This window comes from Candoia aspera, chromosome 4 (assembly GCF_035149785.1).
Source record: "Candoia aspera isolate rCanAsp1 chromosome 4, rCanAsp1.hap2, whole genome shotgun sequence".
NCBI lineage: Eukaryota > Metazoa > Chordata > Lepidosauria > Squamata > Boidae > Candoia > Candoia aspera.
In genome coordinates, this window is record NC_086156.1 from 61,495,815 (window position 1) to 61,596,936 (window position 101,122).

At 39.7% G+C, this 101,122-nt stretch overlaps 1 protein-coding gene across 1 annotated transcript; it reads right to left on the reverse strand.

The window, feature by feature from the left end:
- Positions 1-10,056: 10,056 nt before the first annotated feature.
- DDC (dopa decarboxylase) lies at positions 10,057-73,322 on the reverse strand. Its single transcript, XM_063304241.1, has 13 exons — positions 73,108-73,322; positions 69,841-69,954; positions 68,167-68,286; positions 65,511-65,645; positions 59,650-59,793; positions 42,690-42,756; positions 39,354-39,448; positions 32,234-32,301; positions 30,378-30,454; positions 26,752-26,771; positions 26,298-26,396; positions 19,076-19,177; positions 10,057-11,532 (listed from the first exon to the last, which is right to left on the reverse strand). The coding sequence occupies exons 1-13, from the start codon at positions 73,306-73,308 to the stop codon at positions 11,326-11,328; spliced, it is 1,449 nt and encodes a 482-aa protein (XP_063160311.1). The 5' UTR covers positions 73,309-73,322; the 3' UTR covers positions 10,057-11,325.
- Positions 73,323-101,122: the final 27,800 nt, after the last annotated feature.

Here is a 101,122-nt window from a genome sequence, read left to right on the forward strand (position 1 = left end):
AGTTAACCTGACAATCCTGGTGAAAAGATTTTTTGAACTTTTTTTGTCATGCTTTCAAATCAACGTTGACTCCTGGCGATTGCCTGGACAAGTCCCTGCAGCTTTCTTGGCAAGGTTTTTTGAAAGTGGTTTGCCATTGTCTGCTTCCTAGGGCTGAGAGAGAGTGACTCTAGCCTGGTGCCTTAACAACCACACCAAACTGGCGCTCCATCTCAATCTCTCTCTCTCTCCCCCTGATTGTGATTGTACCCAGTCTATATGAAAACAATTCAGGTTCTTCATTATGACAGCAAGTTCTCCTTTGCACACTTTCCTGATTTTTTTCACCTTAAGATCACCTTCAGCATTTAATCAGATGGGTGATAGCATATCCCTAAATACAATCTGTAGACCTTTGTAACCAGATATTGCTACCCATAGTGATTCTGTGGAAGAATCTGGTATTTCAATGTTTTCTAATACATTATGTTTTATATCTTCCTTGATTTAAAAAGCAAAATTCCTCCAGTACACCCTTCCCCATCCTTACTATAAAGTTTTATTGAGGAATGATAATGTTCATTCCATCAAGTTTCTGTTTATATCCACTTTTATGTTCTCATTCGCAACCAAATATTCTAATTCTCCAATTTTGGTTTGAAGAATTCTACTATTGAAATAGATGTACCTATCATCATTTTCAAATGTTGTTGGCATTAGCATATTCCACAATACTTTTGTCATTTACCTGGTACCAATAAATACTCTATCCCTTACAGTATTTACTGACATATCTTCATATTTCTGAACTGGAACCCGACACCTGCTGACTTTTCCTCAGAGATCAATATAAAATCTGTTCTGCCACCTTTGCAGCATTATGTGCCAACAACCTATTCCATTTCAATTCCAGTGTACAGGTTCACAGTTCGTCAGAAAAATGTTCCTCTGTACTGGTCTTTGATCAAAATAAACTTTGAAACGGAAACTGATCCCCAACACCCAGTAAATCTAAAACCCTCCTCTTGGCATCGCTGCCCCATCCATGCACTGAGAAATGTTCTGTCTGTCTAGCTGACTGTGTGTGTAGCGCAGCAACATTTCTGAGAACACTGTCTTGGCAGTCCTGGACATCATTCTGTTGCTAACAGCCTAAATCTGACTTCCAGAACCGGTCAACTACACTTTCCACTATGCTCATGTCACTATGGCTGCTGCTCTTTCTCAAGAACTATCCGCAGCTTATCTAGGCAGCACATGACATTTGCTACCTTTGCATTAGGCTAGCTAGTTATTATATAATCTAAATGCCCATCGCTAATCCATCTATCTGATTTACTGATGATCAAATAACCTACAACCAAAACCCTTAGAGGGGTATCCTTGGAACAAGAATAGGTGGGTTTATCACACCAGGATTGGTTCTTCTCTAGTGGGACGTTTCACTTATCCTTGAAATGACAAGGATGGGGGGCAATGGTGTCCTTATTCTCCTTGACAGCAAGGGAACTGTCATCCTAGGAGTGGAAGAAAGCTATCACAGGCCAGAAATTCTTGTCTGTCTTTCTGACTCATGAAGTACCTCCAGTTCGAGGGGACTTATTTTCTAAGAGTCAGGTGCTCTTGCGTTAAACACAAATCCATGGATGATGCTCAATGCTGTACATGTGATACTTCACGAAATAACTTGGAAAGTACCCTCTCCTCTGCTGTCTTTCTACCTTCATGCAATTTACTGTTGGTAACTTGGTTTTCTTCTTCTTTACAAACTGTCTATGTCATATTTTTGCAGTTTGCAGTTGGAGCCCTGGCTTTCTCACACAGTACTAATTCACCTTTATGTTTGGTTTTGGAGTTTGGAAGGCAATTTGCCACCCCTTCCCCACTAAACTCCTTTGAAAACTCTAATTTGTGTTTGCTTTTCTGACTGCTGTGTCTGCAAGTTCCCAAATGCTTCCCCTCTTCCCAAAAAGGTTTGCTTGGTTTGAGCGGTTGGTTAGCAGGATGCCCCTCTCTATCAGACCATGTGCTCAGCATGCAGATACACACCTCACTCAACCAGAAAGAAGCACAGACTCACCCAATTAGTCAAACAACCCTTCCTTAAATGCTCAGCTCCACAAACTCACCAGCTGCCTTGCAAAATTCCCATGTTCCTATTTGTCCTCTTATTTGCTCTGATTGTCAGCTCCCAACTGCTTTTCCTCTTTCTGGCTAAGTCTGAGTTGATGGCGTTAGACACTTCAATTATTGCCAAAGATTTAGAAAACATTAACTTAAAATGGGCAACTTCTGCATTAGCTGAAGACGACATACAGTTCTGATGGCACTGAAAAGCTGGGTATTCCAAATATAGCTGACCCAGATTTGTACAAATGAGATAGCCCCAACTGCACATTTTCTTTATTTTTATTTTTAATTACCATTCCAGGGATAAGAGTTAGGATTCGGGTTAGAAAGAAAGAGAACAGTATCTTATTAGTGTTTACACTTGCTTATATTGTGGGACTGCTCTGGAACATTTTGGCAGCCTGCATCATCTGGCAAAAATGCATCATGCACACAATTTTGTTCCATCAAATTACCTGTTGTCAAAGCAGATAGCCACTTGTCACTGTCATTTTGCTGACAGCTTGCCAAAATCAATGTCTTTAGCGAAGTTATTAAACCCAGCTTCTCTACCCTGCCAGAGTCAATAACTGCAGAGTATTTGTTCTGTGCATTTTGAACAGGTTGGTACTGCAAACATGGGAGATCCTTGGTCTGTGCATACTGAATTCATAAGATGTATGCACAATGTTCATTTGCCTTCTGTCCTGGTAGGAAAGTGCCAGAGGAAAAAATAAAGCCCTTTTTCTGCTACTCACAGGTAATGGGACTGTAAGCTTATATGATCTACAAAGAGAAAAATGTACTGTTCAAATGTACAACAAAATTAAGTTTTTATTTCCAGCTTTAGCTAAAGAGGCAGAATTTTGTATAATTTATTGTCTTATTTGGCCATCTGTGACATATTACAAATATTTTGGACAGCCAAGATCAACTTACACCTCTTGATTTATGCAATATTCTATGATTCATATAATTGATAAGGTTATGGGATATGCACAACAATCAAATCTCATCTAGCTCACACAAAGAATCCTTCCTACTCTGAAAGAAGTTACTCTGATGTTTCTTCTCCTGAATTTCAACCACCTCTAAAATCAACCAAGTGGAGCTGCATGGACCATCTACAAGACAGCTTGAATTGCTACCTTATAAGCAAGGATGCGTACATGAAGTTATTCAGTATGTATGTATGTATGTATGTATGTATGTATGTATTTGATTTATATAGCTGCCCATATCACATAAGTGACTCTAGGTGGCTTACAACAAAAGAGATAAAATACATAGTATAAAAAAGAAAACCCATAGCAGCTGAGCATCATCCAAACAAACTATCAGCATAGGCAGGAGATGGGCTCTGTTCCATGCCCTGCCCCCAGGTTCAGGCACAAAACCAAATTTTCAAGGCCTTACAGAAAGCCAGCAGGGATGGAGCTAATCTAATCTCGGAAGGGATGAAGTTCCAATGGGCAGGCGCCATGGCAGAAAAGGCTGTCCTTCTAGGCCCCATCAGCCAACATTATTTAGAGAAGGAAAATGGTCAATTGCAAAGCAGGGCACTTTAGTGATATGGCTGAATCAAAAAGCTATTGCTTGCCAGTATAAGAATTTACATCCTGGTTCTCTTTGTCCTCATCTGCTTTTCTTTTTCAGTTTTGTCTTCTGCTAGCAGATTTTTTTTAATAATTTGGGACCCTAAGTCTATATCAAGAAAGATAAGAGATTTTGTTATTTTGAAACTATTTTGTAGCTTTCAGACACAATGTGGTGTTTCCTCATGGCAGTTTTTGAAGGCTGAATGCTTAGCCTCTGAGCAGCATGACATACAGTATTATTATTATTATTATTATTATTATTATTATTATTATTATTTCCTAAGGTATTAATTTTTCTATTAAGACTAGTTGGTTTGATTGTGAAAGGTGAAAGGTCCCCTGTGCAAGCACCAAGTCATGTCTGACCCTTTGGGGGAATGCCACTTTTGTGATGTTTTCTTGGCAGATTATAGCGGGGTGGTTTGCCATTGCCTTCCCCAGTTGTCACCTTCCCCAGCAAGCTGGGTGCTCATTTTACTGACCTCGGAAGGATGGAAGGCTGAGTTGACCTGAGCCAGCTACCCGAGAATCCAGATTCCTCTGGGATCGAACCCAGGTCATGGGGAGTGTTTCAGTTGCAATACTGCCGCCTACCACTCTGTGCCACACGAGGCTCTTAGTTGGATTGATTAGTCCCATCTAAAGCAAAAGAACATATCCTGCAAAATTTTACTGTGGACTTGGGAGATAGAAATATTTTTCCATCATTCACTTAATCCAGGGGTTGGCAATCTATCCTTGCATTGGGCCTCTGCACCTCCTCTACAGCTTTTTTAAAAAGCAAAACCTTTTGGAGGGCCACTAAGGGGCTAGTGATTTTTTTAACCTTTTATAATCCCCTGTCCTTCTGCTTTGGGTGACTATTGGCAAAATGAGCTTCACAATTCCCACCCACTTTGGTGGAATCAAGATATCACTATGCATAGATAAAACAATGGAAAACAAAACTATGACTCTAAACAATTGGCTTCAGAATATCTGGCATCTGTCATAGCAGAGAAGTCATAGCATACTCCTTGGTTCTGTTAAGGTCAAGTTAAAAGCAACACCTTTTTTTTAATATAGGACCTCATTTTATAGTAAATGTTGGGAATTATGGCTGCAGTCCAATTAAATATATTAAAGTATAGAAGGAATATTAAGATAACAATAATGCCTGGCTTCATGATCCACTCTTTATTTATATATGCGTGACCATGTTTGGATATCAAGATACCATTGAGGTATGTCTCTTGAGCTCATTAAAAAGAACTGAACCCTTGGCCACACAAGAAAAGTTCTCACCCATGATTTAATCTTTCAGCCACATTGCTTTATACCTGAAAATGTATAAAGAGATGCATCATTAATTGGAATGATAGAATTTTCAGTGTAATTAGAGTTTACTGGATCAAATAAGGACCAAATCCAAGAACCAAGTTGCTACTAATCCTGGTTCTATTTTTTCCAAACCACCATTATTTCACTTGTTTGTATATTGTTGTTCTAAGTACAGTATATATTTGCACATAAGTAGCTGACTTTGGTTTGTGCATGGAACACTCTATGGCATTTCATCTCCTTGAATTCACTTGCATATAATTTAATTTATTTTTTCTGTAATAATATGTCCAACTTTCATAAGTTGGGAGCCACTTTTTTATGTTTGAATTTATGTAATATTTTTCAAAATACAGATAGTCTCTTGTCAGATCAGTAGTAGCCTCTTGCCCATTGAGGCATTTGAAGAACCTCACTTTATAGAACAGTAACATTAACAAGATTATGTAATTCATACTGGCCACAGAAAAGTGATAAAACCAGACATAGCTTATTTTCATTTGGATAGTATGGAACAAAGCAGTGAACAAGTGTAAGTCCCCCTTCTTAATAAATATCAAGCATTAATGTTAAAACAGTAAAACCAATAATAGAATATTGAAAATCAGAGAGAACTAGAGAATGTTGTTACACCAATTTTAATGTGGTTCAGGATGGTACCAAATACTTCAGCAATGGCAACACTGGTATCTATCTTAAAATATATTAATAATTCAGAATATAACACCTCTACAATACAAGTACTACTTTTGTTTAAGACTGCACTATTCCTTCAGTTCATACAGATGCATTTTTCCTCCTCATATCTACCTTTTCGGTAGTCACATATCATTCGAGTTTTTTCATATTCTGCCAAAGTTCATTTAGGAGGCAACATCGTTACAACTAATAATAAATTATTTCAGCTGCTTTGAAAGCTTTTAATGAAAAGGCACAATGGATCCTGATTTAGTGATTAACTAGCATAGGGTATATATTACATTTTTGAATGACTTACTGCCAGATGATGGTTTTACTTCAAGACATACAGATTTTACAAACCATATTATTTTTCAGTGAGAAGGATAAAACACATTAGAGCATCGGTGTAACCAAACAATATTTAAACAGAATGGATCTTTGCAATATCATATTAATATCACCCTTTATTTCTCTAAGGGGGTTACTGTTCATGACCGTAGCTTCTTCCCTGCTTGGATACGCAGTATTGGGAATAGCTATGTTTGCTAGATTTCTGCTTTCCAATGGAAGCAGAAGAATCCTGCCAGAAATAATAAAAAAAAAAAATGGACTTCAGGTCTTACTATATGTGAGGTTAAATATGTATAGATGGACATTCAAACATTCCTTCTTTACAGACCCTCACACTGAACACAGTTACTGAGAGGAGGGCAGTGTTAACTGCACAACACTGGATGGAGCTTGTGTGTAGATGCTCCACTGTTTGCATAAATGCTAAAATAACAGAGTTACTCATGCCAGGATTTGTTGTGTTTTTAATTAAAACCCAGCATGAAGGACTCCAACTGCAGAGAAAGGAAATCTGAGTCTTTAACTGCCTCTAAAAGTAAAACTGCCCTGATCCTAAAAATAGTGCCCATGTGCCCTGGAAATAGAAATGGGGGGAGAGTGATCCCATTGCTTTGATTAAAAGTTAAACTTAAGATGCTGCAACTAACATATTGCTTCAGGCATTACCTAAATTCTGTATAAAGTCACTTTGTGTAAGTATAACATCTACATGGTATGTGTACTGGGAAATATGAAAGCTTACACACATTTTTATCTTAATTTGACTGGTCCTGCTAAAGCTATCTCCCAGCTATTATTTTACATAGAATTTACATAGAATTTGAGAGCATGTTACATTTTCAGAAAATACCAAAACTAATACCATATGTAACTGGTTTTACCTTAGAATAAAACTTGTCAGTATATCAAGGAGGCATCAAAGACTGGAAAAGAATACAGTTATTTAGGAGTCACTGTCCTGGATCCATAACACTTCTACTACAGAAAAACCATATGCAAATATTGTTTGAGTATCATACAAACATTATAGTCTCTGAATGTTTGCATGATACTCAAGGAATGTTTGCATATGATTTTTAGTTAAAGTTCCTAAATTTGAATCTTGCCATTCAGGTAACAATCTGAGCCAATTAAAAACTCAAATGTTGCATGGAGGAAGCACATGAACTCATGTTACTCCTTGAAAGGTTTCAAGGAACTTTTCCGAAAACGATCATCCAGTGCCGGAAGTTTTTAAATAAAAACCAGTAAAAAATCATTAATATTTTCCATTTGCCCAGGAATGGGAAATTGAACACAGGATAAAATATTTATAATTTTTGATTGACATAGATATTCTATGCCTTTTGATAATTTGAAGACTGGAGAATGTATTATTATGCAAATATATCAAAGGCACAGGAATAGACTCAGGCATACAAGTCTAAAGCAACACTGGTAGGTAGCTGCAATCCAGTTGTTATTGAACTAATAAATTAATTCTGGGCTGTGCAATATCCAGCTCCAAATCAAATCCTTATATGACTGGGTGGCGGTGGCGGGGGGGTGGGCAGGGGAGAATCAGCATATAAAAAATTCAGTCTTAACCCTGGTGTTATAATTTTCTGCACAGAAATAATTGTTGAAATGCCCAACTATTAAAAAAAAAACCCCATGAGATTCCCCTCTCCCTGCAGTTTGAAGTCTTCCTAGGCATATGTTTACTTTTAGTCAAGACCTACTAGTTCTGAATAAAGTCTATTCAGGACCATTAGGTTGTTCACTGGAGACAAAATAACAGTTAATACGATTCCTCTCCAGACATGTATTTAATAATATCCACTTTTGCTGAATTTGTAACTTTTGGAGATCTCCTGCAAGCTACACTCAAGGCTCCCAAGGTCAGCCTCAGGCTGTGCATCTGCTCTAGAGCAGAAGTGTCAAACACGCGGCCTGCGAGCTGCACGCGACCCACGGCGCTCCCAAGTGCATCCCGAACCCGATTAAAATGCAATTGAGTAATATATAAAAAAATAAAATAAAAATACAACAAAACATAGATATGATTACATTTTAAAACAAAACAATAATAAATTTAGTCACCAATCACCAAAAATCTGGGCTTGCAGCTCACAAGGAGTCCTGCAGAGGCTCACTGCTTCATCTTAATTGCAGGAGCAAAGACTGCTTGGAGCTGCCCCAGTGCAGGCTGAGCAGGAGCACCACATGACAGGAGGTCCCTCTCAACCTGCACTGTAGCAGCCTCAAGTGCCCGGGCTGCTGCCATTGAGCTGAGGCAGTGAGCTGGTGTCTTTTCCCCAGACAGCAGGCAGCCAGCCTTGCACTGGTAGCTGACCCACTCCAGGCCCCAGAGCCTCCGGTGCACAAAGGCACACCTCTCCTCCAAACAGGTTGCATTCATTTCTCTTCTCCCTCCAAAAGAGGTTTAATTAATATCTGCTGAGTTTTAGGTTGCACAGGGTATATGATCATTATAAACTTCATAAAAATTTCAATTTTTAAATTTGAAGTTAATATAAGTTCAGAAAGCATGCAGAGAAGAAGGAAAAATGGGGACAAAATATGAAAAAGAGGGGGCAATTCAAATGCTTTTTGTAATGCTTTTCTTTCTTTTTTCTTTTTAAACATTCTTTATTACTGTATCAAATTCCAAGGAAAGAAAGATTGCAGTTATCAGTGACTAGTGAGTTTATATTATAATATGTAAGCCTGTATACAGTATGTGGAGCCAGTTTAGTGTAATAGTTAAGGTGACAGGTTAGAAACTGGGAGACCATGTCATGAGTACAGATGGTGAGCAGGAGGAGGCCCCTATCCAGGGGGGAAAATGCATGTGTAGTTTAGAGACTTTCAGCTGTCGTTCAAAGAAACCCAGAACAGACCCGCCTTGAGTTTTGGGGTTTATCTGTCTGGGTTTTCCCACACTTCTTCAGTTGGGTAGGATTTTCTGTCTACTATAGCAGTTAATAAAACACTAGAGACTTTCTCTTCATCTTGGCATGGTCTTTGCTTAGTCAGGACAGACCAGTTCTAGCCCCACCTTGGGCATGAAGCCAGCTGGGTGACCTTGGGCCAGTCCCTCTCTCTCAGCCCTGGGAAGAAAGAACTGCCAAATGACTTCTAAAAACTGCTGCCAAAAACAGTGCAGGGGGCAGTTGTCAGGTCCAAAATGACTTAAAGGAACAACTTTCAAGCATGTATATGACATTCTCTTCTAGTTTCTGTACTTTAACTAAGACGTCACTATTACATGTATTTGCAATTTACTCATATTCTCATATTGTGGTGCACAAATTTGTACTTTGTTTGGGAAAAGCTGCACAAAACAATTTTTTCTACACACGAGATGTCAGAAATTAGAGGGAATGCTGCAAGGAGGTGGTAAGTGGAAGTAAGAGGTGAGGAGGTGGTTTGTGCAATAATTTGGCAGTTGGCCTGGAGGAAGCTCAGAGTGGGGTGGTGGGGAAATACATATATATTTATATATATACACAAAGATATATAAATAGACATAAATATTGAAAACAAATAGTCAAATTCATAATAATACATTTCTTTTTTTATGTATTAGTTATATTTAGTTCCCATCTGATTTTAATGCGTTGATGTATTAATAACAAAAAACAAATACATAAATGTGTGGTTTTCTAAGTCAATATGCATCCCACAGGGATCCTTATGTATGGTTTAGTGACCCCCGTTTCTATTTAAGTTTGACACTTCTCTAAGCCCTAAGATCCCATTCAGTGGAAACACCATGGAAACACAAAACAAGTATTCACAGAGCTAATGAATTTATAAATTAGCATTTATACAGAAAAAGAAAAGCACTCTAGTACATTTGATTATGTAACAGTAGGAATCTAAATCAGAATCTGTCACATAATGGACATAATGCGAGGCACGATTACTTCAATGAAAATTACACTGAAACATTAACTTGCTACTGTACTGTAATTCAGTTAGAATCATGGTGCTAGACTTGAGCTGTCAATACTTTCCTCATACTTTTTTAAAAAAATGTGTCATCAATAGGTTGTCTATACTTGCAAAGCTATAATGTCAAGAAGAGAAAGTGTGGTTGGTCAAGGTTACATAATTTTACTCCAACTATTATTCACATTTGTTGGATCTAAAGATTTCTTAATCCAAGAAATGGTCCTGAAATAATTACTGTTCATCTCAAGTCTATTTGTATTTGCTTAAAAAACTGAACTTAATAAGAGGCAGCAATAAAACCCCAGATTTTTTTCTTTTTTCTCAGGATGAGTTTTTTTTGGAAAAGAAAAGAAGAGTGGTAGAAAGGAAGAAAGAAAAACTGAAAATATTTGGAGGCTCCATGAGATGAAAATCACAAAACAATGTTAGTGAGGTGGATGGCTTATCAGAAAAGCAACAGTAGCATTGCCTCCCTTCCCCACAAATGTCTTTTTTTTAAAAAAAAATAATTGCTGCACTACACCAAGTGCAAACAGAGAGTGCTCTAGCTGGGCAACCTTTAACCCCACAGTGCTGATCTTCATACTTTTGTTTCATCTGCCACAAACCATGGGAATGATCACTGATTTGCATGGCCTAAAAGACAGATTCTTGGAGGCAGATTTATTCTTGTGTTTATGTTCTACCAACAACCAGGACACAGAAGGTGCTGAGGCCAAACAGGAGGAGGTCATAATTGTCAGGGCTTGTTTGGCAGCTCTCAGAAGCATCAAGTTGGGTGCTCTTTTAAACCAAAAATGGAAGAAGTGGACAAAATGATTCATGGTCTGATTGAGAAAAGGCCAATACAGGTAGTCCCCACTTAATGCTGGTAATTGGGACAGGAATTATTGTCACTAAGCGACGTGCTTGTCAAGTGTGACGTTACATGACTGTGCCACTTAGCAACAGCACTTCCGGTTGCCATTGTTAAGCAAATCATTAAAGGTAGTTAAGTGAAGATGTCACGTCGTCGCCATTTGCAGCCTCCTGCCGGCTTCCCCACTGACTTTGCTTGTGGGAAGCAGGCAAAGAAGGTTGCAAATGGCAATCACATGATCGCAGGATGCTGCAATGGACATAAATGTGAGGACTGGTCATAACTACCACTCATTTAGTGCCAGTGTAAGTTCAAATGTCACTGAATGAGTGCTCATTAAATGAGGACCACCTGTATTATGCTCTTACCTATAAACTCAAACTGATTACAGCACTGTATGTTTCTGGTAGTTTTGCAAGTATCAGACAAGACATAACATACACCATTCTTTAAATTTGGAGTTGAATCCAGCCCTTTGTCTTTTAGCCATTACTCTGACTGTTTTTGTGTTTTCAGAAGCTCACTTGCCACTGTTGTGATGTGCTTCCAGGCAAACTGGATATGAGAAGACTCCACTGTGCGGGCACAAATTGCAAAACGCAGCACAAATTTTCCTCTCAGGCGACATGGAACAAGATGAATCTTCCTGGCATCATTTATATTTTTAAGAAGCACTTCATTAAGTTCATTACTGCCCTAGAATAATGATAAAATATGCAATAATAGTTATTCATATGACACATGTCATTCTTGCAGCTCTGTCAGAGATATGTTGGAGCCCTCATGGACCTGTTGTGATATATTTGTGAGGCAAGGATAACATTGCTCATATTTATGTTGACTAACACTACTTTTCATGCAGTATATATTGAGATATTCAGTATACCATCTGGTCCAGCTCATTTCAGCCCATGAGGCCTAAGGATAAAGATGTGGACTTGAAACCATCTAGCCTTCTTCATGGTTTCTTGACCCTAGCCCATTTGGGTTCTTTGAGCTAACCAATGGGGGTTGACTGGTTGATCCAGGGAGGAATGAAAGCATTTTTTGTATGATGGATTAGTACCATTAAATTCACCCACTCCTGAAAAACTTCCCCAGATCCAGAAAATTTTCCTAACTATTGCTCAGTCACAGATACCCCTTCTTGGGGCAAAATGCTTGACCAAGGGTAATATCTGCACAGACATTCTTGGAGAACACGAATTATCTCAACCTTTTTCAATCTGAGTTAAACCCGATTTTGGAACAGAACCAGCCGTGGTCACCGATACCCTGAAAGGAGACAGATGGAATGCAACTCTTTTGATTTTGCTTGACCATACCACCTCCTGGAGGTAGTGGTTGGGGGCAAAATGTTACAATGGGTTACTCCTACTTGCAGGGATAGTCTTAAAAATACTATGCTGTGGGGTGCCAAAGGGCACTATTCTGTCCCCAGTACTATTTATCATCTATATGAATTCACTGGAGATGCTCATCAGGCTTTTTGTCAACCAATATAAAGATGACACTCAGCTTTACTTCTCCATAACAACTGAATCAGAAGAAGCTGAGCACATCCTGAAGCAGTGTCTAAATGCAGTGATGGACTAAATGAAAGCCAATAAGCTAAGACTGAATCCCATTACAGGTAGTCCTCGACTTATGATGGCAATAGGGACTGGAAAATTCATTGTCAAGCAATGCGGTCATTAAGTGAGGCATCACATGACCACACTCGATTTTACATTTTTTGCGGCAGTCATTACGTGAATCACATGGTTTCCCATTGATTTTGCTTGTCAGAAGCTGGCTGGGAAGGTTGCAGATGGTGATCATGTGACCCCAGGATGCTGCAACAGTCATAAATACATGCCAGTTGCCAAGCACCCAAATTTTGCGGGGATGCTGCAATGGTCATAAGTGCGAGGAAGAACTGTAAGTCACTTTTTCCAGTGCCATCATAACTTCAAACAGTTGCTAAGCGAATGGTCATAAATCGAGGACTATCGATGGAGACTTTCTGGATGAACAGTTCAAGTTCAACACTGTGAGATTTACCTGTTCTATATAGGCTAATAATTACTCAGAAAGAACATGGACATAGTTTGGAGTGCTCCTAAATTAATTGTTGTCAATGGAGATCAAGAGGTATCCATGGCTAGGAGTGTCAACTAGCCTCAGCTGGTACACCAAATACCCTCTTTTTGGACAAGGACAGCCTAGCTGTAATTGTTCATGCACTAGTTCCCTCAGGTTTAGTTGTAGGGCTACTCTGCACTTGCTCCAGAATCAGCAGCTAGGCAGAATGTAATGACCAGGTTGCTAAGCAGAGCACCTGGTCATAAAGGTTACACCTTTAGTGTAGCAACTGCAATGGCTGTCAATTAACTACTGAGCTGGATTCAAGGTCTGAAGCATGACACATAAGGCCTTAGCAACTTGGAACCAGAATATCTGTCAGATCATCTTCACCATTATAGATCTGCTTGGTCACTGGGAACATCAGAAGTCCTGTAATAAGTACTGACAACTGCTGAATGTCACCAGGCAAATACTTCTAGGGGGGCATTCCCTGTAACACTATGGAATGCTCTACTATATATAAATGTTATCTACTATAACATCTTTTTAACTACTGATTGAAAACTCACTCTTTGCCCAGGAAGTACCAATAAGATTGTAGAAAGTTTTTTTTCTCTCTCCCCACCCCTACTTTTTAATGAATAGGTTTTACTGAATATTGTTTTATGTTGTTTATTATGTACCTGGTTATGGTTTTGGTTTATTATATACTTTATTGCTGATTTTTATTGTAAACTACCTCAAGATGCTTCAATATAAAATGTTTGTACAAGCATATCAAATAAATTGTTGGAAGTGCAAACCCAAGGGCACTGACTCTTCAGCAGCTCATAACCCACTCGCCACAAGGGGGCAGTAGGGTATAGACAGACAGTTAAGGATTTACTTTGGCTCCCTCCTTTGTCAGTCTGCCTGCCCTTCGTTTCAGAGATTGTCGAATCTGATGGCACTTCCTTCAGGTTAGGCACATTCTTCCCAAGCATGCAGGCACAGAACACAGGCTCTTGGATTCTCTTCTTGATAACGCATAGCTCACTAGCTGCTAGGCTTTGCTGCTCCTATAATATACGTCCTGTACATACATCAACTTTCTTTTATAAACCTGCTTCACAAATCTTCGCTCAGATCAGATTCTCACTTTCAGAAACACTCATACACAGAAAGGGGGCTTCAGCTTCCAACATCAATCAATCAATCAATCAATCAATCAATCAGTTCTTTAGGGCAGGGCTTTCAAAACTTTTCAGGTCACAGAACTTGCTAGTTAAAAAAAATACTCCTGGAACCCCTGATCAAGAGGCAAAGCTTTAGTGATAGAAAAATGGCTGCATTTAAGTGAACTTTTTGTTTTGTCTCTCATGGACGCGATCAAGTTCTGACGGAATCTTAGGATTCTGCAGAACAGAGTTTGAAAAGCCTGCCTTAGGGCAGCTTTCCCCAGTATGGTGCCCTTCACGTGTCCTGGAGGTACATTTAGTCAAATAAAATTGCAACACTTCTGGAAGTCACCAGGTTTAAGGAACAATTGTCAAACCCATATCCATATATCTGGCTAACCCATATTTTTTATACACTGCTGTAAATAGTTTGTGCAGATTACTGCTACTACTGCTACTGCTTTGTACAGTCTACAATAGTTTATACAGACTACTGCTGGAAATAGTGTGCGCACTCCAAATACATGCCAAAGTTTCAGCCCATTTGTTTAAAAAGTGGCTTAGGATGCTAACAATTTACAAAAGAAATTAAGTAGAACACCCTTTCGAACATGTATTCAATAGTGGACCTTGGACTTTGTGGGGAATCTCGCTTCTTCCAAGCCACATAAATATGATTTATTTATTCAATAATTACAAATCTCAGTCTATACTAGTAAATAAGAATGACTCTGTTGTAATGCTGAATAACCTGGGAACTAGGAAGACTCAGATCCAGCAGCCTTTTGGCTAGACACTATTTCTGGAGCTATTTCATAGAGTTGCTCCTGCAAGAAATAACTGGCGGAAGGAATACTATATAAGCCATACTAGGTTCTTGGAGGAAATGTGGAATATTAAGCTAAATAATAACAGCAATGGCAACCAACACAACATACCTGCTTTCTCTATATTCCTACTAAATTCTAGCTTCAAATCCCTGTGAATTTTATTTTTTTAACTGCAGTGCCATTGTTCAATACATCATTTATTTACAGGATTTTATATACTGTATATTTCATTAAAGAAAGTAGTTTATAACTGCGTGTGAGAGAGAGAGAGAGTTAATGTTGACTCCTGGCAACTGCATGGACTATTCCCTGCAGTTTTCTTGGCAAGATTTTTGGAAGTGCTTTGCCACTGCCTTCTTCCCAGGGGTGAGAGCGCGCGACTGGCCCAAAGTTACCCAGCTGATTTCATGCCTAGTGCAGGACTAGAATTCATGATGTCCCAGTTTCTAGCCAAGTGCTTTTAACCACTGCACCAAACTGGCTTTCATAATAATTATAATTAATAAAAAATAAGTCTAGAATAAAAATATTTAAGACTTCACCTAGAGCCAAGTGTGTCTCTTAGTAACATAGGCACATCCACATATGGTTTTCCTCAAGGTAATACAGAAGTGGTTTGCTACTGCCTCTAGGGTGTTTTTTTTTTTTTACTTCCTGGATTAGCCTAGAGCCCTGATACTTCCTGGAGATCTCCCATGCAAGTACTAAGCAAGTTTGATTTGCATAGCTTTTCACCTTGCTGGGCTTAAACATAATAGAACCAACCACATTTAAAATAAATAGATTAATCATTAGAGCAGCTAGTAAAATCAAGGGGAGCCCTGAGGAAATAATTTTCAAGTTCCAGTAAAAGCAGTCCATGGTGGGAGCTTGCTTAACCTCTGCCCATTTAAAGAATGACAGTTTCCATGCCACAGCTGAACCAAGCAGTGCAGAGCCTTCAGTGTTCTTACCAGAGGGGGTAAGAAACTCCAGTGAGTAATCTAGCTGCAGTATTCTTCATTAGCTGCAGCCATTAAGCTATTCTCAAGGGAAATCCCATTCATTTCTACAGGTGAGATATAACCCCACCCATAAGAAGTAAACTAATCAATTTCTGAACCCAAGAACCTATTACCTATTACTAGCATTCAGCTTCATCCTGTTTGTCCTCATTCAGCTCACCAGTGCATCGAAATACCAATCTCAAGTGTGCCTAGCCAACCTGACTCAAATGTAACAAAAGAATAGAACAAGATAACACCTTGCATCAAGTGCATAATGACTGTATTCAGTGGTTTTGTATAAATGTTATACAGAATTAGGGCAAAATAATGCCTTTTTGTACTTGCAGCATAATTACCTTGGGCTGAAAGGTCTCCCAGGGACAGGGCAATTTCTATCTGAAACTGTCCTGCAGGTAGAAGTGGAATTACTGCAACAGCCTGTCTCCCATGCTGACCTAACAAAGCCATTGCAGGATAACACCATGGCTGGTGATCTCATATGGGCTGAGATCAAGATAGAATCACAAGATTGCATCTTCTTGTTCCTCTTCTGATGAAGATCATTTGTCAGGCCATGAAAGTTGATTCTATTTCAAAAGCAGTCCTGAATCCAAATATGGTTTATTTATCTTGCTTGTTTGTCTGTTATCTCAACCAGTGTTTCCCAACAACAGCAACTCTAAGATGTGTGGGCTTCAACTCCAGGAATCCCCCAGCCAGCATACATCTTAAAGTTGCTGAGGTTGGGAAACACTGATCTAAATGAATGGTATTCAACTTTTCCATCATCAGGAAATACAGTATGTATCTAGTCTGCCAAAGTTTTCTGCAAGATTTTTCCTCTGGGCATGTGTCCTATAAGGTAATGTGCTCTGTATATTACAGGAGTAGATAACAATGAGGAACAAGTCATCTATCAGGAGGGAACAAAATGTACACTGCCATGGGCTTCTGGGGAAAAGAGGTATTTAAGTGATGGCATGGATAGTTCTGCTTATGCTTCCTACAAATTTTATTCTGATTCTAGTAGTTTCTTAGCAGTTGTTTGGATAATTTTGTTACTCCATTAAATGGAATGTCTAATGTATTTAAAATTTTATGGTTGTCCTGTTGACTCCAACATTATCCCATACATATGCCCTTCCCCGTATTGATTCCTATTGCAGAAAGTTAGATTTCTCCTTTAGAAACTACCTCGTTCTGACCTTTTTCAAATATCTGGAGATTTCCCATAGAAAGAATGGTTTGAGTTGTGTTTTATAATGCAAACAATAGGTCTAGGCTGAAGGATGGAAAAGAACAGATGAATGACGGGAGAGAAGCAAAGTTCTTGCAAGTTGATTTCCTCATTTTGGGGGGTAGTTAAAATTTGTGAGTTTTGTGGGGGGGTGTTGGTCAGAACAAAACCTACACAAGCTTAGGTGCAGTCGGGGAGGGAGCTGCAAATAAAAGACAAGGGCTATATTTAACACAGTATTTTAATTTGGTATGCGTTTATACCTGTTATATAAGACCTATTTTTTTCCCAAAACAGCCACCTTGGGAGATAGGTTTGGTGAGAGAAAGTGACTGCTCTGAAGTCACCCCAGTGAACTTCTGTAGCTAAGGGTGGACTGATAAACATCCCAGCATTCCTTGCTCATTGAACTGGTATTCATGTCATAATCATAGCACAGATACAGACATCCAGATTCAACTGCAACAACACATTTTTAGTCATTTTTGTCCATTTATAAATTTGAGCATCTTCTTCTTGCTAAGTATTTGTTCTAGGTTTTTCCTGAGTCCAGTGATAGCTGTTAGTCACTGCTCTAAATGTGGAATAAAAAAGCCTTTCTAATGGTAAGATAAAAGTTGTCAGACTGCATCACCTTATGGTCCATCTAAAGGCTCAGTGTTCTATCAGAGAAAGGCTCAATGTCTTTCTAAACATATTGTTAGTTAGAAATATGTTTACCCTAGTACAGCTTTCCTACAGTCATAGCAGACTGAATGCATCTCATGTGGGGAGCCTGTTAGAATAGAACCTATTGCAAAGACTATGGAGCTGCCTTCAAGTCCTCCCCTTCTCCCATATTCACAGGGTCCAGTAGTCAATACACTGCCCATCTCCCTAACCCCATCAGTAGCAAATAACGATACAGAGAGATGCACAGCACGATGGGCATCAGGACACTGGATTTGACATGCTAGAAATTGTGGAAAAGGAAAGTCAACATGGGATCTTTCACTGGCAGATCTATATTCTTTGGAAAATATAATTTCACATTTACCATCAAAATACTTTCTTGAATAGGGAAGGATTTTTTAAATTGTTATTTTATAACATAGGTCATATTGTATGTATATGTATTGCCTAGAATTTGATAGAAAATTGTATAAAAAGGAGGACATGAAGCATGCCAGAAAGAAAAAAAATGGCTGCTTTGCTTGGTAATGAGGGGCAGCCAAAAGGTTAATTTCCTTAATTTTCTTTGCTTTTTATAAACTGTATTCACCTGTTTAATCGTATAAAATCTTAGCGTGTCACTTTAGGCATCTACTCAAGCGATAAGCTAATGATCACACACTATTATCTCTCGAAATGTAAAAAAAATGTGGTTAAGGGTCAATGTGTTTAAGGGTTATTTTTTGGTCTTCCTTGTCATGATCAGTATTAAGAACGCTGATTATTTCTTTAAGAGTACTGGAAGCATTCTATTAAAACTAGCAAACAATTACTGCTGGAAATATAGAAAAGTCTTACTAATCACTGATAATAATTTCACTCATCTAAAGCAGGTGATGCAGTTATTCATAGTTAAGAGTTGGCATTAGCCAACTAGGAGAGCTCTGATCACCACGTGTATTTAATGTATTTCAAGAAAAAGCAAAATGAATGTCATAAAGGCTAGTAAAATTCTCTTTGAAGTGTAAGATAACTTTCAGAAGTGTAAGGTAAGAAACATTTCATAGAGATCTGAGAAAATCCAAATATTCAATTGGTGATAAAATATAAAAATAGATTTATTGAACTGCATGTATATTACATTCCTCCTATAAATCAAAATATAGGTCTGACAATAGAAACTCTTCAAAACTAAATGTCTGCTTTAGCTTTAGTTTTCAGTAAGGTACTCTGGTTTCCCCATAAATTATTGTACAAGCAAGTGTTAAAGTGAAGCAAAGATTTAGGAATTGGAAATTTCTTCACATTTACCTTTAACCGGAAGCATACCAGTCCCAGTATCACATCAGCACAAATTTCAAAGAGATCATCTTGAAGCACTAGGTCCTTAAATTCATGTGCTATCCTAACATGCTAAAACAATAAAAAGAAGTTATTTAACTTAAGGAATCAGTGTTCATCCAAAACATAAACAAGAATTGGAGAGAACTGGAAAGAACATACTTGCCATCTACTCTTCTATCCCTCATGCACTAAAGGCTATATATTTCCAATCAACATCTAATAAATAATTAAAGCAATATTATACAATCCCAAGCTTGCAAATAAATCCACCAATTTCTCAAGCTCATCTTAATTTTTAAACATCTGGCTACGTTATTAATGATATCATTTTATGGGAAATCACAACGTGACATAAAAAATGAGGTATCTTATTTGCAATATATGGACACTTTATAGCTGAGTATTCAAGCACATTTAACTGGATCAAGATTGCGGTTAGCGTGTTTTATAAACCCCAACACCCTCATAACAGTGGGCATGATATAGCTTTAAAAAACCTTGGACTGTTTTGAGTTAAACTATCCGTCCCCAGTCAGTTGTGTCATACGAACGTCAAGACATCATCAATCATGGGATAGTTTCTAAATTGCACTCAGTCAATCCTATCCAAAATAGAGTGGCTGTAAAATGCTGGGTTATTGTTAGGGGGTAATTCTTAGGGCTCATCTACGTTGCCCCAGCTTGAAAATGACCCACTTACTATTTATTGCTCACAACAAAGCTTCTATCTCTTTGTTAACCTGCAGCTAGGCAAGCTGAAACTGGCCCAAATTATTCCAGCTTGAAAATAGCATTTTCCTGGGAAAATGGAAGAAAACCTCCCATGGGGAAATTCTAGATTGGATAGAAGAGGAGTCTTCAGCGGTTGGCAACTTGCTGAGCTCCACCTGGCCTACTGCAGGACTTCTCCCTCCCATCTGGCTAGGCATATTTCTACGATGACTGCCAAAGAGATTGGATGTGTACATGCAGCAACACTGACCAGCCTCATTGCCAAGTCATGGTAAGGGTAGGCTGTAGGGGCAGCACATTTTATAGCAATATACTTTCCTATCATTTCAAGGACAGGAGGAAAGCACATTGGCACTGCTGTGTGGATGATCCCTTCTTCCCTAGGAATGACTGGGCAACACTATTTCCAAGTTAAACTACTCTCTCCACACTAGTAGTTTAACAAAATCTCATCAACACTAAAATCTGAAGAAGTCTGTCCACCAGTAATGATTAGCTTATATCTTTTATACAGATGGCTATAATCAAAGTGTCTTGTCTGGCAGTTCCATCAAGCACCTAACTGGCTGCTGAAATCAGTAGACTACAAATTGCTTCAGATAACTGCCTAAGGGGTACCTTGGTCTACTGAAGGGCTCTGAGAGATGAAGCAACAGAAGAGACACTTGCAGTACCACTGGAGGAAGATCAGTGGTGAATCTGACCAAACATGAGTAAGAGCCTATGTTTGGGCGTACACTGTGATAATAAGGGTGGCAAAATGCCAGTACTTTTCTATCTCATTGTGTCAGTGAGCAAGGTGACTGATCCCCTTGAGTATCCTCAAGTTATGTATTTGGAAGCCAAGGCACAGCACATCAGTGCTGCAAGGAAACATTTCCTCATTACTGCTCTTCTATTACTATACACAAGAGCTAGTTTGATCTAGTAGTTGAAGCACTGGACTAGGAGTGAGGGAACCTGAATTCTATCCCAGCTTTATGCCAGTTGTGTGACTTTAGGCCAGACGCTCTCTCAGGCAGAAGACAGTGCTCAAAAATGCTGCCAAGAAAGCAGCTAGCCTTCCGTTGATCCAAAGGTCAGATCTAAATGCACACCTCCCTTGGCAGGCTATGTGATACCGTATCTATCTATCTATCTATCTATCTATCTATCTATCTATCACAAATAAAATCACTCAGTCTCCCTTTGCCTTCCATAAGAATAGTCTGACTAGCACCTTTCCCCATCAGTAATCTAAGCCAAACAAACCAAAAGGATCCAGAAAGCATCATACATCTTCCACAACTGGAGAAGCAGCCTTCCCATATTAGGTGTGTGCCTTCCCGTATCAGAGAAGATGTATACCAAAGACACTGGCAAAAGTTACTCCTCACTTTGTTTGACTGATTCCTAGTGATCCTGTCATCTTTTCCTTATGGGGGAAAGACACACTGTGGGCAAAGCAGAGTCAGTCCTGCAGGAATGTTGGATATATCAGCTACTTTGGCTCAGGGTGGAATGATGAGGTGCAGGTGAAGTGCAATGGGGCCACACCACCAACGATAGGGGAAACAGCTTAGGAGGAAATGTTACACAAGCCAGACCTGCCCCTTTTCTTAGACAACTTCCCATAGTTAGCATGGTTGTTAAGCCTCCTACTAGATTTGTGTCAATATTTCTCCCCATGTGATTCTCCTAATAACCATTTCAGACCACATGGTGATATTCAACATTTTATGAAGTGCACTGCTTGCATGATAGGCTAAAGTTAGTGTTAGAAGAATCACATGGACAGAAGCCATGCTGAAACTGGGACCCATGTAAGCCAGGGCAAAGAGGATCTCATTTTACACAGGTGGACAACTTCAACAGAATCTGGTAAGAACTATTGTAAATATCAATCCAAATGATACATCAGGAATTTCTTGGAATGGATAAAGCTCCCACGATGAAGAGATCAGCCTGATACGACATTGAAAGCCATCTAATTATTTTCCCCAATAATTAGGTTATAATAAAATAATAATGGAAGTATCATAAAATACAGCAAAGTATAATAATAAGGAAAGTACTGTAAGACATAGAATAAATTATCTAATATAACAATAAACATGTATCTTATATAACAGGATTGTTATTGCTGGGTAAAATCCTGAAACTCAGTTCTGGTAGTTTTTTCCCCTTTTTTCCTGCTACAAGAAGGAGGATAACGTACCTGTGTGTATGTATGTATGTGAGAAAGAATTACTTTTCCCATATATACAGATGGGAATCAGTTAATTTTACAACTTATTTTACAATCAATTAATTTCAATAAAATTACTACCACGGAGAGAATTCCTGGGAGAGAAAAATCTCCAGAATCGGTTTCAGCTGAGGCTAGCATAGTAGAACAACAAAGTGGGCATCTGGGTAATGCACAGAGCTATCTTAACTTATCTTATCTTATCTCATCTCATCTCATCCTGTATAAAACTATAATACATGTGGATAACCCTTTTACTGTCTCATCTTCTCATCATCTTACATTCAGGATTGTTTTCCTTTTAAATAAATACAGTATCTCTGTACATATGACTGTTTAATAGCTTTAAAACAACAAGTAGAAATTAGATGAAATTTTCTTGCATTCTTGGAGCTGCTTTACCTGAAAGAAGAATGCACTGAGTTTTTAAAAATCTATTATAATCATTTATAATTATAATGAGCAGTATTTAATAAAGTCAGAGGGGGGCGCCAAAGCTTTGGAGATTTGCATTGCTACAAGGAATGGAAACTGAAGATCTTCTACAGGTATAGGAAGATAACACTGTTCATATACAGTATACAGAAGGGTCAGCAGACAAATAAGTACATGCATATGACTGCTGCTTTAAAATAATTATTGTTTTATAATCAGGTATAAAAACTCCATAAATAGTGGACAGATATGGACTGGTTGGGTTGGGAACTTCTGAAAAAAATATACTGAAAATATATTTGCATACCACTCCAGTGAGGAAAAAAGAGGGTGGGGGGGCAGTCTAGGAAACTTGAAATGCCCAGGGAGCTTTTAACTGATCAAAAAGATAAAAAGGACATGTGTAGAAAATAAGTCAAGGATGTTATCCCTCAGGAAGTCTACCAAAAGTAGCTAATATCTGCAGGGGGGAAATAAGGAAGACCAAAGGAAAGAAAGCTAAACACAACTAAAAGAGCTGTTTGTGTATTCCAATAGTAAAAGGGGAAAAAAAGGAATGGGTGGGGATGATGCAAGAAAAAGGAGATAGGCTACTAACAGAACAGGGAGAGGGCAGAGAATTCCATTGCCAGTTTTGCTTCACCTTTTCCCCAAAAGGGAACTGGGTTAAAACTAATCTGAGCAGAACAATTGACAAAAGGAAGGAGTAGCAACCCAAGGTAACTTTTAACTGCGTTTAACTTTCCAAAATAAGGCCTGAAAGGTCCCTTTCTATGTCTTCGAGAAATGATGGACGACAGGCATAGTGCCAGAGAATTTGAGATTTTATTTTTCCTATCTTAAAGGAATTTTATTTTTATTTTTATTTTTCTTATATTAAAAAAAATAGAACACTATATATAGCTGGAACTATCAGCTCTGGGCAGGAAAGAGTGACAGAAAATGGGAAGATTGGTTTTTGCAGCCCAGGTTTAGTGGCTTCGTTGGTTACAAAATGCAAATCTGTTTCATTGAAAATGTAATTAATGGTCGTACAATTCCTCTGTGATTAAACCTTACTTCAAGAATGTTATTCTGTTTCTGGCATGTAAATCATCAGTCGATGAGGCAGAAGAGAAACTAGAAGAAACAGCCAACAGATCTGACAATAAGAGACTGGCCCCACTGCTCCTAGTTCCATCCCTGAGCTACAGCCTTGACTGCCCAGCTCGCATGAACCCTGTCTCCATGAGCTGGAAGAGGCTTGCATGGTGATTGTATGCTGAGGTCTTTGGGCAGGACTGTTTCCATGGAAGTATGTCATACTCCCCACATAGCCCCTTTCTGCATTCCAACTGGCTGGCACCAGCTTGCCTTCCAGCATTTAAAATTCTACCTGATTATAGTATGATGCTGGAACAACTTCCATGACAGTCTAGCCTTGTTCGTATTGTGCTGTATCTCCTTGGAATCCTTGATCCTTCATCTGGAGAAATCCTTTCTGCCTTGCTGTCTCAGTGACTTCTGAGTGCCCACAATAACTGTTTGCTTATTTAGGACTCTAGCTTTGTTTTCTGACTACACCTGTAAGTGTTGCTGCCTGTTTATTACCTTGGAGAGCTAATAACTTTGATAAAGCAACCTTGCTAAAGCTGAACATACCTTTATAAATAAATTTATATGTAATTTATTTATATGTAATATATTTTAATGCATTTGTATGTTGTATTGAACAGCGATAGGGGGAGATATGCCCAATTAAATGCAAAATTCCAGAGGTTAGCCAGAAGAGACAAGGAATTATTTTTAAACAAGCAATCCGCGGAAGTGGAAGAAGACAATAGAATAGGAAGGACAAGAGACCTCTTCCAGAAAATTAGAAACATCGGAGGTAAATTCCAGGCAAAAATTGGTATGATCAAAAACAAAGATGGCAAGGACCTAACAGAAGAAGAAGAGATCAAGAAAAGGTGGCAAGAATATATGGAAGATCTGTATAGGAAGGATAATAATATCGGGGATAGCTTTGACAGTGTGGTCAGTGAGCTAGAGCCAGACATCCTGAAGAGTGAGGTTGAATGGGCCTTAAGAAGCATTGCTAATAACAAGGCAGCAGGAGACGACGGCATCCCAGCTGAACTGTTCAAAATCTTGCGAGATGATGCTGTCAAGGTAATGCATGCTATATGCCAGCAAATATGGAAAACACAAGAATGGCCATCAGACTGGAAAAAATCAACTTATATCCCCATACCAAAAAAGGGAAACACTAAAGAATGTTCAAACTATCGAACAGTGGCACTCATTTCACATGCCAGTAAGGTAATCCTCAAGATCCTGCAAGGTAGACTTCAACAATTCATGGAGCGAGAATTGCCAGATGTACAAGCTGGCTTTAGAAAAGGCAGAGGAACTAGGGACCAAATTGCCAATATCCAATGGATAATGGAAAAGGCCAGGGAGTTTCAGAAAAACATCTATTTCTGTTTTATTGATTATTCTAAAGCCTTTGACTGTGTGGACCGTAAAAAAATTGTGGCAAGTTCTTATTGGTATGGTGATACCAAGTCATCTTGTCTGCCTCCTGAGGAATCTGCATAACGACCAAGTAGCAACGGTAAGAACAGACCACGGAGCAATGGACTGGTTTCAGATTGGGAAAGGAGTACGGCAGGGTTGTATACTCCCATCCTACCTATTCAACTTGTATGCAGAACACATCATGCGACATGCTGGACTTGAGGAATCCAAGGCTGGGGTTAAAATCGCTGGAAGAACCATTAACAGTCTCAGATATGCAGATGATACCACTTTGATGGCTGAAAGCGAAGAGGAACTGAGGAGCCTTATGATGAAGGTGAAAGAAGAAAGTGTGAAAGCTGGCCTGCAGCTAAACCTCAAAAAAACCAAGATTATGGCAACCAGCTTGATTGATAACTGGCAAATAGAGGGAGAAAACATAGAGGCAGTGAAAGACTTTGTATTTCTAGGTGGAAAGATTACTGCAGATGCTGACTGCAGTCAGGAAATCAGAAGACGTTTAATCCTTGGGAGAAGAGCAATGACAAATCTCAGTAAAATAATTAAGAGCAGAGACATCACACTGACAACAAAGGTCCGCATAGTTAAAGCAATGGTGTTCCCGTAGTAACATATGGCTGCGAGAGCTGGACCATAAGGAAGGCTGAGAGAAGGAAGATCGATGCTTTGGAACTGTGGTGTTGGAGGAAAATTCTGAGAGTGCCTTGGACTGCAAGAAGATCAAACCAGTCCATCCTCCAGGAAATAAAGCCGGACTGCTCACTTGAGGGAATGATATTAAAGGCAAAACCGAAATACTTTGGCCACATAATGAGAAGACAGGACACCCTGGAGAAGGTGCTGATGCTAGGGAGAGTGGAGGGCAAAAGGAAGAGGGGCCGACCAAGGGCAAGGTGGATGGATGATATTCTAGAGGTGACAGACTTGTCCCTGGGGGAGCTGGGGGTGTTGACGACCGACAGGAAGCTCTGGCGTGGGCTGGTCCATGAAGTCTTGAGGAGTCGGAAGCGACTGGACGAATAAACAACAAAAAAATGTTGTATCGATGAACATACTGCATATTTTTCCGCAGAAATGTGTGTTTTTATATGCATTTCTGGAAAACTGCATCTCAAAATTCAGAAACTAAAAACATCAAAATATAACTGGTTTTGATGCACATATTATATTTGGAGTCTGTATTAAATTAATTTTAGATAATACGTGAACTAAACACATTTTTCTTCCTGCCCGATTTCTTTCTGAGTATTTAGTAGTAAAATAAAATATGTTCACCTTGCGGATGTATTCTTGTAATCCATTTACACCATACATTCGGAACACAAACCACATTTTCAAGGAACGGAATCTTCTGCCTAAAGGAATCTGCCAGTGCTGGAGATAAAACACAGACAATGACTTTTCATTCAGAATGGAATCTTCATCAAAAAGAGAAATGGATTAAACACCGTCAGACTTCTTAATAACCAAAATTAGAATAATAAGCAAGAATCAAGTATCTGAAACAGCAAATGCTATGCCAGAGTCCAGATTCTGTAGGACACAGAGCAAGGTGTTGTGGCACAGACAGGATTTAGACAGCCCAGGCAAGATGCCTCTCTCAGGCACATTTTCTCCCTTCTTCCCAATTCCTGAAGAGCAAAGCTGTAATTGCATCCAGCCTTTTTGTTTTTCCTTGACAAATACAGAATGTGCAAATTATTATTCTTATGGGGAAAGGAGTACTTACCCTGTAATCTGTAATGCATCCTGTAAAGGGTTGGGGGTGAGTGAAAGAGAAACAATACAACAATATATAAATATGAATTCATTACTCTGCCTTCAGGCAGCCTAATCCATCTGTTCAAAAACCTTTATATGGCAAGCAGTACTGACCTTCTGTGAAGGAAACAAGGCACTGCTGAATGCAACCTGTATAATACCGTTGCAATTCTACTGAGTATGTATTTGGTAGAAAGTGGAAATCAGACTGTGGATTTCTCTAATGCACTTACAAAGAAAGAAATACATGCATAGAAAATCCAGAAATAGTATACACAAGTAAATGATCCCATGCCAGATTTCCTGCATGGTTGAAGCTGTTGTCAATACTATGTAATAGAATTTCCTTCCACTGCAACTGAGACCATACATATCCAAAGTAGCAAAAACATTTACAATACTTTATCAAGAAAGATTAAGGAATTATTAAATTATAGATTCTATTTTGTTTGATATAAGCATCTAATCCTAATTTCACAGTTAAGAGAACTAATTCCAGCATGATATTTCTTTGTTGGAGAACTCATGTGACTCCTCACTCAAGAGAAAGACGGTTCTGTTGCTGGGTCTATTGGCCTATTGCAATCACATGCAGTATTTTGTCCCACAGACTCAAAAATACTGGAGCAAATAGGTTATGGTTGTGTTTCTCAGGTGTACAGTCAGTAACAGATCATCCTATGAAACCTGTTAATTTGCAGAGCAGCCACTTGGTAATTACTTCCTTCCAAGCTACATTGGAAAAGCAGAAATGCGTATGATGGGTTACGTCGAATGTGGGGTGAATGGATCTCTGCTTTTACAACTGTACAGTTTCCTCGCTCCACCTCTTTCTTCGTAGTCCCTTGTGACTGACCTTCAACCCTCCAAACCATCTATGGGGATCTGGGGGAGGGACAGGAAAACAACTTATTATTGGATGGACACTATACTAGTAGACATAATCCAATGAACTAACCTCATACAGTGTGTGTATGAGAACTTCTCTCTTCAGTTTTCTTAAGCTATCTCGAATTTTCTTCCAGCTATTCGTTTAACTACCAAATTAGTATTATAAGCTAGCTATTCAACCAGACCTTTTATATGAAAAAAAATCAATTTCACAGTATATCAAAACACAATATAAAATTCTAAAATGTCCCAGGTATGAAAATGGTACACTCAATCTTACCCAAGCTATTTTCAAATATATTCTCTTTTTCATCTATTGGCACTGATTTGTCATAAACCAAAGCACATAACACATAGGAAAATAAATTCATGTCTAGTGAATTTACATCATTTACAGTGCACAATTACCCAAAAATATTTTGGCTTTTCTTTAAAAGCCCCAAAGGATACTGTGCTCCACTTCCAGTTCCAAATGACTTTTTAAAAACAGTGGTATCCAGTCCGATGTAGGAGAGGCACATTTTTCCTAGTAATGCTAGGCATTGCCTTGCAGAATAGATGGTAAGATAGGGAATAAATTAAGCTGAGAAAAACATCTTTGGGGCTACGGCAGGGAAGAATATGCTAGTGGGAGAATTCTCTCCATCCCATCCATTTCCCATACTGTACTTGCCAGTCTCTTTATTCCAATTAATACAACAAAAATGTGTGGTTGGAACACATATTTGCCAACTAATATCAAGATTCATAATCAGCAAATTAGTGTGTGGTTAATATTCCCATTTATACATTTATAAAAAACCAATTTCCTCAGAATATTATCATACATAAAGCTGTACAGAATTGGAATTACAGAGATCTCATCTCAATGAACCAAGTAGATTTCAGAAGGAACTGAACCAGAACCTCAGATAAGCAGCTGAAAAGCCTACTATTCCATCTCACTAGAAGCGTTGATTTAATAGCTGCAGGGCAGGAGCAAAGCCGGAGGCAATTGGTGATGGATAACTAATTGCATGTTGCTGTAACGCACCATGTGGCTAATGATACACTAGTAACCTCTTAAAAAGAAGCTGAACAGCATAATGCAATCTACTATTAGTTCTTGTCACTATAATTATAAACTTCAGTCTTATCTCTCTGTAGTCCGGATGAACTTAATTAAAGCTGCATATGTGGTATTTATAAAGAGTATAAAAGAGTATCTTTCTGATGCTAACAGCCGTATGCTAGTGGCTAGGTAGTAAATAGAGTCTTGAATGTTAAAGTATAAATTAAGACAAAATGATAGAACCAGACAAAATAAGGAGTATTTTTTTTCTGTTTCTTGAACAGAATTAACTGCTTGGCCATTATAAAACTACATGGCATGAACAGATTGCCTTTCAAAGACACACTATACTTTACATTCTGATGGTAGAACAACTGAGGAATGACTTGCAGTATGTCAGCTTTGCCAAACAGCACAAGACTGGAAGTTCTTCATATCTGTACACATTTCTCTTTCCCATTTCAAGAAAACTTACTCAAAAGACGAGGATTACTTAAATGTTTCCACTTCCCTAAAGCAGTGGAAAATAAAGATAGTTTTGTAGGATTGGGCAGGCATAAAATATTAAGAGATGCCTTGTTATGTTAGATCTATCTGTTCTGATGTTCTTGGAAGCATTTTATAGCATCATCTTGTAACATACATGGCTCTCTACATATGCAAAGCAGGCCTGCCCAGAGGGATCTGTAGTGTAAATTTGGATGGACAGAAGGGAGGGATGCTAAAAGCCACTGTGAGCTACAGAAAGGATCACAAAATAAATCTGAGCAAATGCTGCTACATATCATAAAGCTTAATTTCAGTTGGGAATGAGATTTCTCTAAGGTTTAACCATGTGAAAAGAGACCCAACTCCTGTGTATTTAGATAACTTTCCCTAAACTAGTCATACTGGTGAGGACTTAGGGGAGAGATAATCTAATTCATCAAGAGAGCCTTAGACTGGAAAATGCTATACCAGAAAAGCGAGGTAATATAAAAAAACAAATGAAAAAAGATATATCTTTCCTTCTCCCAATCCTTGCACTAAGGATACTCCAATGACTCCTAGATTGAATGAAGAATTTGTAACATTCTGTTCAAAGTTCGTGAACACTTGGAAACATTCCAGTTTGATACCCTTTACACTAACTTCATATAAATATGGCACATTATGGTACTTATTGACAACTGCTGGATTAGCATCTTTCAGACAGATCAAAGCTAGAAAACAAGCATTATTAACTTTATTGGAAAAAGCTGAACAGACAGTTGTGAGACTATGCTTTAGACTCAGTTTTTTGAGCATAGATCTCCCATTTTAATCCTGCTTCTGTGTAACTGCAGATAAGCAGAGCCTAAAGCACCGTTTGGTGGAAGCCACCATAGTATAGCTGCTTTTCAAATATCCTGACCATACACTACTTATTTTTCATTCTTTCAATTATTCAGGGAGGAAATTATGACTGCATACTTCAAAAATTGGTGACAGAATTCAGTAAAGTACACTAAATCTCTCTCAACAATGATGTTCAAGTCAGAGAAATAAAACAGAAACGGCAGGGAAAATACTATGAATCATGTTAACTCTCATTGTCTTACATGTCCATATCATGCAGAAACTGGACCGAGATTATTTACATTAAGGAAAATTATTATTTAATGGCACTTTACCAGATTCATCATGATCATGCTTCAAGTAAACAGGATCTATTTTAAAGGCACATGTTAAATCCGATCTCTTCTTCACCCTGCACAGATATTGAATATAGATGGTCACTGCCTTACTTAAAAGTTCACCTATTTCCATGATGACTAGAAGTAGAGATATAAGTTTAAATCAATTCAGATTAATCAGTGGATAAGTTTTAATGGAGATTAACAAAGAAAAACAAAGAAAATGCTCAGAATCATCCCATCTGCTCTCCAGAATGCCATCGTGTAGCCAGTGAATCGCAAGGAGTGTTTGCAATAATCCAGTAAGAGATGACGGGAGGTGGGGACATCACCATTTCCAAGCCGAGCTGTAGCCTTAAAGGGACATTGGATCAAGCCACCCCATTTCTAAATCACCTAACATTTATTTATTTATTTAAAGTTTATGTACCCCAAAGAGAAGCTTTGTACAAGAAGAAGAAGTGGACTCTCTTGGTGCTTATCATTATTTCTGGATTAAATTTTTTAAAATCTTTTAAAGTTTTGGCTTGTTTTCCCATTTAAAGCTTAAGGAGGACTGAGAATATATAATTGCCTCCCCGCTATTATTTTTGTACTGAATTTGAAGGATTTAATATTTTCCTACACGTTGCATCTATTGTTTTAAATCTCTAGCCTTCTGTTCACTTTCCCTGAGGGCTGCTTGTTAGCATACTTCCTCTTGTCTCAGTTTCATGCAGAAATATTAACTCCTATCTCTGCTAGTCAAGTATCTAGGGGGTACCATAATTTACTGCCTGAAACATGAAGGATTTCAAGGAGATTTTCTGTTATGAGTTCTGTTATGAGCTTAAGCAGACCTACAAACAGATCTTGTCAGATTCTTGTCAAGTTATTTTGCAAGATATTTGGGACATTGTGGAAAATATTTGCTCTAAAATGTGTCATCTGGCTGAGAATGTTATGGAAGAAGCTGAAGATTTTAACAAAGATAGAAACAATTTTACTGACAGTGAGACTGAAGTCTTTGCTGAAATGCCAGACAAAGGTTACATTCTGGTGGTGAAGGGGTTAAAGGAACAGCCTGAATTGCAAATCACAAAGGGAGCTGTTCCTCCAAGGGAAAGAAGAGTCTGTTCTGTGGGAGGTTCTCTGCTGAGAAGTCTCAGGGGGCAGTTGGGCTGTTTGATTTTTGTATGAATAATGCCTTGTGGAGATATATAAATGTTTTGGTTTATTTCAAAGTGGGATAAAAAATTAAAATGTTTAATTGGATTGACAAGGAGGCTTTTATGATTTTATTTCTTTTTAATTATTTGGATTAAGATTTACTGGATTCTTTTTAAGGTTTGTTTGATTTTTAAGATTTATAAGGTATCTATAAGGTATAATAATAATTGCTTGGTTTTTAGTTTAATAGGGTTAAGATTGTTGAAGTGTTATTAATTATAAAAGTAGACAATTTATATGTTTTTATAATTTGATTTTTATTATAGCGGACAAAAATATATAGAATAGTGATAGGAAGGAAATGGTTTCTTTATCATGATGTAGGAAGCAGACCCACTGGCTTGCTATTCTAACAAGACTGAGCCTGAATCCATCGAATTCCTTCTTGAGAAGGGACAACTCAAGGATCCTGGCCTCCATAAGATGATAAGCAGTTTGTTCCACAGTTTGTTGAGCCACTCTTGGCATAAGGTACCAAGCAGGAGCAATCAATTGGTATGATCAGCATAATAACCTAGAGTTCCTGGAAAACCTGTCTTATAAAGGCACACAGATGCTACCATTGAGTCTGCCCGCTACCACATTCCTTTAGAGAGAAATGTTATGTGATAACACTGTTAATAATTCTTGTACTTCCTACTTACCACATAGTAGAACAATCAAAGTTCACTAGGAGCCACTTGTGAGGGTTAAAGTTGAATGAATCCGCAAACTATAAAGAAGAAAATAGACAAACTATTATAGGATAAGTGTCCTGAAATAGTTTCCAGAGTGTCATTCTCTCTGTGGTACTTTAAATTGTGAGAAATATTGGAATGTTCAGAGACCTGTTTGAATTCCAGCATCAACATTTACAGAAGAAAATTCTGAAGAAATTTATTTTATCTACAGTAAACAAAAATTGTACATGTGGTACACTGAATGAAGTCTCTTCCATATTCTGGTTTGTTCACTATATTGATAATAATAAAAATAAATGTTTATTACTAATGTTTATTAATTATTTATTAATTTGTTTTTAAATTTAAGATAGATTTGATTTAAATTAAATTAATCTGCCATCCCTGGGGCGTGCCTCAGAGGTAGCTCGGGAGTTCATGGCCACCATGGCGGCCATGGGCCTGACTCAGATTATTTGGGACCCAACTCGAGACAGTGGCCACACACCAGACTGTTTTCTTGTCAGAACAGTGGCAATGTGATCTAAGGGAAGAGGTACATCTTTCCCCTTTGTCATCGTCAGACCATGCCCTGGTGGCCCTGAGTTTCTCTTATGTCACTCCCCTCCACAGGGAGGCAGGACCTGTTTGATCGGTCCACCCCCGGTGACTAATGGACCCCATGGAGTTTCAGAGGGAGCTGGGGGTTATGCCCGAGGACTTGCTGCATGGTCCAGCAGAGGCTGTGGCCGCCGCCTGGAATAGGGAGGCAGTTGGGCCTTGGACAGGATCGTACCTGTGCGGGCCTCTCTTATCCCATCGAACCCGATACTCCCCATGGTTCATGGAGGAGCTGAGGGTTCTGAAGAGGATTAAGAGATGCCTAGAGCGCCGCTGGAGAAAAACGAAGACTGAACCCAACCGGACACAAGCTAGAGCCGCAATTAAGGCCTACCTTGTGGCGGTAAGAGTGGCGAAATGTCAGTACTTCTCCACTCTTATTGCATCCGTAGAATGCCGCCCAGCAGCCCTGTTTAGGATCACCCAATCCCTGTTGGGGAAAGGGGTCCGGAAAATCATCTACAGGGCCGTGCTGAGGAGTTTTTGGAGCGTCTGCAGGATAAAATCGCTCAGATATGTGCTAAGCTGGACTCCAAGCGTGAGACAGGGTCTCAGGAGATGCCTGGGGAATGTACTTACCAAGTTATCTGGGAACAGTTTGATCCTGTTGGGCCTGAGGAAGCAGACAAGATCCTCCAGACTATAAATGCCACCACCTGTCAGTTAGATCCATGTCCCTCCTGGCTAGTAAAGGCAGTCTGGGAGGTGACGTGCGGTTGGGCCCAGTTGATGGTAAATACATCCTTGTGGGAGGGGGTGTTTCCAGCGGCCTTTAAGGAGGCTCTGGTGTGCCCCCTCCTCAAGAAACCATCACTGGACTCTACTGTACTGGATAATTTTCATCCAGTCTCCCTCACCCCCTTTATGGGGAAGGTGATTGAGAAGGTGGTGGCACTGCAACTCCAGAGGATCTTGGATGAAGCGGATTATCTGGATCCCTTTCAGTCAGCTTTCAGGCCCGGATATGGAACAGAAACGGCATTGGTCGCACTTATGGATTATCTCTGGTGGGAGCGGGATGGAGGCAGTGCATCCATCCTGGCTCTCCTTGGCCTCTCAGTGGCTTTCCATACCATCGATCATGGTATCCTTTTGGGTCAGCACAGGGAGTTGGGGGTGGGTGGGGTAGTTTTGCACTGGTTCACTTGCTTCATGCAGGGCCAATCCCAGTCGGTGTTAATATGGGAGGAGAGATCAGGCTCACGGCCCCTCCTTCGTGGCGTGCCGCAGGGTTCAGTACTCTCTCCTCTCCTTTTTAATATTTACATGAAACCACTGGGTGAGATCATCCGTCTCCACGGGATGAGGTATCATCAATATGCTGATGATATTCAGCTATACATTTCCATCCCAGGGGAAGTAAGTGATGTTGTGGCTGCCCTTTCCAGGTGCCTGGGGGCCGTTGGGGTCTGGATGGGGAACAACAGGCTTCAGCTGAACCCTGGTAAGACAGAGTGGCTGTGGGTTAATGGCTCCTCAGTTCCCAGGAATTTGCCATCTTTAGTTCTGGATGGGGTTGCACTGCCCCAGACAGACCCGGTGTGTAACTTGGGGGTCCTCATGGACTCATGACTCCTGCTCAAAGAGCAGGTGGCAGTCATGGCCAGAAGGGCCTTTGCACAACTTCGAGTTGTGTGCCAGTTACGCCCCTCCTGGAGCGAGAAGCCCTTCGAACGGTCACTCATGCCCTGGTCATCTCCCATATAGACTACTGTAATGCGCTCTACATGGGGCTACCCTTGAAGAGTATCCGGAAGCTACAGCTGGTCCAATATGCCGCTGCGTGGATGATTTTAGGTGCTTCAAGATCAGGAAATATAACTCCGCTGCTCTGCGAGCTGCATTGGGTGCCAGTTTGCTTCCAGGTCCAATTCAATGGTGTCCAATTCAACCTTTAAAGCCCTACATGGCATGGGTACAGGTTACCTAAGGGACAGTCTCATCCCCGTCACATCAACCCGTCCCACCCGGTCATGCAGAGAGGGCATGCTACGGACCCCGTCTGCAAGAGAACTACATCTGGCGGGGTCCAGGAGGCGAGCCTTCTCTGCAGCAGCTCCCGCCCTTTGGAACATCCTTTCCCCCAGAAATGCGGTTAGCCTCCTCTCTTCTGGACTTCAGAAAAAGCTGAAAACCTGGTTTTGTCACCATGCTTGGAGTGGGGAGAGGTAGAGTCATTCCTGGGGCTGGTTGGTTCCCTAGCCCTGCAGGGACCAGACTTATCCCTTATGGGCTGAATTTGATCTGCCCTTATTTGGATTTTATTGTATTTTATATTTATTGAAATATTATTATTTATAATTTTATTGAATTTTAAATTGTTTTTACTGTGAACCGCCCAGGGTCCCCCATGTGGGGGAGATGGGCAGTGATAAAAATAATTTAATTTAATTTAATTTAATTTAATTTAATTTAATTTAAATTAAATTAAATTAAATTAAATTAAATTAAATTAAATTAAATTAAATTATTTAATTTAATTTATCAGTTATATCAGCCCTCATCTGACACAACTTAGCACAATGTTTCCATTCTTTCCATTCTATGGAAGCCCCCAACTATGTGGGGAAACCCCCACCCCCGCATATGTTGAACATGCAGAGCAAGAGTATCGTATGTTTTTGGGGGTGCTTCTGAGTCAGTGTTGACTCCTGGCAACTGCCTGAATGAATCTCTGCACTTTTCTTGGCAACATTTTCAGAAGCGCTTTCTAGGGCGTAGAATGAGGGACTGGCCCAACGTCACCCAGCTGGTCTAATGCCCAAGGCAGGACTAGAACTCACAGCCTCCCAGTTTCTAGCCTGATGCCTTAGCCACTACCCAGCTGGCTCTCCTCACAAAATTAATAAAGATTATTATGGTAGACTAACCCCAAAGGGTCAGACATGACTCGGTGCTTGCACAGGGGACCTTTTACCTTTCACACAACCTGACAAAATAAAATTAGTTAATTTTATTGACCAGATTTAAATACCTGCTCATGATATGTGAATTTCCACATTCTGAACTTCATCCTCATAGTGGTATCAACAGTAAGAGTGGCAGAAGGACTTAACGATATGACCCAGTATCTGCTGTTCAAGGAAAACTTTGGGAATACTAGAATTTCTCTATCTGCCAATTTTAACACTTTCTCCATTAGGTTATTGTTCTTTTGTAAAAAATGAGTGCTCTAACTTATCTGGTAGGAACAGGGAGCAGATGGGTAGAAGTAGGAAATTTATTCACACTTGCTGAATGGTTGCTACCCTGAAAAGTGCTGGGCTATCCTGCAAGTGATGATTCATTTCCTTCACAAGCCAATAAAACCTACCCAGGAAATTACAGTGGGCCTTGTTTGCTGATAAAATGAGAAAGGGGGATGCTTTACAGGTTAGCGTTTTGCCCCCTTCTTTTTCTTTATTAGTCTGTAGCCTGTAGGCACTGACCTTCTCCAAAGAATGTTTTTTCTTCTGTTGACATAGAATTTATCTGACAGCTGAAGAGAGACCCAGGAAATTGCATTGCCCTTATCTAAGGAAGCACAGGGAAACCAGCTAGGCATTATTGAAAAAGGGGAAGAATATAAAAGAAAAATATTATACACAGAATGTTAAACAAAATCCCCCCCCCCCCCGCTCAGTTGTGAACTCAGGAAACAAAGCAGGAACTTCTCTACCTTGATTTCCAAATAAATGCAGGTAAGGAAAGTGGTCACTAAATGGAAATATTTATTTCAAGTAACACGTTGGCAATATCAATCTACAGCTGTAGGTTACTCAGAAAGGAAAGCCAGCCTTTGCCATCTCTTCATTAGGGCTTTGTGCGGTTTCCTCTGAGCAGAAGGAAGGTCAGAGGAACTTTAGTGGAGTAAAAGGCCCAAAGCTGTTCTTGCTTATCTGTTTATGGTTCCTTTATGCTTATGGCTAGGACACATCAAATAGTGCTGGCAAAAAAGACAGAAATACACAACTAAATCCAAGACTTCTGTATTGTAGGCACAAAGGATTCCTTTACCTGTCAGGCAAAAAGGGCACTCCCATATAGCATAGATAACTAGATAACCTCTCAGACAGGCACATACATAACCCTTCAAATGCCCCTTTTGCTGCCCCCTGGAGCTCGAGAGGATGAGGAAGCGAAAGGGAAAGGTTACTCACCAGTGAGGAACCCAACCACCAATCACTCCCCTATCACGAGATGGAGGAGACAGCAAGTTTTGATAGATGGCTGTGCCCATGGATTCTGAGACAACCTGGTGCCAAGGCAGATGATCTGCAGGGGCAGTGGGGGCTGCCCAGTGAAGGAGAGGCCCTTCCCCAGCCTGCAGATCAGGCACAGGGCTTGTAGCTGCTCTTCTGGGTGGCAGAGGCTGCCCAGTAAACAGGAGAGTTTTGTGGAAAGATCTGACAGGTAATGAGTGATCTCCCCCAGGTCCTCTTGTCACCCCTGCCAGATTTGGCAGCAAGCCTCTTAAATGTTTTTCAGGCTTCCTTTACACACAGGTAAAGTGCTTTTAGTATTAACCCCATGTTTAAAAACAGGTGAAAAAACATCTGAGAGACAAATTGTCAGCCGAGAGGGAAGTGGGAGGTTTCGGCTACGTCAGAGGCAAGCTCTGGGTTTTTTACCCAAGGGCATCTTGTAACAGTAAGGCCAATACCACGAGGGACCTTATTATAACCCCCTAGAGAAACGTATTTCTCAGTATTTCTTTAGAAATATCCTCACAACCTACTATTTCCCTGGCACTTAAATATTAATAATGGATATTAATATTTAAATGTAATATTGACAAATATGAGGGATTGAAGCAGCAGAGAGACTGACTCCCCTGATCCCCGCTCCTCGTGGCCCCGCTAGCCAGCAGTTGTTCTGATAGTCTAGGGCTAGGGATCTGTTCAAACGCCTGGCAGGTATGGGAGAGAGCCCAGCTTGAAGGAACCCGGTTCTCCCACTGCCAGTTAAGCAGTGCCCAGGGGCTGGAGGGGAAGAGGCGTGCCAGCCCCTGACCATCGTTAAGCACTTCACTGATGATGTGTTCCAGCAAAAAGTATGTCAGGAGAAGAGGGAACACATCACCCTTGTTACCCTCCTCTCCCTCCCCCAGTCAAACTTCAGGTTCAGTATTGTAAAAAAGTTCAGTCTTTTTTTTTTTTTTTACAATAAGGCCACTTTTTCATTCTCCAAATATTACTTTTAGCAGATCTTGTACATCCTGGTCAAGAAACAGGTGTGAAAGATACCTCAGAAACCTGAATCTCTTTGTTCCAATGCTAAAATATCTAGAATATAGTTGACAGATAAAAGGTCTTGGAGCAGAACCAGGAGAGGTCACATTCCTGCCAAATGTGAAATCCATTTGGTGACCTTCAGATTATTTTTCTATCTGCCTGTAATCCCAGGCAGTTGGTAGAGAGGCCACACATATGTGAACATATGAACCAAAATGATCCAAATGGAGAAAGGCAGATGTATAGGCACAAACACAGGCATACTCACAGACACACGGGGTCACTCTGCTGGGATAAGAGGTCTCTCTTCACATCAGCAGTGAGAGACTGCACTGCTCTCCAAGGGGTTGGGACACCCTGAATAATCCTGATAGATGTAACAGTCTCTACCGTTTTATCCAGGGTTTTATTTTTTATTTTAAAAGCTAATTTAAAAAAGACCTAGGTTAGAGAAAAGAGGGGAGGGATGTCTCAGCATTGTCATCCTGAAATTTGGAATTGAGGTGGGGTAAGGAAATGGAGTGCAGGACAATAGAAATCCAACCTCACTTCTTAGATACCCCATTCAAGTGTCTGTTAGAATTGAATACATGCTGCTATAGTTGAGTGTTTGGGACAGAGATGTCTAGTGGTATATCATCTGCCCTTCTACTTGTTAATTCCCTTCTTGAAATAGCCAAGATGATACAAGGGTTGGTACTGGATCATCCCAGTGTTCTTGTTGTAGGAAATTACCCATTTATACTAAGGCTGTTTATTTGAGAAAGGTTTATATTGAAAATTGTAACTGATCAGTGAATAGCCTATTTAGTCGACCCTCTTCCTTGCCCCAAAAGCCCAATCAGCTCCCTGATTCAGCAGAAATCTGAGGGCAATGAAGTAATAAGACAATAGCTAGAACTTCAATGGAGAAAAATTTGGGATAATTGAAATTAAACCTGGGTTACAGCCTAATGGTATACCTATTCCAAAATGAAAGGAATAGCCTGGAGAAAGCACTTCTCTGCTGTCATTCCATCTGCACCAAAGAGACAGCATGGCTCTTCTGTACTGTGTAGGACCTACTTTCCTAGCATTCTGGTGGGCAGAAGTCAAAGCAATCATTGGCTTGCTGTGAACAATTTACTTCATTTGTGGGTGAAGTTGCTAAGAATCTGATAAGGTTTTTGAATGCTGATGTTAATACCAAACAGAGTGTCTTACATGACTGTAAAAGCATCAACTAAATAGTCCTACTGTATTTCATTCTGAATTATAGGAACGTGACTTACCTCTACTCCACTGAGAAGGTAATGAAATTCAGGGCAGATGAAAGCACTCCCAGCATAGGCTGCATCAATATGCATCCAAATATTTTCCTCATTACCTAGAAACAGAAAAGTCTTAGATGCAATACATTTTAATTAAAATTTTTAATTAATTAAATTACTGGAAGGATGGCAAGAATGGGTGGGTGCCCCATATAAAGCAGGGGACCCACAGAACTAGCCATTTCTCAATGTGATTGGCAAATGGTGTCCTACTGGCTGTTGACAGTCAGAGAGAGAGGGTTTAACCCATGGCCTGGCTGAATACACCTTTCATATCCAAAATTAGGACACCACTACTGGGGGGCAAGCCTGAATGAAGGCTATAGAGGCATGATGCCCTGTGGGCATCAACATAGGGAAAAGTACATTTTCTGCCAATACAAACTTCTGCTTGCTCAGTGATAGGTAGAGAGTACAATAGCTTGACAGTAGGGAAAGGCTCTAATAGTCATAGAGCATCTCTGAAATCCATGAGGCAATTAGTTATCAGGTTTAATTTATTTCCCATTAATTTCAAGGGCAATTAGTTATAAATAATTTAGTTTGAATGCTACCCATGAATTCTAGAAGCAGCTGTCTTAGAAAGGCAGTATAAATAAATTGCCATTTTATATTTGAGAAAGTTCTGTTCATTGTTCTGAAACTTACTTTAGACTGTTAGTTCTTAACAACTTTTGACCAGTCATTAGTGTCCCTTTCTAGGAAAGGTGCCAAATAATGATGGCTGCATAGCTTCTGATGTTCTTGAAAGAGATGGATTACCTGGACCCATTCCCCACTCAGCTCAGACTTGGCTATGGAAATGACTCAACCTTGGACCTCCTCATGGATAATCTTTTCAGGGAGTATGATCCTGTTGATTCTCTTAGATTTCTTGTACTGTTCTCTTAGATTTCTTGTACTGCAGGATTTTAAGCTGTTTTATTATTTTAAAGATTGGGTGATTTAGAGGTTTTATTATAAAATTATAATTTTATAATACATATGTGCACCCTATTAACATTTTCATTGAACCATGATTTCAAGATTCCTTTTCTGATCAGTCATTGTCAGCTTGGATCCCACAGATTATGTGTGTTTGTAAGTGCGTTAATTTAAATTCACCATGCACTTTTTACACACTGAACTGCATGGATGTGTATATAGGGAAGTGCAGCACTTCAGAATAATTTGGAAAAGATGCTTTGGGGTCTAAACATTGCACTATTGCATATCTTCAAAGACTTGTGTCTTTTCCCTAGGACTGTACAATTGCCACATGATCCTGAGAAAAAAATATGGCTGCCTGAAAGAGTTCCAGACAGGTGCTATGTCTGGTCCCTCACAGATGCTGAAGCACCTTCCAGGAATCAAATCCAAGAACTGGAGTTGAATTCAAAGCCAGATATATCATCTATATCTACTGTTTTTCAGTCCCTAAAATGTTAGTTGCATTATCAAAACATCATTTGGATTCCAAGATCCTGACTCTGGAGCATCAGGATAATGGCCAGAAGTGGAACATTGTTCTACAATATATGCCTGGCCTGCATTTTAAATATGCTGAATGAAATAAATACTGCACAAAGAAGCCATCACAGTGACTATTCCGGCTGGTGCTACCCTTTGAGGATTCTTTGGGGTTCCCCTACATTGACCCAATGTCACTTTATAATGTGGAGGGGAGGGTAGAAAAAGAATTTATTTTGAATCTTAAAAAAAGATGTTTTGGTGCTTAGCCTGCCCAGGATAAATGTATATAACAGTTGGGGGCCGGGGGTGGGGGAGAGAGAATTATTTCCTTTCTGCTTCCTAGAAAGTTGTGGGAAAGGCAAACAGTGAGCAACCAGAAGAGGAGAAATGGAATTAGAAGAGTAGTGACCAGAACCTAGAAGACAATTTGCTTAAATCACATTGAAACCAAGGCCCTCTCAAGCAGGAGAGAATCCCAACTCCTTATGACCAACAAGAACAGACATTTTGTGTTTTGTTGTTATTCTAACCATTTATTCAAATATGTTTAAATTTTATATGGTTTCCTTATTATGCACTGACTGTATGAACTTGCTAAATAACTGCAATAAAACTGAATTGAATAAATACTGTAGGTTTGTACAACCCTTGATAAAATATCAGAATAGATATCCAACATAGATATCTACTGTAATGAAATAGAAGAATGTGAAAGTTGCTGCAGGTATCATGTTGCTCAATACATTGTAGGTAACACTCAGTGAACAACCAAAAAGAAAGGCATTAAACCCCACCTTGTTCCCTGATGCTGCCGTTCCAGATTGGAATCCTCCTTGCTGCAATGGTTACTTTTTCATGTTTTTGTTACACCTTCTACATAACAAGCCTGTACGCTATTCCCTTTTCCTAGGTCACTGGTCATGTCTATAACAATGTCCTGAAGACAAGAATATGCAGGTAGATACAGGGTCATATAGGGAAAACAATAGTGATCTCCCAATAAGGTTCATAATCTTCCTGGATCCACCATTGCCTGGGTAAGGGGGATCTTTCATTAGTCTCAGCTAATAAACCAGCTGTGCCCTTATCTGGAGGAAAGAAACCTGACACTGGTGACACAAGCTAGCCACTACTGGTTCGTGGGACAGTCCCTGAAGCAGCTTTGGAAACTGTAGCTAGCCAAGAAAGTGGCAGCTTAAAGGGTCTGCATCACATCTGTGTTGAAACAGCTCCTCTACTTGCCAGCTGTTTTCCAAGTCCAATCCAAAATTCTCACTTTGAAGTAAAGGCTGCACACAGCTTAGACTCAGGATACCTACCGCGAGACCTACTCCTGCAGAGCCTGCCCTAGACTTCCAGGTCTTTTGCAGGTTTCATCATGGATACATCTGATATCAAAAGCAAATTCTCTTTTTTTCTTGATGGAGCTTTCATCATGGAACGAACTGCAGTTGAAGTTGAGGGCAATCTCCTTATTACAGTTTAGGAGGGAAAGGAACGCCAATCTTTTTTCCCCAAGACTTCTAAGGATTTTACATTTCTGATTTTTACAGGTTCACATAAGTGGTTTTTAATGTTTACATATAAGTATTATAGCCTGTGGAAAGTGATTTGGGAATGGGCCGCATATAGATGAATAAAATAAATTGTTCCCAGCTAAAGGATTCAGCCATCTGCTAGAAATGATGCCACAAAGGTGTTTGTCTAATTAAATTGTGCAGGAATACTGAGCTTTTCTGCTGAGCAGGTCTCTTACTCAAAATCCTAAAGGGCTTAATGCAATATGAGAGACACACCAAAAGCAGACTTTCAGTGTTGAGATAAAATGACCACTTGTTCACTTACAAATAGGACCCAGTTCTAGCAGATTGTCAAAGGAGCAGCACGTCGTGGTTCCAAGAGTTGCACAAAACTGCAGATCCAAAAAAAACCCCAAAACAAAAATAGACATTTTAAATGTAATGATAATAGACAATCTAAAAATGTAAGTATTATTTTAGTATACTCTCTGTTGGCACAAAGCTGACAACATAACTTCATGCAGCCATTTTCTAGGGTGTTCTATGATTATGCAGGCATATTTTATCAAACAAGGACAGGAAAATATTTTCAATTAAAAACAGCCTAGATGTAGTACATGGTAAGCTTGACTGTAGATAATATGACCCAGTTTGTGAAACGAAAGGATAAATCCACAGCTGAAAAGCTACTGGAACAATCCACTGAAGCCTATTTTTAACTGTGTACTTTTATTTCTTTGTCGATCTCTTGTTGTATTCTATGTTTGCATAATGTTTTTCTGCCATTTTTCCCCTGGTGAAGGATCTCTGCATGTTTGGGAGATGCTTCAGAAATCCTCAGGAAGTCTCTTTGTGAAATGTACCAAAAACTGTAGCTTTGTAATACTGTAAGTGCTTAAAATTTTCTGACAAATATTGCCACCACCCAAAAGCACAGTGCACAGAATAACTTTGAGGAATGCTCAACAGTTCCAACTGGTTTCTGTATTACAGCTTCATTAATTCTGGCTTCTGGAGATGTTGAAACCAATCTTACTATTTCTGTAACGATAAAGTTGAGGTTTGGACTAAGATTGGAGGAGCCAAGTTCAAATGCAACTTCCTAGGTTTCCTCAGGCACTTATTATGCCTCTGCTTCTTACCTGATGGGGATGTTGAGAACTGTAAAAGAAAGAGCCATGACACTGCCTGGAGTTCCTTCAAAGAAAGACTGGATTATACAGAGAGAGAGAAAGAGGAATGGAGGCATTGTGGAAAAGAATTTCAAACCTCTGACCATTGCTTAGAGGTTTATATGTGGATCTATGTTAATGGATATATATAGAAAACTTTGCACACTTATGTTTGCAATAAAACAGTTATGAACTTCTAAATATGAGTAAGTTCAAGTTATAACCTTTCAGAAAATGATTGTGTGCAAACTACAGAAAAACTAGATTTTTTTTACCCTAATACATTTTTAAAAAAATATTTATATCTCAATTGTGATTTACAAGGTGGCCCACCATATTGTTAAAATATACATCCAATTAAAGAAAAAGGGTTCAGTTATTGCTATTTATTCTCATAACATTTACTTATTCAGTGTGAGATATAAAAGCTATAAATAATAGCAGTTTTACCCACTGGCATCATTGGCCCACAAATACTGGTTTTCCCCTCCCCATTACACATAGCATAATTGTCAGGGAATATTTACCCCACAAGTAGCTTTGCAGATAAGAAGCTTCATAATTAAGGCTGCACATACTCGGCCATCTCTGCATGGCTACATAATGATTAAGCATATTAGTTGCTACCAGGACGTGTATCCATGGGTGATAAAAGCCATAGCAAATATTCATTTTAGGGCAGATGTTAGATTGACGATATAGCATCTCGGTCTCCATGTCCTTTTACTGTTTAAATGCAGAGATTCACAAACTCCAGTAATCCGTTCAGGCTTTTTGCCATTATGAATAGAGATGTAGGCCTGTGATATAACTCTGCTGTGTCATTGTTATGAATGTCTTTCCTACAAGCCTGCAGGCAATCTCAAAGCCCCTTACATCAATTCTCAAAAGCTACTCAAGCTAACAGCAGCTGCTCTGTGTGTGTGTGTGTGTGTGTGTGTGATGGAGGCCTAATACTGCATCTAACCCAATTTGAAATCCCCATTACAACAGTGTAATCACATTTGGAGCAGGGACAGATTGTCTCCCTTGCAAATTGTTCAGACAGCTTACAAACCACCCCAGACTTGCACCTTTTCAGAGTGTATCTTTAAATATAGCACTGCTGCTCCTATTTTGGAAACAAAGCAGTCAGTTGTATAGTTGGTACAATTACCACACCCAATCAGATAGTTTTAGCATTTGGCTAAGGACAGGACCAGATATACATCTTGAATTGCTGCAAAACAAAACAGAATGGAAGTGGGGTGCAGATGGGGACAATTAATTTCATATAGACAATTAATTTCATATAGTCATATATAATTTCTAGTGGTTAAGGCAACTGGCTAGAAACCAGGAGACTGAGAGTTCTAGGCCCAACTTAGGCATGAAAGCTGGCTGGGTAACTTTGGGCCAGTCACTCTCTCTCAGCCCAACTCAGCTCACAGGGTTGTTGTTGTGGGGAAAATAGGAGGAAGAAGGAATATTTGATATGTTTGCCGCCTTGAGTTATTTATAAAAATAATATAGGCAGGATATAAAATAAATAAAATAAAATAAACAAACAAATATAACAGAGTCCTGTCAGACATGTATTCTGGCATAGATTTTTGTGGCCATAAGTGAACTGGCAATTGCACGAAAACAAGTTAAATCAATGATGCATAAAAATGTGTGCCTCAATTGATTAATTCCTCTTTAAAGTGCCAGGAAGCTCACACACCAAGGCACGGATGTGAAATCATGTGCAGTACCCACCCCTGAACCTTTTTGTGGCCTCCAGAACCCAGCAATGGAGTAAATAATGTTACTTGAAGGCTCTTTTAATTATTTCAGTGCTTTGAAAAATACTTTTGATCCATTAAAAACATTAGGAAACATTACCAGCACTGGGAAAATAGGTGGGTCGAGAAACACAGCCCTTTGGTAGCCTAGCCCCCTCCCGTGACCAAGGGTGTTTGCAGGCTATGGTCCAAAAGTCAAGATTCTGGCTAGTGTATTGAAAGCTCTGACCATTTTTATGTGTGATGGTCAAATGGCAGCCATCTTGACTTTGTTGACTATACCTTAAAGGCACCCCTGCCCATGACCCTTGCAACTGCAGTCACTCTCCTAGGGCAGCCCTTGGCCTGAGAAAGGTTGGCCCTTCTATCTGAAGAAGCAAGTTCTACTGAAATTGTTTCTCAGAATATACATTGTTAAGATGGCCCTGAGGTCAATAAGGCATGTTGTAAGTAATTCTGAATAGGTTCCAGCCTTAATTTATTTGATGTCTAGTAATGAAGATGTCAAAACACCAACTACCAGTTTACCTGTTCCTGGACAAGTAGGAGACTGCCAGACCATGTTTTTGATCTCCTTACGAAGAAATGCTAAGTTCCCTCCTCCTGAGGGATTCTCACGCCACAAAGCATTCTTCTCCTACCGCAAACAATAAACAGGCCTGCAATTGACCATCCACACTTAAGACAGTTCAGACTTCGGTCTTTTTTTTTCACTTGTGCATCTCACAATGTCCCATCCAAATGATAGACATGACATGGCTTAAAGGGAGGATCTCTTCTCTTTTTTTATCTGACCTTATTGGCAGCCACACTTCAGCAAAGGATCGTTACCTTGTTGTGGTGCTGGAGCTTGAGCACCTCAATGATGCCATGAGCTAAACCGTGAAGGGCCACCCAAGACGGGAAGGTCATGACAGAGAGGTCAGACTAAATGCGATCCCTGGGGAAGGTAATGGCAACCCACCCCAGTATTCTTGCCGTGAAAACTAAATGGATCAGTACAACCAGAGATATGTCGGTATACCATCGGAAGGTGAGACCCCCAGGTCGGAAGATGGTCAAAATGCTACTGGGGAGGAACAGAGGATGAGCTCAACTAGCCCGACGTGATGACGCAGCTAGCTCAAAGCCGAAAGGACGGCTAGCGGCCGACGGTGCTGGTGGTGAACGGCGAATCCGATGTTCTAAGGATCAACACACCATCGGAACCTGGAATGTAAGATCTATGAGCCAGGGCAAATTGGATGTGGTTATTGGTGAGATGTCAAGATTAAAGATAGACATTCTGGGCGTCAGTGAACTGAAATGGACTGGAATGGGCCACTTCACATCAAATGACCACCAGATCTACTACTGTGGACAAGAGGACCACAGAAGAAATGGAGTAGCCTTCATAATTAATAGTAAAGTGGCTAAAGCAGTGCTTGGATACAACCCAAAAAACGACAGAATGATCTCAATTCGAATTCAGGGCAAGCCATCTAACATCACAGTGATCCAAATATACGCCCCAACCACAAATGCTGAAGAAGCTGAAGTAGAGCAGTTCTATGAGGATCTGCAGCACCTACTGGACAACACGCCTAAAAGAGATGTTATTTTCATCACAGGAGACTGGAATGCTAAGGTGGGCAGTCAAATGACACCTCGAATTACAGGTAAGTATGGCCTGGGAGAACAAAATGAAGCAGGACATAGGCTGATAGAATTTTGCCAAGACAACTCACTCTGCATAACAAACACTCTCTTCCAACAACCTAAGAGACGGCTTTATACATGGACTTCACCAGATGGACAACACCGAAATCAGATTGATTACATCCTTTGCAGCCAAAGGTGGCGGACATCTGTACAGTCGGTAAAAACAAGGCCTGGAGCTGATTGTAGTTCAGATCACGAACTTCTTCTTGCACAATTTAGGATCAGACTAAAGAGATTAGGGAAGACCCACAGATCAGCTAGATATGAGCTCACTAATATACCTAAGGAATATGCAGTGGAGGTGAAGAACAGATTTAAGGGACTGGACTTAGTAGATAGGGTCCTGGAAGAACTCTGGACAGAAGTTGGCAGCATTGTTCAGGAGGCGGCAACAAAATACATCCCAAAGAAAGAGAAAACCAAGAAGGCAAAATGGCTGTCTGCTGAGACACTAGAAGTAGCCCAAGAAAGAAGGAAAGCAAAAGGCAACAGTGATAGGGGGAGATATGCCCAATTAAATGCAAAATTCCAGAGGTTAGCCAGAAGAGATAAGGAATTATTTTTAAACAAGCAATGCGCGGAAGTGGAAGAAGACAATAGAATAGGAAGGACAAGAGACCTCTTCCAGAAAATTAGAAACATTGGAGGTAAATTCCAGGCAAAAATGGGTATGATCAAAAACAAAGATGGCAAGGACCTAACAGAAGAAGAAGAGATCAAGAAAAGGTGGCAAGAATATACAGAAGACCTGTATAGGAAGGATAACAATATCGGGGATAGCTTTGACGGGGTGGTCAGTGAGCTAGAGCCAGACATCCTGAAGAGTGAGGTTGAGTGGGCCTTAAGAAGCATTGCTAATAACAAGGCAACAGGAGACGACGGCATCCCAGCTGAATTATTCAAAATCTTGCAAGATGATGCTGTCAAGGTAATGCATGCTATATGCCAGCAAATTTGGAAAACACAAGAATGGCCATCAGACTGGAAAAAATCAACTTATATCCCCATACCAAAAAAGGGAAACACTAAAGACTGTTCAAACTATCGAACAGTGGCACTCATTTCACATGCCAGTAAGGTAATGCTCAAGATCCTGCAAGGTAGACTTCAGCAGTTCATGGAGCGAGAATTGCCAGATGTACAAGCTGGGTTTAGAAAAGACAGAGGAACTAGAGACCAAATTGCCAATATCCGCTGGATAATGGAAAAAGCCAGGGAGTTTCAGAAAAACATCTATTTCTGTTTTATTGACTATTCTAAAGCCTTTGACTGTGTGGACCAGAACAAATTGTGGCAAGTTCTTAGTGGTATGGGGATACCAAGTCATCTTGTATGCCTCCTGAAGAATCTGTATAACGACCAAGTAGCAACAGTAAGAACAGACCACGGAACAACAGACTGGTTTAAGATTGGGAAAGGAGTACGGCAGGGCTGTATCCTCTCACCCTACCTATTCAACTTGTACGCAGAACACATCATGCGACAAGCTGGCCTTGAGGAATCCAAGGCTGGAGTTAAAATCTCTGGAAGAAACATTAACAATCTCAGATATGCAGATGATACCACTTTGATGGCTGAAAGAGAAGAGGAACTGAGGAGCCTTATGATGAAGGTGAAAGAAGAAAGTGCAAAAGCTGGTTTGCAGCTAAACCTCAAAAAAACCAAGATTATGGCAACCAGCTTGATTGATAACTGGCAAATAGAGGGAGAAAATGTAGAAGCAGTGAAAGACTTTGTATTCCTAGGTGCGAAGATTACTGCAGATGCTGACTGCAGTCAGGAAATCAGAAGACGCTTAGTCCTTGGAAGAAGAGCAATGACAAATCTCGATAAAATAGTTAAGAGCAGAGACATCACACTGACAACAAAGGTCCGCATAGTTAAAGCAATGGTGTTCCCCGTAGTAACATATGGCTGCGAGAGCTGGACCATAAGGAAGGCTGAGCGAAGGAAGATCGATGCTTTTGAACTGTGGTGTTGGAGGAAAATTCTGAGAGTGCCTTGGACTGCAAGAAGATCAAACCAGTCCATCCTCCAGGAAATAAAGCCAGACTGCTCACTTGAGGGAATGATATTAAAGGCCAAACTGAAATACTTTGGCCACATAATGAGAAGACAGGACACCCTGGAGAAGATGCTGATGCTAGGGAGAGTGGAAGGCAAAAGGAAGAGGGGCCGACCAAGGGCAAGGTGGATGGATGATATTCTAGAGGTGATGGACTCGTCCCTGAGGAAGCTGGGGGTGTTGACGACCAACAGGAAGCTCTGGCGTGGGCTGGTCCATGAAGTCACGAAGAGTCGGAAGCGACTAAACGAATAAACAACAACAATTGGCAGCCACAGATGAAGATCCTATTCTCCTGGTTTCTTGAAATAAGCATCATTTTAGTACCCTACTTATGTGTGTACGTTGGTTCTAAACGTTCACTGCCTGCAAAAAGGATACTGTGCAGCTATGCTTCCTACTATCATAGATTACCTCCTGCTGCACAGTGTTAGTTGCCTATCACAGCACACTCATGAGGCAAGGAAGAGGCCTCACATTCACGAATCTAGCGGTGGCCGGGGTAAATGTGACCAACCCCAAATCTCATCCCATGTGGTAATGAAACAGGCTATAAATTCAGTCTACTTCATTTTAGAATGCCTGAGCTCTTATCTCAGTGCTATTCAGATAATTTCTAGACTAGCTAGAAAATTGTCAGCTTTATATTCATTTGCCTGCTACAAAAACAGGGAATCCCTAAGACGACATCTATATTATTGTTGTGCATTAACTGTGCCTACACAACAAGAAAAAAATTCTGCTCTGGCTCTGCCTTCCTTTCCTCAATGGAGTTTATGTAGTAAGAAAACAATCTTCTTTACAAAACGATCTCAAGAGAAGCAAATGGGGAAAAATAGGAGACAACCTATTGGATAAAGTAAAGGTATGTGTGTTTGAATACTCCTGAGAGCTAGAAATGTCTGCAAGAAAACAACAAGGCTCAGAGAGCACCAAGGACTCCACAGCTAGAATCTAGCCTGGGCAGAAGGATTAGTGAAGCAGTTTTTCTTTTTAACAAAAAGGCTTGTCAAAGAAAATCCATGGAGAGAACAAAGCCCAGCCTCCAGCTTGTCCTCCTGTCAGGGGAAGTCAGCAAGCAAAGGGCTCTGTACAGTACTCATTGTGGCCTGCAAGCTGTGAAGTGCTGAAGCATCAGTGCCACTAAACCAGCGGTCCCCAACCCTTTTGGCACCAGGGACCTGTTCCATAGAAGACAATTTTTCCACAGACTGGGGGGGGATGGTTTTGGGATGATTCAAGCGCATTACATTTATTGTGCACTTTATTTCTATTATTATTACATTGTAATACATTGTAATTATACAACTCACCATAATGCAGAATCAGTGGGAGCCCTGAGCTTGTTTTCCTGCAACTAGATGGTCCCTTGTGGGGGTGATGGGAGACAGTGACACCCAAAGTGTGTTGCTTATGTCCAGTCTACTCCGTAATCTCGTTTTGGTTGCTGTCACTGCAGAAAACCCTGCTTCACAAAGACAGGACATTGGAAATGGAAGCAGGCTTTTCAGTGCTTTTGTGGCAATCTCAGGATATTCCGCCTTGACTTTAATCCAGAACGTATGGAGATCTGAAGTTGTCTCAAACACACTTTTAAGGCCACCGTCATTTGCGATCTCAAGCAGTTGATCCTCTTCTAGCATGGACAAAGTCGATTCACCTGGCTTATTCACAAATGGGTCGCGGATCCATTCCTTCCCAGTTCGGGGGTCTTTTGTGGTTGGGAAGTAATGCTCAAACTCTTTTGAAAGCTGAGATAGGTGATCATGCACCAGCTGGGAGAAAGAAGGCCCTGGCTCAGTCTCTTTCAAAATCTCTGCTAATGTTTGAAACATGTCAAAAATCCCAATGTTCACTCGTCGCCCCCATAATTCCAATTTGGCTTTGAATGCAGCCACTTTATCTGCCGTCTTGAACACAGTTGTCGTTCTCCCCTGAAGTGACAGTTTGAGTTCGTTGAGCAGGTTGAATATGACACACAAGTAAGCAAGTTTTGCGACCCATTCTGTGTCACTGAAATGTGCTGCCGGTGATGACTTTTTTCTAAAAGAAATCTCTGGAGCGGCTCTCGTAACTCAAAAACTCTGGCCAGTGATCTACCTTTAGAAAGCCATCTCACTTCTGTGTATAAGAGAAGATGTGTGTGCTCTGCATCCATCTCCTCACAGAGCTGCGTGAACAGACGTGAGTTAAGAGCATGTACTTTAATGTGGTTGATAATTTTAATCACATCCTGCAAAAGGTTGTTAAGATCAGGTGCATTTTTTGGCTCACCAGCATTTCTCTATGGATGACACAGTGCATAGACTCACATTCAGAATCAACCTCCTTGACCCGAGTAGTGAAACCAGAAAGCCGTCCAGTCATGGCAGCCGCTCCATCCATGCATATACCGACACAAAATGACCAATTCAGTTTTCCTAATATGTAATCATTCAAAGCTTCAGCAAAGGATCGTTACCTTGTTGTGGTGCTGGAGCTTGAGCACCTCAATGATGCCATGAGCTAAACCATGAAGGGCCACCCAAGACGGGAAGGTCATGACAGAGAGGTCAGACTAAATGCGATCCCTGGGGAAGGTAATGGCAACCCACCCCACTATTCTTGCCGTGAAAACTAAATGGATCAGTACAACCAGAGATATGTCGATATACCATCTGAAGATGAGACTCCCAGGTCAGAAGATGGTCAAAATGCTACTGGGGAGGAACAGAGGATGAGTTCAACTAGCCCCAGATGTGATGATGCAGCTAGCTCAAAGCCGAAAGGACGGCTAGCGGCCGACGGTGTTGGTGGTGAACGGCGAATCCGATGTTCTAAGGATCAACACACCATTCGAACCTGGAATGTAAGATCTATGAGCCAGGGCAAATAGGATGTGGTTATTGGTGAGATGTCAAGATTAAAGATAGACATTTTGGGCGTCACTGAACTGAAATGGACTGGAATGGGCCACTTCACATCAAATGACCACCAGATCTACTACTGTGGACAAGAGGACCACAGAAGAAATGGAGTAGCCTTCATAATTAATAGTAAAGTGGCTAAAGCAGTGCTTCGATACAATCCAAAAAAAGATAGAATGATCTCAATTCAAATTCAGGGCAAGCCATCTAACATCACAGTGATCCAAATATACGCCCCAACCACAGATGCTGAAGAAGCTGAGGTAGAGCAGTTCTATGAGGATCTGCAGCACCTACTGGACAACACGCCTAAAAGAGATGTTATTTTCATCACGAGAGACTGGAATGCTAAGGTGGGCAGTCACATGACACCTGGAATTACAGGTAAGCATGGCCTGGGAGAACAAAACGAAGCAGGACATAGGCTGATAGAATTTTGCCAAGACAACTCACTCTGCATAACAAACACTCTCTTCCAACAACCTAAGAGACGGCTTTATACATGGACTTCTCCAGATGGACAACACTGAAATAAGATTGACTACATCCTTTGCAGCCAAAGGTGGCGGACATCTATACAGTCGGTAAAAACAAGACCTGGAGCTGACTAGTTCAGATCACGAACTTCTTATTGCACAATTTAGGATCAGGCTAAAGAGATTAGGGAAGACCCACAGATCATCTAGATATTCCTAAGGAATATGCAGTGGAGGTGAAGAATAGATTTTAGGGACTGGACTTAGTAGATAGGGTCCTGGAAGAACAATGGACAGAGGTTCGCAACATTGTTCAGGAGGCGGCAACAAAATACATCCCAAAGAAAGAGAAAATCAAGAAGGCTGTCTGCTGAGACACTAGAAGTAGCCCAAGAAAGAAGGAAAGCAAAAGGCAACAGTGATAGGGGGAGATATGCCCAATTAAATGCAAAATTCCAGAGGTTAGCCAGAAGAGATAAGGAATTATTTTTAAAAAAGCAATGCGTGGAAGTGGAAGAAGACAATAGAATAGGAAGGACAAGAGACCTCTTCAATAAAATTAGAAACATCGGAGGTAAATTCCAGGCAAAAATGGGTATGATCAAAAACAAAGATGGCAAGGACCTAACAGAAGAAGAAGAGATCAAGAAGAGGTGGCAAGAATATACAGAAGACCTGTATAGGAAGGATAGCAATATTGGGGATAGCTTTGACAGTGTGGTCAGTGAGCTAGAGCCAGACATCCTGAAGAGTGAGGTTGAATGGGCCTTAAGAAGCATTGCTAATAACAAGGCAGCAGGAGACGATGGCATCCCAGCTGAACTGTTCAAAATCTTGCGAGATGATGCTGTCAAGGTAATGCAAGCTATATGCCAGCAAATTTGGAAAACACAAGAATGGCCATCAGACTGAAAAAAATCAACTTATATCCCCATACCAAAAAAGGGAAACACTGAAGAATGTTCAAACTATCGAACATTAGTGCTACAGTAGCACTCATTTCACATGCCAGTAAGGTAATGCTCAAGATCCTGCAAGGGAGACTTCAGCAATTCATGGAGCGAGAATTGCCGGATGTACAAGCTGGGTTTAGAAGAGGCAGAGGAACTAGGGACCAAATTGCCAATATCCGCTGGATAATGGAAAAAGCCAGGGAGTTTCAGAAAAACATCTATTTCTGTTTTATTGACTATTCTAAAGCCTTTGACTGTGTGGACCATAACAAATTGTGGCAAGTTCTTAGCAGCATGGGGATACCAAGTCATCTTGTATGCCTCCTGAAGAATCTGTATAACGACCAAGTAGCAACAGTAAGAACAGACCACGGAACAACGGACTGGTTTAAGATTGGGAAAGGAGTACGGCAGGGCTGTATACTCTCACCCTACCTATTCAACTTGTATGCAGAACACATCATGCGACATGCTGGCCTTGAGGAATCCAAGGCTGGAGTTAAAATCTCTGGAAGAAACATTAACAATCTCAGATATGCAGATGATACCACTTTGATGGCTGAAAGCGAAGAGGAACTGAGGAGCCTTATGATGAAGGTGAAAGAAGAAAGTGCAAAAGCTGGTTTGCAGCTAAACCTCAAAAAAACCAAGATTATGGCAACCAGCTTGATTGATAACTGGCAAATAGAGGGAGAAAATGTAGAAGCAGTGAAAGACTTTGTATTTCTAGGTGTGAAGATTACTGCAGATGCTGACTGCAGTCAGGAAATCAGAAGATGCTTAATCCTTGGGAGAAGAGCAATGACAAATCTCAATAAAATAGTTAAGAGCAGAGACATCACACTGACAACAAAGGTCCGCATAGTTAAAGCAATGGTGTTCCCCGTAGTAACATATGGCTGCGAGAGCTGGACCATAAGGAAGGCTGAGAGAAGGAAGATAGATGCTTTGGAACTGTGGTGCTGGAGGAAAATTCTGAGAGTGCCTTGGACTGCAAGAAGATCAAACCAGTCCATCCTCCAGAAAATAAAGCCAGACTGCTCACTTGAGGGAATTATATTAAAGGCAAAACTGAAGTACTTCGGCAACATAATGAGAAGACAGGACACCCTGGAGAAGATGCTGATGCTGGGGAGAGTGGAAGGCAAAAGGAAGAGGGGCCGACCAAGGGCAAGATGGATAGATGATATTCTAGAGGTGACGGACTCGTCCGTGGGGGAGCTGGGGGTGTTGACGACTGACCGGAAGCTCTGGCGTGGGCTAGTCCATGAAGTCACGAAGAGTCAGAAGCGACTAAACGAATAAACAACAAAAAAACAATCATTCAAAGACTTGAATAGTTCTGCAGCTGTGGTGTTGGTTGGCAACAAAAGTGCACGTAACATATCTTCATGCACATCCTCCTGAAAAATATATCGCACAAAAACAAGCATTGTTGCCTTGTTGTCAACATTTATAGACTCGTCAACCTGGATTGCGTACCACGGTGACTCATTAATCCTCTCTAACAATTGTGCCTCAATATCCTCTGCTGTTTCATCAATTCGTCTAGTTTTGGTGCTAGCCGAAAGAGGAACACGTGCCACCTTCTGAACTGCAGCCTCTCCTAAAAGTTCACGGCAAATGTCCTTAGCAGCAGGCAGGATCAACTCTTCACCAACAGTAAAGGGCTTCTTAGCTTTAGCAATGCGGTTAGCCACTAAGAATGATGCCCTCGGTGCAGACACATTTGATGAAGTGGTGGCCTTCAATAATTGCATCTGTTCTTCGTGTTCACGTTTTTTTCTTTTGAAAAACTCCAGAGGCTTGCCTTTTAATGCAGGGTGCTTGGTCTCCATATGGCGAAGCAGTTTTGAAGGTTTCATGGCTTCATTGGATAGCCGGTCACCACATGTTGTACAAAGCGGGCTTGGAGAATGTGAATCATCTGTTGCAATGAACCCGTAATTTAAGCAGGACTGTTGGTATTTTCTTTTAAATGCAGCTTTCTTTTTGTTGGCAGTCTTAGAGTCTTCTGCTGTCTCAGCATTGGGTCTTTTCCCCTTTTCAAAGCTCTCCAGCGACGTTTGTTTTTTACTCATTTTGGCTAGGGGTAGCTTGTGGGCTTACCAAAACTGTGACTGAGACAAGTGTGCAGTGCGGGAAAGAGGCGCGGATGAAAGTGGTAAATAAAATGACGGGTGGGCCACACGCAAACTAAAGTAAGTGTCGGATTCTGACTTCTCATAAGAAGCAAGCAACCTAGATCCCTCACATGTGCAGTTTACAGTAGGGTTCGCGTGCCTATGAGAATGTCCTGTTCTGAACTGTGACTTGGCACGGAAGGTGAAGTAATAACCTTTATTAATACAGTAAGGGTGGTACAAGTTCAGTGGTTAGTTGCTGGTTGGCACACGGCAGGCTATTCAGTATGGTGGTAAGCAGGGTAATGGCTTGGGTTGGCTTGGCAAGGTCACGCTGGCGAAGGCAAGGCTTGGTAGATTTCGCACTGGATCCAAGCAAGGCTTGGCAAGATTCACTCTGGCAAAAACAAGGCTTGTCAGGATTCACACTGGGTACAACAAGGCTTGACACAGAGTACTTGTGTGCTTGCCAGCAGGGTTGAAGAGCATAGTCCCTTCCAGAAAGCCAGCAAAGTCAAGCAGACCCAGCCACAGAATTCCTTGGATTCACAAGGCACACGTCAGGCGCTAGGACTGGCACGGAAACCAGCAGGTTCAGGCAAGGAGCTCCAGCCTGGTAACCCTTGGCAGCAGCGCGGCAGCAATGGAAGCAGCGGTGGAGAGTGGAGGAGGCATAGGAAGGTAGGCCTTGGTGGAGGATGGGTCAGCAGGGCAGGGCTGGAAGCAGCTGAGGGCAGCGAAGGCGCAGGCAGGCAGGCTTGTCTGGTGCTCCAGCTGTGCAAGGCTTGGAAGGTCTTCCCAGTCCTGGATCCTTAGAGGTAAGATCTGGAAGCTGAGCCTGAAGAACGGTTGTCCCCGACAACACATTCCTCTTTTTCCCAACCTTTTATTCTTTTTCCTTTGTGCCATTTGGAGATAACAGCCAATGGGCTTGCTTTCTTTTTGGTGCTCCTTCTAACTGTCAAGCTGGGCTCTGTTGCAACTTTTCTGCCGTTGCTGCAGAGCTCAGCACTTTTCCCGCCATTGCTGCAAAACTCAGACTGCATTCTGACAGAATTACTGCTGCCGCTCATCTGACAGGAGGCGGAGCTCAGGTGGTAATGCGAGTGATGGGGAGCGGCTGTAAATACAGATGAAGCTTCACTCGCTCGCCCACTGCTCAGCTCCTGCTGTGCGGCCTGGTTCCTAACAGGCCACGGACCGGTACCAGTCTGCAGCCCGCGGGTTGGGGACCCCTGCACTAAAGGATACTTCCAACAAGAACATCTGGAAATGCTAAAGAGGTATTCAGTTCAATTCAGTTCCCAGAAAAAAATATTGTCAGCTATTGGGTAGGGTGACTTCTGTACAAGTCTTCTTTAAAAAAAAAAATCGGGAAAGCAGAATTATTAAGGGTAAAGAAATAAATCAGTGAAGATAACAGACTGAATCTGGAGGTATGCTTAAAGTATACCTTACATGACTGACTCCTTAGAAAATGGGATGCTAAAACAGATTAAGGAAACAAAAAAAATGGATTATATGGATAATAATTTAATAATGTAAATATATTATCAGAGATATGGAAGTATTGCATTTACACATCTTGCAAATAATCGTATGAATTTCAAAGAAAGTTTCTATAAATTATAGAACAGATGGCATCTGCCTCCTCATAGACTGAAAATCGGGCAAGATAGAAATGTTGGAAATGGAATTACTTAGATTTATGTTTATTATATCTGTTGGTCATGTATTAAAATATTAAAAGTATTGGACATTACTAAAACCAAAATAATATGTCAGGTTATGTGTCACTATTGTTTAATTATGTAAAAATATTTGCATACCGGCTTTCCATTTAAAAATTTCTGAGTGGTTTACAGTTAAATTAACACAAGCATTCCTTATACATTTATCCATATATGCATTAAATAACCAAAGGAACATCACACATTCTTAACTGAAGTACTGAATAAATTAAATACATCAATAAATAAAACCTTTTTCTTTCTATTTGAAACAGCTTTTGTTTTATCTTTCCTTACATTCACTTTCCATTCATTCTGCTGGCAAAATAATCTGACTTCTAATACTTTTTTTAACACTGGACTCATATGTTTTCTTCCTACAACCATTCTACCTTCACTCTTTTTTATTTCAGTTCTTCTCTTTTATTTCAGTTCTCTCTTTTCCTCTATTCCCAAAATCATAACTTCCCAAAATCCACTCTTGTCACTACCAGATATGACCTGTTCCATGTTTAGAGTCTGTTATCACCTTTGTATCCTTTACTAATTCTTTCAATCTTCCATCATTAAAAAAATCAATTATATTCTTTCATTTGCTATGTGTACATATGAATAGACTTATATTTGCATCCCTTATTTGAAACAAACAGATCAACTGATCATCATCCTTATTCTCACTGGGTCTTCAAATGGTTTTTACTCCCTTACTGTATCTCATTTCTATCCATTCATTCAACTCACAAAACAGAATTATTTCTTTTATTCTGGATCACATTCATTGAAAATGTTACTTGGTTTTTTACAAAACCTATTTCTGTTTTTGCATTATCACTATTTCCTGGAGCACAGCATACAACTATCATGAACCTATGGATTCTTACTTTCATGAACACCCACAACTTAGATGACAGCAATTCATACTTTTGACATACATTTCAGGCTATTAATTCATGATTAAACCCAGAGCTTTAATTCCCTGCATGTAGTTATCAACCCACTCTACAACATCAGACCACTTTCCTCTTCCCCTTTCCTTTTATTTTCACAAGGACACATCTGTTTTTTTTTTCTTTCATTCATTTCATTTGTTAATTCATGCTCTAACATATACTCCTCTTCCATTTCATGTCACAATCTTGGAAATAATCAAATGGGGACATATATATGGCCCTGTTCCTGCCCATCAGGGCTCTGGTCAATCCAGGTTGCACATAACATTTTTTTACTAATACAGAAAAATTATAGACTAGATTAGCAGCCTTAGTTATGCTTTTGATACATGCAGCATTCCTTACTAATAGTCAGAACAGTACCAGAACCTTTAGTCTGGCAAGATTGATGTGAAGGAGTAGGCGAAGTAATCATGCTGAGTTGTAGCTGCAACTCTAGTTACTTTATCGGTCACACCACATATAGAATCTTGCCAGACTAAAGGTTCCTTAACTGAGCTAAAGGGAAAAGTACTCTTGGGAATCTAGGGCGGTGCTAGTCAAACTTTCTTCCTCGGCCTCCCCACACTCTCCAAGCTCCAATTATCTGCAAACTGTGAGAACGTTTACCTGCCTGGAATGCGCTCTCTACTCCCTCAGCTCCAAGCTCCATAACAGCAGCAGCATTCAAAATTCATTTCCTAGCTCCTGTCAGATGCCATTTCTCAGATATATGGGACCTAGAGGGAGTTGACCTTGTTCAATCTAGTCATAGGGATATATTAATACAGGAGAAAGTGGTCTCAGAAATAACCAGGTCTGGGGCCCTGTAAGACCTTAAAAGTGGCAACAAGCACCTTGAATTTTATTTGGAAAGCAGCCAGTGTCGCTTTCACAGCAGTGTGATCACCCAAGTATAACAGGAAACACCCATCACCGGCTGGGCCATCACGTTTTGTATCAGCTGTAATTTGTTTGTTTATATTTCAGATTTTGTCACCACCCATCTCACACGAAGTGACTCTGGGCAGTTTACAATAAAATGATTGCAAATTAAAGATTAGCTCAACTAATAAGAATATAGGCATATATTGGACTGCCAGTTTTTGAACTAGCTACCTTCTTTCTCCTTTGGGAATAATTATCTGCAACAATTATTGTGAGTAGCTTCAGACTTGGATGGATGGGAAATCATATGAAAAATGTAGGTGCTTTGGCTAGACTGGGAAGTTGAGAAACATTCCAGAAGAAAGCAGTTGCAAACTACCTTCATACTGTATTGCCAAGAAATATCCATAGATATATCCATGAAGTTACCAAGGAATGTTTACCATAGATGTTATGACTGAAGATAGTAACTATGATTTAAAACATAGAGCAGCAGACTAATTAACAACTGCCAATCTTATTTGTATGCTTATTCTCCAGATATTAACAAAAATTGAGATATCTTACAGTACTTACAAAGAATGGGATGAGACCAGCAGCTTTATCTGCATCTAGAACCTTTCTTAGAGTTGACCCACGTACAGAAAATGAGTCATCTGTGGAGACTTGTTTAATTTTCACTCCAGCAATCAAGCCACCCTTTTCAACTGATGAATGAGCCTGTATGAAATGGAATAAAGTTTATCCTAAAATTTCATTTGCCTATCAATGATTTCCTCAAAATATCTTACAATTACTAGAAGATGTAATTAAATCTTGCTAATGTAAGTGAAGAATAATATACAGTAACAAATATCCTGCACAGAGATGCACTTTTATTGTTTGGTGACTATAGCACTAAATGAGCATTTGCAGGTAAGGAAAAATCATTGCAGATCAACAATGAAATGCAGATCATATCACATCAGATTTATTCTTTTAATAGGAAATTAAATCACTCAGCTGTAAGTCATCAAACAATGCATCTTAATGTATTATTAGTCTAAAAACTGCAGTGATCCCGTCATATATATATACTGAACACATGAGTATTACTTATGCATCCCTTTTCCCAACTGTAACATTCAATAAATTTTACCCAACTATAATATTCAATACATTTTACCCAGCTAAAACATTAAATAAATTTAAACAATATAAAAGCACAGCACCACTAATGAGCTACAGGATCTGATAAGTCATACTTTATAATTCAAATAACTGAATTTATAAGAATGCTTCTATGTAAGCTAAAAGATTGTTACCCTCAATTCTTAATATACTTATAGTTTCTTTCAGTAAGATAATATCTTGCCTTTTCAAGAATACTCATTTGCTCTTCTACATGTATAAAATATAAAATATTAATTAATATTAAATATTAAATATTAATTAATATTAAATATTAATTAATATAAAATATTAAAATATTCTATGTGCCTTTCTAGGTATATTTCTTTTATATACCTAGAAAGTATATAATATAGTATATCACTTCAGTCTGTTATCTATAAAATATAAGCATTATTCATTATGAAGACACAAGTCACTTAATGAGAAGGAAACAAAATGTTAGGAAATTCAGGATTTAAAATATAATTTCAAAATTCAATTCAGCATGGGATTATTGTAAAATAGGAATAGAGAAGTAGAGTCCTTAGGATAAATACAGATTCTAAAAACTTCTCTGCTGGCTATAGCATGGTTCTTGATCCTAAAAATACATGCTTATTCCCAATGAGGGAGTAAAAGCACTATATATAAAAACATTAAAACTAAGTATAGGAAATATAACCTATACAATTAGTTCAAAAACAAGTACTGTATGTGAATTTAGATTCCTCTAGCAGCACTTTTAGCCAAGCTGACCCACATTTTCTATAGGAATATGTTGATGTAAGACATTATTTAGAAAGGTCTGCACAAGAAATCTGCAAGGCCAAATTAATATTTCTCCAGATATTTATAAGGCTGTTGTGTGTCTTTGATTTATAGGACACAAATCAAATTAAAGCCTTAATTCATTTTTTTCCTTTTTACATCAGTATTACTTTTGTCCTTTTTGTTCACAATGTTATAGTTGCTGACTTGCTACAGCAACTGCACTGTAGTCGTTTAAAATGAAAGAGTGTACAATTCAACCAAATGCATGCAATCCCATTTTCTTAAATCATTATGATCACAGGGGAAAAATACCCATAAATATATTTATATTTCTTTAGTGCTCCTACCCAAAATCCATTGTTGTTGTTGTCCTAAAACAACCTTTGGAGGGAAAGAGGATGAAACATATGCTTGAATTCTTTGACATTTGTTCCAGAAACTTGCTTCCTTGTCAAACCTCATTTTTCTCCTTAAGTTGGTTTGCTCCCCTGCCCCCTTGTTTAATTCCTGCTTTAAAAGGTCACAAGCATCTTAGGGCAAATCTTTGTGCAGACAAAAGAATCCCCTGACATTCAGCAGGCATAGCGAGCAGTCATTCCTCTCAGAGGATAAACTACTGACAATCAAAAGCAGAGAAGATGTTTTAACAGAGGGTTAAAACCTCCCTGGGACTGGGAAAATTCTGTCAAAGCTGATTTGGCTCAGTTTTCCTAGCTCTACCCTCTTTCCTCATGAACATTTGGTCATTTGCCCTTTTCCCAAAGTTACATCCTTTCATATGTATTTTCTTAATAGATGCATTTTTGCAGGTGATTTTCTCTAACATGTGTTTTGTTTGCACTTACGCCTAATATGCATTGCAAAATTAAGAAAAATGTAAATGATTGCATAAATGCGTTGTAGTTTAATTAAACTGAATTTAAAATGCAAACCAAACAAATTTCTTAACATCCTTAGGCACTACAATGCAAGTTCAAGGATACTAAAAAAACAGGAAAAAAGATTGAATAACTATACTGTTTCTGTACCTTTGAGCATTAGAACCTGCCTTTCTCAGAGCTATCCCTTCAGAAGTACTTGAGATTTCCAAGGAAAAATATATACATTAGAAAGAGGAAAATTTTTATTCATTACAATGAAGCAAATCAGTCAAATACTATATAGTTTTTAGATTTTTTTAACCTGCCTTTATTATTTTTATAAATAACTCGAGGTGGGGAACATATCTAATATTCCTTCCTCCTCCTATTGTTTTTGTATTAACTGAATTTATAACTTTTAAGCAAATGTATCTTTTGGTTATTAGCTTACAGAAATCAGTATGATCAGCAATAATTACTACAAAGTCCTTTCATCCAATTTATGCTATAATTTTTGTAATATCTTCTGAGATGTCATCTTCAGCTTTTGTGTTCAGTAGTTTGATAGCCAACTTGCCAATGGAACATTCATTGGCATCTCAGGGACAGTGATAAAATAAAATTCCTTTAATATGCAAACAGATTTTGCCAAAGAAATTGAACTTTCAGAGGGAGAAAACATTTTATTCATCCTTATTCTGATCTACATGTGTCCCTATGTCAGGGCCCATTACAGAATCAGCTTCAGCTGAAAGCATGTGACTCTGTCTAATACTGTGATATTAGATGGGACAAATAGAGGAATTTTAAAATATCGAAGAACAGAAGCCGTCTCTGACATTTAAATATCATCTTTGCCAGAAAAAAATGCATATTAATTGGATTTCTGTGGTATATTGTAAAAATGATAAAAGACCAAGGTCTTTTTGCTTTTTAAGCTCCAAGCTTTCCCTGATCCTGCCTCCAGGGCTAATCACCACAAGGAAAAGAGATTGCTCTGGCCAGTTGTTGACATAAAAGGCTTCTGGACAGCTGGTGCTAATACTGAAATTACTTCTCCAAGGTTGCCGCTAAAACACCCCCACCTCAGATGAGAGATCATCCCAAGTCAAAGAAGTTGAGGCGGTAATTAAAAGAAAGCATTTTGCATGTAACTAGACTAGCCTTCCCCAACCTGCCCCTCCAGATGGGTTGGCCCCACAACTCTTAAGAATTCCCAGCCAGCCAGAGGTGCCCAGGTGTTGTTGGCAACCAGTCTCCTCCAGCCTTGACTTAGGATGCCAAATGCCTTAGACTATTTTAAGAACAGACAGTGAGCAGACAGAGCCAGGAACACTAGATAGGAACATTATTTTAATGTTATTTGTTTCTGCCTTTCCAGATGAAAAGACCCAAGGCAAGTTCCAAAGTATATTGCAAAGGCAATAAAAGCCAGTTAAAAGAGACTTCTGGTGGGGACATGGCGGACTGAACAGCTGTGCTCGTGGGCTCCACGGGCAGAACTGACAATGCGGCAGTTTTTTGGGGCTCAATCAGCTGGTGTCAGGAAATTAGGCAGCCCATTTCTTAATTTTCAGCCATTTTTTTATAATTTCTTTTTAATGCTAGGTTTTGAAAGAATTCAGAAGGAAGATTAGATTTATAACTTACAAATGATGAGGTGAGCATCCTCTTAACAACTACACAGTGAGAATCAAACCAAGGTTTAAAAAAACATTTATGAACAGGCTACTCTTTCTATAGATTTTAATTTAGACGTAAGTGATGGGTAGGACTCCAGAATTTGGTTAGGAAGATAATGAAGTTGAGAACAATGTTCCTGAAGAGACTGGTTGAAATGTATAGCTTCTGGTCTATATCTCCAAGCAACATTTCCAGAAAAGCTGGCTTTCTATAGCAGCAGAATGTCATCTTCCCCTCTGAATCTCAGTTTTAATCATGATGGCAGTGAACCCACCAACTCAGCTCTATATTTCTGCCCACTGATCAGGTCTGAACACATCAAGAAGCCTAGTTTCAGCTCAATATGGCTAAATAATCATTTATTTATTTATCTGCTTTATATTCTGCCTTTCATTCAGGAATGTCACATAGTATACATAGTTCTCCCATATATCTTTTCCCACAAAAACTCTGTAAGGTGGGCTGAAGTGAGAGAGAACTATTGGCCCACAAGACTGAGCTTCTGTGGCTGAGAGTGGACTAGAAACCAGGTCGCCCCCTTACCAGTCCAACACATTATCCACTACACTATGCTGGTGTCTAATAAAGAGCACTCTGGTAACGCTGCCCTTTGGGCATGACATCTATCTATCTATCTATCTATCTATCTATCTATCTATCTATCTATCTATCTATCTATCTATCTATCTATCTATCTATCTACTTTTTAATATACCACCATCCTCCAAGTAGAGTCAACAACCAAAATAAATATAACAGTAATACAGAATACAAAAATAATAATTAAAACCATCAAAGCATATCATAAATTACTATAACAAATCTTTTAAAAAATTGAAGACACAATCCAGCTAAAGTAGAGTGTTTGTAATTTACATTGATTTCACTTCCTGAAATTATTCTTGTTGAACTTAACAAGTCCTTATATATAGATGGATCAGTCCCAATAAAATATCAGAGGGGAAATAATGAGATCAGTTGACTGGGACATACTGGCTGGGGTATTCTGGCAATCCACATATACTTGCAGGGGCCCAGGTTGAGGAAGGCTATATTTGGCCATTGCTAATAGAATTAGACCCAGTCTGGACTAGTGCCTATGGGTTCTGGATTACAAACTAGGAGACTGTGAGTTTTAATCCTGTTTTAGGCATGAAAGCCAGCTGGGTGACTTAGGGCCACTTATTCTCTCTCAGCCCTAGGAAGAAGGTACTGACAAGCCACTTCTGAAACAAGTTTCCTTGCAAAATATATGGATTTGTTCCTGTAGTCACCAGGAGTTAGAAATGACTTGAAGGAAAACTACTTCAAGAAGACCACCTCATTGCAATGTCAGGAATAATATTTTATTAAGTCATATCCAAATATCAGAGTAAAATGTTTAAAAGGTATTTATACTCTCAAGTTCAAATACAAGTGCAGGAAGTAATATTCAATTAATTCTTTTCCTATTTTAGATGATGGTGGTGGTGGTGGTGGTGGTGGTGATGATGATTTGAGCAATTTGGTCACCTTATGAAAAATGGGCATGGATGGAATGTTTGTGAAAAAGGATATTCTGTGGCAAACATAACATTAATATTTTGGGGTGGGAAAGACAGAAACAGCTCCAGAGCCCAATTCAGACCAAACAGGTGTTTTCAAAACTAGTCCCTTGCTGCTATTTCCCTCCAAGGCTCACAAACAGGATCAACGAACAGTAGTAAATGCTAACAGTTCCCCAATATTGCTTGGGAACATGTTCCAGACTGCAGCTGCTTCTCTTTCAAAATATACCAACTCATTTTAGTATCCTTGTTTATCAAAATGTATTGTTTTGCTATCAAGCATCTCCATTATTGATAATCATCAAAAAATTAACCTGAGAATGAAAGGTATCACATCTTAATGAAGCCTTAGTCTATGCTGCATGAGTATCATGTATCATTTTATTTCCAAACCTACAGCAATGCAGGACATGAATGTACTCACTTGATCAGAGGTATAAGCTACCAGCCGGCCAATGATCTCTCCCTGAGTCAGATTTTCATTTTCTAACTGAACACGATGGATTGCTTTGGTTCGAGCCGCAAGCAGTGCAACCAAGGTAGCTTCGCTGGCAGTTCCCTGTGGTGAAAATTGGGTAAGTTGGACAATTGGACAGTTGGACAAGAGAATCTGGTAGAAATTGTCCTAAATTAATAAGGAGTATCCACTACATTGGTGTTGCTTATCCAGTCCAGTTGGTGGTATTGGGCATGGCCCAGCACCAGATCATCCAGATCATCTTGCTGGTCTAATAGCAGTGATCAGGGTAAGAATTCCTTCTTCCTGCCACAAATGTATACAATGTAGTGTATCTTATCCATGCTTGCTTTAGGACGCAAGTAGTCTATAAATGCATTTATGTGAAAGTGCTCTTAGATGCTTCCAAGGAGAAACAGCAAAGAGGCAGAAGCTGGCAACATTACACAGAGACCTTGTTTAAATTAAGGGCACAATCCAGCTGATTTCAACTTTCTAAATCATTCCAACTGAAATTAATAGGGTTTACATTCATAAATACGGATGGATCCATCCCTAATAAAATGACAGAGGGAAAATAATCAGCTAAAGGCTCTGTTCAGAAACTTTGCTTTTTTAAATGACACAAATACTAAGAACACAGTCAATTTTACTTTTCTGTGCAAACGGAGGTTACCATGGTGAACAGGCTCAAGAGCTGGCACATATATTGCTGAATAGTTACCTCTGTCAACCAGAGCCGCCAGCAGACATTTTCTTTCATCTCTGATTGTTTCAAGCGGCACATCTGAAGTAGCAGGCAACGATTTCATATTGATTTGGCCTTTCAGTGGTAATTAAGCACCAATTTTCATAAGCGAACAGTGCAAATAATCATTTGGTTTTAAATCTAGGAAAGATTGGCAGTCTAATATAAAACCCATGTTGGACATGTCCTTTCCTGTCTCTATCACTGTTATTATGACTGGGAAAGGAAAAAAATCATCCCCACAAATTGCTTCCTCTCTGATAGTAATAGGAAAGGCCTAACCCATTCTCCTTCTTCTGTCCTAAAGTTAAACAATGAAAACATCTTCCAAAATTATAGGCAATCATGAATTGTAATCAAAAATGAGTTGATAAACAGACATAAAAGTCCCATGTCGTCAGCACAAAACTTGGGTTGTTGCAAGATTTTATACACACACACACACACACACCCCACATATAAATACAAGGCACTGTAACGTAAGGCTACAGCAAAGATTATTCAGGCTGCATATTTTGGCAGAAGAGTCAAGGTCTGGCAAGGCTCATTTATAACCTTTTATTGTGTTAAAATACAAAACTCTGAAATTCCAGCTGGCATGGAAGAATATAAATGATGCACAAGATTCTTTATAAAATTCACAAAGAAGGGATCTATAATAACTGGCTCAAATATGAGGTTGCTATTTCTACAAGGCTTTACCCTCCCAAGAATTTCACATGTGCTTGCAATGAACTTGATAATGAAGAGTTTTAGGGCTCATTTATGTATGCACAGTCCTTTGATTACTGAAACTTCAAGAGATAACTTGCATATGTTAATGGGTAACTGAAGAACAATGGAGTCAGCTCACATGTTCATCAGTCAGCTATCAAACATGCAGCAATAAGTCACAGAAAAATCAAATAATATGTGAATTTACTCTCCAATGACCAATATGAACAAATCAAATAGAAATACTCAAGTGCCAGACTTAGTGGCAAGCAAATCCAGAGTTTGAGACTTGGTTTCAGATATTTATCTGATTTCATTCTTCTTCAAAGTTTGAGTCTTGAGATGCAGTGGCATCTCATTCTGAAGATACAGGAATAGTCATAATTATGGCATGTTAATTTACACATTGCCAAATCATAATACAAACTGTTTCACAAATTTATTTTAAACAGTGGGTTCCTGATTCTGGTTTACTTCCTTAATGATGATTTAGCAAGATGTTGAATTGAGTTGCTAAATTAAGAAGTATTTAAGTCATAACGTAACACAGAATTTTGGCTACTTTATCCCACTGATTTCAATGGACAGAAGTGAATTTAACAGAGTTAGTGGTGTGGAGCTCATGGCCCTCTGTATGTTGCTGAATTATACCTCCTATCAGTCAAGCCAGAATAGCAAATGATGAGGGAACTTACAAGCTATTCCTGATTTACAAACATGTATACCTGTAGTCCAGAGAACTATACGAAATCATGTTGAGTAGACTCATCCTAAAAATATTCCTGGTTATAGTTCCACATAGGTCCTTTATTCTCCTTTTCTACCTATTTTGTTCTATTTCCTATCTGACCTGGCTTCCATTCCCCCCTTCCCCAGCCTCTGGATTTATCTAAGCATTCCCTTTAATATTTTTTTAGATAATATTTTCTTCATCACTGCAAAGTTTGGCTTTACCCCATATATCTATTGATAGTTTCCATGTGTGGGTAATGATTACATTTTGGACAGAAAACTCAAAGCTTTCAGAGAACTGAATCAGAAATAGAGAAAATGATATCTTAAAAAAGAAATTATTTGACAATGTATATACAGTAATTTTCTATCCAGTTTAAATACAATATAGATCAAGTAATCACTTCAGTAGCAAACATTCTAAATTACCTGGATTACCCCACCTCCCTCTCCATCCTTCCCAGCCAGAAATTGTGGAGGCAAATTGATCATCTTTCCTAGCCAATCCAGCATGACTGTTTCCAATTCAGTACAAGCTGGGCTTGAAGCCTAGAATGGGAAAACATGGTTAAAAGGGAATAAAAGTCTATAGTGGTTTCCTTTAGACATTTACACATTTTAGAAAAGTGTGCAGAACAGATATGCCATGAAGCATGGGAGCATCAACTGTAACTCAGTTTGTGAGTGAAAAAAGAAATCATCATCAATTTGGATAAATGCTGTGTATGGCAGGTACATTAACTCAAGTCCCTCATTGTAGCTCATAAAATTTCAGATTATAGGCAAAAAGGTGTAAAAGTTTGGAAATCCCACCTTAATGAGCAATTCTATATATATTTACTCAGAAATAAGTCTTGCTTATTTCTTACCAGAGCTTATCTGCAGGTAATCCTCTGTATACGACTGCTATCAGGATTCAAAAGGCAGTTAGAGAACTGAAGCATGGAAAGAATCTCTGCAAGTGTACTGCTCAGTTTCATACAGCTTTCCACATTCTGAGACTGAATTAACATAGTTAAAGGACATGTTCCCAGGATGTTGCTTTCGTCTGGTCCACAGCCTGCCATAGAGGCAGCCTAAGATCAGATATTCTGGTGTTAAAGTACTGGTTTTTGTCTTCTCTGACACAAGTCTTCCTATAGGACAAACTATGCCACTTCTTCCACCCTGCTATTGAGAATGTGGCTGGGGTGGGGATCTGCCCAGTTCTTCCAGGCTACTTCTAGGCTGTTGTAGGCACGCCACCACCCCACCTGGTTACTTTACCCTGCCACCATTTGAGTTTGGGATGTAGAAAGGACTGACATCTAGCTTCCTCAGAGCTAGCTTCCAAATTGCTCCCCCCACCTGTCAGGCATTTTTCAGGATGGAAAGAGACTGGGTGTCTTGGCTGCAAGATCTGTGTTTAAAAATAATACTGCCCACTTCTCCTTGAGCAATTTAACTCCTGTTCCCTTCACACCTGCCTGTCATCTCTTGGGGGGTTGGCAAGAGAAGTGGGGAGCACTATTTTTAAACACCTTCTACAAGATCTGTGTGCAAACATAGCATTCACCCCATCTCCTGCAGGCCTGAAAAGTGGGTGACAGGCAGGGGCAATGTTTTAACCTCCTCCCTTCCCCCTCCTCCCCCACTTGCCAGGAGAAGTGGGGAGTGTTAGAGAAAGGGCAGCTAAAGAGCTTCAGAGAAAAGGACAGACCTGGATCAGGAGAGCTCTAGGCTTCCCAAATGCAGCTATATTTCTCTCACATTGGAAAGCTCCAGCAAACACCCAGCATCTTCCACACAGAGATAGAGGTGCTAGACTGTATCCTAGGTTAGAAGCTACTGATAAGTGTAGTTTTTTAGGTGAAGGGAACACTTTTGTACATTCGGTTATGTTAACCCCCATCTTTATACTGACATGGTACAGCTCTCTCATGGTCTACCACTTCAGTGAGAACTAGGCTGTTGAAAGCCATTATAACCCCTCTGTGGCCTAAAATGTGAAGAAAATGTCTCCAAAAATCCACAGTTGTAATACTTTTGAATAATAAAGACACATAGACATGTAGTAATTGAACCCACTAGAAACTGGTTCTTATGTGCCCACAGAGAACTTACCCATGAAAATCCAATGCATCCTATGCCCCCAGATAACATATCACCCAAAAGAGCTGGGAAAGAGTTGGCAGAAGGAAAATAGGCAAAGAAGTAGGGACTGTGCCAATGAGTCACCTGTGGAAAAGAATACAAACAAAAATATATCAGAATGAAAGGCATTTGGTTATGCAAGCATCATTACTTTAACAAGCACACATTGAGACTGTCCATTTACTGGACCATCAGTTGTGAATCATTTTGTTGTAGCTGCAAAAAACCAACAAAATAAATTCTGCCTCCTATTTTACCTTAAGATTCCTGGCATGAAGTACACCCAAACTATTTTACTCAAAGTCTAAGTGAGCTATTCAAACTGAAGCAACTTTGATATTATTGGCAAGATATGCCCATATCTGTATGATTTTAAGAAGGGGAGGGGCTTATCTTTGTCTTCTCTATTAAATTTTTTTTTAAAAAACAGCTAGGTTGGGCCTTATCTTTGTCTTTTGTATCAAAATTAAAAAACAACTAAGTTGGGACTACTGTAAAATGTGATCACACTTGACTTCTTCCATGGCAACAAGCATGCTTGTTACTATGTTGCTATCACCATTAATTGTAAGAGGCGAGAACTAACCAAATGTCCCAATGTGTAACATGTAGGTTTGTGGACATACTAAGGAAGAGATGAGTAAGATTCTATGGGTGAGGATTATTAGAAAACAACTTTTCATATAATTTATTATGAAGCATCAGGGCCATGTTCAAAAGCAAGGGGGCAACACCATGGCATCTTAGAAAATAAAATCCATTGATGCATTCCTGAGCCAGTGATCTCCTCTGTGTGGTAGAGTAACACAGATGGCCAGGTCTAATACTAACAGAGCCGAGCATTGCTGGGACTTACTTTCATCAAGTACCACAGCTGAGTTCACGCAGCTATTGAGCCAGTAAGGCTACAATTTCCTTTGATCGTGTACAGAAACAGAATGCAGCTACAAAAAGCCAGTTATTTTCCAAGCTGCCACTAACTTTTCACTTTGCTTTACAGAACCTTTAAACTGATACAAAGCAGCCCTTGGACATATATAGCACCTTGAAGCGTGGACTACTGTCCCTACAGAACACCTTTACATAGGGAACTGTAGAAGATGATATAAGATTCTCCAAAAATTACTGGACTGGTTAAATGCAGTTTGTTATATTCCACAAAATGAAATAATGTACAACTAGTAGGATACATCTAACAGAGATACCAAGTGCCATCCTTACATAGCACTTGTTTAATGTGACAGCAGGACTAGGACAGCTCAGATAGCCATCGTAGAACAGAGACAACACAGCTATGGCTGGAACCTCTCAGCTAGATGGGTGCCTTGTAAGAAGATAGGATATTATTGGAACATAAGGCATTATTTTTAAAGGTGGACCAGAGGGACCATCAGGGGTCAGGATGGAAGAGAAATCTTCCCCTTCATAGGTTATCTTGTAGTGAAGGGATGAACTGACCTTGAAAAGTGCTGTTCCATTTGAGCTTTTTTTAAAACTTGGGGCAGGCCCACAACAAAGAAAATCATGCAACTTCCTGCATCCAAATGCAACAAGTTCATGTAAAGTTATCATAATCCATACCAGCAATTATGACTATTTCAGAGCCCCAGTCAGGTTCAGCACTATTTTGTTTAAAAAGAAACCTTTTGCTCCTATTAGCACTAGAGCTATTATGCAAGTAACCAAATTTAGTGATGTGATGATATCATTAGCAAATCAAGTTAGTTCAGATGAGGGATAAACCTACCTGCCATCTGAACTAGCTTCATTTGCCTCTAATGATGTAATCACACTGAAAATATGACCTTTGTGACATCACACTGAAACTATTCACCAAGAAAGAAATATAATACCAGCACCACAATTAAACAGGGATATAGAGATTGTTGGGAAAAAGGTAAATTTTGTGGGGCATTGTAATACTTATATATTGGATTATTTGAGTGTAGTTTTTTATGTTGATGGAGTTTGCGGTGCTTCTTTTTTTAACACGGACACTTGTTGTAAGCTGCTGTGAGTAAAAGGAGTTGACATAACATAAATTAAATAAATCTGATCTGATCTAATATTCTGGGAAACTTCCTTTACCTGAAAGCCACTTTTTTCCTATTAAGGTGTTCACTAAAGAATCTTTAGCTCAAGACTAAAATATCGCCAAAAAGGAAAATTCTTTCAGTTGTTCTTTGCAAAAAACTCAAGTAGGTATGTACCCTCCTGGGTATATACATTCTTTTCCAGTCTATATTGCTATTTAAGATGTAAATGATAAAATTTAGCAAAATAAACTGAGCAGAAATCTTCAAAATAAAATTTTAAAGCTGCATTGAAACTATGTGCACAGAGGAAAAATAAGCACTACCACGAGTCTGAGAAAAGTTTTGCACAAAACGATTTTTCTGTCTGTCACTCTCCTTATCTAATGTATGCAAGGCAAGTCCACAAAATGTTAGGACAAATTTCTCTTCATTGAGCATGTGATTCTTCTGACAGACCAAGATGATGAATGATCTCCAATGATCTCCATTCTGATTTTTAAATGAAAAGTAGCTGTTTTAAGAAAACTGGAAAAGTCTACAGACAAAGAAATTAAAATGTTGGTTATGGGTTTGATAACTCACACTGACATAGTTGATGAGAGGGAAGTTGGACAAGTGCTTGAGATTATCATCTTGGACAATAATATGTAAGAGTGACATACATTTTTATCAAATTAAATCCCTGTTATTTCCTAGATGAAAAAGAAGGGAAAGGTTGGCTAAAACCATATTACAGAGAAAGCCAGAGGCAATGTCCAGTAAATACATTAAGACATTTCCATATGTTACACCTAGAAACTAAATTAATGTACATAGTGTGCTCCAACTTTGGAAATTATGACCTTCCAACTTAATTAGAAATTCAGTTAAATTGGGTTCAGATCAAATCTGCACAGAAAAAATACATTTGAATTTCCAACACAAGTCGGAAACCTTTTGAAGCCACTAAGCAAGCTAACACAGTGATAGCCATTGTTCCTTGAACCTAGTTCCATTAACATCCTCACTCACATCTCCAGTGATTGCAGTGTACAGGCTCTTCAGTATGAAGCACTGAATGGCCTCTAAAACAAATATGTGCTTTGGACAATTCTAAAGCCATGGAAGGCTCAGCTACTTGTGGTCAGAATTATTACCTTACGTTTCTTGTCATCAGTATTAAAAATAATTAAACTCTTCAAAACTCCTTAATTAATATTACCCCAGGCATAACTATTCTTTCAACATCTTTAAGGATGTCTTCAAAACTCTCAGGTTTTTCGGGAGCAGATTCTGGGATGAGGGCTCTCAGGTACCCTGGTTCTACATCAGGATAGACCTGTCGTTTCTCTATCTTCTCAATGTAATCTGCAATGTAATCCACCATCTCTTTTCCTCTTTTTCGAAACTCTGTGGCATCCATTTCAAGATTTCAAGCAACCTAAAAGAAACACATTGACAATTTTGAAAAATGCACAGGTGTATTTGTCTTATCTTCTTTATATATGAAACCAATTGCAAACCAACAGCCAATGATTTTGAGATACGATTATCTCTTTTCTATGACCTCAAAGACAGAAATTTACAGGAGCCCAATGGTTTCCATGTCTTAAAAAAAAATAACAAAAATAGACAAGTAGTCAGGGAGAACTCATCATTAAAAATGCAGAGCCAGACATACAAAAGCATGCCTTGTTTGGACTACAGGTACTTTTGGATTTGGATTTGGAGGTAACAAGTTGCTGTTTTTGTTATTATTTAGATTTGTTATAGCCACCCCACTTGTCCTAACAGTCAGGGATCACGCTGAGACGAGGAGTAGGTCTCTAGTGTTTATTACTGCTACATAAGACAGAAAATCCTAACAAACTGAAGAAGCGTGGGAAAACCCAGACAGATAAACCCCAAAAGTTAAGGCGGGTCTGATCTGTGTCTCTTTGAATGGCTGCTTAATTCCTCAGTACTATGCATGCGTTTTCCCCCCTGGATAGAGGCCCCCTCCTGCTCGCCATCAGTACTCATGACACCACTCCACAAGACTCTGAGTATGAGAAACAAGGAAAAACAATACAATACAGTTTACAAAGAATGGAATATTAACATCCAATAAATTTTATGCTTCTGCTAGCCAGAAAACCCTGAAGATGACGACCTGCAGACCTCTTTTCCAAGCTGGCAAGCATACAGCACTTCCCAGGTTAGGTCTGCATTAAGGTTTATTCTAGCAGAGTTTCTGACTGGTTTATATAGATCATGCACAATAATCAATCACATCTTTATATGCGCCCCTGCCTTTGCCAAGAGCAAGAAGTGTATCATATCCTTAATAGGCTTTGTTTATCTATCCCAAGAACAATGCCAGGCCAAGAACAAGACACCCCTTGTTTATACCAGGTGGCTTTAGCCAAGGATGGAGAAGGGCATACCTACCCACCTTGGCATTTCATATTAAAGGCCAGACAAGATAATCAAACTGATCAAGTGTGCTAAATACTCAAATACATTTTACTATCCAACTATTATATAAAAATATAAAATTTTATGAAGCTAAGAGAAAGAGGCACACAGCACAATGAATCTCCTCCTTGCCAATCTCCTCCATAGGACCACCACCACTACATGGCAGGAAAATAATAAGAAATAGAGAAGGGAGAATTAAAGACATTAACCCATCATAACTACATAAATTTCGACCCTTAATGTCACTCAGATGACATTGTCTTCCTGGAGGCATCATGCATTTAGCAGGTTTGCAAAGTAGAAACTTACATACATACAACAAGGTTACATTCTTAGGTTTCCATATAAATCAGGATCATGACAATGCAAGTTGCTGACTCATGTGCATTTATTTAGGTTATCTCCCTCCAGACATTGCATATCCCTGCACTGAACATGTAATGACTGCAGAAAGCAGCAATGTCAACAAGTGATGGGAAGTATTATCCAGAACATGAATGTGATCATCATTCACTGTGTAACCATTCCTGACATAGATCATTCTCTTACCTGGAGATAGTCTTACAATGTCGATATTTTACAAAACAAATAATCAACAGGAGTCTCTCCTTTATATTTCACAGTAAATGCTATGTAATTCCATTAATGAACCAGTAATGGCTATTATCTGGCAATATAAGGTGATCAAAATTATGTCGAGGTGAAGTTTTCCAAGGAAATTTTCCAAGGAAAATTGCAGGAATTTAAAGCAGATTTTGACTCCCCCGAGGCAGGGCAGACAGTTCTGACCAAGCTAGTATTGATTCAGAACCCTCTGTTGAAGCTCTAATACCCATTTGTTATTCCAGAGCTCCAGTATGCTACAAATAATAATGCAGTGATAACCATATGCAAAAGGGAAAGTATTTTAAAAACCTTTGGTGCTTGCTTACATAAAATACCTTAGTGTAAAAAAGAGAGTGAAAGTAAGTAACAGTAATTCACAATTCAAAGTAGTTAAGTAATTGATCAACCTATTCTCAAAGCAGAACACAATTAATCAACAAATGATGAGATGATAGGGACTTGGGCACTAACTGGGTAATGCAGGGAATCCAACAGAGAGACCAATGACAATCAGGCCTGAATTGGACCTTGACCAAATTGCTTTAGCAGAGGAATACTGAGAGCTTTGCAGATTGTGCAGAATTATTCTGAGCAAGTCATTGTGAAGAGAATGGAGCTCCACCTGTTCTACAGTCTTTCTCTCTTACTGGGAATAAACTGGTACAGAGTCTTCCCAGAGTGAAATAGGGGAGGGGAGTTCAGAGCTGCAGATTCAGTCCTCAATGCAGGATGGTAATGCCTGCCTACCCCTCAAGAGCAGGCTACTGGAAAAACGGACAGTTTAGTGAAATTAACCTGATAAGAAAGAAGATATAACTGCAGTTCTACTGAACTGCACATGTACGCCAGAGACTTAATTTGAGATATTGTCCCCCGCTACAGGTCTCTGAGAAGGAAGTCATCAGCACCCATAGCATGCTACAGTTTCTGGGATATTTAGGGAGAACACCGTGGCAATTCAAGTAGTATAATACAGATGTGTTTGTGGAAATGGAAAAGACAGATATTTGCCTTTAGAATCGTCTGATACCATAATGTATCTATTACTTGCCATTCAGTCTTACTTTTCCTGCATGATAAGTACCTCTAGCTAGAAAAGATGCATTTACTGTAAAGCGTGACCTATAATATAAGCATATAATTGGACAGGATACATAGATATAAATGTAAGCACAATGTAGGCCTTGGGTGAAGTTGGTGGATTTTTATAGCTTTTTTATAGCAGTCCCTCAAGTCAGGTAAATTTCCCAGCAAGAAAAAGCAGCATGAACACCAAACTGCTATGCCATACAATTAAAAAAAAAAGTCAGGCAAAGGCTTTTGAACCTCAGTTCATCTCCAGTGAATTAATTCCTCATAGACATATAGAACTGGGTTTTTGGATCAAAGCCACTGCATTTAGCAAGGAAATAATCTGCATTCACAGTCTGTATATCAAAAAAATTCCACTGATAATGGAATTTTTGATGTGATATGATGTGATAACTACGTACAACTGTTAAAAGGAAATCTTTACATTGTAATGGATTGTCATGCGTGAAATAACCATAACCCAAGAAATCCCTGGGCTATAGACTAAAGTGGGCAGTCAAAAAACCATCCTAGAAACAGACAAACTACTTCCATAGTGTTGCCAAGAAAACTACATGGACATGACAATCTAGTTATCAAGGATAAAGCTCAACTCAAGACTTTTTCTTATTACACAAAATGCAAGAGAACTGATTTGGGTCACAGGCATAAGACTCAGAACAAGTAATGAAGTCAAATAGTGCACCATCATGGTCAGAAGTTTTGTTCCATCTTACCCCCCACATGCCTTAAAATTCAAGCTTCATAGATATTTATCAGCTAGCTGTCCAAAATTGTTATAACTACTGATATTTTTTCTCACTTTTTATGAATGTGTTTAAAATAGTTTTTCTGTGTAGTATTACTTGTTAGTTTACTTTCATATCTTAAGGACTATATCAATGACTGAATTAATAGGAGAGGTAAGCATATCTAAATACTCCCATCAAAACAATTGAAATGGGATCACTTCACTTACATACTGAAGGTTCTAGTTGGGAAAACAGCATTTCCACTGAAATTAGATAGGTGGAGGATTAACCATAAAGGAAGCAAATACACTAGCATCCTAGTTGATTGAGGCAATCAAGTCCTGTGAATTAATAAGTAAACTAATAAATAAATATTGTATTTTGGAAGAGCAGCCTCTGATGTAATAATAACTAGAAATCTGATTAATGTTCATATCAAAGAAATTTCAGTTCCATTGTTTCATGATTCCACAAAGATTGAAACAGTACAGTCTCTGCTGGGAGATCTCATCAACCACTTTCTGATCTCCTTCCAACATTATAAACATCTCATGCATTTTTCATGACATTTTCCAAACTCTTGTAAAAATAATTAAACGATGGCTTTCCAGTACTACTACTACTGGAATACTTCAAAGATACTAGGAACTTCCTTACTTACAGAAGAAGGAAGAAGAGAAAAAAGGGTGTTTTAATTGGAAATTTATTGTATAACCACATTTAATAGTTTGGTAATTAAACCAGCCTGAAGAGTAACACCACAGACTCAGCTAATATATTAGGGTAGAACAAGAGAAAGAATACATCTGATGAAAAATGGGTTTTATTTTAATAAATTTCAAAATAATAAACATTATTCTCATTTTTGTAATCAATACTTATATTCCTTTAAGAAAACAATTTACACACATGTGTATGCCTTAGAGTAGTATTAATAATAACAGTACTGCTACTAGTACTACTAAATTTTAAATTTTCTTCTTTCATTTTAAAGATTTTAATTTAATTGAGAATGTGCTCTGCTTAAGTTGAAACATTTTCGTTATGTTTCGGAACAGGTGTAATTTTTGAAAGGATAAAGCAAATAAATAAGCAGTTATTTTTACCCTTCTGTGAATCTCCAGTATTGCTAAAGCATCATTAAGAGTATATTTCTTACCATTATGTGTAAAGTTGGTGCATTATATGTATTTTTAACTCCGAAGTACTATGTTGAAGTTTAATTTTTCTGTACTGCCCCTGCCTTTTCTGTAATGTACATATGTTGAAATATTTTGTAATCTATTTCATCCTCAAATACAAACATCTTAGAAGACATCATAAAGCCCAAACAGAACAACAGAATATTAACATTCATTAGCAAAACCCTCACTGAGGCATTGCTATCAGGGAGATCGCTTTCCTCAAGGTCCAGGCCGGTGATGAATGGTTACATTAAGAAGATTTCAATAACTAAGCTTAAATGGTAAAGACTTTTACTTACAGTTTGCGAGATTTTGTTTTCTCTCTCTTTCCCCAGCTGCTTTCTTTGTGACAGTTATAAAAAGAGGATGCTCTTCTCCATTTATATTGAGAGTAAGTACTTTCCATGAACCAATCAGAGTGCTTTGCAGTTTAATATTCTGAGCATCACACTTTCTCTCCTGTTCTTCATCCATTCATTTGTGCTCAACACAAACACTATTCCAAACCCAAAGCAAACTAATACACCTTCATATTTGCTGGGAAGTTCAGTGCAGTATTCATCTGTGGTTGATCAATTGTCTTTCATTATTGCAGAAGACTCTAAACACACTGTTTATGAATGGGCACATGCACATTCATTTAAGAAAACATTTGAGCACAATTAGTGTCCTACACTGTTTTGTTTGAGCATGTGGAGAACAGCTTTCTAAGCACTGTGCTGGGCACACATCAATCAAAGGCCTATCTGTAGGCACAGGATTAATATAGAGCTCTATCTATTTATGAAAACTGTCTCCCATTTATAAATGTACTGAATACACATGGGAAAACTGTGAACAAAAAGGAAGCAAAACAGAACAAAACCCAGAAGCATATGTTAGATCATGAAATTTTTCTTCAAACAAGCATTGCAGACATGGATTGCAAGATTATTTTCTGTTACTATACAGTTTTACATTCCACTTATCTCTGGGAAACAGAGGAGCAGTGAATTGTGTAACAGTCTTAGAAGAAATATCTTACGGATTGTTTAAGGATGCTTACTAGTCTTCACCCTAAATGCATTTTCGCCAGCCAGATTAGTATTCCAGCAAAAATAGTCATGACATCAAGAAACTAATTTTGGTGATGGGCTATTAGCTAGACCTTGAAATACTGTAGTATTGTTAAAAACAAAAACACACACACACACAAAACCAGGCGACTTCTTACAAGTGTTTTACTTCTAGATCATTCAATATGTAGTGTCAGCGGGGATATGGTGCAAAAACCACACCTCAAGGTTCGATGGTTCAAGGAAAAGAGTTTATTTGTACGCGTTTGCAAAGGCGGGTTCCCCCATACAAGAAGGAACAACTTTCAGTTATCTTGTACGCTCTTTTATACCCTCTCTGTCCACCCCTCCTACGAGGGCTTGGCTCACAATCTTCCTCTTATTATTTGACACATCAGCGTTTTAGCATCAGCAGATGAAAGCCAGTTATGGCCAGCTTCTACCACTTCCCTATTCCTATGAGTTTGAGACACGTGTACACTTTTGAACTTTTTACCTTTCCCTTTTTGAACTTTCTAACGTCCCCTTCTGAAACTTTTCACTGACTCTACTTCTCACCCTAGTTTTCTGTATAATATACTATGCTTCTTGCTTTAAGTAGCAAGTTCAACTGTTGCCAGTTCTCTTCTTTCAGTTGTGTCAAAGGACTTGTGGCAGTCCTCAGAAAGAAAGAAATTCACATGTTGGCTGGGTTCACAGAACACACCAAACCCTAAATCCAAGGGAATAATTGCTATATTTACCTAACAAGCTGTTCTAAACCTTATCATGGCTTAATATGAACTTCACCCAGCATGCTATGACAATGGCTGAACCAGAAACTACAAATCCCATTTTAGACTATTCTAGCATATCCTGCAAATTTAGCCAGCAGAGATGGTGAACAAATTTACACTAAGAAGAAAACCAGATGGTATCAGACAGTGGGTCTGAATAACCATAACACCAACATTATCAGCATTTTTAATAATGACAAAAAAGTCAGCAGGAAGATTCTTCTTGCTTTAAACTGAACAAGGCAAGTTTCAGATGCTGAACAGAATCCTTTGTTCAAAACAATACCTAATCTTGTCAGTCCTGAGAGAAAAGAACAAGATTCAGTGAAGAAAGGAGTATGAGAATTTGGAAGTGGAAACTGTTTCTTTAAAATGAATACATAATAAATAATACAATAAATAATAACATAGTAAAATACCAATTAAATAACTAGTATGCCTAAAACATTATAAGATCAACTCTAGTTTGGATCAGAAGTATTTGAACATGATTTTTTATGTTGGTAATCCCATTACACACTTTAAAAAATTTGGTGGCACTATAAGTTTTTATAGTTTGGTGTAGGGATAGGCTCAACCACAGATAGTTCAGGAGACATAACTATCCACTGAAGTACTTTTTCATGACAATAACAACAATAATGTATTAAATGTTTATATGCTGCTCAACTGTGAATTAACTTTCTGGATGTTCCATATTACTGTATTTTGTAAACCTAGGGTAGATTATCTATAATATAATAGGTCATACTACAGTTATATAAGACAATTTCTTTTGGCCAAATTCTTAAAATTGGGTACAGTTCCCCTACTGTAAAGGATTCTGAGAGAGAAGTAGCTAGAATGAAAACAGCTTGTTTAAAAGAGGGTATCTGAAACATATTGTTTCTTCAGTTAAAATGAGAGCTCTGAGAAATAAACTGTTTTAGGGGAAAAAATAGGAGGGCTAGAACAAAGCTGTACGAAGTTTAACTTCTGTGCTGGTCTGCAAAATACTGGCATTTGCTTTATGATTTGTAGCTTTGAAACTAAACCTATTACAGCTTTTAAAAGAACTAAAAACTTAAGGGACTGGCTAGCCATTCCACTATTTAATTATGTCCCAATATTTTTTGAGCCACTATTATTTGGATTAGAACAATCTCATAGCCATTATCCTAGTGGCTACTTTACATTCTGCAATTATACCAACAATTTAATTTAAAAAATAAAATAATAGCAATACAGCAGCATTTACATGGTTTATAGTGTAATGTGTAAGGAATCAGAGATTTGACAGACACCGAAGCCCTTGAAAATGTCTATGAAGCAAAGTAATACCTTGATATGTCAGAATAGCTGCCCCTCCTGTAGGCCGTTCTATTAACTGCAAACACTCTGCACATAACTTACCTTTCTGAGCTACAGTATATGGAAAGTATTTTGCATTGGAAGGAACAAAGCACATACATTTGATCAAGATTTCTTCCTTTTTTTAAAATCAAAATAACATTTTAACATTACTTTAGAAATCAGATTAGGAGGGGTAAAACAGACAGGAAAAATCTGGCTCGTAAGATCCAGTCAATGTGACCTTTTTAAATGTTAAGCTTCCAAAATCAAAATAGTGAAGTTATTTTTAAAATCCAAGCATCACCCTTTGGCTTAGTCTAATATTTCTATATATACAGAGTACAGTTTTAAAAAGTGGTCTTTAATAACTTCCAACATTATCCCTGCTAAAGGCCCTGAATGAGATGTTAATGGCCTGGTAGCAAAGTCCCATCAGGAATGGAAGAAAAACAGGACTAGTCTGGAGTGTAGGCAGTGTTGCTTATGCAGCAGAAGTAAATAAGAATGAGAGACCAGGCATTTCTTTATAAAAGATTGTATTAAATAAAAAACATGACTTAGAAGTAAATAACCAGATTAACCAGCTAGCTAGCTAGCTAACAACTACAGAGACTGCTGGTAAGAAGCTGGTACACAACATTAATATATTCTGTCCTACGTATATCAACCAATCAGGAGCTTCTTGATGTCAGCGGGAAAAACCTCCCAGAAGAATTCCAATCAATAGGTTCGATGATGCAGAGAAAAGAGTTTATTTGTAACGCGTTTGCAAAGGTGGGTCCCTCCGTGCAAGGAGGAACCCTGAATAGAGTTAACACAAAACTTTTATACCCTATCTGTCCTCCCCCTCTCCGAGGGCTCAGCTCACAATCTTCCTGTTTTTTCCCCAAACGTTTTGTGACCTAGTTGTCATATTCATAAGTTAGCAGGATGTTCCTGCAACTCTTATCACCTACTTGTTTCAGGGTCTCATTCTAATGCAAACATATCTCTGCCGGCGCCAGCCAGCAGCTTATACACCACTGACTACAGATTCTTGTCCTAATGACTATATTTGACATCCGTATATCTTTCACCCTCCTCCCTCCAGCTCAGGATCCGGAGGTCAACTTCCCCTTTGTTTTAGACACATTACCTTGCCCCATCACCAATTTTACAATAGATAAGCTGTCACTTCCCTGTTCCCTTTGATGCGTATGCAAAATGTTTTAAAGGTCAAATTTTTCATCCTTTTTCCTCATGAAATCGAGACACTTTTTATTTTACTTTTAACCCCCAGCTCACACTGACCTTATAAGGATATAACCTTTGGCTCCTGAGAATATGACCAGACATCCAGGCACCAAAGGTCCACTCAGAAAAGCAGCCCCCAGGTGTTTTCCTGTGAGGTGTCTTTTTAAAAACTCAAGCCTCTGAAATTCTTCTATGATTAAAAAATATTTAACACTGAGAAGAGAAGGTGAAGAGCACCTGGCCCTGGAAGATGCTTCTTCATTATATGCATAACATGGATGGACCAGCTGCACAATAATGCTCACCTATCCATCCACCTCTTTTAACTGTAGTGTGTTCCAAATTTGAGGCATACTTCCTGCCAGAACATGTTCTTGCGGATAGGTCATTTTAGTGAATCAATCTTATTTCTAAATAGAGGACCCAAAATCTTGTTCATTCCCCTATTGTCATCACCCTATAATTATAGTATTGAATAGTCAGCTTTTATAGGTACTTTGGTGCCTAAACGCCTACACTATTATAACAAATTGCTATTTATGATAAGTAATTACCAAGAACATGGTAAGTGTAAAATAGGAACAAGAACCATTTTCAAGAACAGATCACATAACATATAGCCCACAGATAAGGATAGTATGGAAAAGTACTGAATCTGGTTTTCCAGTGGAAGTCCTGGAGCTCTGCAGAGCTGGAGAGTAAGCTGTTTTTCTGTGGGCAGGAACTGGTCCTTAACCCTGCCTCCTGGGCTATCTTCATCCCCACAGAAAGTAAGTTGAGCCAGTTTCATGCCATCATTTTTCTGGTTCAACAACAAACAGAGGAACTGGATGCCTTGATGGAGTGCATCCTGGCAGCACTGCAGCCCTCTTTTCCCTGCTTGTGACTGCTCAGAAGTTGTAACTGACTGCTTCAAATGGGGTTGCCTACTTTCAAGGTGGGCAGCAGTGAAAAGCAGTAACTTTGAATTTCCCATCAATGGTACTGTTGGGCAGATACAAAGATACTCCGGACCAGGAGCATTAGTGTATCTGTTCAGACTTTCTAATAGAGGCAGTAGCACACATGCTTCTGAAATGCCCGATTTATCACTTTTGGAGGGCAGAGTTATTTCCTGGAGTATGGACTGGTTTGATCTTCTTGCAGTCCAGGGAACTCTCAGAATTTTCCTCCAACACCACAGTTCCAAAGCATCTATCTTCCTTCGCTCAGCCTTCCTTATGGTCCAGCTCTCGCAGCCATATGTTACTACTGGGAATACCATTGCTTTGACTTTGTGGACCTTTGTTCTCAGCATGATGTCTCTGCTCTTAATTATTTTACTGAGATTTGTCATTGGTCTTCTCCCAAGGATTAAATGTTGTCAGCATCTGCAGTAATCTTTGCACCTAGGAATACAAAGTCTTTCACTGCCTCTACGTTTTCTCCCTCTATTTGCCAGTTATCAATCAGGCTGGTTGTCATAATCTTGGTTTTTCTGAGGTTTAGCTGCAGGCCAGCTTTTGCACTTTCTTCCTTCACCTTCATCATAAGGCTCCTCAGTTCCTCTTCACTTTCAGCCATCAAAGTGCATCTGCATATCTGAGATTGTTAATGTTTCTTCCAGCAATTTTAACCCCAGCCTTGGATTCCTCAAGCCCAGCACGTCGCATGATGTGTTCTGCATAAAAGTTGAATAGGTAGGGTGAGAGTATATAGCCCTGCCGTACTCCTTTCCCAATCTTAAACCAGTCCGTTGTTCTGTGGTCTGTTCTTACCGTTGCTACTTGGTCGTTATACAGATTCTTCAGGAGGCAGACAAGATGACTTGGTATCCCCATACCACTAAGAACTTGCCACAATTTGTTATGGTCCACACAGTCAAAGGCTTTAGAATAGTCAATAAAACAGAAATAGATGTTTTTCTGAAACTCCCTGGCTTTTTCCATTATCCAGCAGATATTGGCAATTTGGTCCCTAGTTCCTCTGCCTTTTCTAAACCCAGCTTGTACATCTGGCAATTCTCGCTCCATGAATTGCTGAAGTCTCCCTTGCAGGATCTTGAGCATTACCTTACTGGCATGTGAAATGAGTGCCACTGTTCGATAGTTTGAACATTCTTTAGTGTTTCCCTTTTTTGATATGGGGATGTAAGTTGATTTTTTCCAATCTGATGGACATTCTTGTGTTTTCCAAATTTGCTGGCATATAGTACGAATTACCTTGACAGCATCATCTTGCAAGATTTTGAACAGTTCAGCTTGGATACCATCATCTCCTGCTGCCTTGTTATTAGCAATGCTTCTCAAGGCCCATTCAACCTCACTCTTTAGGATGTCTGGCTCTAACTCACTGACCACACTGTCAAAGCTATCCCCGATATTGTTATCCTTCCTATACAGGTTTTCTGTATATTCTTGCCACCTTTTCTTGATCTCTTCTTCTTCTATTAGGTCCTTGCCATCTTTGTTTTTGATCATACCCATTTTGGCCTGGAATTTACCTCCAATGTTTCTAATTTCCTGGAAGAGGTCTCTTGTCCTTCCTATTCTATTGTCTTCTTTCACTTCCATACATTGCTTGTTTAAAAATAATTCCTTATCTCTTCTGGCTAACCTCTGGAATTTTGCATTTAATTGGGCATATCTCCCCTTATCACTGTTGCCTTTTGCTTTCCTTCTTTCTTGGGCTACTTCTAGTGTCTCAGCAGACAGCCATTTTGCCTTCTTGGTTTTCTCTTTCTTTGGGATGTATTTTTTTGTTGCCCCCTGGACAATGTTGCGAACTTCTGTCCGTAGTTCTTCCGGGACCCTATCTACTAAGTCCAGTCCCTTAAATCGATTCTTCACCTCCACTGCATATTCCTTAGGAATATCTAGATGATCTGTGGGTCTTCCCTAATCTCTTTAGTCTGATCCTAAATTGTGCAATAAGAAGTTCGTGATCTGAACTAGTCAGCTCCAGGTCTTGTTTTTACCGACTGTATAGATGTCCGCCACCTTTGGCTGCAAAGGATGTAGTCAATCTGATTTCGGTGTTGTCCATCTGGTGAAGTCCATGTATAAAGCCGTCTCTTAGGTTGTTGGAAGAGAGTGTTTGTTATGCAGAGTGAGTTGTCTTGGCAAAATTCTATCAGCCTATGTCCTGCTTCGTTTTGTTCTCCCAGGCCATGCTTACCTGTAATTCCAGGTGTCATTTGACTGCCCACCTTAGCATTCCAGTCTCCCGTGATGAAAATAACATCCCTTTTAGGCCTGTTGTCCAGTAGGTGCTGCAGATCCTCATAGAACTGCTCTACCTCAGCTTCTTCAGCATCTGTGGTAGGGGCATATATTTGGATCACTGTGATGTTAGATGGCTTGCCCTGAATTCGAATTGAGATCATTCTATCATTTTTTGGATTGTATCCAAGCACTGCTTTAGCCACTTTACTATTAATTATGATGGCTACTCCATTTCTTCTGTGGTCCTCCTGTCCACAGTAGAAGATCTGGTGGTCATCTGATGTGAAGTGGCCCATTCCAGTCCATTTCAGTTCACTGACACCCAAAATGTCTATCTTTAATCTTAATCTACCCTCTAGTAATTATTCAGACCACTGTCATATTACAATCATGCACTACCTATTAAACAACCAAGATCAGGAAGTTTCTAGAATTGTAGCCAAATTTTGAATCAGTACCATGTCAAGTGGAAGCTTCTGGACTTGTTTCCTTAAGTGTATCTAGTGCAGGCAGGAATAAGTTTAAAAAAAAAAAATGGATGCAGTGTAATTTATTTTTTTTAACTTCTGTATGTTTGGTCTATAACCACATATTTTAAGAAATTAAACTATGTGTACTTCTATTAAAAATTCATCATCCCGTTTATTACAGCCCTAAGGCCAGACAAAATAAAACTATAGAATAGCAACAATCTTACATTAATACATATATATAAAAACAGAAGCAATTAAAATACTACAAACCAAAATTAATTATGAAAATACTAAAATGAATTGAAATAAAATACTATGTTAAGAAATTCAAAATCTAAGTGATGGGGTGGTATATTGTGCACACTAGGCAACCTGGAGGATATTTTTGGGTCCTTGCCCAAAAGTAGCAGCATTAGATAAAAGTCACTCTCCCTGCCTGGAAATTTCTTCAGTAATGGATATATAAGGATCTGTCTAGAATCCTTATATAGGGAACAATATAGCAGCATATGGCTTAGGGCTTCTATTGAGCCGTCACGACATGGACATAGCCGAAGGTGCATAGGAATACCCTTTAAACGTCCAAAAAGGACTGCTGAGGGTCCAGCCTGGCTAAGGTGGAAGCTTTATAAAACTTCAAAATTGTGATAGATGATAAATAAGAAGCTGGAACGAACCCTTCCGGAAGAAAATCACAGAAATTGGGGTGTAGCATCTTACTTAAATTTGTTTGGAGATCTATATCCCAGGTTCATTGTTTCAGGGCGGTTCTAGCATTATCAAATCCTAATGAGCATACACTTTCCATAGAGAAGCCCAGCAATTTAATTTTGTCTAAGGCTTTTTTTAGCCAAGATGACTTAAAATGATCTCTAAATATTAGTGGGGCTAAACCTATAGGCAACATAATTAACTTTAGCCAGAAGGTAAGAAGAAGGAACCATGCTCTGGCATCCAATGAAACTATAACTATTTCTACCCGTAGGATGGCATTTTTGATACTTTTTGATACCATCAATATGGCTCTAATAAACTTACTCTGAATGGTTTCAATAGAATTATGCTTAGCAAGGGGGCAGATCTGAGAGCCATAGAGAAGCTGAGGGACTACCTTATCTTGAAAGATCTTGCAAGCTGCAGGAACATAATGGGCTCCTTTTGAATGGTAGAATCTTGTAATAGCTGATGTGGTACACTGTGCAACAATTGCCTGGTACAGAAAATGAGCGTTCCAGGATGAACTGCATTCCAAGGTATTTATAGGTGTGCGCCTGTTCAATTGGAGTCCCATGAATTTGCTGTTTGTAAAGCTTATAATGGTGTCGGGCAAAAACTAAAACTTTAGTTTTCTCATAATTTATTAAAAGTTTTTGATCTGTGCAAAATAAAGCTAGTGCCCTAAGTGCTTTCCTCATTCCCACTTGTGAGGTAGACATAATGACTACATCATTGGCATACAATAATGCTGGAATTGCATGGACAGCCAAAATAGGTGGATGATGGGCTGGAACAACAAGCATTTGAATTATTGGATTCAGATACAAATTGAAAAGTAGCGGAGCTAATATGCAGCCTTGTCTTATATCTCTATCAGTTGGGACTGCTTTAGGTAGAGTCCCCAGGGGGTGCATCTAATTTTCAGGGAGGTGTTTGAATAAAGCGACTGGATAAGAGCCTTTTGTCAATCATGGAATGCCTCATACTATCCCATAATCTCTCCCTTAGTATTAGATCAAAAGCTGACTTAAAATCAACAAAGATTGCAAAACGGGAACTATGGGGGGGGATAGAGTATTTTTCTGCCAAATGGTGAAGGACCAAACAATGGACTAGCATTGAACATTCCTCTCTAAATCCGGCCTGTTCTTCAGCAATATTTTCATTTTGTACCCAATCTACTAATTTTGAATATAAAAAGCTGGCATAAAGTTTATTTACTGTGTTTAATAAACTGATAGGCCTATAATTTGTAGGGTTGAGTCTATTTCCTTTATTTTTGTATATTGGTACAACAATGGCCTGATCCCAGTCAGAAAGAAATTGTTATTAATGTGTCTAAACAAGGTGGCCAAAACTGGGGCCCACCAGTCTTTATTTTCCCTTATTAATTCTGGGTGGATAAAATCACCTCCAGTTGCTTTATCTGGTTTTAGTTGGACAATAAGATCTTTAACCTCAGCTATGGATACTGGTGGCCAATGCAGGAGGTCGTTGCAGGAGGGAATCACATCTGCAATTACAGCAGATTCCCTTTTAAAGATGTTCTTAAAATGATCCTTCCATTTATCTACAGATATTTGTGTAATAGGGCCAAACCGTCTATCTGTAAGTGACTGATTTATTAAACACCAGAACCAAGTGGAATTCTTCAGCGTTGCTGCTAAAATTAAATTACTTCAATTCTTTCTTATAGCCTGCCATTTCTTTATCTTCAAGAGATCTTCATGATTTTTTTTAATCTTAAGTAATTTTAAGGCATTTGCAGAATTTTCCTGGCGAATGGAAGTTATTGCATTTAAGAGAGCCTTTTTAGCTTTGATGCAGTCATTATCATACCAAGATTTAGATCCTTTATGTGCATAAACACAATTTGCTATAGTGAATCTTGTCAGGGGGGCTTGAAGATTAACAATAATTGATTGATACAGTGATATTACTTGTTTGTTTGAATCAGATGAGCAAATCTGGGTATGCATTTGAAGCAGGGGCTCTGAGGTCAAAATTCCAGACATAATTTTAGCCAAATCTTGAGACCATTTATTTTGTACTTGCCCCTTCATTGTAATGTCAGTGGGGCAGTGGGCTACTTCTAATGATTCAAGATTTGTTTTAGAATCAAAAAGACAAATTAGTGGAAAGTGGTCACTATCAGGGTGAGTTCCAATATAAAAGTAAGCTATGTGACATACAAAGTTCCAGGAAATCATAATATAATCAACTACACTGGCCCCGTTTGGGCACCAGAAATTAAACTTCCCTTTTATGTCACCCCTGACAGTGCCATTTAGTATAACTAGATCCAAACTGTCCACATATTGAGCCAAGCGAAATCCTGCAATATTACATTTTTGATCTTTAGATTGTCTGGCTGATAAATAGCCCACAACAATTTTAGGGGGCATTGGCCACTTAAAATGAGTTTGCAGAGAGGCATCAGATTGGCCAATATGTGCGTTAAAATCACCAGCAATCATTATGATAGAATCTGGGTATTGACATGTTAGCGAATTTATGTAGGTATTAAACTGATCCCACAAATTATTTATTTCCCTATGCCCACGAACTGGGGGAAAGTATACACATTAACAAGTAATACAGTGTAAAATTTAAATCTAAGCACATTTGAGCAAGACTCCAGCATAAATACTGGGACATAGAGTTTAACAGAAACCACAGAACTCAGGCCAACTAATGGTCTACCCTTTTTTGTACTGGGAATTGCATTTAAAGAAAAGGAAGTATATCCAGGTAGTAATAGGTCCTCCCTAGCCCATGTCTCTTGAAACAAAAGAATATCAAAAGAAGAAATATATTCCATAAACGCAACATCTGACATCTTTGCTTTCCATCCTGCAACATTCCAGGAGAGGACAGAGATGCTCCCTTCTGTAGGATAGTCATTCAGTCTGAGGGTGCTATCAATGAATTAGCTGTACATACAGAGTCTTTCTTCTGGAATGGGGTCAGAGTTGGAGTTTCATCTAGTGTTGCCTGTTGTGACACCACCTGAGTTTGGGGGGTAGCCTCCAGCTGGGTGATTCTAAAATTTCCAACATCAGTATCCAAATCTAAATTTTGGGGGAAAAGGCTAGTAGGTTCCAAGGTGTCATGAGTGAGGATGGCGAGCAGGGGGCTCCCATCCAGGCTGTAAAGCGCATGCGTAGCACTGAGGAATTAGGTAGCCATTCCAAGAGACACAGATCCGGCCCGCCTTAACCTTTGTGGTTTATAGGTCTGGGTTTTTCCCACGCTTCTTCAGTTTGTTAGGATTTTCCTGTTATGTAGCAGCAATAAAACACTAGAGACCTGTTCCTTGTCTCAGCATGGTTCCTGGCTGTTAGGACACAAGGGATGTAATAAAAGGCCATCATGTGGAGAAGGTCTAAGATCCAAAGAGCATTGTTCAGCATCTGTCTGTGGTATGGGAAATACTTGCTCCTCAATAGTTAGCAAGGTCTGGCACTCTCCAGCAGGCTCCTCATTCATCCCATGAGAAATGGAACAATTGTTATTTGGGTGGCGATTTCCATCCATTTCTTTGCCCCCCGAATAAGGACAATTAGTATCAGTAATTGGAGTCACAAGATCAATGAGTGGTTCTGCTGTTGTAATAAGGAAAATAAGGTTTTCTTAAGATTTTCCAGCTTATGTATTATGTTATCTTGTTCATTCCTGGGCAGAGAGCCAAAAGCACTGATAAGGCCAGCTTCAGCTGGTTCTGTCTCACCACCATTTTGTAAGGATGGTTGACTCCCACTACCTTGATTTCTCGAGGTCATAAGTGGGGAGGAAGGCTTATTAACTTCTGTTACAGTTTTGGAGTGGGAATGAAATCTGGGTGAGGCGAAGCCAGACAAAGAATTAACAATTACAACACTCTGATAGGGAAGATTTGGTATGATGCTAAGTATCGTCTCATCTTAAGTAGCATTTTTGGGATAGTAGGCTGTTTAAAAAATAGCAAGATCCGTTTTCAGTTTTGCACAGTAGGAAGCCATTCGATAGCTCCTAAATCATTCTGTAGTGGCAGTGAAGGAGTTGCCCTAAAGAGGTTTTGATTGCTCTCTTAGAATCCCAGTGTCCGATATTGAGGCTATTCAGAGAGATACAGAGAGCAATCTGCTGAGTCTGAAGTAAACGGTTTTGCTTGCAGGGAAATTACTCTTTTAAATCCAGAGAGGCGTTGGTCTGTATAGAACCACCACTCTTTCCCTTACCAGAGAGGTGGGATTTAATAGTGCATACTTTTGGTCACTGCACATTATCAGTTTGTTTTACTTTAACGACTTGCCCTTTATCCAAGCACATGCCAGGAATGATTTGCTTTGCTGGAGCTTCTGCCTTAGTTTTAATGGTGGCGGCAGGTCCGGCATCATATATATGAATAAAAGCCTCAAAATCTGTTTTCACCATATATAATTTATATTTTATATCTGACAGCTGTAATGACAGTCTGAGCTGTGAGAAGGTATTGGATTGCCTTGTATTCTGTTGTGTTTTCCCGGGGGAGTCTCTCCAAGTTCTGATATTGTATCTTATTTTTAGACTTATTTTTGTTTCCCTTGGAATTTTTAAGTGAGCTAACAAGTTGTATTGGAGACAAACAGTGAGAGTCTGGGAAGGAGGTCAAATATTCATTTAGCTCTTCCCTGATAGAGAGTGAAAGGTCTAGCAACTGTTGCTTTACACGTTCTGTTTGAAAATCCCATTCAAATTATTCAAGGGCTGCATATTTGTTTGAAGTGGGAAGATGATTTACTTTACCTACAGTTTCCTTTCGTGTAAGGAATTCTTCTCTTTGGTTGTTTGGCTGATTTTGAAGAGGCGAGAGAGCCTGGACTAATTCTATGCCATTTCTTCCATTTCCCCATGTTGTTTAGTCCACTTGGACACTTTACTTGCACCTTTTACTCCACAGTTGTCTCACCATAGAAGAATGTGAATATATTTATAATAGTGTACTAATAAAAGTCTAATTTAAAAGCTACGGTAATCTGATATATTTTAACTAAAACTATCTTAAAAAGAAACAAAAATAGCTAGAACGTACTATTTAAAAATAATATAAAATTAAAATGGCAGGAGCATAAAAAGATGTGTGTTGCTGGGCTGCTGTGTTGGCTCCACCCTCTCTATTAAAAATTTGATCACACTGTGAAACACAAATATCCGCTCCTACTTCCAGGAATAAGGAACCTAATAGCTCTACCTTGACTGCGGCACTAAATAAATTTCCAATCATTGTGACAGGTTCGGTGATTTAGGGGTAGTTTCCATAGAGGTTGTGTGTTCACAGTTCAGTAATTACAATATTCTTCATATAAACAGGACAGTGTACTGTTTCTGTTTGTTCAGTGTTAAAAATAATTCTTTCTAGGATTATGACTGAATGGTGAATGTTGGTCAATTCTAATTTATATAAGAGATGAGAGATTGTTCAAAAGCATAATGGAAATAATTGGCTTCATCGCTATTTGTGTTTTGGAATACTTTCTCCCACCTCCTTTGACTTCGAGCTATGGATGTCAAATAAATCCTCATGCTTTCATGTGGTGAGACTACTGCAGTAAGTTCTATCCACTGAAACATGTGGTGACATGAATGAGATGCCTGCAGAATTTACAAAAAATTGACCTCAAACTAATCCATACAGCTACTGCATACAGTACCTGCTCTATTTTTGCTTGTTTGTATAATCTGCTTTATTTGGTGCTTATTTTCATGTATTAGAAATAATTTCATAAGAAACAGTATACATTGTTGGACATCACGCCTCTAGATTTCTCAAAATAAGAATGGCCTAAGACATGTTACTATGCTAGTACTATACGTGTAGCACTTTTCATTTGACTAGTGCTTTAGCATGTTCACCTGATGGGAAGCTCAAGGTACCATAGATAGGCAAGAGAAAAGCAAAGGCAAAGGGGATGGATCGAAGGAGGGAACTGGAGAGATTCAAAACAGTTGGTGCAGCACAAGGTAAAACAAACAGCTGTACTAGAAGTGTTGCTTAGCCTGCTTAGTGAAATTCTCCTGCTTCGTTTTAAGGGAGTTGCTGGGAAGCAGGAGCCAAAAAAATTGAGAATCTCAATCAGGCTCCAAAGCACAGCAAGAGGGGGTGATTCTTGGGGCCATCATGACAAGCATTTGATAAATTCTGTTACTAAATGAGGAGTTTCAAATGTCAGAAACGTTATTTGGACAAAAAAAAGTCAACGTTATGAAAGAAATTAGAAAAAAATATGAGTTTGGCACCCAAACACCCACTGTTAAGGAAAAGGGCAAAACACAGTCCTTTTCTTGAGCTTTTAATTGTTCATTATTTTAAATTTAATTTAATTTTTAATTTAAAATTTAATTTTAGTTCTATTGATGTATTTTTAAAATACATGCTGTATTTTTAATTGTTGTAAGCCATCTTGAATGTTAGTATAAATGGAATATGTTTGTAATTTCCAACATTTGTGGAAAACTTTAGGAAACTTTGCCAAATCACTAAATGACTCTTTTGTCTAAGAAGGAAGGAAGGAAGGAAGGAAGGAAGGAAGGAAGGAGGGAAGGAAGGAAGGAAGGAAGGAAGGAGGGAAGGAAGGTCCCAACATTAAATATACATTTCTTAAGAAAAATGAATTGCTATTGCAGTTAAGGAACTATAACCAAATCAAGAATGAAGAATAATTAGGGAGGAGTGGAATTAATTTTGAGAGTTCTCCAGCAAATTCATGATAGATCTTATTCACCATCCTTACTTTATTTTAGGATTGCTAAGGAAAAACCTGTATCATATCACATCTACAGGGCAGCGTGTGGAATCTTATATGCAGTCTGTATTGTTTCTTTCATGTACATACATACATACATTTGTAATATATGATAAAGAATTGTTCTACTCTGAACAGGCATCTGAGAAAACTACTAAATAGCTAAAAATAGACATACTTACGGCCTCTACGAAAGAAAATGTGACTACTTCTCCCTCCCCTGATGTAACTAGCAGATGTAAAACATTTATAATCGAGGAATGCATGCCTCCCTCCCCTATTAATTTCCAACAACTTTCTGAGGAAGATGCCAGCAATGCTAGTGCTGGAGAAACTAACCTGGAACCAGATCCTGCAACCTACACCACAATAAACAATATTTGGCACCCAAATGAAGAGCCTATACTTTGGTAGTGCTTGCTAACAGCTCATCCCACAATGACTATCTTTGAAAGAGTCCTCCTGAATATAGAACAGAAAGTGGACAACCTTAAGATGGTGTTGGCTGGGACAGTGTACAACAACTCTAATAATGATAATATAAGGGATATTTTAAGCAGGGCGAGATAAGAAATCACACTGATGAACAAGCAGAGTTAGAAGGATATTACTCCTCTCCTATAAGATCAATCACAGAGATCAGTAATCAGCAGCCTTCCCAACCTTGCACTGTACTTCAACCAAATCCAGTCTGCTTGCTAACTGAACTTCAATAAATATTGTTTGGTAGACAGAAGAGGACTAATTAAATTCCTAAGTAGCCTGTTAATATGCAATCAGCAGACTGTTTTGCTGCAAGCCAGAGTATGACTTCCTAGCCCCCCTTCTCCCCCCACCACTTCAAAAAATGATCCTGCTTACCTTTGGACAACAACTTATTTCAACAATGTTCTTGTGTATGAAAGTTTTTTGGCCACCTTTTCTATTACTCCTAAAAGAGTTCTTAAAGATCAGCCATGTCAGCTGATCCACTAAGGCAAACAGGTAAGATGGTCAGCCTTTCACAGAAGAATCTCTGACCTTGCAGATAAATCTTGCTCAGAGCCAGTGCCTCACATTTCCAAATCTGTCTATTGTGCTCTGCATGAGGTAACTAGGAAAAACAAGAACACATGAAATATCAAAGAGGATGGTAAGGATAAAGAGGTGATACCCCCAATCTCACTTATAGAGCGAGACACAATAGACACAGATGAAAGCTTGGTTAACTCCCCAGTATGTAACACTGCCATTTCCGGTAACACCTAAAGCCTTCTGGAAGTGAAAGGAGGAGGGCTTACAAGCAGACAATGGTTTAATGTTAAGTTTTCTATGCCTCGTAGAGTACTAAACTCTCCACAGTTCTCCACATCACAAAGCACAGCAAGTCCGAACACAGCAAAGCATCTGGCCCCATGGCTTTAGAGGAACAAGAAATAATTCCTCCCCTCGAGGGAGGGGCTGTATCAACTTTAAAGGAATTGTCTAATCCCACACATCACAGTTAATAGAGTCTCAAATATACCATTCAGACTTACATCCATCTCATGGAATATAGTAGGATGATCTTCCTGTTTTAAAGATCACCAGTTTTCCTCAACTCCTTTTCTTGCATGAGACTTGGGCCACATCTAATACAGAGCTAGATGGTTATTACATTGACCAACTGTAAGGCTGTTCAGAGTAAGACAGGGGGTGGGATGAGTTCTAAGGGTGGCATAGCAATTCCAGTTAGTACAGGGTTGTAAGTAAAATGATATTCTTCCCATCCCTGGAACATTGTTGGTTAATTCCTCGCTACACCTCAAAGGGATGGAAATCATTCTGTTTAATATCTATGCCCTTCCACATAGAACACAGGCATAGACTAGAGCCAGCTGAAAGCCAATCACCATGAACTTAGAACTCTGTATTGAATCCAGTCCAACAGCCTTAGTTTTCCAGGGTGGGGTGGTGGGATGGTGGGGTGGGGGCACTTAAATGCTAGAATGGGGATTAATGACTCAGCCTTCTTTCAGAAGTGTAAGACCTGCTTTGAGGAAGAAATATTGGAGACTCCACTACTAAGAGCTGCCAACAACCCAGGATGCCACTTGGCTGGGCTCCACGTTAAACAACTGGTTTTCCATCTGGATCTCTCTATGTTGAATGGCTCTCTCTCCAGGGACTGTCCTGCTGAATACACTTTCTGGAGAAATGGTAGCATTGACTATTGGCTGACTCCCACAATATGACATACTTATTGATCAGTCTGGATGTGAAGCCATACCTGAAAAGTGGTCACTTTCCACTAAGCTTAACAATGACACTCAGCTAAGAGCCAAGTAGACCAGTCAAACACTATCTTTCCTGACTACAGAACTGTAATAACGGTGTGGTATGAAATGGAACCGACAGGAAGCTCTGGCGTGGGCTGGTCCATGAAGTCACGAAGAGTCAGAAGCGACTAAACGAATAAACAACAACAAATGAAATGGAACAATAAGAGTGCAAGAGCTACTTCTTTATAGCTAAAATCTGCACCTGTTATAGAAATCCACATCAATTTAATTTCCACTGATTGATATGTAGAACATATAGAGCTGTTTGATCAGCTAATGACTCAAATGAAATCAAGTCTGGGGGCACAAAAGAGCCACAGATGGGCTAACCCAGGTTGTAAATAATCTGTGCATTCTAACCATAAATATAGAGAGCTGAAAAATGTATTCAGGAAGCCTTGTCAAGATTATAAAGAGCAGCCCACAGTGGTGTGCTAAGAGGCTTTCTTTAGAATCAAACAAACTTCTAAATCTCTTATAAAGGAGAAGGCCAAAGGTACCAAGAAATTTTGGCAGATGTTGATCCAATCCATCAGAGATAATCAAGGGTAACTTTTCTGGCACTTAAGAGCTTTAAGTCTACATAAAGCACCCTCAAACTTGGTCAACCAAGTGTCTGTACTGGTGTGGGAAGCACATTATAAAGCCCTATATGCAGACCTGGAATATGTGTTGCATAGTTCTGTAACAGGGCTAGCAGAATTTGAAACACTGCTAGCTGTGTTTCTTTGTCAAAAATAAAGAAATTGATAAGATCTCTGAGGGTGGGCAGAATTCTTATACCAATCAAATTGAATCCTAACTAGTGGGCATCAATATTAGCTTCTTTCTTTACAGCTATTGACAAACTAGCCTTATACCAAAGGATGGAGAGTGGTAATAATGTACTCATATACAGGAAGTTAAAATCACTGGAAGGAACATTAACAATCTCAGATACCAAGACGACCAGAGAGGAGAGTTGCAGCTGTCCCCTTTGTCATGGTCAGATCACGCCCTGGTGGCCCTGAGATTCTCTTATGCCACCCCCCTCCGCAGGGAGGCAGGACCCATTAGATTGGTCCGCCCCCGGCGACTGATAGACCCAGCAGGGTTTCAGAGGGAGCTGGGGGTTATACCCAGGGATCTGCTGCACAGTCCAGAAGACCCTGGCTGCCGCCTGGAATAGGGAGGCGGCTGAGGCCTTAGACAGGATCACGACTGTGCGACCTCTCTTGCCTCATCATACTTTATGCTCCCCATGGTTTACAGAGGAGCTGAGGGTTTTGAAGAGGATTAAGAGATGTCTAGAGCGCCAGTGGAGGAAGACAAAGACTGAATCCGACCGAACACTGGTTAGAACCGCTATCAAGGCCTACCTGGTGGTGATAAGAGCGACGATGCATCAATACTTCTCCGCTCTTATTGCGTCTGCAGAATGCTACCCAACGGCCCTATTTAAAATCACTCAATCCCTTTTGGGGAAGGTGGGTGCAGTGACCCACCTACAGGGCCATGCAGAGGAATTTTCCAAACAACTGCAAGACAAAATCGCTCGGATCCGCTCCACGTTAGATTCCAAGTGTGAGGCAGGGTCTGTGGAGATACCAAGGGAGCGTACTTACCATGTTATCTGGGAACAGTTTGATCCTGTTGGACCTGAGGAAGTTGAGAGGATCCTCCAGACAGTAAATGCCACCACTTGTCATCTAGACCCATGTCCCTCCTGGCTGGTGAAAGCAGCTCGGGAGGTGACATGTGGCTGGTCCAGGCAATGGTCAATACATCCTTGAGGGAGGGGGTGTTCCCAACTGCCTTTAAGGAGGTGCCGGTACAACCTCTCCTCAAGAAACCATCATTGGACCCTACTGTACTGGATAATTTTCATCCAGTCTCCCACCTCCCCTTTTTGGGGAAGGTGGTTGAGAAAGTGGTGACATTACAACTCCAGAGGATTCTGGAGGAAACGGATTATCTAGACCCCTTTCAGTCAGGTTTCAGGCCCGGATATGGGACAGAAACAGCATTGGTCGCACTTATGATCTCTGGTGGGAGCGGGAAGGAGGTAGTGCTTGCTCTACCTCCCTTGCTCTTCTTGACCTCTCAGCGGCTTTCAGTACCATCAACCATGGTATCCTTTTGGGTTGGCTCAAGGAGTTGAGGGTGGGTGGCGTAGTTCTGCACTGGTTCACCTCCTTCCTCCAGGGCTGGTCCCAATCAGTGGTGATAGGGAGTGAGAGATCCGACCCTTGACCCCTCCTTTGTGGGGTGCCACAGGGTTCGGTTCTCTTTCATCTCCTATTCAATATCTACATGAAACCACTGGGCGAGTTCATCCATCACCACAGGATGAGGTATCATCAATATGCTGATGATACTCAATTGTATATCTCCATCCCGGGTAAGGTAAGTGATGCTGTGACTGCCCTCTCTCGGTGCCTGGGGGCTGCAGGGGTCTGGATGGGGAACAACAGGCTTCAGCTGAACCCTGCTAAGACGGAGTGGCTGTGGGTTAAGGGTTCCTCCGTATCCGGGGCTTTGTCATCTTTAGTTCTGGATGGGGTTGCACTGCCCCAGACAGACTCAGTGCATAACCTGGGGGTCCTCATGGACTCACGGCTCCTGCTCAAAGAGCAGGTGGCAGCCGTGGCCGGAAGGGCCTTTGCACAGCTTTGTGTTGTGCACCAGTTATGCCCTTTCCTGGATCGGGAAGCCCTTCAGACAGTCACTCATGCCCTTGTTATCTCCCATATAGACTACTGCAATACGCTCTACATGAGGCTACCCTTGAAGAGTATCCAGAAGTTTCAGCTGGTCCAGAATGCGGCCGCACGGGCTATTTTTGGTGCCCCTAGAAGGGCGCACATAACACCTTTGCTATGTGAGCTGCATTGGATATCAGTTTGCTTCCGGGTCCAATTCAAGGTGTTGGTTATTACCTTTAAAGCCCTACATGGCATGGGAGCGGGTTACCTGAGGGATTGCCCCTTCCCCGCATCATCAGCCCATCCCACCTGATCATGCAGAGAGGGCATGCTACGGACCCCGTCGATAAGAGAATTCCATCTGGCGGGGTCCAGGAGGCGGGCCTTCTCTGCAGTAACGCCTGCCCTTTGGAACATCTTGCCCGCGGAGGTGAGATTATCCCCATCGCTCCTAGCCTTCCGAAGGAAGTTGAAGACCTGGCTCTGCCACCGGGCTTGGGGCAGGGAGGAGAATCGCCATACTTGGGGTTGGCTAGTGCCTTGAAGTGTCTCTCCTACATAATGACTGAAGGAGATCACATCCATCTGGATTTTATTAGATGGGGTAGTTGAGAAATTGTTTTAGAGGGATTTTATTGGAATTTTATTATATATTTATTGTTTTATATTGTATACAGCCCAGAGTCCCTCCGGTTGGAGGAGATGGGCGGTGACAAATTTGATAGATAAATAAATAAATAAAAATATGCAGATGATACCACTTTGATGGCTGAAAGCAAGGAGGAACTGAGGAGTCTTATAATGAAGGTGAAAGAAGAAAGTGCAAAAGCTGGCCTGCAGTTAAACCTCAAAAAAACCAAGACTATGGCAACCAGCTTGATTGATAACTGGCAAATAGAGGGAGAAAATGTAGAGGCAGTGAGAGACTTCGTATTTCTAGGTGTAAAGATTACTGCAGACACTGACTGCAGCCAGGAAATCAGAAGACGTTTAATTCTTGGGAGGAGAGCAATGACAAATCTCGATGAAATAGTTAAGAGCAGAGACATCACACTGACAACAAAGGTCTGCATAGTTAAAGCAATGGTATTCCCAGTAGCAACATATGGCTGTGAGAGCTGGACCATAGGGAAGTCCAAGTGAAGGAAGATAGATGCTTTTGAACTGTGGTGTTGGAGGAAAATTCTGAGAGTACCTTGGACTGCAAGAAGATCAAACCAGTCCATACTCCAGGAAATATAGCCAGACTGCTCACTTGAGGGAATGATATTAAAAGCAAAACTGAAGTACTTTGGCCACATAATGAGAAGACATGATACCCTGGAGAAGATGCTGATGCTAGCGAAAGTGGAAGGCAAAAGGAAGAGGGGCCGACCAAGGGCAAGATGGATGGATGATATTCTAGAGGTGACGGACTCGTCCCTGGGGGAGCTAGGGGTGGCGACAACCAACAGGAAGCTCTGGCGTGGGCTGGTCCATGAAGTCATGAAGAGTTGGAAGCGACTGAACAAATAAACAACAGTACAAGAAGGACAGTACACAAGTCTGGCTAACTATAGACTAACTGGTCCAGTGAATGTGATCAGTAAATTATATGCTAAACATATAAATATTAATATTCTTAGCCTTGATCAGGATTGAATCAAGGCTAAGAAAAGTATCAGAGATTAACAAGCTGGCTTCAGGGAGAGCTGATCATTCCTTGATCATGTACTTGTCCTTCACATCTTATCCAGAAGTATTCCAGAGCTGAAAATCTCTCTTATATGTGGCATTTCTTGATTTGAAATCTGTCTTTGATTCCATCTCTGGAAAAACTCTGCAATTCATCAAGTGATAAGCAGCTCCTTTTTCATCTCCAAAAGTCATATTCAAACAACTTCCTACAAGGGAAATGCTAACCTCTAGGGCTCCTCTCACCCAGAGTAGCTATATAAAGAAGGATTTATCAAGAACACAGCCTAGCACCCTCCTTGTTCAAATCTGTATGTCAACTCAATGGCATAAATCCTTAACAACTCAGACTTCCATGCTCCCTGTATGGCAGGCTGCAGAATACCCATTCCTCTGCATACAGGTTTGTTTTTTTTTAATTGTATGGCATAGCAGTTTGGTGTTCGTGCTGCTTTTTCTTGCTGGGAAATCCTTGTGAGGTCCAGCAGCCAGATGTGTAGACTATTTAGCCGTGACAAGTCACATTGCGCGGGGTGCACCACGAGGAGGCTAGTCTACATTGCACCGAGTTGGGCTGAGAGAAAGTGACTGGCCCAAGGTCACCCAGCCAGCTTTCATGCCTAAGGCGGGACTAGAACTCACAGACTCTTGGTTTCTAGCCCAGGACCTTAACCACTAGACCAAACTGGCTCTCTGCATGCAGGTGATGGAGGTGGAGTAAGATGGCAGTCAGTCAGCATCACTGCGTCGACTTCATTTTGTTCTCTTTGCCTCAGTAAGGCACTTGAATGGGATTTCCAAACAGAAGTGGAAAAACAACAGTTACTGGAGCCCTCTGTTTCCCTCAGAGAGGATTTCATTGAGTGGTCTAATTCCCTCTCTGCCTTAATCTGTCAGTCTTTTATTACAGTCAATGATCAGTTACCAGGGTAAAGCATACCAAATAAAAGAAA

Coding starts and splice junctions, on each gene's coding strand:
- DDC (XM_063304241.1), bottom strand. CDS start 73,308: ATGGATGCCACAGAGTTTCGAAAAAGAGGAAAAGAGATGGTGGATTAC. Junction 30,455..32,233: donor TTTGATTGTTCTACTATGTG/GTAAGTAGGAAG, acceptor ATATCTGTGCAG/GGTGAAGAAGAGATCGGATT. Junction 26,397..26,751: donor GATGCATTACAGATTACAGG/GTAAGTACTCCT, acceptor TTTTATCTCCAG/CACTGGCAGATTCCTTTAGG.